A 144,179-nucleotide genomic window follows, 5' to 3' on the forward strand; every position below is an offset into this window, starting at 1 on the left:
TACTCAGCATCCTTGGGCACATCTGACCTCGAGCATTTTTTGGAGCTCTGCACCCTGGGCCCTTTGGAAGCTCTCCATCCTGGGAGTTTTCCCAGTGCTTCACGTTCTTCTTTTAGGAGAGAATTTCCCTTTGGGTGTTTTCTGGAACCCCACAGTGCCCGGCAACCTTGGAATGTTTCACCCTGTGGCCCTGGGCTTCACAACATCGCCCACAGCAGCGCTTCCCCTTGCTACCACGCACGGAGGAGCGCTTCACCAGGCAGTCCCTGCAGCAGCCATCCCCTTGCAGCCACAGAGCAGGGCTTCAGCTCAGCAACCTGCAGCAGTGCTTCACTGCACGGCCCCGAGGACTGCAGCAGCACTGGGGCTTTTGGGAACCACTCCCTGACCTTTTGGCAACTCTCCACCCAGGGGCTCTCCACCCTGGAGGCTTTTACGGAGCTTTTCCCCCCTTTGCATTTTTGCCACATTTCTGCATCTTCTGTTTTCCTACAAGCTTGGATTTTTTTTTTTTTTTTTTTTTTTTGGTGATGGCTTTTGGGTTTTTCTGTGGGTTTGATTTGCTTTTTTTCTAATCTGGAATTCTACAAATTTGGTTTGGTTTGTTTTTTTTTACTGGAATTTACCGTTCTTGGCATTTCCTGAAAGCTTCCCCACAAGGTCTTGAGGTGTTCCATCGGAACTCAGCCTCAAGGAGTTCTTCTCCTTTGGTTTCTTTGGGTGCTTTCCACCCTGGGCATTTCTGGGGAGCTTCAGCGTCTTCTTTATCCCTACCATTTTTTTTTTTTTTTTTTTCTGTCGTTTTCATTTGGTGGATTTTTTTTTTTTTTTTTTTTTTTTTTTTTGGTTTGGGTTTTTGTTGGTTTTTTTCTTGGAATTCACAAATGTTTTTTGGTTTGATTTGGGTTGTTTTTTTTCAACATTGTTCTTTTGGGAGCTACTCCCTATCTTTTGGCAGCTCTGGGCCTGGGGATTTTTGGGAGCTCTGCGTCCTGGAGATCTTTGTGTGTGCTCCCCACATGGAAGCATTTTGGAAACTTTCACCCTGGACTCTTTTATGGAGCTTTGCACCCTGGGCATTTTGGGGGCACTTCAGCTTCTTCTTTTATCCTATGAGCTGGCTGGTTTTTTGTTGTGGCTTTTTTTCGTGGGTGCGGGTTTTGTTTGGGTTCGTTTTATTGTTTGAAACTGGAATCCTACCAATTTGTTTGTTTGTTTTTCTCAGGAATTCTACAATTATTTTATTGTTTGGTTTGGTTTTGGGGTTATTTTCAACATTTTTAGAGAGCTTCTCACCATTTTTTGACGGCTCTGACCCTGGGGATTTTTGGGAGCTCTGCAGCCTGCGTGCTGTTCACGGTTGGCTCTTTTGTAGCTCTCCGTGTGGCAATATTTTGGGAGCTCACATCCTCGAGGCTTTTTAGGGATCTTTCCAGCCAGGGCATTTTGGAGCGCTTCAACTTCTTTTTTCCGATTCCCTTTGATTTTTTGAATTGATTTTTTCTTGTTTGCCTGTTTTTAGTTCTTTATCGGAATTCTACAATTCCTGGCGTTTCTGGAGTGCTTCAGCAAGTGGCCTTGAACACTGATTTCATCAGTGTTTGGTTTTTTGGGAGCTACTCAGTAATTTTTGGCAGCTCTCGACCCAGGGCATTTTTGGGTGCTCTCTGCCCTGGGCTTCTTGGCAGTTTTGCACGCTCCGCATTTTTTCAGAGCTCCAACATTTTGGGGTTTGGGAGTACTTTCACGGGTTTTGTTCTTGTTTCGTTTTTCCCCGTGGAACTCTACAACGCCAGGGAACTTTGGAATGCTTCACTGTGAGGCCCCAGAGGAGTCCATCAGCACACGGCTCTCAAAGACATCAGCAGCAATTGGTATTTTTGGAGCCGCCCACAGTTTTTTTGGCAACTTTCCACCCAGGACGTTTCTGGCAGCTCTCCATTCTGGAGGGTTTTTTTCAGTGCTTCAGCATTTGGTTTTTGGGAAGCCCTTTTGCTCTTGGAAAACCACAGTGCAATGCTACAATGGAAGAGGAGCACTTCACCTTGTAGCCATGGAGGAGCGAGTACTTTATGGAAGGTCCCTGAGGAGCACTTCACCATCCAGCCCCTGCAGCATCCATCACCTTGCAGACATGGAGGAGTAAATTCTTCACAGAAGGTCCCTGAGGACCACTTCACCATGCAGCCCCTGCAGCATCCATCACCTTGCAGCCATGGAGGTATAAATTCTTCACGGAAGGTCCCTGAGGAGTTCCTGCAGCACTTGCATCATGCATCCAGCATCCATCCCTGCCATGGAGAGGAGCAAGTTATTCACAGCCACCATGCAGTCCCTGCAGCATTCATCACCATGCAGCCATGGAGGAGCAAGTTCTTCACGGAAGGTCCCTGAGGAGCGCTTCACCATCCAGTCCCTGCAGCATCCATCACCATGCAGCAACGGAGGACCAAGTTCTTCATAGAAGCTCCTTGAAGAGCACTTCACCATCCACTCCCTACAGCATCCATCACCTTGAAGCCATGGTGGAGCAAGTACGTCACGGAAGGTCCCTAAGCAGACCTTCACCATCCAGTCCCTGCAGCATCCATCACCTTGCAGAGACAGAGGAGCAAGTAATTGATGGAAGGTCCCTGAGGAGCGCTTCACCATCCAGTCCCTGCAGCATCCATCACCTTGCAGCCATAGAGGAGGAAGTTATTCATGGAAGGTCCCTGAGGAGTGCTTCAACATGCAGTCCCTGCAGCATCCATCACCTTGAAGTTATTTAGGAGCATGCACTTCATGGAAGGTCCCCGAGTAGTTCTTCACCATCCAGCCCCAGCAGCATCCATCACCTTCCAGCCATAGATATGCAAGCACTTCATGGAAGGTCCTTGAGGAGCGCATCACCATCCAGTCCCTGCAGCATGCATCACCTTGCAGCCATGGAGGAGCAAGTTCTTCACGGAAGATCCCGGAAAAGTCCTTCACCGTCCAGTCCCTGAAGCATCCATCACCTTGCAGTCATGGAGGAGGAATTACTTCAGGGAAGGTCCCCGAGGAGCACTTGACAATCCAGTCCCTACATCATCCATCACCATGCAGAGATAGAGGAGCAAGTAATTCATGTAAGGTCCCTGAGGAGCACTTCACCATCCAGTCCCTGCAGCATCCATCACCATGATGTTATTGAGGAGCACATACTTCATGGAAGGTCGCTGAGGAGCGCATCACCATCCAGTCCCTGCAGCATCCATCACCATGCAGATATGGAGGAGCAAGTTCTTCATGGAAGGTTCTTGAGGAGCGCTTCACCATCCAGTCTCTGCAGCATCCATCACCTTGCAGCCATTGGGGAGCAAGTACTTCACGGAAGGTCCCTGAGGAGCACTTGACCATCCAGTCCCTGCATCATCCATCACCTTGCAGCCATAGAGGAGGAAGTAATTCATGGAAGGTCCCTGAGGAGTGCTTCACCATGCAGCCCCTGCAGCATCCATCACCTTGAAGTTATTGAGGAGCATCTACTTCATGGAAGGTCCCTGAGTAGTTCTTCACCATCCAGTCCCTGCAGCATCCATCACCGTGCAGCCATGGAGGAGCAAGTAATTCATGGAAGGTCCCTGAGGAGCACTTGACCATCCAGTCCCTGAAGCATCCATCGTCTTGCAGCCATTGAGGAGCAAGTACTTCACGGAAGGTCCTTGAGGAGCACTTGACCATCCAGTCCCTGCAGCAGCCATCACCTTGCAGCCACAGAGCAGGGCTTCAGCTCAGCAACCTGCAGCAGTGCTTCACTGCACGGCCCCGAGGACTGCAGCAGCACTGGGGCCTTTGGGGAACCACTCCCTCACCTTTTGGCAACTCTCCACCCAGGGGCTCTCTGCGTGCTCTCCAGCCTGAGCTATTTGGAAGCTCTGCAGCATGGGGATTTCTGGGAGCTCTCCACCTGGGACTAGTTGGGTTTGGGTTTTCTTTGGCTTGGAGTGTATTTTTTTGTGTTTTTTTTTCTGTTTCAACCTTTGGTTTTGGGGAGATTCTCCTCATTTTTTAGCAGCTCTGACCCTGGGGAATTTTGGGAGCTCTGCATCCTGGAGATCTTTGCAGGGCTGCCCTGGTATTGGTTTGCTTTTTCTGATTTTTACTTTCTTTTTCTCTTTTTTTTTTTTTTTTTAAATTTTCTTTACCTCTTGGGTTTTTTCTGGAATTCCACAAGGCCAGGCAATTTTGGAAATTTTGTTTTTTTCAGTGCTGTTCAGCCAATCTTTATCATTTGGGTTTATTGCTGGAATTCCACAAGTTCTGGCCCATTTTATGGGAGTTTCCACCCTGGGCATTTTTGGAGCGTTTCAGCATCTCCTTTTGTCCTATTAGCGCTTTGTTATTTTTTTTTCTTTTTATTTCTTTATATGTTTAATTTTTTTTTTTTCACTGGAATTCTACAATGCCTGCCATTCCCTGAGTGCTTCCCACAAGGCCTTGAGGTGGTGCATCACAACATGGCCTCAAGGAGTTGATCAGCGTTTGGTTTTTTGGGAGCTACTCACTGTTTTGTGACATCTCTGACCCAGAGGATTTTTTGCAGCTCTCCACCCTGGGGGTTTTGGGAGCTCTGCAGCCTGGAGATCTTTGCAGGGCTTTCTGCACTTTTGGATTTTTGAGTGCTATTCACCCTTGGCTTTTCTTGTAGCTCTCCATGCGGCAGCATTTGGGGAGCTCACATCCTGGAGGCCTTTTAGGGATCCTTCCACCCAGGGCATTTTTGGAGCGCTTCAATTTTGTTTTCCAGTTAGCTTTTTTTGATTTTTTTTTTTTCCCTCTGGAATTCTGCAATTCCTGCCATTTCTGGAGTGCTTCCCCACAAGGCCTGGACGTGGTGCATCAGCACGTGGCCTCGTGGAGTTCATCAGCATTTGTTTTTTGGGGAGCTGCTCACTAATGCTTGGCACCTCTCGACCCAGGGCAGTTTTGGGTGCTCCCTGCCCTGGGCTTCTTGGCACTATTGCACCCAGAGCTTTCTTTTGAGTGCTCCATCAGTTTGGGTTTTGGGAGTACTTTCAAGTTGTTGGATTTTCTTTCTTTTTTTCCCCTTGGAATTCCACAACGCCACGCAACTTTGGAATGCTTCACTGTGCAGCCTCAGCAGTACATCAGCACATGGCCCTCCAGGACATCATCAGCATTTGGTTTTTGGGGAGCTACCCACTGTTTCTTGGCAGCTCTCCACCCAAGGCATTTTGTGAGAGCTCTCAATTCTCTGGAGTTTTTGGAGGACTTCAAAAAGGAAAAGGACTCCCAAGAACCAAAATGCTGAATACGACTGTGCAATACTACAGTGGAACAGGAGCGCTTCACCTTGCAGCCACGGAGGAGTGAGCACTTCATGGAAGATCCTTCTGGAGCGCTTCACCATGCAGCCCCTGCAGCATCCATCACCTTGCAGTCCCTGCAGCGTGCATCACCTTGCAGCCACAGAGCAGTGCTTCCGCTCAGCAACCTGCAGCGCTGCTTCACTGCACGGCCCTCAGGACTGCTGCAGCAGCACTTGGAGTTTTCTGAAGGACTCATTCACCACTCAGATTATTCCAGCTCTCCACGCCAGGGATTTTTGGAGCTCTCCACCTAGTGCCTCTTTCAGAGCACTGCACCCATGTTTTTTTCAGGGATCTCTATCCCCTGGAGTTTTTGACCTCTCCGTCAAGGGAAAGGGCTTTTTTTTTTTTCTTTTGAGCACTTCACCTTTTCTCCATTGCACAGTGTTTTCTGACTGCTTCACCCTGTGTTTTTCTGTGAGGTGTTCGCCCATCAGCTTTTCACCGCTTACGTATTTTGGAGTGCTGCAGTCCCTGGCTTTTCTTGGAGTTCCTCACCGCAGAGCCCTCAAGGAGAGATGCACTTCAGATTTTGGGGGTCTTTTAAATCTCTTTCAGTGAAATGTCTCTCAGGTCTTCAAGAAGCTTGTACATTGAAGCTTGTACATCGAAGCTTGTATCTATGTCAAAGGTTAGATATAAATTATTCAAAACATTAAATGCCATTTTGTATTGAAATCAAACCTGAGCATCAGGGGGTTTATGGGAGTTCAGCTCTGTTTCTCCACTTTCCTTTCTGCCTTCCCTCTCATCTTCAGTAGCCTCTATTGCAGCCTATTTATTTCCTTACCCACACACACTAGCTTCACACCTAAAAATGCAAATGGGCAATGGGACAGGCTGAGACATTTTTGACAGCAGTGAAGGAAATCCTTCTGCTCTGAGACCCTGTGCAGTAGCCCCCATAGGCAGAAGGAGCAACTACAACTGTTGCTTCTGAAGCCCTGGACATGGCACTGCTGCTCCTGCTGGGGCTGGGCTGTAGAACACACCAGCTGGAGCAGGTATTCCCTGGAGGGCACCTGCAAAGAACATTTTGCCTCCTGACTGGAAACCCTGAGTGTACCCGTTTGCCCCTTTCCCCCAGGATTGGGCAGATGGTCACAGGCGAGCCAGAGCCACACCACAATTGCAGGACTGGGTCCCCAAAAAGTCCAAAAGTCACACGGCTCCGGTCATCTGCCCACAAAGTCACTAAAACGGTTTAACTCAAGGCAGACCAAATTTCCTCTGGCTTACCCACTGAAAAAAACAGCCCACCAAAATAATAGACAGCCAAGAAAGACATTGCTGAATCCCGTTGCTCCCATTACAAGCTGGTCGTGCCTGTGCCACCAAGGAAAAAAGCCCTTTCTGCTCTTAACAAATCTATGCGCCTCTTGCAAAAGCATTTTAACATCTGAGTTCCCCTTGTCTTCTCCACGTGGTTCCCAGTCAGAGTCTTCACCACCAAATGTGTGCTCTGTGTGCCTGCAAAGGAGGGGAAAAAGGGGAGAGGTTTTGACTACTTTCTATGTGAATTGTTGAACCAAATGCAGACGAGAGATTTCAAAAGAAGTTGCTGCTTCAGAGGATAACCGGTCCCAGGGCACAGACAGGCTTCCGGAACTGGATTAGCTCTACTTTATAGGAAAACACACACAAGAAGCTTCCCAACTCCCTTGCTTCCAGCCCTACAGTCCTTCCCTTCAGCTTCCCTCAAACCCACACAAGTGCCCCAGGAGCAGATTCAACTCTCTAAGTCAGCAGAAACCCACTTCCCTTCTCTTTTTGCTCAGCTCGCTCCCAGGTGAACCAACCACATCAGCCCAGACACCACACCGAGTCCCAGGGTAACACCAGGTAAGCAGCACTAGAGCCAGGAGCAGGGTAGGGAATCACCCCTCTCTGGCAACAGTCAGCTCTTACATCAGTTCAGCTCATCCTACAGAAACAAAGCTGTACTTAACAGGAATTGAACTACTAAGAATTATGCTAAAAATAATAAAGTTCCACATTCTGGTAGGAGGCACGATACCAAAACCCAACAGAGCTACAATTTTAGAAAGCAATGTTTTGATAAAGGTGATGTCAAACAAAAAGATCTCAAATGAAGGCAAACAAAACTCCCTACACAAGACATGGATTATCAGTTAACGAAACCACAGTCACAGAAACTACGCCCTGTAGTACTTCCTCAGTGCAGTAAAAATGGGATGGCAGAACAATCACCCGTCTCTGCCTGCCTGACAAGCTTCAAAAGACAATTAAAGCTCAACTTAGAGCCTTTGAAACATCAATATTTATCCCTAGAAAAGTCAAAAGAAGTTTCAACAGCTGCAAGGTCAATCAAGTAGAAAGGATGACTAAAATGCCTATGAAAAAGCACACAACTAAAAGGCACAGTTTCAGTAGTAGCAAAGCTGTAAAAGAATTGAGTCTTTCCGGATCACCCCAGCAAAGGGAGCAAGGACACAGACATGGAAAGAAGAGATGTGTGTTTAGGACGCTGCAAAATGGGAATTCATCAGACTTTAGGTTCATCTGTTCTGGACACATCCTTTTCCAGCAACACACAGAAGCACCATCAGAAACCAGACACCGGAACATGGCTGACAGCAGTAACAGTCACGACATGTTCCCCAGAGATGCCTACAGAATCTGAGGGCTTCAGCGTGAAGCACTTGAGCTGTAGGTACACGTCTTCCCTCACCAAAACCAACTCACAAGCCAAGGGGCTGGGGAGCAGATAATCGGGCTTTTTCTTTTTCAAATGAGATGTCAAGCAACGCGCACCCTACGGAGTCCTGCATCTTCATCTGGCAACTGTCTGAAGCCATAAATGACAAAGAACTGAAAGAAGGAGACATGGTGCAACAGATCTTTGCAGGAACTGATTATCTCACTCACTGTTTAGGCAGAAGTGACCTGTACTACAGCAGAACTAGTTTTCACCCTTCCTAGTGGGTGTCATTCTGGAGGAGAATATTTGACAGAAACAGAAGGTAAAATTCAAGAATTTTCCTGACATGTAACTGCAATCAGAAAAGCACTCCCACTTTTAGTCTCTAAACCAGACTTTAGGTGAAGCTAAATTACATGACAAGTAAATTTACTGAGATTGTCTGCTAAAATAATCTCACTCTTAGAAGAGTGTCTGTGCCTTGTTACAGATTCGTCGACCATCCAACAAAGCAGTAACTCCATCTCCCCATTCACTTCAGCAGTCTCCTGAGGAGACATCTCTGGACATGGGAACAGAAGTTCTCTGTTTTACTTAAACTTCCAATGAGAATTCTGTAATATTAACATTTGAGCTATTTATAGGGGCAACATAGCTTCACGGAACAAAATAATTAAAAACCCAAACGTCATCTCTCTTTCATACCCCCACTGAAAATAGTGTTACAGCTGCTGATTATGTCTCGGGACACACTAAGAGCTAAGCATCCCAGATAACATTTCATCTTCTACAGCAAACTTGCACTGGTGCTACTGAGAAGAGACACGATACTCTTGACTCTGCATACTCGATTTGAGAGCCAATGGCATGAACAAGTTACTCATTACCTTTCTTGTGACTAATTCCTTATCATCTTCTCCAAGGCCTCTTTGAAAGCTGAACTTGGGTGGGAGGCCAGATATTTATAAAAGTACTGCTTTAAGCCAAGAATCCATATTTGAGGTGCACTAGAGAGTTTCCAAGGAACAGCGAAACAGGAGGACTCGCAGCAGCAGGACTGTATATATTGACCCATATCCTCTTCCCTTTGAGTCTCTGTAGTTCATAGAATCATAGAACAGTTAGGGTTGGAAAGGACCTTCAGATCATCTAGTTCCAACCCCCATGCCATGGGCAGGGACACCTCACACTAAACCATGTCACCCAAGGCTCTGTCCAACCTGGCCTTGAACACAGCCAGGGATGGTGCATTCCCAACCTCCCTGGGCAACCCATTCCAGTGCCTCACCACCCTTACAGTAAAGAACTTCTTCCTTATATCTAATCTAAACTTCCCCTGTTTAAGTTTTAACCTGTTACCCCTTGTCCTGACACTACAGTCCCTAGTGAAGAGTCCCTCCCCAGAATCCTTATGGGCTCCCTTCAGATACTGGAAAGCTGCTATGAGGTCCCCACGCAGCCTGACAGTCCACACCACAGGACTTTTACTTCAAATTCTAAAATCTCCAGCGTAGAGGCTCTGCTGTGGAAAACACATGGAGACAGTAATGCTTCCAACAGGCTACACACAACAAACATAAAATAAGGAAAAGAGCCCAAACCAGCCCAAACTGCTAATTGTTATCGCCATACTAACCACTGCAGAGAAATACAATGCACAAGTCCATCCCAGCTTGCCAAGTTGCAAATGATTGTCCAAAATAGCAACTGAAAGCAATCTGTAATCATTCTCTACAAAAATACTTCTCTGTCAGCTCAGCAGACATGTAAAGCTTTGAATTAGACTATTTCCCCCCTACAGATACCTTTTGCATTATCTAAAAGGATTGCTAAGACCTTTCTCTTCAGAAGAATTTTTCCACATGCTTCTTTGCAGGCAGAAGTCACTTCTAATTGTTCATCCATTTGGCAAGTTTTTCCATCATCCACATTGTGCACTTGGAGTAACATTATCAAGTGAGGAAAAACACTATTTTTGATAGAAAGAAGCCGCTCCACTCTAAAAAGCTACAGCACACCCGTTAGACATGTGCAAATGCTGCAAAGAATTAAGACAAAATTAAGACAAAGAATTAATACAAAAAATAGTTTATTTTCCACTAAGAGATCTCAACAGAGACACTTCAAACTCATCAGAAAAGAGCTTTAAAATAACATACAAGACCACAAGGTAAAACATACATCCAGCCCTCAAAAAGAGCTGGAGACGTCTTCAGACAAGATGTGCTTCCTAAAAAAAATTTGAATACTGGTGAAAACCCATTTATATTTAATACCTGATTTTTTTTCCAGTTCTCCAAATGAAGGCCTTCTCTCCCAAAGAAAGTCCTCCCAATACCAAGACTCTTTGCCTAAACAATGAGGCCTCTCATCTCATTACAACATTTTACAGTAAAAATATTTGAAACACTAGTAGGCATCTTCCACCTCTCCTAAAAAAAGAGGGAAAAGCAGCACCATTGGACATTCAAAGGAAGTGAGGTGAGCTAACAAATGCAAGGGTTTGTTTGGATTAGCAGGGTTCCAGCACATCACTGCCATGCTGCTTTTCAAGTGTACGAGGGCTCAAGCTCACTTACGCACAGTGCAAGAAAGCTACTGATTCCCAGCAGTAGAAATCTTCTTATATTTGTATATGAAAGCATCTGTCTTTCCAAGACTAACCCCATAGACACCATCTAGAACCAGAGATCCAAAACATGTCTGTCTCCTACTGAGAAAGGATTCTTGAACACCATTCACCACGGAGGAAGAATTTCCATCAGCATGCAGGGCTTTTGCAGTGGTGGTTTCACTTGTGCCATCAGAAATGGCACGAGGAGAGTCATGTTCAGCACACTTGGTAATGTCATCCACGCGCTTGTGGAGATCATGGCTCAGCAGCAGTACAATAGTCCCTCCAACACAAAGTAGCCTCGAAATTGCAGGAAAAATAGAGGTTAGGTGTTATCCTGCCTCACCTTCATTCATCTGGGGAGAACTCAATACTGCTGACACCTCAGATGTCAGCTGCATTTGACAGAACACCTAAGCATATTAAGGGTCATGGCTCAACTCAGTAACCTACATCTCCAAATGGAATTTAAATCCCTAACTTCATAACTCCTCTCAGATTGGAGAACTGGACCCTGTCCAGAAAGCAGATTAATACTAACCAGTGATTGTAATCCATTTTTTCTCGGTACATGACCAAGCATTACATCTGGCTTAGAGAGAGAGAGGCTGGGGAAAGACTATCCTGGCTCTGTTCACTGCAAGTGGATTAAACAGTCTTGCTGATGGAGCTCTTGTGATAATGGTCCCATCCTCACCTCCCCTTCCCACAGAAATACTTTGGTTAGGATGGCCCAGCAGAGCAATGACACCAGAAGACAAGCATGGCCAAAGGGAGGGCTGGTCAACACAAGATTATGTAAGATTGCCCTGCCATTCTATGGAGCTACCTCACCTTCTTCACCACCTTCCCACCACATTTTGGTACTGGGTAAGTGAGATCAACACCCACTGAAGACCAGCCCGACAGAAAGGGTTTCTTTTCAGCCAAGACATAAAGAGCCAGATAGATGGAACTGCCTGTTAGAAGCAATCCACTATTCATTTGGTTCAACTCTGCCACAAAATGACAGGATGAGGGATGAACAGAGGCATCTAAAAGCAGACCAGGTGGCTAGCTGCATATTCCAGTACACGCTGACAGAAAGGAAAAAGCACATCACCATTTTCTGGTCTGAGATCCTTCTTGCCAATGCAGGCTGGCAAAAGCTTGGTTGTGAACCCAAAAGGAAAACCTATGATATTATACAAGCAGACCTCTGGGAAAGGATTATTGCTTTATTTTCCGGGCCACGGTGATCCTCTTCTCTTTCTCCTTTCTGACTTGTAAAGAACATTCGTGACATGCCACACTCACACCACACACTCATTCCTTGTCAGCTTGCGCTGCTATCAGCACTTCCACAGCTTGCAACACAAGCCACAACAGCCTCCAAGAGACAAGGAAAGGACTCAGACCTTCACAAACTGCCCAGGATGAACTACAGAGCTGGAGAGTGTTTGGAGTAGAGCAAACATGAATCTGAATGAGCATTTAAAATTGGAAACCATCAAGACACTTACACAAACTCCAAGCATATCAAAGGCCACACATACCTCTCCATTTCCTGGAGAATATCTGGTAGGACCTCTATGTCTTTTGTGATCTTGAACTTCTTCCCAAATGGAATATCTGAAATCACAGCGTCGAAGCTTTCTGAAGGCAATGGCAGTGCTGGAGAACAAAGGCAGGTCTTTACATCTGACTATATGAACAATGGGCAGCATCTATGCCCCCATGCACCTTACACAGCTGTCTGCCAGCTCTTACGTGGATCATGGACCCAGACTCACAGCTCCTTCTGTACTTATCCTCACAAACTACACTTACAAAGTAAATGCAGACTGGGAAGAAACAGATGCAAGATAGCGTGGTTTCACTTGCAGATTCCCTGCTCCTGGTGGTATGTGTGTTACTGGTGGTGTGAGAGTAAGACAGGGATGGCACGGTTCCAAACTAACTTCTGCCTCTCAACACACCTGTGCATCTTTGCAAACCAAATGCAAAAGAGTTAAGCTTGCAAACACTTCACTTAGTGCAGATGTTCAGATACATACGTATGAACGACAAGGAACGACACGTTAAATTTCCAAACATACCCTTTTTATTCCCCCAAGAATCCGGTTACGGCCAGAATCACTTGGATTCTATTGGATTTAGGGTCTATGAATTACCTCCCCAGAGTTTCTGCATTCTTGGAACAGTCAGCTCCCTTGACCACAAGGCAGCACTGCACCCTTGTGGTGATGAAGGCCAGCCACACGCAGGCTGCGCTGGCCAGAGCATAGTCTGCATATAAAAGGGTAAGACTATGGGCTCTCCATCCCTCAGGATGCTCAAACTCGACTGGACAAGGCCCTGAGCAATCTGACCCAGCTTTGGGTTCTTATTAATAAGAAATAATGTTTCTTGCACTTCTGGTAAGAAATAAATATTGCAAGGGAAAAAAAAATGTGCATATTACATCACCCCCACACAGGGAAAAACACCCAGCTCTTGTCTGTCATGGATTTCATACAGGCCTAATTTAGATTCAGGCTCTGAGGTCCAAATAAGGTCATAAACTTACTACCTTCTCCCCAGACTAGCTCAGGAGCTGAGAGCAAGCAGATTTCCAATTCCAGAAGAAAGGCATTGTCATCTAAAATACTCCTACTGCAAAACATTGACAATTCAACATTGAGTGCCCCCTACTATTCATCTGGTAAATTTAAGTTGCAAGCCACATTTACCTGGATTTGTCCTCACTGTGTTCCCATTAGACAAAGAAACCCTTCTCACATGTATGTCGTCTCTGTGGTATTCACAAATTTACCATTATGACACAAAACTACTGCCCGTGTCTGACAATTATTCTTTTCAATGTCTTCTCTTGAGTTTATTCTTACCAAAGTTCCCAGAGGCGAGAAGGGGGAAACAAATAATTAGCCATTCACTGGCACTATGGAGTCACTACTCACATTGTTGAGTGTTAGCTGTACTTCACATGACCTCAAGAGAACCTCCATTACCTGCATGATTTCAGAACCACAAAAACCACTCCAAATATGTCTCGCTTGGAAAGCCTTTCACATACAACACACATACCTTTCACAGAAGCTTTAAGTAATTCAATCTTATCCACCAGGCCTGCAGTCCTAATATTCACACCTGCGCCCTCTAACTGTGAATCACTTATATCAGCACCCCAGTAACAGGCTTCCTGTTCAGAGAAAAAGAGAAACGTCATTTTGTTGACAAACAGGTGCATTTATTTTATAACCCCTTCTCAGAATTGCCTTGCTGTTACAGCTCTTCCCAGACAAAGCCCTTGCTGAGAGATCTCCTACCACTACGGAGACACAGAACACAGAGGAGTAGGGGAAATATGTGCTATCTACACCCCTTCCATATTCTGGTCTGATCAAAATACTTGTAACTTACAGAAATAGTGAGGCTATGTCCTAACAGCAAGACCCCACCTAGCTACAAACAGCCATACTGCTGCCTCTGACAACTGGCTGTCTAATACCTCGCATTGACACCTTTGATCCTAGGATAAGCCCAGGCAGTTTTAAAGGCTCACACAAACCCTGAGGTATAAATCCAGGCCTCCCAACACCTGCCTGCACAAATATGCTGCACTTGGATTTCCATTCCTGTGGAGGAACATTTGTACTAGATCACTTTACAACTGTCTGAAAAGATCAGTTTGCTTTACAGTAATGACTTTGGTGTAACTGCGGTACAGATTTTATTCAATGCAACTACAAGTCACCTTGCAAAGGTCCTGCCTGTTGCCACTGGGATACTCACAGGCCACTCTTTGGCAGCTTCCAGCAGTATCGTTCCCAGCCCACACATGGGATCCAACACAAAGGCACCAGCCTACAGAAATAATGGGGTTATTGCATGCCAATCAAGACAGACTCCTCTCCCAGGACAAAGCTTAATCAGGGATGTACACATCACCTACATACTCCCACTGAACCCAGTGCAATAATTACTCATTTACCAGGCCAAACTTGCCTGTAGGGACTATAGTAAAAGCATTAATAGCTTCACTAAATACAAGGCATCAACACATCCTGCCTTGAGGCGACATTTATAAAGAATATCAGTGGACTGCAGATAGATATTGGTATCAAATTATTCTCTGGGAAGCATCACACTTGCTTCTGTTTTCCTCTGGGAGAACAACCCAACAGGGTTTGAAGCCTAGGCAGTGGAAAAAAACGTGCCATTTACACATCTGTTTGCACAAGGAATAACACCTCTGCTGAAAAGGACCTGGGATTACAGCAGATATCTGGTCAAACAGCAGGTGACAGCACGCTCTGATCACAGATACGGCAAACCCTATGCATCTGGGACTCTACATCTTTGCCATGAACATTAATTTACACTGATTTCAGCCAGAGATGCCATGGCCCATGCAATTGTTGACCGCAGTCCTGCTGTCTTGATGTACTCTCTGTTTGCCAAAGGAAGCCTGCAGATAGCAAAAAAAAAAAAAAAATCAACATTCAGATAGCAGTACAACCACCCAGAAAAGCCTATGTAGTATGAACAAATGAACTAGACAGATCTGCAGGCAGACAGATAGAAACCACAGTCTGGCCTACATGCTCACATAAGCTCCACGCAGACCACAAGACTAATGCGATAGTGCAGTGAATAGTAAACCAGAAGATAAATGCTCACAGTGGGCACCAAGGGTATTTAGAAATCATTCCTGTTCTGACACTGACAAGACAAATCCAGTGAGGAGAATGCCTACCTGAAAAGAGGAATCCCCACCACAGAATGAACATCATTAAGATGTAGGAAGATCTGAAAGAGGAAACAGGTTACATCAGAAACTCTCAACCTGACACAACAACAGCTTTAACTCATGTGAACTAGATGTTCCTACGAACTTCTAACTGTAGTTTTTGATAACAAAAATATATGCTTCAGAAAGTTACGATTAATTGGAAGAAATCTCACTAGATAATCTGAATGAGGATTTAGCATTTAGGCAAGCTGTGAAGAGAATTCTGTCAGCTAGGAATCCATCAGCAAGCACTTAAATCTTTAAGGGAACGAATTTTTGTAACACCGAATGGATGTTTTTACTCATAAAAGCATTTACTCTAAGCAGGGAGGTTGGAACTAGATGATCTTTTAAGGTCCCTTCCAAACCTAACCATTCTATGATTATTCGCTGCATACTAGTACTCAGGTGTTCAAGTACACCCCTCCTAATTTAAGGAAAAAAAACCAACCACCTCCCAAGAAAAACAAACTAAAACCAAAATAAACACAAACAAGAAAACAAAAAACACACCAAAACACACCCCATGAGTGCTACTAAGGGGAACTTTAGATGGAAAGCATGAATGCAATCCTTTGAGAAATGTAAGCAGCTCAAAGTAATTGTCCTCCTGCCCCATAGAGAGCATCCCAAAAGATGACTGAGCTCCCCAACAGGTCTTGCATGACTACAATCCCTCCATCCAGAAAGCCCAAAGAGTGATACTTTTGCAATACCCCAGACCTCAGCGTTTGAATGGTTTCAGAGCAAAAATCTGGACAAGAAAAAAATCCCCACTTGAAGATCAATAAAGCTGTTATTTAATGCACAGCCTGGGAAAAACAGAACCAGTGGAACCCAGAGCTCTTACAGAGGGCCTCACATCTCCCAGCATCAGTGCTGAGAGCAACTTCCATACACCAAGCACAGGGATGGAGAACCACCTTTGGCAAGAGCTTTTGACATCAATGAATCCTTTCCCAGGTCTCCACACAGCTTGCACTGTACAGAGTGCCTTAAGCAAGCTGCTTGTCAGAAACAGGGTCTAGGAGGAGGTTCTTCCATGAACAGCATTCTTAAGTCAAGTTCCTCAAGAACATGACTTTACTGCTTGCCTACAGAGGCTGCAAGGTGGCCCAATGGCTCAAAATCTCCATTTTCAACAGTCATAGTCCAGCTGTTGTTAAGCATGCTGGATCCTGAAACATTGCCTATACAGATTGTTTCCCTGACTCACAGGCCCATGATGGCCATTCTCATCGTTATTTAAGCGTTCTGTAAGGCACACACACAATGGCTACCAAGAAGCTTTGCTCAACACTACCAGATCAATTGTAGTTTAATTCAGCAGCAGGAAGACAAACAGGACAGGAAGAAGCCACGGCTGTGAGTGCAAAGGGAGCAGAGAACAAAACAAAAGAGATCAGGGGCAATGCTGGAAGCAACAACAGGCCCTCTGGAGGACAAGCACACTACCTCTACATCAGGGTCCCGCAGATCAGCCCGCCAGCCACACTGCTTCATGAGCGTCACACCAACGGCTCTTCCAATCTCCTGCAAGGGGGAAGAACAGTTACAGGCCATAAAGATAACACAGTTGAGAAGATTACAGACCACAGACTGCAGAATCCTTAGAAACACCTGGAAAAAGAAAGAGGCTTTCTCCATCCCTAGGAGAACATTTCATACAAAGACCACAAGACGTACAACAGGCCAAAGTGAGAGAGACGGGCAAAGAAAACACATCTCTGGACAAAATGACTATCCCTCAGCTGGAGGGCAGGAGGTTGAACATCAAGTACTGCCCAAACTACAACAAATGTCATCATTTTAGACTTTTCTTTCACACACAGAATTCCTAATGCTGCACTAAATTACCTAAGAGAAGACCTGTGAATGCACAACTGCAACTCACAATTTTCATGTTTTTATGGCATCTGTAGAAAGCTCTGGCTATCTTTTGAATATGAGACACACAGCACAAATTTAAGCAAATATTCATGTTGGCAGGCTCATGTGTCCCACTTTCCCAAAGTACTTCAGTAGGAAAGAAGAATAACCTAGTTTAACTACTGTTATCTTCAAGTAAGAGAAACCTATATAAACAGCAGCTACACATGGTTGTTTGGGGCTTTTTTTCTCTTTTAATGTTCTTCATGCTAGAAAGGAATTAGGGAGAGAACTAGATGGAAAAGGCCCCTGGAAGTCTCTATGCAACCAGTCTCTCCAAAGGACCAAGATCCACTCCCCAACACATGTCCCAGGGCTGCACCACCCTCCTGGGGATCAGGTTCTCCTCAGTACTGAACCAGAGCACACAGAAGCTGCAAGCTCTGGGTTTTGCCCTCGTTTTACACTGAGAGGAGTCTGACTCCACTGTCCTTGCAATGGCCCTTTAAGTAGCTGTAAACGACTATAAGATCACTCCTAGGACTCCAGGGCCCCAGCTACCTCAACCTCTATACAAATCATTGATTTAAAAAATATTCAGAGAAACAGTGCCCAGTAATTAACAACAGCCCTTGTATTTTCACTTGCGGCAGGTTAAATGCAGGTTAAAGGCTTTTCGAGAAAATACAAAAAAAAATGACATCAGTTTGTTATTGTAAAACATACAACTGAAATGACAAATAAACCACACATCTCCCTTCACTTTTGCTAAATTCTGTTAAAACTTACATACTTCAGCATACCTGTGACGTAAGTACTTTGGCAACTGCTCCACTACAACGGCAAGAAACTCTGAAACTGAAGTTAAGCTGCTCATTTGCAATAGCTTTCTCTCCACTGCTTTTGGAAGAGGCTTCCAAGGAAGTCTCGCTTGCAGTCTGGCAGTCATCTGGTACCACACGCCTCTCTCCAGCTTCTGTCTGATGTTCCTCAGACACAGTCTCTCTCACTTGTTCTGTTTTCTGCCTTTTAGGTGCAGTATCTGTCTCTTCTGATTTTCTCTTGAGAGGCGATGGGTTTTCTTGAAAGACATCATCCTTTTTACCCTCACACCCATGAAGGTTTCTCCAAATAGAGATAACGTCCCGCCAATACGTTGGCTCCTCAATGAAAAGGCTTTTAATGTCATGCAGCATTTTCCCTGGATGAAAAAGCCGGTTTAGCTTAAGCAATTCAGGCTCAACACTGGATTTTCCTATGGATTGAGAACAGCTATTAACAGAGACTGTGTTCAAATCTCATTAATATTTGAATGCAGGAACTACAGCAGCAGCACATCACAGGCAGATCTGAGCTATCAACACCCACATCAACACCCACATACCCCCCCCCAGCAGAGACTCAGGCACCCCTTTGACTACCAGCTCTGCAGACCCAAGATGAAATCATCCAACACACATCTAAACTTACACCCATGCGTAGTCCCTTTGAGCTAGGGATGACAAAAGAGGTACCGGGAATACAGAGGCAAATTCACTTTAAAACCTTGAAGCTGGTCAAAAGTAAAGGGGGGTGAGGAAGGATTTCTATTTCTCATTTTAAATTTTACAATCCATTTTACAAGCCCATCTGCGATCTCCCATATTAAATCCCACCAACACGCAGAGATCAATCCGTCTAACTTGAAGCGCTTATTCCAGCACTGACACTGAATGAAATTCACACTGAATCTGTGTACTGAACACACACAAGCTGTGGACTGAAGTGACACAAGATACATGTCAGGACCACTTCCCTTCAAAGAAAATGGCTTGTTACAATGCAAAGGGTCCAGAACGGGACTTCAGTTTCAGGGTGAAGCGGTTGTTACATGCCTTACACATAGACATATATGCACGGGAGAACACGAGGTGGTAACAGACCTAATACAAACCCCTAAATCTCCCCTCTGGCAGCTCAAAGCCATTCCCCCTCCTCCTGTCACTGCCTGCTCTTGTAAGAAGTCCCTCTCCAGGTTTTCTTGGGTTTCTGTTCTACTTTACACGCACGACTGGTACCGGGGTTCCCGTTTTTGCCCACCCCCCTGAGCACACTGGAGGGAGGGAGGGGGGGCAGTGCCGTACCTTTATTTCTAGCAACCGCAAGCGCTGGGTGCTTCTTGAGCAGCAAGAACAGCCGCTCTCCAGACTTGAGCTTCCTCAGCTCGGCCGGGCCCGCCCCTGTGCTGAAGAACACCTTTCCCGAGATGCAGTCCACCTCAGGGGAAGAACAGAAACTGTAAACCACGCTGGGGATGGGCTTTGGGCGAGCACTCGGTCAGCTCACCGGGAGCGGCGAGGGTACACGCCCCGACCGAGGGGCAGTCATCGCTGCCCGCAGCAGGGGCCGCACCAGTCTCTCGAGGCCCCTTCCCGCCCAGTGTAAGCCCGAGACCAGACCCGTGGGGCCCCGCCCGATTTCGGGTCGCCGCGCTCCCCGCCGAGCCGCAGCGGTGCCGCCCGGCCCAGGCAGCTCCTCACCTCCGTGGCGCCGAGCCTCGCCCGCACCTCCCGCTCCAGGAAGGGCTCCAGCCCGCGGCCCGCCGTGCAGAAGTACCGCCCGCCCCCCGCAGACGCCATCTTGTCCCGCCCCGCGGCCCTCAGCGGACAGACCGGCCCGCCGCGGGGCGGCCCTACCGCGGTAGAGGCCGGCCGGGGCCGCTTCACCGCTGAACGCGTTTATCACCGTGAGGGGAGGGGGGAGCCCCGAGGGACCGGCAGTGCAGGCGGTGAGGTGATGAGTGCGGGGCACTTCTCGCTCCTCTCGTTTCAGCAGGAGACCGCGCCAGCGCTGCTGACGGGCCCATGAAGAGCAGCATTGCTGTGGTGCAGGAGCCGCGTCCTCATCCGCACCGCTTGGGAGACAAAGCTGTAGGACTCGCTAGGAGTGATTCGAAGCCTACAGCCCAGGGGGAAGCCCCAGGAGCCAGCAGCTCCCCCCCGCAGACAACCTTCTCTGCTGCAGGATGCACCAGAGCTTTCGTTCTCCAGCTCCCGTGCTGTGTGGGGCAAAGTTCTCATGTCCCCTTCCCACTTACTTACAGAGGACCGAGTATGAAGTAACTCGGGTCTCATACACATAGGCCAGACTTCAGGTGGGTCCAAAAGGAAACACTACAAAAGCAGGAATAGAAAACAAATGCTCCACCAGGCAACATGCTTACCTTGGCAAACGGGAGAGCAGCTGCCAGGGCACTGCATCCTTCATCCCAGCTCAGCATGTGTAGAGTGGCCCTGTGCTTGTGTGAGGGATGGAACAGGCACCTCTTTGGCAACACCAGTCTCACTCAGAGCTCCCCCCACCAGTGCCCACAGTGCTGATCTTTGATTCCCTCGTGACTGTTTTGAGCTCAGCTCTCAGAAGTGACACAGCAGACGAGCGTGTTGAAGTCCAGTCAGGTTTGGAGGGAGTTGCTTAAACAACCTCTCCGTAAAGAAGGCGGTGGGCAAGAATGCATAAAAGTTGTAACGCTGCTCAAAATCATCACCACAGGGGGTGTATTTATTTCCACCCCCACCCCCAGCAAAGAGAACAGGCAGATGCTATTTTCTGAGCAACTGAAGGTTTGGAAATGAGTTTCTAAGTGTGCCTAAGCCCTTCTCAGCATCACATTGTGAGGAGTCTGAGAGAGTGCTTTGGACCACACAGCTTTTAAGCTGCTTTCACACAAAATAGCTGTCACGTCCAACATCTCAGTGTATGCCCTGCCCAGCATTCACGAGCAGTAACTCTGGTAGGGGCAGCACATATGCTGGCAAAGCCCTCGAGACCTGTCAAGAGAACCCCCCTAGGGGTATACATATGAGGGGAAAGAAATAATCACAATCACATCAGTGAGGAATCTGGACTTGCTGTAAAACAGCCACAGGTTCCTGATGCCAGGAATCTGGTTCAGTCCCACTCCCTCCCTCCCTCCCAAAAAACACAGCTCACACACTGCCAAGTTTTGTGTGTGGTGTTTATTTTTTTTTTGTAAATAAAAGACAGGTTCCAGGATCCTAATCATTACTGTGCTGTTTGTGCAGGACAAAAGAACTTCAAATACTAAAATGCACAAGGCAAGTTGAAACAAGCTGTTTCAAACTGCTCAGCAGTGCAGGCTCAAGCACTTATTTGCAATGGCTTTACTCTTTGTACAGTCTGTTCTATGTAGCAATGCCTGTATATAAAGAATATAGTACATACTATGGTTTTCATTGTCAATTTACAAGAGAAAAAAAAATAAATACTTTTCATTCTTATTATACATTAACACTTCAGTAGAAAGTTACAGCTGTTGTGTTGGCATGACCTGCAACTTCAGGAGGAAAAAGAACATGCATGCCTACCTATTAAGAACTCTAAACTATGACTTTGTAATAAATTACAGAGGATAGATACCAGCCAACAGAATACAGATTATCTGAATTCAGTACACTTGTGATTTTTGCTCTGAGAAAAAAACAAACAAACAAACAAAACCAAACCAAAAATAATCTCGCAAAATACAAAAGCCAATAGCTTGCATTATGTAAATATAACAAACCATGTGTGGTAAAGCCTTTTCTTCAAATGTTTGTAAATGACAGGCCTGTGGTTTTAGGCAGAGAAGTAGCTGAGTTGGTCCTTGCACCCTTCACACATAACTAGCACCGTAAAGATGCAAGGACCTCAGCAAACACCTAAATTTCATGCTTAATAACTAAAGCATGCAATTTGCAGCGTTTGTGCATGCTTTATGCTCTGTTTATTAAGGTTATTGTGCAAAATAAGATTCTCAACCACTGAAGATGGTTCTCTTACTCTGTTAAAATTATTAGCAACACTTCTGAAGGTTAGCAGGCCTGTGTGAGATTAATGAAAGGAAAATCGTACTTGTGGTTCACCCTTGACTGCTATATACAGACACTGTACCACTGAATTGGCAACGGAGAAAACAACAGCAGCAGCCTGAATGTCCTAAATGAAGTGGGAGAACAATGAGTTCATACACACTGCAGTTTACTTAAAAATATATCGATATTTTCCAGTGGCACAAAGCTTTGTACAGGTGGATCTGTCAGTGCAAATTCGTATACATGAGGTACCAATTTATTCAGGCCAGATCTAATTGTATGTATGTTACAATCACTGTCTTAATTTCCTGTTGTCAGATAGAGGCTGACAAGCTGTCACACTGAAATAAAATCAAAGTCAAAAGAATTTTTCAGCATATTCAATATCAGATCATTGTAAATTTTCCTACAATTTTGTTTCTGAACTTTCACTCCTCAGACTTTTTTATTTTTATTTAAAAAAAAACACACTTTGTGTTACTATTTCTTTTTCAAGATGTGAGACTTGATTATAGCAAAAGTTAAAACTATCTGTAAATTCAAACGATGACTATAACTGGCTGAATATTGTAACATTGGTTGAAATTTTAGTAAGTACTGTCAGGAAGGGCAAACGTAGTTATTGCTATTTGGGGACTTAAAAATAAACCAGACAAACCTGAAGGCATAGACAGCACTGTTCCAATGGTGAAAGTTAAATAGATACACACCAGCATTCTACCTAGAATCAGTCCTTTTGCATTTGAACACTCTTTAAGTTATCTACAGAGTTCTCTTCCAGGCAACTATGATGACATTTACATGGAGATACGGATTTAAAGTGGCTAACTGTGGGACACACACAGCTTTTCAGCTCTGGTAATTCTTTCTTGAGACGTTCCAGCTGCTCCACCTGGAATATGTTTGGTTGTTCAGGATTCGAGTCATATATCCTGAATAAATGAGAAAAGAAGAACCACTGATCAGTATAATCCAACAGCTCACAGAAATGCAGATGAAGCAACTGTTTTCATCTGCACAGAAATGCAGATGAAGCAACTGGTTTTTTTTTTCCCCTGATAGAGTAAAATTAGGTGTCAGCAAGTCTGTAAAAACGGTATGTCTGGGGTTAATGCCTTAAGTTTTGCTGCTCATGTTCCAATATAAAATGGCATTCCTTTTGCATAATGGTTAATATTTTATTGGATATACTCAAGAGCAACCCACTGGCATCTACCTCACTCTCCTGAAAAATGTGATTTTACAGGTGGCACAAAGCAGTGAAGTAATACGAGCAACGTTCCAGGCGTCAAAAGCATAAAAGAAATTTCAGAGCCCTGAAATTATTTGAACATGCTGTGATACACTGCTTGTACATAACACAGAAGGCAGTTTGTACTTGCTGTTTCAATAAGTATTTTCACACACAGAGTTTAGAACCATTTTTTAAAATTACCACTACAACATGAGATGAAGAGTGAAAAAGAAAACAAAAAATCTGGTCTTCATTCATACTTAATGCAAATTTAACTACTTTCAATACTACATCCTCTTTTCACTTTCTTGTTTTCACACATGCAAAAAAGGCTGTAGGATTTGAACTGTCATCCTACCAGACTGTGCAAACCCAAAACACACTCTTGAGTTTGACAGTGCAGGCACTGAGCATAACTCAAATACTATTTTGGTGCAATTCAATATAAAGCAAAAGCATTCATGCTACTGTAATCTAACCTGGATTCAACACTTACTGTGACATCCTGATCTCCTGACATTAATTTCTAACATCATCAGGTTATTTATATCCAAAATCTAAATCCTGGCATCCAGTTACCCTCATGTGTAGCTACTGTGCACAGGCTCAGGTATTGCAGAACTCCAGGTTTATCTCCTTCAAATGAAAGCTTCTGGAAAAAGAGTCTTTTAGAGCCTTAGTCTTTTAGGAATATTCGTACTTCCACTTACGATTCCTTCAAGAAAGCGGTTTGGGTTTACTGCATCATCCTTTTTCTTTCATACCATAATTTCAAGGTAAGTCCAAAAGGAACAAAATGTCACAACCAAAACAATGGAGAGCTATATGATATAGTGCCAAGGTGCCTCTTCTCCCCAGCAAGACAACTAGTGAACTGTTGGCAAGTCCACGACATCAAAAATAATGATGCAGCTCAAAGAGTGATATGGTAATGGATTTAAATGAGGAAACAGAGGGCATGGATCACATTCCATACAGTAAAATCAACGATAGTTTCTGTAAAGAAGCTCCTAGAAGTGAGGACAAATGCTGTCCAGTTTTATGGCACAGCATAAAATAACGTAGAAGGCACAGCAGTTAAAATTAGTTGCACAGCACCTATAACCCAGTACAAGCCTAAGATGTGACCCAAAATCACCTAATAGAAGTTACCTGCAAAGGAAAAGCCCAACCTTCCTTTCTTCCAGGATGCAGGTACAACCTGTGCTTTCTTCAGCTAAGTTAGCTTACCTATTACAAATTTCTTTGTGCATTTAAGACAAAGCACTGAAATTAGAAGATAGTTTTTATACAGTAACACAACTTGGGAACTGCAAATCTTACGTCTTTCCCATCAGTCAGACACTAGAAGAGCAAATGCATGTTTCTAAGCCCCTTGCTCCTAAAACATGGCTAACCAGGTTTGTAAGCAGCTGCTGGCAGGTATTTTATTAGTTCTTTACTAGGGTCATGCATTGAGCATGGAACTGATGTACTTAGGTCCCATCAGGTGTTTTTGTCCCCTCTGAAAACACACACTTCCAGCAAGTCCCAGTCACAGCTGGTTTTCTTCAGTATTGCTTGGTCCAAAAGCAGAGGCAGCACCACTGAAACAGTGTTTTCATGCTAAAAATTTTCTGAAGCTCGATTGAAAGTTTTCATTTTTCTTTACATTTCAAGGTAAACTTGAGTTTACCTTGCAGTTCACAAAATAGGAAAGATTTAGACTGCCACTGCATTGCATCTTAATACAATCATTGAGTAGCGTATAAATCAAGTACTACTAGTTGACATCCTACACAGATCCGTACCAATATTCAAAGTGACATTCAGTTTCAGGCAAATAAACCAGCATAGATTTAGACAGTTTCTAGTTTTGAGATGCCTTTTGAATGCTTTTGCCTTTATTTCCAGCTGTGTTAGTTTTGGAAAGTTACTATTACCTTCCATTTGGGAAGTTACTATTACATTTCCATTTGTGTTAGTTTTGGAAAGTTACTATTACCAATAGAGCACAGGGCTTTTGTCTGCAAATGCAACAGGCAGCCATACGGAACTGTAGTGTTCATAGAGGAGACAAACACAGTGCATATTCTCATGGAGAAGCCTTCAGCATAAATGTTTGTGGCTTACCAATTCAGTATTTTCATGCAGCTGTGTCTCTTATTCAACAAATAGAACTCAGATCATTTAAAGCAAACTTAAATGAAAAAAGATAATGCAAGTGGAAGTTAGCACCCACCCCCTCTCCACACTGGTATTTAAGAGATAGATAGCCAACTGCTGTAAAATCATAAGGCTGCTTTGTTCTTACTGACTTAAGTATACTCAGACATAGAGATACTTCCTGGATTGTTTACACAGCTTCTCCAGGAGAAAGATACCAGATAAAACACCCCACATATCCTGCTTTAAAATTAATATTTTTTTGCCAATCTGAGGAGTCTCACTACAATAAAGTTTCTTCTCTAAATAAAGTCTAAGCATTGAATTAATGAAGCATTTTAAGCATGAGATTTAATTTTGTCTGAACAGAAGATACCCAGTCATGCATTTAAAGTACTTTTCTGGATTAGGGCCCACATGAAAGCCTGGAGACAGAGGTGGCACCTTTTCTGTCAGTTGCCCTTTTTTCACAGGCAGCTTGGCTACTTTAGATGCTGAGATGACTGCTAGTTGAACATAAGAAAAAAGCAGAACGTTGTCCCAGCAACTGCAGCAGAGCATCCATTTGGTTTAATGACTTTGGGTATGTTTAATGATGTGCAGCCCAAGTGGAGAAAGGACTGGATAGGGAAACAAAAGCAAAACCAAAACAAACTCTTTCCCCTGCCCATGTGAGATCATTCTTTCAGTAGCGGTGGCATTTGTAAGCTTCGCGGATTCAGTCTTGCAGTATTTTCTCCATGCAAAACAAAGGCAGACCCCCTACCTGCATTTTCTTATTGCCCGACACTTGATATCAGCAACTTTTGGTATTCAGGACACAGTTTTTCTGCCATCTTCACAAGTGGCTACAATGTTTTGCCCAATTCTACATGGATGATTAAAGTTTGGAAAAAAAATAGCTTATAGAAAACATCTCTACCCAGACAGTTTGTAATCCTTGAGGCAATCCCCACATGCAATAGCAGTAACTCAGGGCCATATGCAAGCAACCTAAAATTCACCAACATTCCTGTATTCACTTCCTACCTTATTCAGACAAATGACTTAAAGCATCTTCAGTGTTAAGGTCTAGTAAAACAACAGCACAAAACACCAGCCACAGCAATTTTTAATACATGGACTTGCCCTTTGGTCCAGAGAACAAAAATCCTGCAGAAGCCATGGAAAGAAACGTCACTTGTTTCAGCCCTGGAAATATTCTGGAATGTGTAGGAGCAACCACAGCATAATGGTATGAGGTTCAGCAAGGCAAAGCGCTGGATCCTGCATTTGGGCCGCAACAACCCCATCCACTGCTACAGGCTTGGGGAAGAGTGGCTGCAAAGCTGTTCAGCAGTAAAGAACCTGGGGGCGCTCACCAGCAGCTGCTGAACATGAGCAGCTTGTGCCCAGGCAGCCAAGAAAGCCAACGGCATCCTGGCCTGTATCAGCAATAGTGTGGCCAGCAGGACCAGGGCAGTGATTGTTTCCCTGTACTGGGCACTGGTGAGGCTGCACCTCACATCCTGTGTTCAGCTCTGGGTCCCTCACTAAAGGAAAGGCCCTGAGGTGCTGGAGCAGATCCAGAGAAGGGTCTGGAGCACAAATGTGATGAGGAACAGTCAAGGGACCTGGGTGTGTTTAGTCTGGAGAAGGCTCAGGGGAGACCTTATTGCTCTCTACAAATACCTGAAAGGAAGTTGTAGTGAGGTGGGGGTCAGTCTCTTCCCCAAGGTAACAAGTGATAGGACAAGAGGAGACAGCCTCAAGCTGCACCAGGAGGTTTAGATTGGATATTAGGAATAATTTCTTCAGAGAGGGCGCTCAGGTATTGGAACAGGCTGCTCAGGGCAGTGGTGGAATCACCGTCCCTGGCAGTGTTCACAAACCATGTAGATGAGGCCCTCAGTGACATGGTTTAGCGCTGGACTTGGCAGTGCTGGGGTAACCACTGGACTTGATCTTGACTTTTCCAATCTAGTTGATTCTATGATTCCAAAAAATGGCTTTATATTAATAAACAGTTTACTGCAGTCCCTACTTATTTCTGGACCTAGAAACAAGTACATACACCTCCCTGAGTTCTGCTCCATTAGTTCCAAGTTTATCTACTAAACTTCAAACAGCATAGAATGTGGATGCTCACACCATACCTATTTAATACAATTTAGACTCCTAACTTCATACTCTCAAATGATTTGAAAGACTGCCTCTAAACCCAGCAGCTCCAACTGTGAATGGAAACACTTGCTGCCAGGTTTTACATTTAGACATGCCATACAGGACTTGACTTGCAGGTACCAACCACATTTCAAAATATCCAGCTTGAGATATTTTATACAATTTTCAAGGGGTCGTGTTCCTTCTAAGGAACCCGTATTAGAATTAAATTTATTCTATTCAGACAAATAGTAAGTTCTGGAAAATAACTGAGAATTATAAAGGAACACTCCAATATTTGGTTTGACCTACAGGAAAAAAGTCAATACCACTTAGAGTTAAGAATCTCCAACAATTGCACTGAGATAATTGCTTGCTACTCAACTGCAGTTTATAACTTGGAAAAGAAAGAAAAATTGCACCGCTGAAGTACTTTTCTTAAACAGCTTTGGAATTACTATTGATTTTGGGGTTCTTTTCAAAAAAGTAAAACATGTCAACAAGATGGAAGAGATACAGGGGGCAGGTGGCAAGAGGAGACACGAACATTATGAATAATCTAGATGGTCTAAATAGTGCAGTAAGTTTAATTTCCCCACACACACGCCAGTTAAATCCACAAGGGAATTCAGCCTATCAGCAATTTCAATGAATTGGATAGTCACCAAAACACAAAAGGTGGTCTGCTATCATAATGCAACTTAAAACACACTGAACAGCACAAAGGGAACATAAGGTGACATGTAGCAGACTTGCTGCCTTGACATAAATGCAACATTATTTAGGCAATTAAGTATCTAAAGTTATAAAAGCAAGATGAAGTCTGAAGTAAGGCTGTCATCCACTTTACTACTTTACCCTAGTAGTGCCTATCTATTACTCAGGAGTATTAAGAACTTGAGAAGGCTGGATTAGTAGACATCAGATGAGCATTTCATAGGAACAATTTATGCATTAGTATTTGAGTAAAACACTAATACACCCCACGTGTCTGTAGACTAATAATTTATCACTTCAAGTTATGCATGCTACAGGATCAGATTTCCTAACAACCCTATGACTGTACACTAAAGAGTCAGAATACATTTTGTTCATCTGCACACTAGTCCAGAGGTACTTTTCATCTATGGAAGTGCCTCAATCTTGAGTTCTAGGAGAGGCACAACATGTAGCACTGCCAATAGTCAAGAACAGACTGAAAGGAGTTAACTATTTTTTATGCTTAGAACTCTAAGAGCAAGCTGTTTCATTTCTTGCCTCTAGATACCTTGACTCTTAGTTTGCACTTTATAAAACAGAGCCCTTGACAATTACTTGATCTTCTTTCCCCCTCCCCCCCCCCCCCCCCCCATTTTTTTTCCCCCAAAGTAAAACAATATGCAACAATGTCCTTGCATAAAGCAAAAGGGTTTAAAGCCTTCTATAACTGGACACTTCAGTTACACTTAATGCTTCCCCAGACACATACTGTTTGTGAAATTTGAAATTCAGGAATTCTAATTTAGTACAGCTTTTTAACACCAAATTAACCACCATCTTGTAAGAATTAATTTCACATCATTCATGATAAAAAAGCTAAAACTTAGTCTGTGTTGTAAGGAACTAAGGTAAGACTTTCATTCTAAGTTTTACCATGGTATACTGATGTCCACCTGAATTTTGTGTGTAACTACTTTCTGAAGTGACTAAATTTGACAATTTGCCTGGGTGTAACTCCAAGCTAATTTTAATAGGAAAAAAACAGTGAATTCACAGCTTTGAAACACAACAGAATGTTGGCAAAAGTTCAAGTCATTCAAGTTGTGTTAACTATTTCCGTAACTGAATGTAGGAAGCTGAAGACTTCAGCCAAACAGTTAAATAACACTGTCCTCCCCATTTCATGTATAGATTTAAAAGTTACCATGTTAAAATGTTAACAGCATGTTGAAAGTCCATACCATGCATTAGTTCTTTAAAGAATCAAATTACATTTAAACTCACAAAAAGTTATTTTCCCTCATATATATACAGTTGAAAGAGTAGGAGTTAATGTTAGTCTTGTTCTTGACCTGGCCTCATGGGATTCTGGTACTTATAATATGAAAGGAAAATATTCTGCAACCAATCAACCAAAACACAATGTGAAATTTCACAAGAACCAGGATGCAATAATCTCTCAGCTGTATTAGTTATAATTAAGTACCTGTCATATATCAGCCCATGAACACCATATTCTCTCAACTTTTTCCTGTTGTCTGGGTCATTTGCGTCGTCACCCCATGAAAAAATAACTAGGCCTTTAGACTTGGCCCTTTTAATAAATGATGGATTCCTCAGCAGATCTTCGGAGTGCACATTAATTCCCTGAAAAACAAGACTGATTAAAATCCATGTTTCTGAAACACTCCCACATCAGGTTTTTAATCTTTTGACACCTGCACCTCCTTACAATTTCATTCGTAATAAAGAGCTTATTGATAACACTAGTTTTTAAACACTTTTAAACAGATACTTGAAATGAAAGACATGATTTTGGCAGTCACCACATGTTACTGTATTGCTTTTGTGAGGTTAGTTGCAATTTTAAGCATTAGCGTCAAACCCGATACCTTTACAAGCAGCAGTAAGTTTGTTTTACTGCAGAGCAGTACCAGAACTGGTCAGCTTACCAGCAAGTTTTCAAACTGTGCAAAGGTAATGGCAATAGAAGTTGTACGAGATCTAAGATCCATAAGTTCTGGATAGAGTTTAGATTCTCCTTGCGTGAGAAATAACACAGGATACTTGTTTTGCTTGTGCCGAACCCTGTTAGAAAAAACGTTTGTAAGTACCAAATGAGTTAAAAAGCAGGGAAGTTCAATCTTGAGGAGAATTATCCTCTTTGATTTGGTTTTGTCCTGCCCATTTACCCTACAGCGGTATTTCATCAGCGCAGTTTCTCATCAAATGTCATCTCCATAAAGCCTTTCATTAACAGTGCTAAATCACCTCTGGTTACAAAGTGCTACAGCAGACTGTTAGTTTCTATGTATCCCAACTGTTTGTACTCCTGTTTAACTCCTATGCTTTTTGTGTACCCCAATACCCTCAATATGACATTCCACAACACAAAAGCAAACTGCTTCAACCAACCAAGAAAAACTTAAACACATTTAATCCAAAGTCCTTTCATTTTCTGTCCTTTGTAAAAGGCAGATGGGGGGGGGGGGGAATGTACCAAAATGATTTTGTTTGTAAGCTAGGCTTGTGTACACCTCAAGTATGACTGAAAAAGACTGTAATACCAGAAGAAATCTTGACCTTTTTTGTTGTGTCAAGAAAGACTGAAGCATTCAGGAAGGCACCAGAAAAAAAAACTAACTATTTTGACTTTGTTCTCCTATCTTATTTTTGGCACAGCTCAGATGGCAAAGTGGTCTTGCTTCAATTCCCAACTGTTTTGGCACCCAAAGGACAGGTCCGTTAAGATTATGTGTTACTTGTTTCTTGTTGGGTAGTCTTATGTCCAAAGTAAATTCGACCATTAAAAAGAAGAAAGCAAAACACACAATTTATCTCTTCTTAACTTACATTGTACAAATATCTGCATGAAAAGAAGAAAACACAATTCTTCTTCTTCCAGCGTTCATCAAAACAGTTTTTAGGATAATATCTAGAAAAAGGTTCATATCGAAGTAAGTTGACAAGTTGCCATCCCACTGTCCATCCTAGAAAAAGGAGAAATTTCAGCCATTTAGATTAATGCTCACTAAAATTATTTTAATCCGCAATGGTATCTCATTCAGCCTGAGCAAAATGAGAATTCAGTTTGCCAGTTTGAATGCAGAAGCCACTTCTTCAGCCTACTGAGCGTTAGTTACAGCTCTATAGGACTCTCGGTCTGTGAGATGCAGCTGAACTCAAACAGCAGTAACTTCCACTGAAAAATTCACTGTCATCCCACCCAAGGAGAGAGTTTTGAGGAAGCCTTTTCTAATTTTGAACACACAAAGGAATTCCATGAAAGATCACTAAAAACTACTGCAGATATTTCGTATTGCTATTTCTAAATACGAAAATGCAACAGCAAATTTGCAGAAATAAACTAGGGACCTGCTATTATCAAAAACAAAGGGGACCAGTCTTTCTGCTATCTCTGAGAGAATTAGCATGCCTCCACGCATACAGCCTTCCACCTACTACTACTAGTCTCTCCACCACTCCAGACTTCCAGTCCTAGCCTTGACAACTCTTTCCTTCTAGTCCAAGCACTAAGCAGTCCAGCAGAGTCCACAGTAGTGCTAACTAGAAGGGAAGAGTTGCTTGTATTACTGCAGCATGTTGTAGCTGCTCCTGCACCAGCCCAGAAGAGTCTGAATGTCTTGTCACTTTTCCTATGTATAGGATGCCTGATCTGTTGTGATCCACTGACTTTAAAAAACGGTCTGCAGCTAAAAGCAGTCTGAGCTGCACTATGACCTCAATCCTATAAATCCTAGTGGTTTTAAGAGCAAGTTTGCTCATTTGCTAAAGTGATGCTACTATACTCCCAGTTTTAAAGACGGTGGGTTATAATAAAACAAGAGAGTCACATTAAAAAACCCCAAATTATGCCTTTGTAGCTCATTAATTGCCAGGTTAAATTACAAGCTTTAGCCATGAAAATGGCAAAGTATCAAAGTCAGTCGCATGTACATTTACTTACCCTTTGCTGGCAGATCCATTTTATTTCTATGTTGAACCCAACATCTTCAGAAACAGAATCCAGGACCTGAAAAAAAAATTCATTATAAAGAGACCTCACAGCAAAGGAGGAAACTACTCTATGAGAGCAACTACTGGGATAATACATTAGCTTTTGACACCAGTGGGGTCTATAAAGAATAAAAAGCATTTAACACAAGATGCACCTCTTTCTACTTCAGCTTTAAGTTAGGAAATACATAAAACAGGATGAAATCTTAAGGACAAAAATCTGACAATGTACAAAGACAAGTCAATTCACCTTAACATGTGTGAGAAATTCCCCATTTGCACTCCTTAAGAAGAAATGGGTTTTTACTTCACCAGGAAGGTTTTCTGAATGCAAAAAGTATCATAAGCAACACATAGTCCTAAGTATGAAAACCATGAGCTTGCCATTATGATGATCAGAAAAAGAGTATGTGAAATTCTTGTAAAGAACATTTGTAAAGTGACTTTAAATCAAAAGATGAAGCTAACAGCTAATGAAAATAAGGAAAAGTCTGTAGATGATTCTTTAACCCTATGAAGATAACAGGCAGAAAGGAAAATAGCATGCCATTTCTCACAGGAAGAAAATTAAATTTAGGGACTCAAAATAGGTAGAGGAATTGAACCTCAATAGTTTAGTCTGTTACACAAAGTTCTTGATTTTCTGTAGTTAATCTGATTAGGCAGTGAAAAATACAGTGAGGCATATGACCTGTACCTGACGCCTGTATGCTCTGGCACAAGTCTATAAATAATTGGATATTAATAATCTTCACAATCCAAATAAAAAGCACTATTATTGTACAAAACAAGTCCCTAAAAGGCATGTTAATGGGCAGTTTGGACATCAGGAAAACCTGTAACAGTGAAAAAAAATGTAGCTCTAGGGAAAAAAAAAAAAACAGAACAAACACGCACACACACGAAAAAAAAAAAAAAAAATCACTGTAAATGGTATGAAACTCTTGTTTGGTCAATAATTGCCAGATGTTTCTGTGAAAAATAAGCCAGCACAAAGCCCAGAGTTGGCGAGTAGTCACAAGCAGGAACATACTAGAAATTAATTAACATTTCTCTTGTGTTTGGCTCTGCTAGATGAGGCCAGGTTTGGTTTTTGCTGTTGCTGGGGGTTTTGGTGGTGGTGGTCTTATTTTGTTTGGTTTGGGGCTTGGGTGTTTGTTGTTTGTTTTGTTGGAGGTTTTTTGGAGGGTGGGTGGGAGGGGTTCCCCCAAATTAGAAATCAGTTCTTGATGCATTAAAACGCAATGCCCAGAAGTCAATGAGCTGTAAAACTGAGCGTATCTGGAGCAATGCAGCTTGAGTTTATGAATTAAGAAACTTGAAATATATACAGACTATTAATTTTAAGCACTGAAAAAGATACAATGGCCAACAATAAAGCCTGTGTTCTCAGTACCAGCATTGATATTGGAGGCCTAAAACCAAAAATGTGTATCCCTTGCTATGTTTGCAAAACTGAAAGAAAGATGCTGTTTTCCTATTCAAGAGTTGTCATCTCTATTGCTCTATATTCACTGCTTACTCTCTGCAGAGAAGGAAACGGCTGCATCTCAAAAGCAGAGTTTTCTTCTTCTTTAAAAGATGCTGGAAAGAAATACAAAATATTGCATCAGAACAAATAGCCGTACTGCTAATCCCAGCAAGACAAGACTAGCTGACAGTCATAAGGCCTTTAAGAGTAAAAAAATGGAATCAGGTCTTTGATTACCTGTTGATTACCTTTTGATTACCTAAGACTTCCTCCCTCTAACACCAATGTACTCCAACAACAGTGCAGGCAATTCCTGTTTTGCAAGTAGGAAAAATTTTTGACTCCCCTTTAAAAGCCTTGCCAGAGTATTGATCAGAAACAGCTTCTCCTACCCCTCCCTGTTTCAGTCACTGGATCAGATTCAGTGGAAGCAGCCTTGCCTGTTAAGGCTTATGTTTATTTTATCTTATCTTTCATGACTGCTACTGCTGAACCCAGGACACCCAGATGGGCAGGACGTGCAAGACACTTTGCCAGTTTGCTGTCACTATAAAAAGGGTGAAGTATGGCCAAAATTTCGCAGCACCGATAAGACACCCCACAGCAGTTACCAAAGTACTTGCTAGCACTTCTGAAGAGCTGTCAAAAAGGTACTGTTAGAGAAGCGTAAGACTGCACGTTAGCGGCAATTTTGTTACGAATATTCATGAGGATATATTTATCTATGCATTTGTCTTCTATCCTCCTGTCCCCTCTTACTCAAGGGAGTAAGTTCTGTCCAGGTATTTACTTTCCAGTGAAGAACTCTGCTGCATGAACAAAATTCAAGTGACTACAAAAGCATTTAGAAATGTTCAGGAAGAAGCCAAATGTGACTAGAACAAGTGACTGCAACCACAGTATATATAAATATCATTACATGATAGCAAAGAAACCTCAAGACTCTCGCAAACTAATGTACGTACCATTGTGGTCTTTTACTTTCAGGGCAGTCACATGAGCCAGCTACAGAACACAAGAAGGCTAAAATTAACAAATACTCTATCCACGGAGGTCTTACTACGTGTAAAATGTAACTAATTTTCTTTATAAACTGGTTTTAAGTTTAAAGATCCATTACAGGCACAATTTTAATAATTTGCAAAAGAATAAAGGAAATCCTGATACACGATGCATTTCTTTCAAACTTTAGACCATGAAAATTCCAAGGAAAGCTCAAAAACTAACTCTAAGGTTTCTTACTGAAAATGCAGAAAACATGCTCAGGAGTAGAAACACCCATAATATAACATGATGTGAAGAAGTCCGAATATTAAACCCTTCTCTGTTAGATGTCAGACTGTTTCCAAACAAGTGCAGACAGAGGGCTGACAGTGGTTTTAGAACGTAGTTGCATACTGCGATCAGGCCAGGCACAGAGAAAACTCCCTTCCTCCATTCAAATTCTCTCTCCTCAACAAGGAGGAGACCAAGTAATTTTAAGTAGAAAGAAAGACAGTTCTTGGACCAGCCATGTGTTTCTTTAACTGAAGGCAGATCTCCCAGCTGGGTCTTCAGTAGCCCAGTCTCATCTGACACCCCTTTTATGTAGGCAGGGCACTTCTGTTCAGAAGATACAGTGACACCCAAGTAAATAAAAGCAATCAATTAGATCTAGCCAGTCCAGTCAATCCATACCACTGAATCACAGAACCTTCTACACCTCCACATGTACCTCAAGAGAGCAATTCAGTATAATTTAGATCTTCCTTGTTAACAGAGAAACATTTGAAAATTACCACTTTGCAACAGGCACCTTTTTCTTCAACAAAGACTCCAAAGCACCGGCTTTCAATGAACCCTACCGCCACCTTCAGCCTTTCTTACTTTTTAGAAAATACCAATTTTAGCATAATGGTATGGATCTACACAAGTTGCAGACCATTCTTCTAGAAGATAGAAGTAATGAAATAACAGGTGCAATAGTAATATTCCTGGAATTAGCTGCTACTTCTACTTGTACAATTTTTAAGACTTGTACTCCGCCAAACTATCTAGTTACTACTAGTGTAGCTTCATACACAACTTGAAATTCTACACACAGCATATCATACTAGCCAAAGTAGCAATACCTTCAATAACTGCAGCTGATCAAATGTGAGTTCTTTGACTGCAATCTCAAACAGTTCCAAAGGCTCCGTATCCAGCTTCTTTGATGAGAAATAACATAATTGAGCATTGCTGAGAACTACAGAAAAGCCTACATGCTTTTAATATGACAGCATTAAAGGCAACTGATTTTTTCTCTTTTATTTATAGATACAAGTGATATTCTAATGAGTAACATGACCAGATTTCAGGAGACAAAAACATGTCAATTTTGAAAAAAAGGAAACCAAAAACAAACAAAAAAACCACCAAAATTTCTTTCATGTAAGTCAGATGCTTCATTGTTCTTTCTTCAGAAAAGGTTAGCACATATATTCTGTAAAAAATTGATCCCTTAATATATTCAGGAAAAAAGTCTCCAATTAAAGAAATGCATTAAAAAACACTTTAAGGCAGTTCAGTTTATTATTGTCTATCCAGTCTCAAAAACTAATAAGTCAAGTGTCCTGGTAAAACTGAGACACACACCCCACCACCAAAATAAAATATCTGATTTAAAAGACATTCTGTCAATTTTCATTTCCCCTCTTCATTATAAGGAAATTTCTACTCATCAAGACAACACTGATTCAATATATGCTTAACATGCAATTCCCTTAGTCAAAGTCCCATTTCCACAACTGGTCAAAACCAAACTTCTTACAAATTGCAATATTGCAATGTGGGCAAGTTGGCGACACAGACTTAGTGACAAGAAGAATGAGAGAATTTATCTTGCAGTCTGCTCTGCTGTATTATCTCCATTTTCACTGTCAGAATGCTTATCTGTATTGTGGTTTAAGCCCAGTCTCAAACCGTACACCTGACATGCTGTTGCTGCAACATCAAAATAAAAATCCAGCTTTCTTACTCCATGCACACAGTAATCCTACACGTTTATTCCCATTCTATCCCTTCATTCCCTAGAATTATTTCTATGAGAACTTGGCATTTTAGTTTCTGAAATGGTCACACTTAAAGATAAAATACAAATATCATCTTTACCTTCTTCATGGCCATACAACATGTGAGATCGTGGTAGACAATCGGCACATGATCTTTAGAAAGGTGTACATCAAACTCCACATATGCTGCTCCCTACAGAAAGTTGAAAAACACCAAGAAGAAAACAAAATCCCATTAACTATTTGTGCACAAGGACTACAGAACTGCAGAGCTGCCAAGTACTCAGAGGTCCTGGACATAAATCAGAAGTTTAATGAAACTGGCTGTTACCAGTTAAATCACATTCAACAGCGGATCAGAAATGACAAAAGATCATATGGCAGAGTATTTTCATTACCATAATGCAGCTCTGATAAACCCTTATAAACCCTCTAGTAACCCTGAAGTATTGTAAACAAAGTATTGATATCAAACAAAGGCTAAGATGATGTTTTTAAACACGGATACTGTCAGGGTGCCCTTCCTCCCTCCTCTCCACCAAGAGAAGAGCAATTGCTACAGACTGGCAAAGCTTTAGTGAAATACTCCATATAAGGATGACCTTCTGGACTTACCAGTGAGTAACACAGTAATAGCGTGTTATAACATGTGCAAGAGAAGAAATAGCTGTATCCAGTATTCTTCTGTCCTTTTCAACTATGTAATATTTTCTTTTAAAAAGGAATTAAGATCAAAGTACAGTCTTTTTGAAAAGAGGGACCGAAATAAAGACATGAAGAAACACACAGAAATTACTCTTTTAGTTATTTTTACTGTCTGTGCATTATTCCTTTGAAAGGACTCCATGAATACCCAACAAGTTAAGCAGCAGGTGATCTCATAGAAACATCTTCATGTGACTGTAACCACAGCTCTTCGCTGTGAAAACAGGAGTTAGACAAGGAACCTCTGCACGTGCTTCTGACTTCAGCTACTCTGCTGCAGTGTCTCACTGTCTAGATCAATCTTATCACAGATCACTTAAGTGACTGAGGTTACTGGAAGGAATAAAAGTGACCACCTCAATCAGAGAATTTAAGCACCTGAAAACAGTATCTCCCAAAAGTAAAGTTTTATCCTAGTATTCCAGATACTCATTGTAGCAAGCACTGAAACAAAGGACTGTTTTACTCTTCCAGGTCAGCTCCCAAATCTCATTTTTGGACACCAGTTTTAGGTATTCACCAGCCCCTGAGCAAGTCCTTTGCTGCCTGAAAGTATGCCAACAGATCCAGCAGAGCCAAAGTTTTACTAATTCGTTCAAAATTATTACAACCCTGTGTCTCTGCAGGATTGAGATTAAAGTTTTGCCTGTATGATAACGCCACCAGAAAATAATACAGAGAAGTTCAGATTTTTTTCAGGACCTTGGGAATGAGTCTAACCTAGCTATTACTTCCCTTCCTCTCTCTGTTAAGAAATTTCCATGGTGATTTCATGTAATTTTATGCAAGTATCATTATCATTCATCATATCGAATAATGGAAATCAAGCACACAAAATAAGCTAGTTTTAACTATCCAAATACTAGGTGTCTGCAAATGTGTGTACATACATGACTAGCAGCATTCCTCAAAGAGGCAATAGTGTTCTCTTGAACTTTAGCAAGCCTGAAATAACAGCAAAGGAAAAGATTTTTTATTAAAGGCAGCACATCACAGAAGCCCACTGAAACAACAGAAATACAAATAAGAAGTCTCTCTTTTACAGAACACCCATATCTGATACTGAAGTGACTTAAATGATTATGGGTTGCAGCATTTTGTTTTAAACTGACCACTTCCTCAACTGATGGCAGTGAAACTAAACAAAATCCATCCCCAGATTAAAATGCAAATGAACTTACTTAGCTGTAGTTGTAGAATTGCCTGCTCCCCTGTGTCCAACATCTAGAGTTGTTCTTGGTTTCCAATACTTTGCATAGGAAGCCTCCATATTGCAAGTGTATCCCTGGATTGGCTTAATAATTATGTAGTCCACTACAAGAAAAATAAAAATGCTTCACGTGTCAATGACTAACTTTACTTGGAGTCATCCATTATTTACATCTGTTTGCATCAACTGTACCTCTAACTTTTCCAATTGTCTTCCTTGGATTTCTGCTCATAATAGCAAGTGTAAGAATTCCAGCACTCTTTCCGAGTTCTGCAAGTGTGGATGACAGGAGGCAGGCAGAACCTACATGACCTGGAAGAACATCACCTTGTACTACTTTCTCACCTAAATCTTCCTAAAACAAAACAAAGGGGAAAAAAAAAAAAGAACAAACTATTGTTATAGGTAGGTGAGAAATTCTGAACAAACTCTTCTTCCTTTCTCCTCAGAAATACATATATATGTGTGTGTGTGTATATATATATATATATATATATAGGCACTGCTGTAACAGAAATTTCTTGTGTTACAGAAAAAGACTAATTTCAGGCTAAAAATTGTTTAAGACCATGTTCCAAACTGCTATCAGAAATATGAAATTGTTGATGGAAATCTACAAAAATCATATAAACTGTCTTTGAAAAGTCCTAGATTTGATAAGCTTTCCACATCAAAATTGCACGCATGGAATAGTCCATCTTCTTAAACACCCAAGTCATATTTAGACAAATATATAATATATATGAATAATAGGAATAATAATATGAATATAGGAATAATATATATGCTTATAACAACATTGTATTCATTTGTAGGGAAGGAAAAGGGCAACTAACCTGCAGAACATGCACCTGACCATAGTCAAGCTCAGGAACTATGAAGCCACTTTATAATTGTGAGCCTAAGTGAGCTTTAGGGTATTTTTAGACAAAAGAGAGAATGCTTAAAACTGTCTTTTATATAAACAGCATGAAGGGACAAGAGTTGTTTTCTTTTTAAAAGGATTTTGAATATTAAGATGTTTTAGGGGAAAAAAGAGTGCAACATAACCAAAGTAGTCGTGAGAATCTGCAGCTATCCAGTTTTAATTTGCACTAGTTCAGGGAAATCTCTTAAAAATAAGATAATTATAATGTAACTAGCTCATACACAAATTGTTCAGGTTCAAGAAGGATAAGCAAAACGTGGGTAAAGCACAAAAATCAAGCCAACCTAACCACATGCAGCACTAGTCACCATGATTTGAGTAATTTATACTGACTTCTAAATAAGCATAAACTGTAAGTCTTTCTGTGCCCTACCGAGCAGACTCAAAACCTTTCTGCAAAATGGGATAGTAGTCAAAAGACTTATAACCTGTGTAAACAAGTCTAAAAAAAAAAAAAAAAAAATCAAGATATCACACAACAGCCCTATCCCAAGAGTGAAATCTTCACAGTAACTGACTCTTGACTCCTAAAGGCAGACCCGAGTTGCTTCATGGTGGTAGAGACATACCTCAAAAAAATCAAAGATTAATTCCAAGTTATCAGGCTCCATGGTTTGTATTGTGTATTCTATCCATCGGTCTGGCTGCAAAGCATAGCCACAGTCTGGCTGAGAGTGTCGACATTTATATTCGTTGTTACTTATTAAGGAGAACTCCACAGTGTTTGCCATTTTCTGAGGGACAGTAGGGGATGTTTTCTCTTGGCCCTCTTCATCATCCTCATCTTCCTCTAGGCCTTCTAGAGTCAACTTTACTCTACTCAACCAGAAACACAAAACAAATGGTTAAGTCACACAAGCGTCTTTAGAAACACTAGAGAATTAGAAGCTTGAACAGAAGTTCATGCAACACCAGAATTCTCAATAACACTGTCTGCAGGACAGCACTGTATGCAGTGGGCCCTCACAAGAGTCAGTTTCCAGCTGTTGTCTAAATCCTATTTTAGTTGTAAGTGCTCAAGTCCCTTCTGAAACTGGAGCTTGGGTAAATGTGATAATTGTATTAATGGCCTGAGAAACAGCCCTCCACCAAATGCAATTTGGGCTCCCAAACAGACGGCCTTTCTTGGCAGACTGACACCCATAATGCCAAAAAGCTAATGAAAAGCACTGAAAACAGCAGCAATTGCCAAGATCAGTATCTGAATGCTGGTGGCTGCTGGTAAGTGCACACACCCAACTTTAAGTCTCTTTGAACACCCATTAAGGCAGATAGATGTATTCTATTAGGCATAAATAAGATAGGCTATAATAACCAGTAAGTCCCTAAGAAATCCTAAATGATCATTTAACAGTAAATTGACTGTAATTTCTGAAAAATCCTGGACTGATTGGAATAAGCCTCTCTGTAAGACTCAGAATTCACTATTATACAGAGCAAACCTTCCACACAGAATTAATTATGCCGGTGATGGAAGCATATATGAGTAATCCAAATCCCTTTCTGAATCATCTCAGTAGCAGATGGGATAAAGAGTTATTTAGTAAGATGCTAACTCACTAGTAGATTATCTAGTTAGATTTAGTCTAACTAATCTAGTTAAACTTAACTAGATTCCAGTTCACTGGTAAAACCGAACTTGTATCTCAAAGTAATAGTTACAGTCACAGAAATCCTGTATACGAAGTCCACATTCTTAATACCCTCTCACAAAAATAAAAAAGAAGAGGTCACAACACAGATGGTCCACAAAGTGACACTGCCATAGTAAGTGACAGTCACAGAAACCACCTGGGCACATCAAACTTTTTAGGCAGAACGCGGATAAGAGATTGTCCAGTAATGCATCCAGCTTATCAAGCTTGGATTTCAACCACCAAATTTAGACAAGGATCGGGCTTCAGAAATTGCTCTCTACCTGCTGTAACACACAGGGAAAAACTGCAAAGAAACTCCTGTTTCTAGAGAACAGGATGCAAGTATTAATTACCACAGAAGCTGTATTAAATAAATGTTCCCTTCATTAGGAGGGGGGCAGGAAGTCAAGTGTCAGACTGCCAAAAGAAGGAACACAGAACAGAAGTTTAACTCCCAGGTTAACTGAGCAATCTATAAATCACAAAGACAGCACAATTCAGATCCCAGAAATTTAACAGGGGAAAGAGACAACAGAATCACATACTGGTTAGGGTTGGAAAAAGTCCTTAAGATCATTATGGGCAGGGACTCCCCACCCTAGACCATGTCACCCAAGGCTCTGTCCAACCTGGCCTTGAACACGGCCAGGGATGGAGCATTTTAACACTTCCTTGGGCAATCTGTGCCAGTGCTTAACCACCCTCACAGTAAAGAAACTCCTCTTTTTATCTAACATGAACTTCCCCTGTTTAAGTTTGAACTCATTACCACTTGTCTTATCACTACAGTCCCTAATGAAGAGTCCCTCCCCAGCATCCTTGTAGGCCCCCTTCAGATACTGGAAGGCTGCTATGAGGTCTCCACGCAGCCTTCTCTTCTCCAAGCTGAACAGCCCCAACTTTCTCATCCTGTCTTCCTACAGGAGGTGCTCCAATCCCCTGATCATCCTCATGGCCCTCCTCTGGACTTGTTCCAACAGTTCCATGTCCTTTTTATGTTGAGGACACCAGAACTGCACACAATACTCCCAAGTGAGGTCTCGCAAGAGCAGAGGGGCAGGATCACCTCCTTCAACCTGCTGGTCACGCTTCTTTTGATGCAGCCCAGGATACAGTTGGCTTTCTGGGCTGGGAGTGCACACCGTTGACTCATGTTAAGTTTCTCATCAACCAACGCCCCCCAAGACCCTCTATGCAGGGCTACTCCGAATCACTTCTCCACCCAACCTGTAGCTGTGCCTGGGATGGCTCTGACACAGATGTAGGACCTTGCACTTGGCTTGGCTGAACGCCATGAGGCTGGCACTGGACACCTCACAAGTGTGTCAATGTCCTCTGGATGGCATTCCTTCCCTCCAGCATATCAACCCAACCACACAGCTTGGTGTCATCGGCAAACTTGCTGAAGGTGCCCCCAGTCCCACTGTCCAGCACTGATTTAATGTTATCACATCTATTTTAATTTTTTTTATAAAGTTCTTAAATACTTGGTAATTGGCCTGATAGTAGATCCCTACTGGCAACCAAAAATTAAGTTAAAGGCCACAATAATTAAGTAAAAAAGCAGCACTAGTACTGACAACTAACATGAGCTAAACTGCAAACTTAGATGAGCAGACTCTTACCTGAACCTTGATGTTTTAAATTTCTTCTTAGATATCACTACAGGTGGTTTCTCAGAATAATGCAGGCGTAATCTTATTTCTGTTTGACATGTCAGCCACCCAGTGTCCACAGTTTCAATACCATCTAGCAAAAATTAAACAAAAAGTAGAAGTCTTTAATAACTTATTCTAGGGATATCTATATATTTTAATATACAAAAATATAAATACAGTTCTGACACCATCTTCCAGATAATCCTCCTTATCACCTGCCTTTTTCAATAGTATTTCCAGAGCAGTTGTTGAGTGCATCTTTTCATCTATCTTTTCTGAACTACCCAGAACAGACAACAGATACTGCAGCTGTTTGCTGGCTTTAAAGGGAATTAAATAGGAAAAATGATCCTTGCCAGCTTCACGTGTAAACTGTCTGCAGGAGATCACTAAGTATTCCGGTGGTAATTTTATTTATATCAAGGTCTACATCTCCAAAGGTAGGCATAACATTCCCTTATCCTGAGATCTCTCAATACATGGAATAACACTGACAGGAACTCTGAAGATCCATATGCAACACAAGAATCCTCATTTCTGTCCAGATACAGGTGTCAAATTAGCTCATCATAACCAATGCCAGTAAAAGTATGTAGGATATGATATAGCAACAAATATGATGTGGAAACAAAGCATGGAAGAGAATCCTCAACCTCACCATCAGGAAAAGCAAGCCTACAAGCAGGATGTCCAGAAAGACCAGGCTGCCAGACCAGGTGCTGGAGCAGACCCCGCAGTTTTGACGAGTTCCTAGCAAAACTTATCATTCAATCAGGATATGAAGAAAAATGGCAAAGCTTCAAGGGAAGTATGAGACATGATAAAGATTTAATATATTTAAGTATGAGACAAGATAAAGAGAATTACCTCAGGCACTACAGGATTAAGTGTTAAGAGGGGGGTTAGAACTGCCGACATATGCATGCACAAGAACATGAGGTTTGAGCTTAGAGAGGTTTTGGCAGTTATGTGGCTAACAGAAGAGGCAGATTGTGTACATTTGGTGTAAGTGATAATACTTTTGTAGGCAAGAGTTTTTTTCTAAGCCTAGGTTTTAGAAAAAAGCTAAGTCTATTCTGTATTTCCAAATATACATGCTCATGATCTAGTGTGCAAATTTCAACCTTGAACACCAGCATATTCACAATACTTAAACTCTTCCTAGCAGCCTTTCATTAACTTTAGAAGGCTTTACAGCCCGAGTATGAAGTCACAAATTCTAGATACAAAGATAACTATATAAGCAGAGAAAACAATCACTTACAGGCAATTTCTGTCAAAACTTCGTATTTCAACTATTTTTGAACTACAAAACATAATCTTTTTAAAATTAAATACATGGTTAAAAGTAAAGGTCAATGTATCTCACTTACTACAGATTCCAAAGTGTCCATCGTCAATAGTAATTTCATTTTCTAGAATTAAAAGGAGGGAAAAAGAATGGAAGAAATTAATTAATATCCACATTATAAAGAATCATTTCCAAGTTATACTAATTCTACATGTCCATTTCACTTAAAAAGTACATCTAATAAAGTAGGAAAACCGAAACAGATGAATAAGCATGTTTACTGCAAACATCTGTAAAGCTTTTTCCTAATTTATGCTTTTTCTTAGTTTCTGCAAGAAAAAACAATCAACACACAAGATGCCAAGATACTTTACCTACAGTTATCTGAACTGAGAAAACCAAGAAAGCTGCGTAATTTCCTAGTCTGCTGCTATATTTTGCTGATATCTACATCCTATTAGAATCTAAGATGCTTTTTCTTGTTAGTGTCAAAGTTTCCTGCAAGCATACAAGAAAGCTGTGCCCTCCTGCACATTTATAGTTAAAGCTTCTAAATCAATTAAAATGCTTATTCTGTCCACGCAACAGAAACCAACCTAGGATGAAATACTCAAACCGCTCATTTCACCCTTACTTTTATCCTTGCCCTCTCCAAAATTTTAGTAACTAAGTAAATTCACCAGTATTAACAGAATTGCACTAAGCCTAAAACTATACATTTCTCAAAACGCAAGTCTTAATAAAATCTTCTCTATAGCTATTAATCCCATCTTTTTCTAAGAAGAATTATGGGCCTGACCTCAATTTTTAATAACCACAGGCAACAATTCAGGATCGTAATGACCAAGTACTTCCACCCTCCTTTTGCTGCACTTTCTTAAAGACTGGTTATTAAGCACTGAGTACTACTGGGGGGGGGGGGGGGGGGATTTCCTAACTGTTTGGAATGAATTTAACTCAATTATAAAGTCTAGACCCTAACAGAGGGTGGTCTGTCTCCCTAATTAGTTACTGACAGATACACAAACATAGTCTTGTTACAGGAATAGAAACACAACTAATTCAGTTGGAAAAAAAAAAAATAAGGGGGGGGGGGGGAGGAATTATCTTGGTACTATTCATATTTAACAAGCAGTTTCTTCAATACCAACTTCTCTCCAGACTTTTTTTTCAATGTATCAGAAAGTATTTAATAGATATGAACTCCTAAGTATGGAGGGAATAACCTTTCTCATACCCTAGAAAAGACAGCGCGTAAAACACACCATCCCATAGAAGCACAAGAGATGTAAATTACAAGCTACATTCAAAGGTTATTCCATTCACTCTTCAAAACCAAACTTTTCCCCTGTACAGAAAAGCATTAGGAACTTGTAGGCACATCTGCATGCCACCTTTTCTTTCAGCAAAATAAATTGTGGCTTTATTGCTGGGTATTTAAACCCATTCGTGTTTCTGTTTAAATTAACCTATTTCCTTAAGCCTAATTAAGAATTTTTGTCTTAAATTTTTACTAATGAAATGGTAATTAAATAGGAACAGCAGTGACTTCACACCCTCCCCCTCCCCACATGTTCTCTGAAAAAATATGGATCCTTAGTCTCAAAGAATTAAGCTTACAGAAAATTATTACAATTCCAAATTAGAAAAAAAAAAGAAAAATACAAACACACCCAACCCACATATCTTAAGGATGGCAGTAAAGAGCTTCATGTCCCCTCTGTTTTTAAGCCACTTATTTTTATACATGTATTTTGAGAGTAAGGCCCATGTTGCACAAAGAAAAAGTTTATACTTTGAAAACATTCATAAGTTTACGTATTTTAAAACTATAGTTATCAATCCTTCTAAACCAATGCGCAGCATATCAGCAATCTTATGCATATGCCTCAAACAGATGCAGTTGATGCCCATACCTAAAGGGGTAATTGATCGTGGTTGTAGATGAGTCTCCCACGTGTGAACTATGACTTCGCAGGGACCATCGATAGTCTGTAATTTAAAAGTTAAATGTCTGCAATAATTTCTTTTGTTAGATCTGATTTTCTACCCATGAAGCTGTTTGGGATGGTTGTGAACTAAACTTACAGATTTCAGAAAGAAAAAGTACAAGAAAGAGAAAGAAAGTGGGGGAACAAAGAGAGAGAATGAAGGAGAAAGAGAGTATAGATCAGGCTTGTTTTTTACCCCTGCAACTGCTGATGATGCTATCTGATGCGTCAGACATACATACAACAAAGCCTGTGACAAAGTCTGACAGGGTGAAGAATTAAAATTATTAAATCTTTACTGTTTCCAGCTACTCCACAGGACTACTTTAGTTTCCTTCAGATACAAAAAGCTCCAGACTGTCTCTGAAGTAATTCAGCATGCTTGCTTTTTTCTTAAGGTATTACAGCAACAATTTAGGAAAAAATATATCCCGCATCTCTAATTCCAAACATCACTCAGCACCTACTCACGCAGTTAACAGTTGCAGGGGTAGCTTCTCCCTCAAAATTGCCTTGACTAAGTCTATAAAACACCATTTCTTTATTTGTGGTACAAAAGAGCAAATTATTTACCATCTAATTAAAACATAAATACTTGATCCAATTGGGCAGCATTCCATCTGGAGTAGGATAAATTAGATTCTTCCACCAAAAAAAGAATTACTTTCCCTCAAAAGACTACATTTGTTGACAGACATAGCCAAGACTCAGACAGGTATTCAGAACAGTAACTTAATCTATTCTTTCAGAACAATTTAAGTTTGAAATAGCTTTCTAGGTTAAAGCTTTTAGGTAACCACTGGGTAACAGCAGAAAGAACATGTCCAATTCCCAGCTCAGTCATCTGAAGACGTTTCCCTTAACACTGTGTAGCTGTCACTGTCAGTCACAAGAAACACTGTCAAATAGCTCATTTTGGTGCTTTGGGCCTAAGTGACTCTATTTCCAAAAAGAGTTGCTACTAGTACCAGAGTCATATAAGCTTCAATGCCAACTTAACCCAGTACTTCAGGTTCCTGTTTAAATAGATTTCAGATCAACAAAGACATCCAGACACTTAAAAATCTGCAGTAATTACATAATTACACAGTACCATAATGCTTTATTTTACAAATCACTTAATTCTTTAGTAATAGATGGGATTTTTCGATGTATCTCAAACACATTTAATCTACTATGCTTTTGATGAGTTAATAGCAAACACCAAATATTCAAAAAGTACTCAATTAGATAGGTTTGCTCTGTCTTAGCTAAAAATTCATTTTTTCTGAAGAATTCAGAGACATCTATACTTAAGGATCACATCAGAATAAAATACATAAAGTCATGCTTTAAAGATTGAATACATGTAAATATGAACAAAATAAGATGATACTGTTGTTCTCGGTTTATTCCTGTTACAGCGCAGTTTTACTTCCCATCCTCTCACTTCTGCCAGAATGACCATTTTTATGGACTTCTAAAAAAGTAAGTAACAAGAAGCTTCTTTTCCCTTCTTCCACAGCAGATTTACATGTGAATGTCACAATTTCAGTTTCTGCAGGTGAAACCTGTGTTTGCCAGCAGGGAGGGTATAATTTCCTAACACTGTTGAGGCCCGCAAGCTCTCAAACAGCAACTCCCACGAACACATACAGTACTTGCAGCCTGTGAACCTGGGGAACGCAAATCTGTCCTAACATGGATTAAGTAGTTTTCTCAAAAAAGTAAGCAAGGGGTTTTCCTTGTAGAAACTCCCAACCTACTGCAGTAAAATAACAATACCAGGTTATTTCTTACTCTACTGTAAAAGTACATTTTAATTTTAGGTTCTAAAGCTATGAATGAGAATTCAAGTAACAATTATTCCAACAATAAGCACAGCATGCTGGACACAGGCAGCAAAATTTCATCCCCTGAAAGGAATACAGTGGTCTGACCACGCAGTCCCCAACACAACAGGGATGTTGATCTGCTTGAGTGAGTCCAGAGGAGGCCACAAAGACGATCAGAGGGCTGGAGCACCTCTGCTATAGAGACAGGCTGAGAGCTGGGCTTGTTCAGCCTGAAGAAGACAAGGCTCTGGGGAAACCTTATAACAGTCTTCCAATACCTAAAGGGAACCTACAGGAAACCTGGAGAGGCACTTTTTACAACAGCGTGTAGTAACAGGACAAGGGGGAATGGCTTTAAACTGAAAGAGAAGAGATTTAGATCAGACATTAGGAAGAAATTCTTTAGTATGAGGGTGGTGAGACACTGGCACAGGCTGCCTAAAGAAGCTGTGGCTGCCCCACCCCTGGCAGTGTTCGAGGCCTGGTTGGATGGGGCTTAGAGCAACCTGGTCTAGTGGAAGGTGTCACTGCCCATGGCAGAGGGCTTGAAACTAAATATGTTTAAGGCCCATTCCAACCCAAACCACTCTGTGATTCTATGACTTAATCCCAGAAACCCTCAAACACTTTCTATACTAAGAAAAGCCAAGGAAACTACCTGGAAAAAAAAGGGCAGTGGATTAGAGAACAGGCACAGACGTGACTGTGAAGCCTCTTGCGATCCCTGCTCAAGTCATCTTTCTGTTTATGGGTGTTTAAATAACGTTTTAATCACATGTAACACAAGTCAGTGCTACAATGAGGTTAGAATCTGACGTAATTTCAGTGCCATATCCTGACCACATCTGAACAACAGGCCAGTTTAGATCAGCCTGTAGCAGAAGTTAACAATGTGTCATCATCAGTGGTCATACTATGGTATGGTTATCTAAAGAGTTGGCCTCTGCTAGGGCAGTTTCAAAAGGCCAATCCAAATGAAGCATTCCAGTGGGCAGTACACCGAGATTATAGTAGAGGGCACTGCATGGCATGGATCCCTCTGTACTACAACAGAGGTATTTTTTTTTTTAAAGCAAATACACAAAAAAAAAAAAATCCGTTTGATATGTATTTAGCCGAACATCTCATCCAATTTTAAAGCTCTTAAAAGACATTCAAGAATTTCCCTGCATGAAGCGCTTGTGTGCTCAGTACAATTAAAATATGAAAGCACTTCAGTAGACATTTAAATTGTAATTCAGGAGGCCAGTTCCAAACTTCCTGATCCAAGGCAACATAACAGAGTAGGAATTAGGGAAAAGAAAATAGCATCTTCAGAACTACCCAACTACTTTTATCCAACTGCACTTCTTAAAACTATTGTGTCAAGAACATTAATCTACTTCAAGAACACGAAACAGCCAAGCAAATTACACTGAACTGCCAGAGCAGGATTTCTGACAAAAACCTTGATGGATTTCCTGTACCATGTAAGAGACAATAATAAAGCACAAATCCAAATATCAACCATCAAGCCTTTGTAAGGCAACAGCACATGTAAGTCACCTGCCAGAAAGTCTGGAGCTAAATAGATGTTTTTAGCTCTAGTATTTCCAAGAACAGTTTAACACACAGCCTGCTGTCTCAGCAAATCAAGGCACAGGTGTTCCTTTGTTATTGTCAGGTTAATGGGTTATTAAGCTTTAAAAGCTTTTCTAAGGTAGTCTGATGTTAAAGAAATTACTGAGTCTAGACCTAAGTTTCACCTTTATTACTATATTCCACACACTAAATGGATTTATTTACATTTTAGAAAAGTAAATTTAAGCCTCATTTGAAGCCTCTATAATTAAGCAATATTCTCACGACTGTGAAAATGTTCACAGTCTAGTTCTAAAAATCCTGCTACATGCATGGATAGCTTAGTTATTTCATACTTCCCTTGAAATAAGTAACCTAAACTTGCATGCTTATTTACTGTTGGGAAAAAAAAAATATAGAAAACAGCTTAACAGAGTAAGGCATGTATTTACCTTACTGAACTTTTCCAAGATGTATGATGCAAACAATGCATATAAAAACATTCTCCTAAAACATATGGTATACAGAAGACTTAAATTCCACACAAGAGGGGTTTTGGTGTCTCACACCTCCCTTAACCCCTAGAAAACAGAGGGTACGTGTAGAACAAAACACGGGATTTGGCGTCTCACACCTCCCTTAACCCCTAGAAAACAGAGGGTATGTGTAGAACAAAACATGGGAACCAGACTATGTCTAGGAAACAAACAAATCTCAAGCAAAACAGTTTAAATTACTGTCTTATTTCATCAAGTGAATGTATTTACTTTTCTTTTAAAATGCTTAAGATGACTTATGTTATAATTAACATGTTTACAATATAGTAAAAGCTCTTGATATGCAGGAGCGAAGACTTGCTATAATTTTATAGTAGAATGCTCTTTGTATATACATTCATTTATACAAAAATTAGATAAATTTCACTATATTAAGTAAAAATTTTACACAAATAAAATCATGTTAATATTGAAGGGCTTCAGTGCAAACAAACTAAAATGCCCATCACACAGTACTATCTTTCAAGCAAAATTATTTAACAGAGATGAAATGACTTTTCAAAGGAGATGAGGAAAATGCTTTCCTATTTGCTATGGTTGGGGGGGGGGTGTCCCCAAAAATATGATTATATTTATTTTCACATCTAGTTTGTACCAGTATTTTGAATAATATGAGTACTATTTCTCTGTGTAACTATATATCACCCCCAGCTTTGCCACCACATCCATCACAAGCACCCTCACAGAGGCAGTTGATCTGGAAAGAAGGAAACACTAGCTTCAACTGGATCCATCTTCAGCATGATTTACTCAACTGTGGTGTCAAATTCATATATTCTGACTTCAACATATTTAAGACTATTCAGAATAATTTAACTTAGAAGTACCTTTTTCTTATCAGAATTGTTAATGCTAAAGGTCTCCATACAGTGTCTCATTTGCACTATACTGTGCATTGTATTTCTGCTAGAACTAAGGGATCCTGCTTTTCCATTTTTCCCCAAAAAATTTACAAAAAGAGCAATAAAACATTGCAGCTGGAATTCTTTTCTTCCAAAGACTTTGTATTGTAAGAAATAAAGCCCTGTGCACTAAACAGGTACAGGCTAAATATCACTACGTGGGTAACCATTTACCCTGGCAATTCACATTTTGCTTTGCAGGGCAGTTTTCTTTTTTTGCTCCTTTTTATATATATAGTAGCTCTTTATGCTGTATTCCATAAAATTTATACTTACCTTGGCAGACTCTGCATCACACGGTACATAAAGCGTGCACGATACAGAGCACCTACTTAAAGAAACACACTCACCAATACATAAAGTTTTTCAAATGTTAAAACAGAAATTGTGTTGTCTATGAGCATGTTTTCTGCCCATCTGTTCTCACTAAGCATGCTTTTTCTAGTGTGCTGTTGCTTACATTTTAAACCTAGAGGCATCTGTGAAAAACGTAAGAGCTGGTAAGCTGTAAGAACTGATCTACTTTTGGCCTCAGAAAAAGAAATCTATTATTAGCATTCCCTTCTTTTGCCTCAGAATAACAATTTAAACATCAGTTTCAGATTAGATTGTTTTCACATGCTGTAATAAAAGACAGAATTGTGTTTCATTTAAAATTAGTATCCTTCAGAGATTATACCTCTGTCAAATATTTCTTTCAGCAAAAGAAAGGCTAGTCCAGCTGACACACACTCTTGACACTAATTTAAAATACATAGAAGGTATAAACCAGATGATTCTATAACTTCTTCACACATATAACTACAGCCTTCATAATCCCAGTTTCAATGAAGAACTAAAGCCCAGAGTGGATAGCTACAGGATATTAATAAAGTAAGAAATACAGCAAAGATAGCTTTAAATGGCTTATTTCTTACCATTATTACTTGTTACTAATAAAAACAGAGCAGTGCTTGTTTTCACAACTTAGTCCAACTTTTTTTCTGGACGCAGTCTCATCCCTAGTCTGAAGGGTAAGTAGTCTGAATCTTACTTACCCAGCACAATTGTTACACACCAGAATACTACCACATACATTCAACTCACATGCAGTTCTGACATCAGTACCTGTAAAAACACACCTGGGTCTATCTCCTGAGTTCCCCCTCACCTCAGCCATGCAAATACCTATATACAAACCTAGACAAAATACTGGGACGCCCCATTCCTTGTTTTATCTCTTCATTCAAAGAGATTAACACAGGTTAATCATGCAGCACAAAAGCTAGTTAGTACTTCTCACGCTTCACCACAAAAGTTCCACAGTAATTTTAAAATCTGTAACAGCTTTGGCAAATTCAAATCCACCTGCTCAAATTAACCAGTTTTCTCTTGCTATCACTTACTTCCATGTTAGAGATCCTTGCTCTGCTGAAGTCCATATTCAATTATAAACGTACAAGTTGTTATAGCCCTACTATATAACTAATGAGAACTTCACCATATCACTCAAGCTTTCTAACCATGTCAGGCATTTCACTATTGCTGCAATTTTTAGCACCCTAACACTGGTAAAAGACAGACAATTTAACAAAAATAATGACATATGGTCATGTATTTTCAGAAGTGAACTGCCTGTATTTCCCTAAGTGTTTTAATGTTTCATATGTTGCAATTTGAGATTTGTTTCTAAAAACTCAAGTTTAACTCAAAAAAATCCTTTTTACTTCAAATAAGGTATTTTTTATACTAGGGATGAGCTAACTTAAAATAGAAAAGGTTGTACATACCTTAGGTTCTAAGAAGTACCCTTTAAAATACCGATAACAAACAGGAACTCCTCTAGGAAGCTCTACGGTAGCTTTCCATAATTCACTGTGGGGGAAAAAGAAAACAAGAACAAAACAGTTTCCAAATACAGGCTAACAGCATCTCAGACATATGTCTGTCCTAAGTAATATTCTAAAATACAGTTTGGCATACTGCTGCAAGAAAGATTTTTACAAGGTAACTTAGCCAAACATGCACAAAGCATAATAAATATTAGCACTGAAATTGCACTTTCTAATCTCAAGATCTGAAGGGCTCTAATGGAGCAAGAATTCTCACCCTCATTTAACTGATGGGGAAAACATGATGAAACAATTCAGGAACTCATTCAAGATCACACAGCAAGTCACTAACGGAATTATAAATATATCCTGAAAGCCCTATTTTCCTGTATCATACAAACAGTGACAGGCTGGGTACCATTTTAAGATAACACTGAATTCCCCTGCTGCATTTAACTTTCGTCTCATACAGTCATGTTTATATACACACAACCATTGCTTCCCATCTCTTTATAGCTACAATATGTATTGTACAGGCTAACAAAAAATAAACAGTATATGATTCTATGATTATAAATGTCTCCTGTAATTTCCTGTATAGTTCTGGGACTGAGAATTACCCATAGCAGTTTCTTGCTCAAAATGTCTATAGCTAAACTACTGAAACATGCCATTTGCAACAGCTGAAGCATCATTTGTAACTAGAAAAGCATCCCCAAGTTAAATATTTTCTTAGACACATTCCTGAACATACAAAATGTTCAAAGGCAGTACAAGTATTTTACTAACAGTAAAGTTCTACTCATTAGCTTACAAACTCAAAGCCAGAATAAGTTTGTTGCTCCAGAACTCCAGCTACTTCAAAGAGAACAAATAAAAACCCCCAAAACCCAACTCACTGGTCATCAGTTTGGAGGACCACTGCAAGTTGTGGATTCCAATTTCCCAAAGTACTGCAGCTCCCGCATACTGCAAAAACCTCTCCTAAAAAAAACACAACCCAAGCAGAAGAAACCCACAATCACCATTACTTGAGCATATATGGAATTAAGAAGTACATTGTACATGGCCAAACTGTCAAATATTCTAAACATACACCCCAGAGTCATCCATCTAAACTCCCTCCTCTTTCTTGTTCAGAAAGGCGTTTTTCCCCCACTTAAAACAACAGCATCTTCTTCACCATCACAAGGATCTCACCGACAGAGGGATTAGGTTTTTTAGTTTTGAGGAAGTTCTCATGCCTCTCCAATTATGTCCATTTTTTCCAGTTATACAGCTTAATCTAGTAAAAGATACCACCAGAATTGCTTATGAAAGAAACCTCTGAACACCTAACAATTGGGAGGGGAGGGAAGGATCTACAAAAGCCAGGAATTAAGTAAGATAATTTATTCCTCAAAAGTTAACTGAAATCATTTCAGACAACATCTTGATCTACAGCACTTTTTTAATAAATGTTTTTGTTCCAATTTATTGAGGGGGATTAGATTAAGCTTTTTGGATGCTCACTGTAAGCAGACATATGCAGACAAAGACCATTTGTATGTTTACTACATAATTCTCTGCACACAATTGCCTAGGTCAGGTGCTTTACCTTTTCCACTCTGTACTGAGGCATATTATGTTTTATTTTCACAGGGAGGAGATAAAGGTGAGAGGGAAGACCACTTGAATACTACAGTTTGAATTTCTGACTGGAAATATTAAAGAGAAACTAAGATTCTTTTACTATCCCTTTAAAATAGCAGCATTTAGTAAACCTTAGTGAACATGCCAGCTCAACTCTGCAGTGCCATCTAAATTATATTCCTCTTAGTAGCAGGTGGTTAAAATAGTTTTCTAGCCTTCCTTTTTAAATGAAAATGTGTGAACACCTAGTGAATACTTATCACTTGAAGTATAACACACAAAAGGCAACATTTGAACAAGATGTAGTCGCCCCTAAACTCACTTGGACAGTTACACTGCAAGGCTGAACAAGGATTTGTAAAACGCTGCTTACACCATCTGAGGAAAGGCACAAGTGAAATGTATCATAAACTGCAACTGCCTTTTCAAAGGCAACTCTAAACTCAGCAGAGTTTCATTTTGTGTTTTAAGTTCAGGGGTCTTCAATTTCTCCCCTCCCTTTGCCAGGTAATCCAACGCTGCTACAGGCAGAGTTCCTTCAGCTACAGCAAAGAGGAAGCTACTCCAAGGCTCCTGCCCAGTCTCAAAGCTTGTAACAGCACCACTGACGTTGCAATCTGCTTGGGCCAGCTCTGTTGAGAAGTGTACAGATGGGAGCTAGAAGCTCCAGGTTTTCTTTCATAAGAAAGAAACTTTGACCATCTAGCAGCCTCTTGGTATGCAACTATGTCCTGATGAAAACCTGAAGGAGTCACAGCCAGTAAGCACTGACTCTCTTCCTTTTGCTAGGACAAGGTAAAAATGAAGCAGTGCATGTCACAAATATGCGACAGCCTTATGTTAGTTCATCACCAATGTTGACTTTCAAAGTGGTTTTGCAAGAGGGAGTGAGTCAAAGCATTATTCCTATGCTGGTGATGCTCTTTCATCCTGCCAGTTAGCCTGGCTTTGACATCAACAGGAAGGGACAGTGTCCTGTCTCACCAGCTAACTACTCACCATGGTGATCTGCCAACCAGTACATGACATTTCTACATAATGCAAAATTTTGCTTTTTGTAAAATTGCTGATAGCTCTGAAAGCCTCTCTTCTTTCACAGGACTACATCTCGCCACTGCCTGCATCTCAAAGCTCTTCTTCCCAAGTCAAAAGCAGCAGTATCAGTATTGTCATGAGCAGAAGCAGCCTTCAGTGTCACCTCTTTATGCTATACATATGGTGAGTATTTCCAGGCAATTCTCCATAACCTGCTAGTGAGGCAGGACCTATTTCTCCCTAATCCTACTTTTTTTTTTTTGTGGACATTATCAGTACAAGAGAAAGTTATACACACACAGTCAATTTTGTTAGTGCCAGTGCCATTGCAACTGTGGAAGCAACACAGACTAAAAACCTGAACAGGTCAATGCATGCTTGGCGAGCCTGGATCAGAACATAAATACTCATTTCCATGAAATAAAAAGTTACAGACAGAACACTGCTTTTAAAAATAACAATTTCAGCATCAAAATCCCTAGCATACCATGAGATTGTTGGTTGAAGAAAAAGGTAAAAATTAATTCCCAAATCTCATTTTCAAATTCCTATGTGAATTTTTTTAATTAATGTATTGTACAAGGATTCATTTTTGTGTTTGAACTGACATGTTCTTTTTCCTCTGAGGAAAACAGACAAGGCAGCCTTTCAGCATTAAGTTTTCTTCTACTTAAACCACATATAAAAAGGAGAAAGCATGATTTAAGTACCTGGCACTGATGGTCCTCTTACTGCAAAAGTGACTTGAGAAGAGGTCATAACTGCAGAACTTTCGCCTCAGGATGGTTAAAATCTCCTGTAGTGGAAGGAAAAAAAATATTGCATTTCAGGAACAGTGCACTACATCTGTTGCTGTCCTAAATAAGAGGACACAAATCCCACCACTTATAGGGAAATGAGCCACTAGTGATGCTACCGTGAGTGAACAGTGAAAATAGAGAAGGCTTTAAAACCAGCAGCAGCCACAGAAAACAACATCCTGCTGCAGAAGACACTGTTGCAACACTGGCTCAAGAAAAAGACTACTAAATCAAATACCATATGGAAGTATCAATATCATGCAACATTTACCAGTCTTAAGCTAAGATTTTCAAAAGCTGATTTTGACTGATTTTGCTCCCAAAGAGGCCACTGGAAATTATAACACATTTAAGATTATGACCTCTGGCAAGCAGTAACTTCTGACTGCCTCATCTACGCTATTACTTAGCATTCTCTTCAGAACACAAGCAAGGTTTCACAGACAAGCACTACCACCTTCATGGTGGTGTTCATCACCTTGGACTCTGCTCCCTACCTACCAATACTTCCAGTCTTTCACATGGAGCACCAGCAACTAGAAGCACTAAGCAGTCTTCAAAACACTGCAGCAGGAATGGACTGCCTACAGCCAGGGCAGCAGTAGGACGACTGACCCCACTTCAATTTTCTACACTCCTCCAATACACAGTAACTTGATGGGAAAAAAAAGCTGCCAGAATCCCACTTTCCCTATTACAGCAGAAACATTATTGATGTAACGCATCTTTTTTGTATTATTTATGAAATCATACCAAAGTCCAAGTCTGGTTGTTGCTAGATTAACTCTCATCACGCAAGTATATTCCTTTGCACACGGGCTACAAAATAATCATACTAATTATATGCAAAATTAACTTTGCAATGCTCTCAACTAATCCATTTCTTTATATCACTGAGGTGTGTGGGGGTGTATGTATATTTTTTGTTGTGGGCTTTTTTGGTTTCGGTTTGCTTTAAACCAAACAAGTAGAACATTTTTATTGCTATTTTTTAAACACAGAAAAAAAAGCACTTTATTAGAACATTTTTATTGCTATTTTTGAATTAGAAAAGGCACTTTTTAGTACAATGCTGGTTAGCATTCCTTCAGTAACAGCTTTAATAATAATGGCAAGAAAAACTAACAGCACTATAGAAAAAAAAACAAAACTACCTTTCACTAGCTCTGCTACAAGCCCTTGTCTTGAGAGGGCACAGGGCAGTTTAACAGATGCCTTGAAAACAAAAAAAGCTATAGAAAGTCAGATATACCAAGCAGGGGGGATATCTCATAATCAATCCCTGTTCTTCCTGGGCAATCAGTTAGTTAAAAGATGCTTAAACACCTACAATTTTTTTTCTGAATCTTCTCTTCCTCTCAATCTATCCCTTTACTAACTACTGCTGCCTTTATATTCCTTTTTCTCCTCCCTTATGTCATTCTTCCCACATCAAGGGAGATGACTTTTCAGTGCTAAAACTACAGCAAGAAAATAGCAGCAGTATAGATGCTTGTGGTCATGTATCCTAATTCTGCATGTAATCTTTTATGAGTAACATTTCTGTAAATGATAAAATCCCAAACTACTGAAGCTGGAAACGATCTCAATTAACCTGAATTCCATGAAGGGCACACCTTTTACAAACTTTGTCACATGTGTGTCATTAGGTGGTCTGTGCATTAACAGTGACACATTCTAGCATTTATTTTTAGCAGTTATATATAGACACAGAAGTGCAGCATGTTTCAGTGCTGAAACTATAATTGGAGTTATGAAACTGGTCCCACATGACATAAAAATGCTCAGTTTAAAACAGAGAATATAAACTACCAGTGCGCATTTATGATGACACTGAATAGTTACCTGGACACCCTTTAACTGCAAAGGCAGAGAAGCCAAAGGGGACACGAGGTAGGCAAAAATTCCTTGCCAAACACAGCAGGTAAGTGGCAGATAAAGCCTGAACCCACTTCCCCAAAGCAAGAATAGGATTTTGCCTTGTAAAAAACACTATTTCCAAAGCTCATGCAACACAGAATCAGAGAATAGTTAGGGTTGGAAAGGACCTTAAGATTACCTAGCTCCAACACCCCTGCCATGGGCAGGGATACCATGCACTAAACTATGTCACCCAAGACTTAAAATCAAACTTGACAAAAGCCAGCATGTATGCCTGCCTTCAAATTAATTGCCCATCCATTCTGAGAAAAAAAATAAATCTGAAACCCTGTTAAGTCTATAAAGCTTTTAACCTATCTTGTAAAAATTCTGTGCACTTACTTGCAAGACATCTGTAGGCTTTTTTAAACCACTTGGCAGAAGATTTAGTTTTCTATATAACAGTAGTTAACAGTATTGAGACTTTGATAAACTGATTTTCTACAGCTGTCTAAAATTCTGCCCAAAAGGCATCTTATCTCGAAGCCCCACTCAACCTGCCTAAAGGATGTATATCAGGAGAAGAAAAACTCTGGTTTACATCACCAAACACAGGGCCGATTTTTCTAGCAGAACTGCAGCTACAGGTACTGCACTTACATCCATGTTTAGGGTCTAAGTACTACCCCTCATTTTGAAGAAACATCTTTTCTTGCAGAAGCACACAGCAAAGAAAATAGATCGGCTTGATTCATTAACAAAACGCATACATTGTGTATTACCATACACCTATAAAGACACAATGCAACAAAAGGAGTAAAAAAGCCTAAGTTTAGCTGTCTAGCTACTGATGGCTCCTTAAGAAAGGAAGTAACTTAATTCCCAGAGGGCAATGGTAAGAAATCCTACACATTCAAAATCTCCGGCCGGTAGGTGTCAGGCAATCTTTTAAATCCTATGTTTCTTCCTTCAGATTTTCAGCATTGCCTCACCAAAAGAGCTGACAAAGAACAAGAAAATCCTCTCCACTCCCCACATCTGTAAAAATGGACTGTTTGGGAGAATGCAAAGACTCCTCAGCTTGACGGGGTCATAATTGTCTGCTTAGGGGAACCGAAGCAAGTTAAGAAGAGTTACGTTGAAAATATTAAAACATTTCCTAATCAGCAACTATTAACAAAGCCAACCAAGCAGATTTACAAACTAGAAGTCCTTGTGCAACAACCATTTTAAACCTAACTTTGGGTTCAAAAGTATGAAAGCTGTATTCACATCTGCTGCAACTACACACACCCAAATGCTACCTGAGGTGCAAACAATTGCTCCTCATCCTGTGTCCCTCTTTCTCCCTTTGGTCAGCTTTTACAGACTGCAACTACATGCAAGCAAGAAATGAACACTTGAATCGAGGTCATTTCCTCATGGGAAAGAGGTCTCACCCAGGTAGACATTCACACAATGGTATCAGCACTTCACAAAAACAAACAACAACAAAACCCCCAAAGTGTTTCTTTACCTTAATTCTTGCTGTTCCAACAAAAACACGTTCTTTCCTCTGCCATGTCACAGTTCAACGCTCTCTCACTCTCCTCAAACAAAGCAAACCCTTACCTTTCAATCTCTGGAGGCTTCCCAAGGAGATGGTGACTGCACAGCAGCAGCACTCTGAGTCCTGGTGCTGTACTAACCTGCCTTTAAAAGCTTGACTCAGGTAACCCTGCCCACCAACCAACCTCACCCACTGGCTGTCTGCAAGGCTTCCAGAGCAGGGGCAAGATCAGCTTGGTAGCTAAGATCATGTACAATCTTGGTTCCCCTGCTACAACACAAAGCTCTCCTTGTAGTCTTAGGAAGAAAAGCAACTGGGAATGCTGCAATTTTAGAAATCCACTTACTTGCCTTTATACACCCAAAAGAAAACCAATGAAGATTTTAAGCACAGTACCCAGCAGGTTGAACAGAAGAGAAAAAAAATGTGCTCTTTGTTCTAATATTGCCCATAAAGCTTTCCTTTCACAGTCTCCTCCTCATGGGTACCTGAAGGAGTACAAGAACAACAGGAGTTGATGTATCTCTCTAAATAACATTAAACACAAGCTCTCCAGTCCTGATTCTAGAAGGGCACTTCTAAAAGATGCAGGCAAACAGCTGTGGACCTCTAAAACCACTTGGAAGAAGTGAAAAGATGACATTTCAGACCCTCCTTCTGGCATAAGACAATCTACTACTAAACAGCACAAAAATGTCATAGCTCCCCTCTAAAATAAGGTAGCAAAGGTCAACATGGATGGGCAAGACAATTTTTCACTGTAGTCAAAATATACCAGAACACAGACTTCATTTAATAATTCCAAGATCAAAGTTCATTTGAACTTTGTGGCTTACAGGTTTGGTGGTATAAAAAAGCCCTTCAGCTTACACACATGCACACACGCCTTAATTTCCTTAACCTCTGCAATATATTTTAAGAGGTATCAATGTATTTTAAGAGGTGTGGGCTGCTTGCGGTCCCATATCTCATACTCAGTATTTCAGGCTTAGATAAACATACACCAAGTGATCTGTGACAATCCTGCAATATGAGCCTAGCTTGCAAACACTGAACAAATTTTAGACTCAAAAATTCAGAGCATTCATAAAGCCAGATGACACACTCTCCCTCAGCAACAAGGGAGATTCTTAAAAGCAACTCAAACAGGTTTCTGAGGATCTGACTTATAATGGTGTCAAAACAGTGTCTTGAGACAGGCTTGAAGTATGATGTGATCATTTTTTTCTACTGCAGAGACTTACACAGCTGAAGGCCTTGAACTTTCTTTTTGCTGTATTGACAGAAGGCTTTCAAAATTAAGCAACTATACTGAGCTAGATCTGAATGAAAAGCTGACTTTATCAATAGAATTGGCTGTAAGGGCTGCAGAATGGTTGGTTATACTTAGCAGTAGAAGGAAAAATATACATAAACATCTAATGGTGGAAGAGAAGGGAGACAAACCAAGCCTCGGTAAATTCCACGCTAGCTTTCTAAACTGGGGGTACCCACAGAGAACATTTCCATTAACTAATCAGAACTTGTAAAAAAAAAAGAGAAACAAAATGCTGCTCTTTTGGTACATAAGGGATCCAAAGTTTCGCAAGTTTTATCCTTTCTAGGATGCAGCTAATGGGAGTATAAACAACTTCATTTATGCTCCTTAATCTAGATGACCCAGATCATGAGACCATGACCTTTTGCATGGACTTAGCCCATTGAGGATAACCAGCATGTGGCAAAATGCTGACAAGAAAGCCAAAAAGCAGCAGACTTACACAGAAACATACTGTGGGACATTTCTTCCCCTCAAAAAGCCCCAAAACGCTATCCAATAAACAATTAATAGGAATTTCTGATGTAAGGTTATGAACCCAAAACTCTCTTGGGTAACATTAAGGATGACTGGATAATAATATAGATTTTTCAATGACAGTAAAATGCAACTTATAAAAGTCTCTTTCTAATGGGTGAATTTTTTAAAGATAGCCAAGCATATACATTTTTATAGGTACTTAATGGCATTTCTCAATTAAAATGAGAGATCTTGGTACCTAGGTGCCATGATATTCCTGGAATGCATTTTAGTATTTTCAAACATCTGGTTCTTACTGTAAGAATATTTTCAACCGCTGTATTACTAACTTTGCTTAGTTATCTGCAGAAAAATAAAGACCATCTGTGCACAAACAGGCTGTTCCATACCATTAGCACACATTTCATCACAGATCACAGTGCAGTCTACTGGCACTGCAAAAAGCAAACATAAGCTCAATTATTTCAAAATATCACTCCCATTTATTTTTTTGCACTCAAAGATCAAAATGTAAGGACAAGAAGGCTGCATTATTTTTGATTTATTTTTCTGATTTTAAGCAGGCATTCTCCACCTTAAAAGCAGACTTATGAGACATATCAACACCAAGGAGAGGTCTAGTGCCAGCCTGAAACAGGGAAAAGGTGCCACAGGATCAGCCAAGTCATTCGACATCTGAGAGTGCATGCTGGGAAGAGTGGAGCCAAGGAAGGGCACCACAGCTCCCTGCACCCTGCCTCAGGAAGCCTGCATATGAACACTACCTTGCACTGCACAACAAGGTACTGCACTTATATTCTGCCTTCTTGAAAGCTGTACTATATGCAGCAATAGAAAATCCACCACCATGCATCATTGGATCTAGGGCTGTGCTGAATAGAGATGAGGCTCACCACACAAAACTGCTGGTTTAAGACTCAGTTCTGTCACTTTTACTCACAGAATTACCCTAGAGCATAGCAATACTACTTCAGACTATACCTTTAATATTTAAATGACATCTAATCAAATCCAATTAAACTTGTAGTATGAGGAACAGATGCTGTTGCTTGTGGTTGGTCCTAATAAGGTATCAGAATATTACAGACCACATCTAAAGCAACAAATTAGGTACATAATAAAATTAAGTAACAATAGTTGACAACACCTGGATTTTAGAACAAGGTCAGAGGATATGCCTGTCAGGACATTCACTCCAACAAGTGAAGAATTTTTAGAAACAGCATTACAGCACCAACTCCTTCATTTTCACTCAAACAACCAGAAGGTTCTTCCTGCCCTCTCCTTCTCCTTTTCCCCTCCCTGCACCTTGACTGCATGAGAAAGGACGGTCACAAAGTCAGAAGCTCTCATACTGCATTGCAGTATTAACACTGGACAGAAAACAAACTTGCATGTAAGATCTGGACACATCCTATTCAAAGGCAGGAATTTTACCAATAGAGCTATGCTGACATTTAGAAAGAATCAAAGCCTAAGTACTATTTCTGAAACAGCATCAAATTAGCATACAAAAATACCTTTAAGATGATATTTTCAGTATCAATTTAACTACCCATTTGCAGAGCCAAGCCAGCCCTGGTAATTAAGCATAAGAACCCTACCTGACATACTATGTTTGCCCAGAATGCCTCTACTTTGTTTTAAGTAACAAGACCTTAATGGGTTTCAGCATGTTTTAAATACCTGTCCATGTAGCAGACTCTTCTGTCTTAGCTATGTCATAGCAGCTTTGCAAAGTTCTTAAAGTAAACCAGACCAGCATCAGTTTGATTTCTCTTCGCTGAGGTGTTGCTCATTATTAACACGTGCCTGACAAGATCTTTAACAAGATAGCAATTAAGCTCTTTATGATCACATTAATATTCTTCACTTAGGAATGACATAGACAAGCAAGATTCATAATGCCCCCCACAGCTCTCAGTATTCAACACAGCAACAAACAACTTTTTTTAAAGGGTTTTCAAAGGCTGTATTTGTGGCAGTTTATTAGCGTCTATTCAAGACACACGGTATTCCCCTCCCCCCCGATTATTTTTTTTTGTATTTTCTACAGTTATTTTACAGGCAACAGTGCTAGAACACATGAAAAACTATAAGGAAAAGTATCTCTTATGATAAAAAAAATATTTCACTTAAGTATTACACTCTGCCATTAACATTTTAAATACTCTGAAGGCTAAACTCCACCTAACACCACATGCTTTAATTAAAACACAAACACCCTGCAAGACCGATTGAAAAGGAAAAAGAAGAAACAATAAAGAAATGAATCTGTGCCTCCTGCAGCAGCCTGGTTAGGAAGCAAGTAATGAAGTTAATCTAACATTATATTAGTCTCCGTGGCATCAAGCGTACTACAACGCAAGCCGTAAGCATTGCTAGTGTTCCTTCCAGTCCAAAGCGGAGACAAAGAGCAGAGCGGATCGGCGCACACACCCCAAGCGGAGCCGACCGGTGCCGCAGGATGTCCGCCAGCAGCACCCCGCCGCCCTGACGGTGACTTACTGACTGCTCCCGGCCCGCCGATGGAGGCTGCCGTCCCGCACACCCCGCACAGCGGCCTGCTGCTGGCCGGGAGGCGGCGCGCCGCGTCCCCAGGCCCGCCCCCTCCCAGCCTCGCGGCCGCTTACATAATGCACCAGCCGCGGGACCGCCCCGGGCGAGAGCTTTCGGCGGGGACGTAAATAAGCAGAGCGGCCGGCGGCCCGCCAAGCCACGCTCACCGGGTGCCGGTTCCACCGCAGCGCCAGCAGCACGGTGCCCCCGCCGCACCTCGGGCACCCCCGGGCAGCGCGGCCTCTCGCTCCCCGCCTCGGTCACCCCCCTCAGAAAGCCACACGCCCTTCCCGCGGCTGCCCTCACGGCCGAGCGCCATCCCTGCCCTGCAGTCACCACACACCAATCGACACCCGAGGAGCGCGACACCGCTTCCCCCGCCGCCCTGCCCTGCCCACCCCGCGGCGCGAACCCACAGCCCCTTAACCCGTCCAGGCCTCCTCAGCAGCAAGCACCGACCAACCGCTCCCTGCCACCACACAGCCCCTCCGCGACACCCGTCCCGGCGGCACGGGCTGACCTGTCCACGCGCCGCTCCCGGCTCCCAACCCGTTCAGTGCGGGGTTGCGGGAGGTACCGCCCGGGCTCCCAGCGGGAAGGGGGTCTTGGCCTGTGGTTGCCTGCCCCCAGTCTTCTCCTTCTCCTCAGTGCTAGGCTACAGCCATTCCCCCATAGCAGTCTGCCTAGCACTGTCCCCGCGGTACCGCCTGCGAGGAGTTTGGGCCAGCTGCCTCAGTGCTCTGTCGGTACCGGGGGACAAACCGACCCTCTCGGGTCTCCTCAAGGGCAAGCATCAACCGTCCCCTGCTGCCGACGCACAACCCCACCGTACACGCATGGGCCGAGCTGGGTAGAGGCCTTGCTGAGGTGAGGTGAGCTTCCATTAGCACCTTTCTACCCTGGAGGTTGCCTTACCTCAAGCTGGGGCCCTAGTACCCAGCCTAGGAGCGGGAGGGCTGCGCTGGGGACAGGCAGCCGTTTTCTTGCGTTACCCTTGAGTCTCAGTGGCTTAGGCAGGCTGTGAGTTCATAGCGCCAGGGATGCAATGGATTTTTTTGGTGGTATGAAGGGGGAGGCCGGCATGCCTGTCTTGAAAGGCTTTAGTCTCTTTAGTGGATTTGACGGTGGCCGTCTCTCTCCACGTGCATTTTCCTAAGGCCCTGTGCCAGTGTTCCAGCCCTGCCAGTGGGCTGTGCCTAGGGTCCCCACGGACCTCGGCTGGGGCTCGCGGGAAGGTCCCCTGCTGTCATGCAGGCTCTGCCTCTTCCTCTACGCGAGTCCGGTTGCCCATGAGCCCAGCTCCATAGGCAAGAGAGCTGTCATTCATGGTATAGCTGAAAACATGTCTTCATAGCAATGGCACCAAGGCAACCCGATGTGGGGATGCCCACACTGGAGTTCTGAAGCCGCAGGCAAAATTTAAGCATGGTATTTGTCTCTGTTTCAGGGTACCTGAGACCATTGGGTAAAGACTCCAGGGAGATTTGCTGCACTAAAAGGTAGTGTTGTGTTTGGAACTCCTGGCCTTTATGAGACCTGATTTTATGACAAAAATAGTATCCCACTGGAATTCACCCAACAAAGCGTTAGCAAATAAAGGGAAATGATTTTCCTCTGCATTTTTGAGGGAGCTTGTTCTCCGTTTTGTAGCAGAGTTACAGAGTTGTGAGAATATGGCCTGTCCTTTAATAATAAACTTGCATTAATAGTTTGGTAAGTAACTTGCTTGTGCTTTATACAACTTGTGTGAGCTAACAAAGAAGCTGCAGTCTGAGTATGCAGAGAAACCACTTATCCTGTCTTGTACTGGGAGTTAGCACAGTTACAAGTAGAGCTTTACAGGTACAGCTTTATCTTTTCCTTCCATCCATCTTTAAATGGAGAGCTATTTTCCATTAATCCATCCCCTGCAAATCTAGACATAAGTAATTTGTGATACAGCCCTGGGTGTTGTAGGGAAAATGAATGTTAATATCAGATGGTTTATACTAGAAAAGTATGTAATATATCTGAATTGCTGAGGTCTTTATGTAATCATTGCAACATGAGAGTACCCTGCTTAAAGGAAAAATGGTAGGGGAAGGTATGCAGTAAAAGCAAAAGCTGAAAGCAGTTTATTTTGAAGCCAAAAGAATAAGAGGAATTCCTCTGGGTAAGGAGGAGGGAGTGCTGGTGAAAAGTGCTTGTTGGAAAATGAGGATCTTGTTAAACACGGATGGGAACTACTCTAGTTACAAACCCTTAGTAATTAAGTAAACATTAGAAGTCATCACTCCTACAGGTGTACCCAGCTGAAGGAAAGGGAAGAAGAAACTTTAGAGAAAATACTATTTAGGAAAGTAATTGCCTACTGGTTTTCTCTTGCCTTTTTTTTAAGATTTATTAGTTCAAGTAATTTGTTGTAAAGCTGGGATGGAACTGAACACTTTCAAACATGCTTTGGTGTGTTACATTTTTACAAAAATGTAATATGGTGCCAATCATTTTATAAAATTGTACTATTAATTTTTTGATAAAACCTACTAGTATAAGACTTGGTCTCTTTCAGCTCTACTGTTTATTTCAAAAATGCCTTTATCTGATCAAAACTATTAGTGCATTTCCTACCATAATTTACTATAGCTAAAAATTGCAATTCAGACCCTAAATGGATGTAAGAAATACTCATGTGTTCATTCTCTTTAAGATGTACATCTCCCTGCTTCTTCACTAAGATAACAGAAGCTACTGTAATGAGCTCAACTGAAATGCTTAGAGAATTCTCTCCCCTTGTAAATTCATGTGGTTGATTTCAGCTAAAAGCTGAAATTTGGTCAAATCATTTTTAAATTCTTCAGGTATCTTAAAATAGTATATATTCATTTGGAAAGAATGTTAATATGAATTTTTGTGCTGCGTTAAGAGAAACAGCTGATTCTGTGCAGCATTAATTGGTCATGGCAACTTTCAAGGACTAATTTTTTCTTTAAAGGTAACTTGAGTTTGTCAAAATCAGAGATGATGTTCTTCAATGTGTAATTGATAAGGCTTTTCAAAGGGAAGAAATTTTGGTTAGCTGCACGATTCCTTTCTCTAAACCATTAATGTTACCAGGATTGCATCACGAGGGCTGAGCCAAGTGTTCTGCTCTCTACTCTGTCTCAACCTGTGAGATCCCTGTCTTGCTTTGCTCTTAAGCTTTTCACTGAAATACAAATTTTAATAGCTTAATTCCTGTAAATAACTCCATTGCACTCCTTGGTCTTGCTGAATAAACCAAAACCTGCTAATTAAGAGTGATGACTAAGCTTGTGCTCAGTGCAGAGCAAGTAGGAAAAGGGTGGAATGGAAAATACTGTTATGTCTTCGCTTAAGCTGAAAAAAGTCTACATTTAATTAAGTTTGCCAGTGTCCTTTTTTACTTTCCTCCTCCTTAAGAAGTTGCTTCAATATGGTTGGATCAGGTAAGGTCTTACTTTGCCATGACGCACCAGGCAAGTCTCAGCTACTCCTTGAGATAATATTAAACTGTAGAGTAATTAGAGCACATAAATGAGTTTATAAAATTCAGAGGAGTTTTAAATATCTGCCCAAAAAGTTAAGATTGATGGTCTGCTTTCATTGTTTACAATGCAACAAAATAAAAGCAAAGGAAATGAGGTTTTATGTCATACAAGCTGAGCTGAATTGAGTTGCTCTTTGCAAAAGTCAAAAAGAAATCCAGAAACACAAAGCTGCAAGATCTGTTTCCAGTGTACAAACACAAACTGTTTAAACAATGTGTGCATGTGTTGGAAAGCATGTTTTCCCCTTTCCACTATAGTAATTTACTAAGAATTACTAGTACTTAGCCAGTACTGTCTGGCAGACTGCTTTGTCCTGGCAATGATACTGTTGTGGGTGAAGTTGCTGAGCAGAAGCAAAAGAGCTAAAAGATGCCCTGTGCATGCAGCCTCCCCAAAACTGTGGAAGCTGTTTTAAAACTGGACCTTGCTCCCAGCCACAATGTAGGGTATGAAGCAGAGAGGGTTGGAGGCGATTTGTGCCATAGATGGAATATCAAAGTAGCCTTAAGGCTATAGTAGTTGAGATGTGAAGCCTGGTGGGACTTCCTCAGTCTGTTGTTTTGTAAATGACAAGAATACCTGCCCAAGTGCTGGAAGCAAGTGGTTAAGGCTAATCTGTAGAATACACTAGCAAACCTACAATAAAAAGGCACTAGGAAATGCCTTTGAGGTTTTATGTCTATTTCTGTAGCCAATGTAATATTTCCTTCAGTTGCCAGAATTATACACTCAACCTGTAAATCAAGCTTCATTCATACTATAAGTAGTTAGAAAGTGAACATTGAATTATAGATGTGCTTCTTCCTCCTTCATAGTTTGCATTATCAGTTCCAGTGAAGTGGTTATATTGACACCAGCGCTCACAGCTGAGGAAAGCTGTGTGTATTCAGATGAATTGCACTCCTTGGTTTACTGCACTTGATTTTTCTGCAGTTGTTTCAGCTCTGATGGATTATTGTGAATAAAAATAGCTGGTAAAAATATGTAAATGAATGCACAGCATTAGGCAGGCAGTATCTCATTAGCTCTTTTTTAATCTTTCTACAAAATCACTGATTCTTGAAAATACACTTCTGACCATTTCCCTGGCACTGAGAGAATTGCTGTATCATTATCTAATGAGAAATCTGGAATTTACAGGCACCAAGGAAAAGAAATGCAAAGAGACTGGAAGGTATCAAGCAAGAATAAAAATTGCAAGACGGTAGAACTGCTGTTAGCTTGGCACAAGCCTCTCAGTCTCATAGAGAATGATGAGAAAGGATTATTAGTAAAAGGCCTGTTGTGCAATGACATTTTCTCTTTAATATACCACGTAATACAGTATCATATATTTTTCTCTGTGGACAAGTTAAATGTCAGGGAGCACAGAAACACATTACAGATTAAGCAAGAATATAAAGCTGTGTTCAAGACTTTTTAAACACTTACAGTAGGGAAGCCTTGAAGGTAAGCAAGAGGTGTAGAGGAAGGAGAGCAATGCTACTCTAGATCAGCAATAGCTCAGATTTCTCTTTGTTTGGGGGAGATTATTGCCTAATACAAGGACTAGATATGCTGGTAGCAAATGCAACCACAAACCAGAAGGGTGGATAAAAGCATCAAAAAAAAAACCCAAAACAAACAGATCCAGAAAAACCCCAAACCCAGGTGCTAATACAATATTGCAGAAATTAGATTTGGATTAGGAATGAGAGATATTATAATCTAGCTGTGAGGGTGCCTGAGGATGATTTGTTTTTTGATCTAAGTTGGTTTACAGTTTCTCAAATGAAACATGTATAAATGAAGTTTAATTGTGAAAGACCTAAATAAAGAACTGAAGTACCACACCATCAAAGCACCACTTTTCAACTAGCCAAAGTCATTAAACCTAGGTTTACCACAGCAGAAACCAGTATCTAATATGAATCTTCCTTGGGTTTTTTAAATAACCAAATCAAGTTATATAGTAAGTATTATGTGTATATGTAACTTAAGTTATATAGTAGGTTATATACATAACTTTTTTTGTTCAATTTTTGTGTATGTGGTGTTCTGGGAACTCCTGGCTCTGTCTGCAGGCCAATTACAAGCCATTCTCTTGTATTCTGGCACAAATGGTGGTGGTGTGGTGTCGTCTCTGAAATCTTGTTGTTTCTGAAATTGCACTGAAGACTTCCCATGCTCCTTTTGCCAGCAGCACCCATTTCACTCTGTCAGAGACGAGGGTGGTCAGCTAATGAGAAACACCGGTGATTGCCGAATATGACACAGATAATGTCGATTTTTTTTTTTTTTTTTTTTTTTTTTTTTTTTTTTGTCTTTTTGCCCATCTCGGCAGAAGGAACACCTGCCCTAAGATAAGGAGAGATGGGATTTCCTATGACAGCAGGATGTTTGTGGTTCAAAATCCCATCTCAAAGGTCATGTTTGTGCTTTAAATAAAATGTGAGGCTGAATTTTATGCTCTGCCAGATAACAATAGTAGTGATGCAAGTGCATCCTTTGGACTCCACAGGTCAGGGCCAGTGATAATGTGGGGCTTCAGTGTGGTGGTTCCCAGTCTTTCCCCAGGGGGAGGACAGTGGTGCTCCCAGTACCCATGTGAAACCAAAGGGCCCAACAGAGAAATATGACACTTCTTATTGTCCATTGGAGCTTTCTCCTTCCATGCTCAATGTTACTTGAAGTGTGCCTATACTTATATGGAGAAAGTAAGTGGGAGACCTCAAATTCAATACAGGAAAAACTTAGCTTTTCCTATCGTATGTTTCTCCTCCATCTGCTGCACATACTTACAGTGACAAAGAAACATGTTTTAAGTTTTAGTTATTGACATTATATTCTTTACAAGTACAGACTTCTCTGTGTGACTGATATTTCTTCCTTTTTATACTTATTAAATAGGTATCAATTCTCTTGTGGTAACCCAGGGTGTAAGGCACTGTTGTTTCTGGGAATGTTACCATACCCAGGGAGACAATTTCTTTCTTGTAACCAAAACTCAATTTGAGGAGAAGCTAAAGGTGTCCATGGCCTAAAGCCAATCAGACATCTGGCTGCAGCATTTTGGCTCTACCATGCCTCCTCTTGCACTCCCACCTGCCCTTTGTACTCTCTCAGGTCCTTGTTTAACCTTTCACTGAGCTATACTAGCTCTCTGTCAGAAAAGGGGTGTGTGTGTGTGTTTGTTTTGGGGGTTGATTTGTTTGGTTTGTGTGTTTGTTTTGTTGTTGATACTATTGTTTTTAATTAGGTGTTGCATCCGTGGTCTGAAACAATTCAAAGCCAGGTTGGGTGAATGTTAGAGCTGTCTTGGCACAAGTGGAGACAGCAGCAGCTAGAACTGAAATCCTCTTTAGCTGCCAGGGAACTGCTTGCTGCAACAATGGAATTGTAAAAAAGGCATCTCAGAGACAGATTTATCATTTCAGGTTTCAAACAGGGACAGCTATCAGAAAGCACCTCAAAGAGGACTCCTGTAGGAAACAGAAGAACGTATCAGTTACTTTACACCTAATCTGTATTCTTGGCTGTCTCAGTCATGCTCAGCCAATAGCTCTTGTAAGCAGAATGTGCCTATTCTGCACACAGGATTGAAAGTGTCCAAAATGAGACTTTTCCTTTTTTTTAAGGCTAAGAAGATACAAAACAAGAAAGCTCTGACTCTTAATTCCTCTTGCTGGAAGGAAGTACGAACTCCCATCTCCAAACTTCTGAAGATACATAAAGGCATATGTAACTTTAAAGATGACAACATCCCTTGTTTTACAAACCCAGATTTACTTGCAAGTATATTGTTGGTCCAGCTGAGTCTGACAGTTCTCCACAGTCTGTCTCCACATGAAGCTGTTCACAAGTTCACATTTTAGTCAAAGCTTTAAAAATTAGGAGCAACCACTATAAAAATGCAAGATCAGTGATAAAAGACATGCTGTACAGCTGAACAATGTGTAGCATTCGTTAACAGCAGCAAAAACTGGTTTATCAGGTTCACCCCAGACATGCAATGGATAGATAAACTTGTGAAACAGTACAAAATCTATTGGAGTATGGGCAGGTTTTCTCACCAAAAAAAAAGTACCAGGACTAATAGTAACAAAATAAAAGCTGCAAAATCTAGACTGTAAGCAGTGTGAGGTAGTGAGATATCAAAGCTAGCCTGTTGGTTGGTGTGAGTGCCTTTTCCTGTGAATCACAGAAAAGGGCTGAAAATTCCCCCAGCTGCTCTCAACTGTGAGGCCAAAAGAAGTCAAAGTGTGCCACAGCGTACTGGGCCAAGCCTGTGTGCAAGGGCTGCAGAGATAAGGCTACAGACAGGCCACAGACAGCAAAAGTCTGATTAATTAAAATGTGCAGGGCTCTTTTATCAGTGCTGGCAGCTCTGCTGGCAAGATTGCAGCCACAAAGCTCAGCCACTGTTCACGACCTAGGGAAGCTGCAAGTCACTGGAAAACAACTGCTAAAAGAATAACTCTCCGTTCTGACTTGCAGCTCTTCCTCCTGGGACCTTACCCTGTGGAGAAGTCAGGTGAAATAATGATTAAAGTAATTGATAGGGAAGGCTCCCAGTGAGAAATTGCTGTGCTGCAGTCCCAGGCTGAGTTTTGAGGTGCAACCATCAGTCACTTGGAAGACTTAAGTTGCATTTATTGCTCTAGAAGATCATTCAGGCAGAAAGCATCTTTGTGTTGCACCTTGCATTGCTCTGTGCTGCATAAACTCCTGCAGATTTGGATCTGCAGGGAGGCAGTCAGAGGCTGCTACCAATTTTGTTAACGATTGTCTTGAGCTAAGACTGTGTTGCAGAGGGGCATGCTTCTCCATAAATAGCACCCACCTACTTCCACAGTGGAAAGGTATTTGCCTTTAAAATCTGCTAGTGTTGAATTATGACCAGTTATACATTGTATTACAAAACTTCCATATTTTTAAAGTACAAATAAATGCCTTAGCATGAAGAGTAAAATGACAGTGCAGGAATCATAGATCATGGAATAGTTAGGGTTGGAAAATCATCTCTTTTAGTATTAATGGTAAGCCTGTGGGTTTTCCCAGCTCTCTTCCAGAACAAGATACAGCTATAATTATTTCTGCTGTTCCCTTTCAAAGTCTCAATCCACAAATACTTATCCCCTTAAAAACTGAACCATTTTTTAACATCATTAAAATAAACCAGAGTTTTAGTACCCTGGTGGCTCAGAACATGCACTGTATTCAGGGATCATATGACACTAGCAAGTCTTTTTGCAGATTAAACATTCACCCTTGTTCAGTGGTATTAGACTCACAGAATGGATTGGGTTGGCAGCGAGTTTTAAAGAAGGTTTGGGTTGGAAAGGACCTTTGAAGCTCATCTAGTCCTGGCATGGGCAAGGACACCTTCCACTAGACAAGGTTGCTCCAAGCCTCATCCAACCTGGCCTTGAGCACTGCCAGGGATGGGGCAGCCACAGCTTCACTAGGAAACCTGTGCTAGTGCTTCACCATCTTCATTTCTTATGTCAAATCTAAGTCTATCATCTTTTAGTTTAAAACCATTACCCTTGTCCGGTCATTACAGCCCATAGCAAAAAGTCTCTCCATGTCTCTCACAAACCCCTTTTAAGTATTGAAAGGCTGCAATAGGATCTCTTAGATTAATGAATGCTGAGAATCAAAACAACAGAAACAACTGTGATCTTTCAGTGCGTTTCTGTTTTTGGGACAGGTCTGGGGACTGTGTGCATGCAGTCAAAATCTGCAAAGGGTCTTAGGTGCTGAGTGAAATGAGGAGGCTTTTAGGCAATAGGTGTTAAAAAGGCCCATGTAAAATGCCATTATTTCTACACAGAGATGGAATCACTGGAAGGGTTTTGAGTGGAGTAGGCTGATTCTCATACAGGGGGACTGCCTTGCCTCAACATACTGTTAGGTAATCTTTCCAATTCCTTTATCCCATGGATTTCCTGCAAAGCATCCTCAGCCAAGCCAAAGATCAGGCTGAATTAAAATAATTGAAAAGGCAGTAAACAAACCAGGGTTTGACTTACTCTTGTGTATAGCGATCATCACTTCTGACTGTGGAGCAGAGATAAAAGTTTCTTTGTGTCAAACTCTCTAAAGGACAGAAGGGAACAATTCCATTAAAGCAGGGAAGGAAAAGCAGCAGTCACAAAAAAAAAAAAAAAAAAAAACAAAACCAAAACCAACAAACCACAAGATAAAAATTCCTGGAAAAAATACACAATGGGAAAGGACAAAGTTTAAATTCAAAGTAAGGAGAACTGACCTTAGTATGCTGTGGCTACTCAGTCACTTATTTCCTGTTTATTTCTGTTTACTTTGTTTTGCAGCATTTTCCAGATCTTTAATATTTTCCAATCTAAATAAAGAGTTATGGTTTGTTTTGTCTAATAACTTCACACACAGCAGATGCTTCTGCAAAAATACATATTCAGAAAATCCTTTTTGTTTCAATAATGAAAGCATTTTGCAAACTATTACAGAAACAAAGCAAAGATATCTTGGTTTTCCAACTCATACAGTTGCACAAAATGACTGCACTGCTCAGATGTTTTGATACTTATTAACCAAGTTAAAGCTATTAAGAAAAAAAAAAAAGGTTTAATATTAAATATTACAGACTGTGAAGCTGAAAAAGTCTGACTGTCAGCATCTCTTTCCCACTTGTGTGTTTTAAACACTAACTTCATGATACAGACTTTCCCTCTGCAGTGGCACATGAACTCTGCCTCTCTTGTCCTGACTGTGCACCTTGTGCCCTAGAACATTGAGATCCTGTTCTGTGCCACTGGTAAGGTAAGAGGGCAAGGTGGTGCAGGGCTTTTTCCAGACTTCAACATGAAAATCCCAACAAGTGGCATAATAAAATAGTATTAAAATATATAATACAATAGAATAAAAATAGGAATACAGATAGCAACTAAGTCTCACATCCCTGCAGGTACCAGGAATCTGGTTTGCAAAAAGCATAGGACAAGCTCCAGATGGATTTCCCCATGGCCCCCTGTGCAGATCACACCTCTGGGGAGGCTCTGCCTCCCTCTCATTCTGTGGTGCCTTTTAGTTTGCATAACAAATCAACCTGGGTATCTTTCCTTCATAGCCTAGACTGTTACCTCTGTCAGAACACCCAGCAGTGCACAGGCTGGCATTGAGGACTCCAGCAGATTGCCTTGCAGTGGCTACTCATGCTAATGTACGAGCTGCTCAAGCCCTGCATAAGACACCTGGTAGGGCAGATGTGGTCTGTTCATGGTCACTACCTCCCTGAATAAAATGTGAGGCTCCCAACACAAATCCCAAAGGTCCTTGCTTCTTTGGCAATATAGTCTAAAACCAAAAATCAGATTCAGAATGTACTGGAAAGAAGGAAAATACAAACACACAGCTTAGTCACATAAAACTTGATTTTCTTGGGGGAATTAGGCAAAATAAATTAAGCATGTTAAAAAAGAAAAAGCAAAATTGGTGCTAGCTGAGAAGATATCAAGGAGAGTGACTTGTACAGAGTAACACTTTGCTCCTGCCAAAACTTTATGCCCTGGGTCACATTGTCACCTTTATTTACCCAGTCACAGATAGGTTACAACCTCAGCCATAACTTTTTGGACAGTAGATGTATTTAAAAATAGAACCATGGCTTTGCACTGAGAACAGTTTTGCTCATAAGCCCAGGAAGCAGTGAAGCCTTGTGACTCATGGCCATCCTGCCTATTTATAAATACAGATTAATAGCTGTAATATCATACTTTGTTTACTCCGCATCTTGGGCTTCATCCTTCCAGCCCTTTACTGGATGGTAATCCTCATGTTTGATAGCATTGTTTGCACAATGGAGGATTATTCATGTGAACAAATTATTAACTGGGAAGTATGGGCTTTTCTGTTCTTTTTTCTGGTGTAGTCCCCTACAAGTACTCCATGCAGCTGTCCCCAACTCAAGAAGTGATTAGTTATGTGCTAAAGGTCTGATCCAACATTTGTATTTGCCAAGGAGTATGTGTTGACTTCAACATGCTTTAGTTTAGACTTTAATGCTGTGGGCTCCCATCCTGAGAGATCTAGTAGTGACTTCCACACTGAATTCCTCTTTCCTGGAGGACGAGGTTTGGGAACATCATGGAGACATTATCTGCAGTTGTCATGGGGTAAAGGACCCTGTCCTCACCTCAGGTCAGCAAAACCTGCAAGGCCAATGTAAGTGCTTATGCACTTCAAGTTTAGCATGTGTTTTGCTGAATCCAGGGCCTTCATTCCTAAGCAGCAACAATTCCCAGGAGGGTCACACCACTCCATGGCCCATGTTTGTTCACATAGGGGGGTGTTTATCTACAGGTACCCTCCCTCCTTAATACTCAAGCAGAGCTGACACTGTATTGGAAAGGGAAAGAACAGTGATGCACAGGACATCAAAATATGAAGCCATTTATCTGCTTTCCTAAGTTTTCTGAGGAAGAGTTGCTAGGGAGAGTGCCGCAGCCCTCTTCTCTGGGGGAGTCCTGCCATGGATGCGTAACTTACCCGTCAGAAAGCCTAAACCCATAAAGTATCTTCTGAAGCTATTTTTCAGGAACCAGTTTAGAGAGAGAAGTCACAGCTTTTCCATCAGCAGTTTCAAATAATTTGATCAATACCGTAGACAGCTGGTGTCAAATGCATAATACAATAAGGTGGTGTGTTGCACAAGTGTCAGGTAAATATATTCTTCTGATGCTGGGGTTTGACCTGCTCCAAAGGGTTCATCCTGAGCCCCATGTACCTCACATCGATAAGTTGCACACACTGGGAGCAAAGCCTTTGGCTCTGTTACTTGTCATGCTGCCTCTTCTTTTTTTCTCCTCTTCCCTGTAGGGTATCTGCTGTGGACGTACTGTGCCACACACCTCACTGGGAGCCAACCCCAGCCAAAAGGAGAGCAGCTTCACAAGTGAAGATCATAGAATCACAGAATAGTTAGGGTTGGAAAGGACCTTAAGATCATCTAAAGATGTGGAAAGGGAGAGGAAATTAAGGTGATTAAGCTGAAATGTGCAGGTTATTTGGCATCTGGGGCTCTCTCCAATGTTTATACAGCTTAAAGCAGCTCTTCTTCATCTGTGCTGGGCAATGGCTGGACACTGTCCTGGGCAACCAGTTCTAGGTGGCCCTGCCTGAGCAGGGGTTGGGCCCAGATGACTTCCAGAGGTCCCTTCTCACCTCAACCCCTCTGTGATTGTGTGATCCAAAGAGTTGGCTGCAGGTTTCCCTTTGCAGAAGAAAACTCCCAGCTGGTTCATTAAGTTAGAGGAGCAGTCTTTTTCCCCATTTGTGCCCACAATGCCAGCAGGGAATGTGTTTAGGAAGTGAGAACATGCAGGAGACATGGAGCCCTGCTCCACCAGCTCTCACCTTTTATGCAGTGACTTGGAGGGGTGTAGTGGTTCTGAAGAGGTAGAGGAAATAATTCAGAAGTAGTATCTTCTGGCAAAGATATAGGAATTTATTTCAGAACGTGGCTCAGACACCACAAGGATGGGCTACCTCTGGAAAAGCAGGTAGAGCTAAAGGATCATGTCTTTTCCAGGACACAAGAAGGATACAAGAAATGGCTGTGTCTAAATTTAACACTAGCATAAGCCATGCTATTGGTGATTAATTTAGAAAAGCAAAACAATGCATTTCTTTTTAGATCTTAAATCTATTTTCTGATGTTTGAGTGCTTCATATCTCAGCAGGCACACAGATAAACGTGAATTGCTTTAAGAACAGTAAAGTATTGCTTTTACTGCAATTGCCTGTATTCAAAAGGCAAGAGGAAGTAATTATCATTGTTCACATCAGCCACTGCCTTGCAACTATTGTGTTAAAACAACAAGTACTGGGATAATCAGTGTTTTGTAATTGTGTTTTTTCCTTCTGAAGTGTCTAATCTTTGTGTCTTTTATTTCTTGTGGTGTGATCAAGTCTTGCACAAAGGCAGATAAAGTTGGGAAACAGGTGAAGAGTTTGGGAGAGCTGAGAGTTTGGAAGGAGCTATATTTGTCTTTAATCATATTCATATTGCAATGAATAGACAAAACTTTATTATTTTCCCAGAGAAAATGCTACAGTGTATTTTGCAATTCTAAGTTATCTAACATAACAATAGTATCTCGGATAAGAACAGCAAAGGATGCATAGGGTATGAAAGCTGGCTGATAAGGGAAGACCAAAGAGTACAGATAGAGTATTCTTCAAGTGCACAGATTTTCCTAAGAGACTGCTCTTTTAGAATGTGGTTTATAAATATAATCTCCTCTCTGCTTAAGGAGATTCTATTTATACAACCTGTCATAAAAACTGCCAGCAATTTTCTTTAGAGAGAAGGAGGAATAAGGAAGATGAACGTTAGCATTAGGACTTCAGTTACCAGTGGGAAAGGCTTAGCAAAACCAAAACCATAGGATTTGATTGCAAATTTGTGGCAGTCAATCCCAGAGCTGCTGCATAAAGGCATATTCCTTTGGATACTGTCAGTAACAGGTATACATGTAAAACTGTGAAAATGGTGCTTGATTCTTTCACTCAAGTGTCTAGTTAGTAATGCACACCTTCAAATGCCAGGAATTTTCCGGTGCAACGTGGGCAAGTGTTCCTTTAGCTACAGGGAAACTGTGCTGATGGCCAGCTAGGGGAGAACCTCCAAAACATTTGTCCTTTTAATCCCAAATTCAATTTATCTGCTTGCCATGGTGTTCTGAGTTTACTACCTTGGCAGTTATCTTGTTTGATCTCTTCAGTTCTTCCCCATACATCCAAAGCATGAAATAGCTTTTTCACCTTTTAAATTCATCAGTCAGGAAATAAGTGCCATTTTATTGTCACACTTTTAAAGCATCAGCACTTCTTTGCCAGTTGAGTGGTATGGACCTGTCCCAAAACAGGAAGCAGATTCTTGCCTAAGTATTGCTGCATAGAAGTTGCTAAGTCAACACTGGTGAGGTCCAGTGGGTGTTAACTTGGCATGATATTTGTGAGTGATAAGCATCTGGACACACCTGAAGAGGAGCTGGCAGTGGGTGGCCAGCAATCCTCATGAGAAACCATGCCTTGGTTTCTGGAAGCTGATCAAGAAAAGGTCTGTAAAGTTATGTGCCAGATAACGAAAATGGGTTAGGGACAGGTTTTTAAAAACCACTATAGATTCCTCTTGTCCTGAGCTGGAAACTCAACTGTCCTGAGACTGCAAACTTGGGAAAAACCACTTTGAGGAATACTCAACATCTCATGGTGAATTAAACAATTCTGTTGGTTTTCATCAAAACCTCAGTCCTGTTATCATTGAGCTCACTGGCAAAACTCCCTCTTGCTTCTAACATGGACCAGAACCAGCATCAGAAATTTGTGCTGCCTTATTCAAGCCTTGCTATGGGGCTGTGTTGCTGGAAGTAATTGCTTTCTGATGCAGTTCCCAGAGTGGTCTGCACAATTTCCAAACTGAATGAAACCACAGCTACAGCAGAGATCTTTTCCCAGCAAACAATTCAGCTCATCTGTTTATTTGCATAGGTAGTTACCAGGGCTTGAAGTCAGATATACACAGTGCATGAGGAAATAAACTCTGAAGAGGATAAAGTTTACGGGGAGGAGGGACACAACACAGCAGCAAGACAAACCAGCAAACCCCAAAGCATTTGTTTGCTTTTATTGTCTGTCTACACGTCTTTGGAGTTCAGCTGCAGGCAGTTATCTAAAATTGTGATAAGATCTTGTATTTTCTTAAGTTTTTTCAAAGCTGTGGAAAGGGTTCAGATGCCAAATTTAAGTCCATGGACATAATCTCAGCAATAGCTTTTCTATTTTCCCACCACACAAAACAAAGGCAGCTATATTTATACATAGATTTTCTTGTTGTGATGGGTGACACTTCAAAAAGCAAGGTCTCTCTGTCCCTGGGAAACAGCTGCCAGCTCATTTTCTTCTCATCCTCGCTGATCAAGGAAGGAATGGCAGCCTGGCTGACCAACTTCAGGAGAAGAATTGGAGCTGCCAGACACAGGTCAGTGCAGTTCAAGCCACTAATTATAAATATTGTCTTTTTATGTATTCAGGGAAGACATGACTCTTTCCTAGACCAAGAATATCCCTTACAGTTTCCTGAAGCCACATAGGTATTTTACATATCACAGGCAAAAAGACCCTCAGACAGGCAGTGATCTTGCCACACTTCTCCCAGGGATAACAAGGGCACAAATATCATTTTACCCAGGAAGAAAGGGATTCTTTTGAGGGTAAGATTTGTTCCACTGCACAGAATATTCATCTACAGCCAAGTGTCAACTTTACCCTCCCCTCCTCATCAAGGGAGCAGACAGGCTTTCTAAAACAAGGTTATTCTGAATTGTTTAGGGGATTCCCATAGGATGTAATATGCAGCAAGTCAGACATGCTTGTTGCCTTCCACTGACTGAAAAATCTGCTCAGCTTACTTAGCCCCAGGATCCTACACTGTTGGCATGGTAAGTAAAGATAGATGAATCTCCCCTACTGCTCCATGAATGCAAAACCCAGTTCACTGCAAGCATGAACTCAAACTTTGCCACATTCAGCTGTATCAGTCGCCAGTAAAAAAGCTGGAAGACACTAACCTCTGTTTTAAGGAGATTACCTTCAACAAAAATTTGTCAAGCTGAAGTACAGCAAAGGGTGAAGCCAAGGCACATGTTCCTGTGACCCAGTTACCTTCAGGAAACCCAAGCAGGACAGAGAGGATTTTAGCTACAGGGCAGCAGCTGAGCATAAAGAAATAGTAGCCCATAATTACTTTATTACCCCAAAGTATAATTACCAGGAGATTTTTTGCTGCAAAGTAGCAGGCTAATATTGGTGCTGATTTTAATTAACTGACCAATGGGAGGCTGGATGGGTTGAGGAGAGATTTCATACAGAAGTTAATTAGTGTTCTGGCCTAGTTTAAAGTGTTGCTCAAATGGAAATATTGGGGAAGTTGACATCAGCCAGTTATGGATCTTTTAGCCTCTATATTACCGGTCACATAACGAGTCCTCCCATGTGATCCACAGCACTTAAATTAGCAACCTAGAAGAAATTAGTGAACGCACAAGAAATAAGGAAGCAATTTCCAAGTCGGACATAATTCCTTCTCCATGAACACACCAGAGTTAGAAGAGGAAAAGGTCCTTCTTGCTCAAAACAAGGACCTGGTTTACAGCTCAGCTCAGGAAATGTGATGGGTGGCAAAGGCTCTGCTGCATAGTGGGGAGGCAGAGCTGAGTAGCACCAATCCAGCTGAACGATGTAGTGGGATTGAGCCAGTGCCCAGCATGTGGGAACAGAGCTCAGTATCTTTGCTTAGTGTTACTTCCAAGAACTGTAGTCCTGGGGGCAGTATTTTGCACCTTGTGGAAAATGTGCTGGGTTTACAAAAGTATCCTGATGGTAACCCATTATTTATTTAACAAGACTGTAACTATCTTTGGATTTCTTCCTTTTGTTCCTCACAGATCTGTTTAATCATATATGTCTTAGATTAATACCTTTTGCTTTGATTTATCTTCCCATTACTGAAAATAAGACACTTCAGGATCATATTTAATCTTTTTGTTTGTTTAGGAAATAAAAGATGACATCTTTTCAAAAGATGACATCATTTTCAAGAATCACCTGCTACAAGCTCAGGAGTGTTGCATCCCAACTAGAAGGAAGTGCAGCAGGAGGGCCAGGAGACCTCCTTGGATGGATAAGGAGCTGCTGAGGAAAATTCAAATGAAAAAAGAGGCTTATAGAAGTGGAAGCAAGGACAGGCGGCCTGGGAAGAGTACAGGGATGTTGTCCGGGAAGCTAGGGACCAGGTTAGGAAAGCTAAGGCCCAGTTAGAATTAAACTTGGCTAGGGATATTAAGGATAACAGGAAGGGATTCTACAGTACGGGATATTAAGGATAACAGGAAGGGATTCTACAGTACATAGCAAATAAAAAACAGACTAGGGAGAACGTAGGTCCCCTCAGGAAGCTCTCAGGAGAACTAGCTACACAGGATTTGGAGAAGGCTGAGGTTCTGTACGATTTCTTTGTCTCGGTCTTCACTGGCAAAGGCTCTGACCACACCACCCAAGTCTTGGAAGGCAGACACAGACTGTGAGATTGAAGACCTTGGGCCCACTGTAGGAGAGGAACTGGTTCGAGACCATCTTAAAAATCTGAACGTGCACAAGTCCATGGGTCCTGATGAAATCCATCCACGGGTCCTGAAGGAGCTGGCAAATGAAGTTGCGAAGCCACTGGCCATCATATTTGATAAATCATGGCAGTCAGATGAAGTTCCCAACAACTGGAAAAAGGGAAATATAACCCCCATTTTCAAGAAGGGGAAAATGGATGACCCAGGGAACCACAGACCAGTCAGTCTCACCTCTGTGCCTGCCAAAATCTTGGAGCAGGTTCTCCTGGAAGGCATGCTAAGGCACATGAAAATCAACAAGGTGCTTGGTGACAGCCAGCATGGCTTCACGAAAGGGAAATCCTGACTGACCAATTTGGTGGCCTTCTATGATGGGGCTACAGAACTGATGGACAGGGGTAGAGCAGTTGATGTCATCTACCTGGACTTGTGCAAAGCATTCAACACTGTCCCACATGACATCCTTGTCTCTAAATGGGAGAGACATCAATTTGGTGGATGGACCACTCGGTGGATAAAGAACTGGCTGGATGGGCACACACAAAGAGTTGTGGTCAATGGCTCCATGTCCAGCTGGAGACCAGTAACGAGTGGTGTCCCTCAGGGATCGGTGTTGGGACCGGTCTTGTTCAACATCTTCGTCGCTGACATGGACAGTGGGATTGAGTGCGCCCTCAGCAAGTTTGCCGATGACACCAAGCTGTGCGGTTCGGTTGATATGCTGGAGGGAAGGAATGCCATCCAGAGGGACCTTGACACGCTTCTGAGGTGGGCTGATGCCAACCTCATGAAGTTTAACCATGCCAAATGCAAGGTCCTACACCTGGGTTGGAGCAGTCCCAGGCACAGCTACAGGTTGGGCAGAGAAGAGATTCAGAGCAGCCCTGTGGAGAAGGACCTGGGGGTGCTCGTCGATGAGAAAATGAATATGAGCAGTCAGCGTGTACTCCCAGCCCAGAAAGCCAACTGTATCCTGGGCTGCATCAAAAGGAGCGTGACCAGCAGGTTGAAGGAGGTGATCCTGCCCCTCTGCTCTGCTCTTGTGAGACCTCACCTGGAGTATTGTGTGCAGTTCTGGTGTCCTCAACAGAAAAAGGACATGTTGGAACAAGTCCAGAGGAGGGCCACGAGGATGATCAGGGGACTGGAGCACCTCCCGTATGAGGACAGGCTGAGAAAGTTGGGGCTGTTCAGCCTGGAGAAGAGAAGGCTGCGTGGAGACCTTATAGCAGCCTCCCAGTATCTGAAAGGGGGCCTATAAGGAAGCTGGGGAGGGACTCTTCATTAGGGACTGTAGTGCTGTAGTGATAGGACAAGGGGTAATGGGTTAAAACTTAAACAGGGGAAGTTTAGATTGGATATAAGGAGGAAATTCTTTCCTATTAGGGTGGTGAGGCACTGGAATAGGTTGCCCAGGGAAGTTGTGAATGCTCCATCCCTGCTGGTGTTCAAGACCAGGTTGGACGACGCCTTGGGTGATATGGTTTAGTGTGAGGTGTCCCTGCCCATGGCAGGGGGGTTGGAACTTGATGTTCTTAAGTCCTTTCCAACCCTAACTATTCTATGATTCTATCTCACTGATCATCTGTAAGTTCTTCATGGAAAAGCAGATTTATCCTCACCTGTTAAAACCAGGGACCTCTGATTCTTAGTGTGGGCCTACAGCTATTAATAACCACCAAATCACTTTTGCAAACTGATGCCAATGAATGCAGGACATTCATTGTTGGGCTGTGTTTTGCTTGGCACTATCCCTGTCTTGAAAAGTTGGCCATCTGAACACACAGAATAACCACACTGGGAGAGAAAGGAGGTTTTAGTTCACTCCCATTTCACAAGCAGGAATCTGAGGCACAAGGACATGAAATGACTTTACAGAGGTCACAGTAGTGCAGTCAAACCATCCAGTTCTTTGCCCATTCCTTATCATTACATCCTCTTCCTCTTAGCTGCCAGAGTGCAGTTGGGATTCTTGCAGCTGGAAGGGCACAGAAAGACATTTTAAAATGAGTGTATCAGGTTAGCTGCAGTCTTGTAAGAATAATCTCTTCCTTTTCAAAAACTGTTCAGGGTGGTTGGGAGTCAGATACTGTACCCAAATTTTGTGAAACATTTACTCTCCAGGCAAGCAGCTCTCTTTGAATCACTGCAGATCACTGAACCATTGAAACACCCATTATCTGGCAATTGAGCATTACATCCTTGTTTAGGCCATTCCATAGGTAAGTGGTGGTTTATACACTCTACTAGTGGAGCCTCACAGTCTTTTCTAGGTCACTTCACAGTAAGAATCGACATACAAAATTTCACCTTTGCAAATCACAGCCTAATGTTTTGTTGGAAGCCTGAGGCAACTCCTTTCTGGGAGGCAAGAATTAAACACCCTTGGGATCTGACTTCTCCCTAAAGTGCAGCCCAATTCTAGGTGGGAAATCTGTTTAGACTTTTCTGAATCCTATTAAAACCACTTTTTGTCGAGGATACACCAACTATCTCTTTTCTCCTTTTTCTGCTGAACATGTAAATAAGGCGTATTATCAGTTGGCATTCAAAGAATACCAAGGTTGGAAAGGGTTAATTAATTGTGGCCTTGTCTTTAGCACCTGATTTGGGTATAGGAGGCAGGTTTCTACAAGAGGAGGGAAGAGTTACATACAGCTTTCTTAAGGAGTCACTCAGTGTTTGTAAATAGCCTTGGGCTTGGGAGAGGCTTTGCTGGGAATTTCTCCTGAATAAGGGCCTAGTGGCTCTCAAATAAGAGGGTGAAGGACTTAGGTGCTGAGTCCTGGGTGGTAGGGAAGGTAAGCTGCCCATCTTTGGTTACCTGTTTTACTACTTGTCATGGTTTAAACCCTGTTGTCAAGTTAGCCACGCAGTCTCTCTCTCACTCCCCTCCCTTTTCTTCCACTCACACCCACCCCCACCCCCCCCCCCCCTCACTCCTGGAGGGATGGGAAGGAGAATCGAAAGAATGCAACTCCCAGAGGTTAAGATAAGAACAATTTAGTAACTAAGGTATAACACAAATCACTACTGCTACCACCAATAATAATGATAAAGGAAATAAGAGAATACAGTACCACCCGCTGACCAATAATACCCAGCCCCACCAACCACCAACCAATACCTAGTCCAACCCTGCAGTGCCCTAGCCCTTCTGGGTAACTGCCCCTAGTTCTGCATCCTGGGCATGATGTGCTGTGGTATGAGATACCTCTTTGGCTAGTTTGGGTCAGGTGTCCTGTCTCTGCTTCCTCCCAGCTTCCCCTCCTCCCTGGCAGAGCATGAGACTCAGAAAGTCCTTGGTCAGACTAAACATCTGAGCAGTAACTAAAAACATAGGTGTTATCAGCACTGTTCCCAGGCTGAAAGTCAAAAACGCAGCACTGCACCAGCTACTAAGGAGAAAAATGACTGCTACTGCTGAACCCAGGACACTACTGTTTTAAATATTGCTTCTATTCACTTTCCCCTTGCTGTATTGAATATTCTACCATTTTATCTAGTTTTTCTCCATTTCTTTCCTAAATTGAGATGCTCCTGCTGCCTGCTTCTGGTTCCCTTCACTCTTCTGCATTGGGGGAAGGCTGAAGACCAAAGCTGTGCTTTGTGCTTATTGTAGCCTTTGTGCAATGGCTTCCAGCCTGTGCTCTGCTGTGCTGCAAGACCCCTGTCTTGCATCACTTGGGGCATGTTTGATTTCCATCAGTTCCTTCTTCCTGGCCTCTGGAGACAAAGGAGAAGAGGAACTGGTCTTTTGCAGGGCACAGCTCATGCCTTCTACTTGAAGCTGTGCACACTAAGCAGGATTAAAAGTCACATGGGACATTATGCTCCAGCCATGTCTAAAAGGCAATACTACTTGTTCTCATTGCTGTTGGCTGCGCTCTGAGAAAGTAATGTGGCTGCATTAAGGAAACCAAGACATAGTCTTGATGGGTACATTCATTTTTTGAGGAAGATTTTCTATGGCAACCACCCTCAGAACAAGACACCTCTCACCTGCCAGGTAGGTAAGCATGCTGCTGAGACCTCTTCTCCATGGGTGATGTCTGACCTTGCCCATCCCATCTCTCCTCTCAGTTCCTGCCTGCGCACTTTGCACACTCCTCCTCCCCTCTCAAGAAGGGCACACCATGAGCTCTGTCACTAAAACTGGGGAGTACTGAGTGGTAGTGTCCATGCCCATAAAGGAAGCAATGCTCTGCCCCCATTCTTCCGTGAGTACTTCCCAAACACTGGACCTTTGCACCATGATGCTTGTTTGGCCTTAGCTCCACAACAGTCTCCTTCAGCATATTCTTGCACAAGATTGTTGTGAATGTGGCTGAGCTAATGGGGTCCTGGAAAAAGATATCATTCAGTGATGCCTCTTGCCTGTGTTACAGGGTTTGTGTTTTTTGTTTACATGGTGGTGCTTGGTTGAACTTCTTAGCTCAAAGAAATACTGTCTCCCACCCCTCCTCACCATGAGGGCTGCAGGGGAACTGAATAAGCAGCTGCTAAAGATTCCTGGCAGAGGATCTTGCCCTTGGCACCCTGACTCAAGGCACGTGATGGCTTGGCTCTGTCTACACACACCCACTTGCGTGGATCCCACATGGCTTGTTTGCAAATACTGGTGACTCCAGCTCAAAGGTGCCAAGTGCTTGCAAGCATCCAGCAGGATGTTGGTGACCTCCTTTGTAAAGAATGTCCCATCTTTGGTGCCAGCAACAAAGTCCTGGCATTATCATGAGGCAAAAGGACAATGTAATAGTATCATCCAACCCCTTGAAAAGCAGTTGCAAAATGACAGAGCCAAACTCTTCTTGGTGGTGGCAGATGGTGTAACACAAAGAAAAGGTCACAAATTGTGGCTTGGGAGGTTCAGGTTGAATCCTGGGGAAGAGTTTCCTCATGGGGAAGGTGTGTAGCCCTGGGACAGATTCCCAGAGGAGTTGAGAGAAACTCCATCCTTGGAAGGGGTTCAAGTATCTGCTGGACAAAGCTGCAGCTGACCTGATTTAGCACTGGTAGTTGTCCTCTTCTGAGAAGCAGGATGGAATAGAGACTTCAGAGGTCCCTTCCAGCCAAATACTCATAGGACGACAATCTTGCCGGTTGGCATGTGCTGTGGGAAGACCTAGGACAGAGCCTGTCAGTTTGTGACTGCCAACTCTGATAAGCCTGTGTAGTAGGAGGAAAGAACACAGATGGCAGCAGATTACCAGCTGGTTCCCAGGCAGCTTTCATGCTGTTCTACTAGCAAGCTACTTCTGGTCTTCTGCTAGACATGGGACAGCTGCAAGGACAGTTCTGTGCTCTGAAAACACCCCTTGGGGCATGGGACGCACTGGAGCTACGAGAGGACACACAAGATGTTTGCCCTCCTCTGAGGGGCCATGGAAGAGCTAAAGAGTATCATGACCTTAACTTCTGTGCTAGTGAAAAATCAATGTGAAAGTGTGGTTAAAGCAAATAGCATGACCCATACCCTGCCTGTCCATATCTTATCCAAGCCTGTCCAGCACCTGTGCACATGTTCCTCCTTAAAGTTTATGCTGACATGTAACATATTAACTTCTATGGCTAGTCAAGGCTAATGACTGCAATAATTCAGAAGTTGCATTACCTCCAGAAATGGAATGCCATCCCTGGAGGTATGGAGTATATTATTTAGAGCCTATTCTGGGCTTAATTTTGTACCCCAAAAAATGTGTTTTCAAATGCATTTTAAAATATAGCTATTATATCATTATGGATTGCTGGTCTCTGACATTCAGTATAATGCATCAGTCATCAGTTATTTCTTGGCAGGAAAGCAAAATGACTGTCTTGAATCATATTTGAAATAAGACAGCGTGTACAACCTAAAAGCCTAATGAGCAAGAGACCGTGTGAACAATTTGTCATTTTACTCTTTTTTAAGGGGGAAAAGAAGAGGGTGTAACATAATTTAAAGTGTGCTAAGCCTCAGAGGAAAGAATTGGAGCACTGCAGAAACATGACTGGAAGGCAGCTGTATGCTAGTCTTTGGTTCTGGGGAGATGGAACCTTATCTGTAATTTTAAAGGCTTTACACAACACAGTAATCTATTTTCAAGGGGAAAATTCAGGTGAATCCTGCATTTTGTAGTTCCCAAGGGATCTGGGTGGATGACTGTTACTAGTGCTAATGTAAAAATCCACTACACTTCAGTTTCTTCAGGGACACCTAAATGTACCATTAGCTGCTATAAAGTCTCGAATTAATGAATTAGTATTCATGCTTGTCCTTAATGAGGTAATATTTTTCTTGCTGAGAGTGCCAGATGACAAGAACAAAAGAAAAAGCAATCTCTACATACTGAATTTTTGTCCCTGCCGTTGTACCCCAGGTGGGAAGGGTGAATTTGGGCAGCCATAGGGATCAATGCCCAGCCTTCAGTGCAAGGGGTTTGCTGGCACCAACTTTTGCACTGTGGAAGTCCATCCTTTGCTCACTCATTGGCCCATAGTAGCTGTGTATCTTCTGAAGCAGGCATCACTGCTTGTCACTGGGGGCAGGTGGCCTGTTTTGGACCTCTGCTGCTTCAGCATGCAGTCCTTGGCCATTTTAGGGCAGAAGGGGAAGATTTGGCTGTACTCTTGTTTGTTGCTCTAGGGTTCACCCTACCTGTGACAATTTAGCAACCTATCTCAAAGACTTGGCTGTTGCAGTTGAACCCAAGGTGATTGGTTTAGTGGTTTTTGTTGCCTTCAGCAGTCTTTGTGATCCTTCTTCCTGCTGGAGGTGGTCAAGCGGTGCTCCAGTGCCAAGCATCTTTCCCTAAAGCTGGTTCTGCCACCACTAAGCTGTGTGCAACCTCTAGTGCTCTACAGTACAGAGATGGTTTACCTGGCACAAAACTTATGGGCTGTATGGGGAGAAAAGCCAGGCTGGTGGTCCTGCATGCTGAACTGGCTCAACCAAGGGGCTTGGGGAACACTGCAGTGGGTGCAAGGAACAGGGTGAGGCTGCTGGTTTTGGTGGCAGCCAGCCGTGAAATAGCACCCAACAGCCCAGGGATGATGATGGAGGGGGCTGAGATGCAGATGTGAATGCAGCAATCTTGTGGAATCCTGGGCTTGGACCTGGTGCTGGAGACAAATGTGGAGGTGTCTGCCAGCATCTCTTGTTACCATTACCCCTGTGATCCCACTGGGACCATCCCCATGGTCTCTTTAGACCTTTAATTCCTTAAGACTGAAACTTCCCTCCTGTGCTAAGCATGAACAACACAGAGACTAGCATCAGCCCTGCAGTACAAATGGAGGAAAGGTATATACACTTCACAGTAGCTTTCAGTGATGAGAGATCCCACCCACCAAGAAGCATTAGACCTGCTACTTGTTTAAAATAATTTAAAAGTTAAGTTTAGGTTTTTTTCTCCCCCTTGCCAGTTTTGATTGAAAATTACTGGGGCACTCAAGGAGACATCACCATTTTATTATCTTCCTGTGGAGGGAATATCTTCTTACTGTTGCTATTAGGGTTAAACTTTGCTTTGAGTGATGAGCTCCTACTAATACAGGTGGGGGTCTTTTACACAGAAGCCCTTTTAAGGGGCACTAAGAGTTGTAAATAGAGCTTTCATTTGTTTCTGAAGCCTTCTTTATACTGAAGCCCATGAATCATGCCAGCCGATGCCAGCTCAGGCTCCAATGGCCAATGGTTTTAGTGCTCCACTTAAAGCTCTGCAGGGGAAGTCTCACAGCTTTTTAAGTTTTATCATAAGTTTTCATAAGATTTTATATGGATTTGATATTTACATCGATACACAGCATCTCTTTGATCCACTCACAGTTTTGAACTTCAGATCTAGTCTGGCATTTTCAACTGTGCCTCATAGGCTTCTGGATGCTCTACTTAGGGCAGGATTTCTAAAGGGAGTATTTTTCCCACCATCTCTCAGTGCTAATAGGGAGTTCCCAGCAAGGATATTCCAAGGATATTTTGCATTTTTGTGCTGCTTCGTGTCTGGTTTAGTTGCCTTTCAGTCCTTAATAGTTCCTCGAGTTTGTGATTACAGTCTCATTTAACATCCTTTGCTATGGAAACTTGTATTATTGCCAGGAAACTGCTAAGCAAATGCCAATGCAGAGTTTCAGTGTGGGAGGGATGCATCATGAGACATGATGTTTATGAGGGAAGTGGAGAGTGGAATTACTTTCATGCAAACCCAAAAACCTGCAGCAGAACTTTCATTATATTGAACTTCTCTCCCTCCCCAGCCTTTCTCAGGTTCATACGGCTTTGCACTTTTGTTACCCTAAGGATCTAAATATTTTCTTGCTTCATCCAAGAAATGAAAGGGCTTTCTGAAAGAATAATGAGGGTATTGAAAAGGAAACAAAACCTGCTTTGCTAATGCTATCCTCTTCCTCAGAAATTGGTAGATGAGGACTGGAAGGGAGGGGGGGAAATGGAGGAAGAGACCATTGCCAGAGCAATGGTCTTGCAAGAATCTATAGATTCATAGAATAGTTAGGGTTCATGCAGCTCTTTTAATTTCTATAAAATGAAACACATTATGCTCTAAACTGAAGATTTCTTTCTGATCTATGGGAAGTTGCTGTTATGTAGTAACTGCAGGTTCCCCTGATGGCAAATTGCTACTAAGTAATGATGCGAGTCATGGAAATTACCGCTCTGTGGAGACCTGGTTCTGGTGCTTAACCCCCTGTGTCCCTGTGTGGTACCCACCAACTGAACAGTCCTGTCTACCTGAAGTGACTGAGTTATTGCAGTACTGCACTGTTGATGGTGGAGTGTCTTTTCCTTAGACTCAGTGACAGATCCCACCAAAATGTTAAATTTACCATTGCTCTAATTTCTGGTTTAAAAGGTCAAATGGAGGTAAAAATACTTACTTGGCACTTCTAAGCTACAGATGTGCATGGTTTGGCTGTGACAGTTTTGTCATAGTAAGCACAACCGCTTAATGCACTAGGTGAGGGGCTGCCTTGCTTTCTGAACAAGATTGTGACACCGGAAAGAAAATCATAGACTTTCATGGGGCCATAGTAGGAACTGGTGGACTTCTCACAGCTTTGAGTGGCTTGAACTGCTGTGTGTGTACCAAAACTCCAGCTAGAGAAGTACACAAGTACTTTCCACCATAAAGGAAGAAAGAAAGGTACATTAGCTGAAGTAAGAAGAAACCACAGTACAAAAGTAAAAATGGATACTGTATGGAAACCATTCCATCCCTTACTTTTTGCATTAAAAATATGAAAACCCTATGCCCAGTTTAAATACAAGCTTCAGCAGTGAACTGGAGGCAACTGAAGTACAAGTTACTTCAGTCTCTTAAGTTACTGGTTAGTTTCTTGCTGGTCTTCAGATTACATTACAAACTCTTGGCTTGCTTGCCTGACTGGTGCTGCTTTTCAGAATGAACTCATGGCTTGAATCTTCCAGAGCTGCAGCAGAAATTGTGATGAGCACTGTCTGCCCTCTGATGCTGAGCCCTGAGGAACCTGGGTCAGAAGAACAGGACCAGCTGGAGCTTCCATGGTATAACCAAACCTTTTTTGGTTTCCTCTTTGGCATGGTTGGACAATAATGTTTTTCTTACAAAGATTCATTATTAATGCTATGATCATGCATCAGAAACCTTGCTGTATACTATTGTTCCTTGAGATGATTAGCAAAGAGCTGCTAAGCTTACCTTTGTCAGCTTGAATATATACATACGAATCATATATATAATTTCATTGACTCTAACAGCCAATTGAAAAGCTGCAAACTTTCTTCCAAAATGTCTGCATTCCAAAAATTCATCATTTCTTGTCAGTTAAGTCATCATGAGATCTGAAAACATTGGGCTTTGATCTTCTGTCTTGGAGAATGATAGCCTTGCAGTGCCAAGCTGCAGTGAGTGGCAGTGTGGTTTGGTGCCTGTGTAACTTCAGGCAGAACTGTAATGCAGAAGAGGAGGAAGGCTGCTGTTTTCTCCACCTACAAAGGAGATTTGTGTGAATCTGAGTGCTTGGCATCCAGCACCGTTATCTCCATTAGGAGGAAAAATTGGTAGTACATAGCCTGATAGGATTTTGAGGGCTTGTAACAAGAAGACAGTATTTCATGAACACACGGAGATTTTCTTTGCTCAGGTAGCTGAGTAGCAGACACACATACCCTTCTTCCCAGTTTTTTCTGGTGCCTCTAAGCACAAAGACCCCAGGCACTGTTCATTACTGGAGAGGAGCTGTGGCTTTCCAGATCCTGGAGCTGCCCTCCCGTGGTTTTGAAGACCTGGTCAAAGCAGAGAGCCACAGCCAGCTCAGACTTCTCACATATCATCAGGCTGTGCTCATGGCTCTGGTATTTTTTCCTCCAAGATGACTGGGAAAGACAAGTCGTAACACATTAACACATGCTGGACCTGTTGTTGTCTTGGGGTCAAGGACTTGACTACAGGTAATGGAAATCGTCAGCAAAACAACATGCAAGCCTGTGTTACAGAGCACTTGAGATGCCCTCCTGGGGTGAAGGAAAGGTGACAAACTCCTTCATTCCCAATCAGGTGATACTTACTAAAAGCACAATGGTATCCATGTCTGGGCACGTTTCCCTTTTTTGTATAAAGAAGGAGTGCAGAAATTCCCCAGGCTGAGGAGCCAAGCACTGTGGTTAACCACGTTTCATCCAAGCTTTGCTGCATGAGCTTGGCCAGGGTGCAGGAGAGATGCCCATGCAGAGGCAAGGCTGTGTGGAGCCAAGGAGCCCCCTGCAAGGTCTTGTAGGGCTATTCTTCATCTGCATAGGGAGTGATGAGAAACTGGCAGTGGGGACAGGAGGGAAAGTCAGTGCAAGAGGCTTGTGTGATGCTGAAGAGGTGGGTGGTGCTGGAAGTTGGTGATGCTGGTCCAGTAGGTCACTCCAGTTGTGAAATTTCCATAAGCAAACGTCGGGGGGATGGTTTGTGAGGGAAAAAAGGGTTCTCCTTCCTCCCCTGCTTTTTATGGGGGAAAGTTGAAAGTTTGAAGTTCCAGTTGAAATCTGCCTGTCAGCGTAATGTAGCCCTGAGGTACGTGCCAAATTCTATCCACTGCACCCTAGTTTAAAAAGCGCTGAGAGGCCAGGATTTGCCGATTGCATCACCCTTGGAAAAAGAGGTTTCCACCAGGGAATAGGCTCTGTTCTCAGAGTAATGTAAGCTCGTGACTGAGTCACAGCACCTTTGATTTTCCTTTATTTTTAGTTAGAGGTCTCTGTTCCCATGCCTGTCTGGGCCAAACTCTGTCTATGATCCAGCCAGTACAGTGGTTCAACATAACTGCAAATAAAACAGCATTCAGTGCTGAGAAATGTGAGCATCAAAAAGCTCCAAGTAAGCATCAAGCAATCTCTTAAAAATAGCTCATCTAAAAATAACAGATTAGGGAGGGAGCTCTCCTGAAGAGCAGTTAAGGAGCTTACATCTGGAGACAAAGGACAAAGAACAGCACTCTATCTGCAATGTATCTTTCCTTTTAGGCAATAAATAAGTCTTAGGCCAGAGGGCAGGGTCTTTTCTGTATTTGTTCATAAGCAGAGCCTCGGGCAGTCTTAGTCTGATGCTTTACACAAGTAATTCAAGGCCATCTCCAGTGAGTCAGCAACACAGTGTATGAAGTCATGCTCCAGCAGGGCAGAGGTCTTGTGGGGTTTTCCTGCCTCAACCCAAGTTGAAAGCTTTTATCTTACTTCTCCCAAGCTGTGTCAGCACTGGGAGTGGAAAAGCAGGTGAGCAGCAGGGGTTATGTGCCAGCCGTGGAAGCTGCCCGGCTCTTCCTGCTCTAAAAGGTATTACAGGATAGGGTCTCTATACCAATTGGAGGCCATGAATAATACAACTAGAAGGACACCTGGCTTAAATCTTTCACTAGTAGCGAGGGCTTTGTGTCTTTCCTTGAGTCAGGTAATACTTTTGTTTTGTTAGGGAGTAGTGATGCAGAAAGGCTCTTTGTAGGAAGGAAATGAGGCCCCACAAAACCCTATGGCTGCATCCACTGTGCTAAAAGCCTAAGCAGAACAAGAATAATAGTGTTACCAGCCTAAAAGACATTCCTACACAGTGGATTCAAGCAGCAGCAGATGCAAAGTGAGTAGCCCAAAAAACAAGAGAGGTAATATCACTCAGAGGGGTAGGAGCCATGACTCTCTGCCCATTCCAGCACAAGCTCTCAAAGAATACAGAGAGGATTTAGTACAGGATTGTAAGGAAAAAAAAAAAAATTGGCTCCTGCTTGTACTGGAAAATTCCCAACATTCACATTTTCAAGGCCCTGCCACAGAAAACTACTTTTTGAAGAGAGAGTAAGTTTCCCCTGAAATCACTGAATTCCAAGACATGGTATTAATACATGAATTGGCTCCCATGATTTCATGTTGAGTTTAGAAGTGGCACCTTAAAAAGTCAGATACTGCTGGCACACTCATAGCAACAGATTCATGGGAGGGGAAAAACAAAAGTCAATTTACTGGCATGTGTTTGAAACCTCCTGTACTTTAGGGTGTTGACTGCAGCAAGCAAAAGGCTTAAACTCCTAGTTACTGAAGGAGGAAGCGAAAAGCATGACTTGGCTTACAGCCAGGGCAGATAAGCCCAAGAATTTTTCAGATGCATGGCTGACCATGTGCATTACTTTCTGTAATGCAGATGACTGCTTGTGTTTGTAACCTTAACCTGTCTTGAAGAGAAGTACAGTCACTGGAGTGCAGTTTATGGGGTTGGGGTATCTTGGTAGATGCTGACTTGACTATGCATGAGAAAGACAAGTAGGATAGTTTATACGTTGATCTTGGTGTTAACCATGAACCTGAATCAGCAGTAGGTGCTCTGTGATAGGTCAGTCCAAACTCTGCAAGACATTAGACCTGCAGTTATCACTGTCTGGACACAGTAATGACAAGGAAGGGTATTTCAGTGTAAGTGGAACTGACCCTTTTGAGAGAGGTTTGCTGGTTTGAATGATTGCTTTTCATGTGGCAAAAACATAAAACACAGTGTCTTTTTATGTGGTGCTGGAAACTTAACTGCATCAATTCTGGAGGGACTGGTAATACCCTTTATCTGACCAGCTAACATAGCTGGATAAATCAGTGAGTTTTAGGACAACCCAACCTTTTCTTTTTTCAGTGTTGCACAAGTATGGTTTGGGTTTTTTTTCCAGGTAAGCCAGTATATTTCCCTAAGTATGCTAACCCAGGTGCTGTGGTAGGAATCAGGATGGATAATATACGTAGACCAGGGAGCTTGAAGATGGTCCTTGTGTGTCTGCTGTCATAATGCAGCTTTTATGTCTTTTGTCCCTGAAGCTGAGCTGCACTTTCCACACTGTATGATGGTGTGCATGCAGAGGACACAGCTGTAGGTGAAGGGAGTATGATCATGCAAAGGTTACTTGAGAATGCTAATTTTTATGGGTGATGGGGTGATGGAAAAAGAGCTTTTCTTCCAGCCTTCCTGTGCCCTTTTCTATCTGCAGAACCACCAGCAAACCTCACTGGTCTGGAAGGAGTGGAGATGAGCTACCACTTGCAGTTCCTCATCTCAGGGGTTCAAAGAGCTGTTTCTCAACCTTCTTTGTGTATCCTTAGCATCCCTTCCGCTCTGGGCACTTCCTGCTGAATAGAAGCTATTCAGCTGTTTTTTCTGTTTTCATGTACTAAATTCACTTCTAGCTGTTGTGAAAGAAGGAAGTGAGTAGACAGAGTTAATAATCTCCTGTGGTGTGACAGTGGGAAAGGACTGGAAAGACATGAACTTGCTCATTCTGCTCTTTATGAAGACAGACTTTTTTTCTTCATGTCACGTATGAAATTTTTAAGAGGCTAAGTCAGCAGATACACATAAGCTTCAATGACATGAAATTGTACAGCTTAAGAACCTGGCTCTGAGACTGTCAACACTGAAAACTCACATTGCAACAGAGCTGCAATAGTCAGAAAATGTTATTTCCTTTTCCCCATGTGTCACCCTCAGTAGTTTGGTCTTTGGTAAATGTCAGGTGTGGGGGCTAATTCTGTGCTTCCTGACTCTCATGCTTTAACCAACTTGAGACATGGCTGCTGGTGTAGTTTTTTATCATGTGCTAACATTAACACACTGATAAACGGAAGGAGCATAGTGCACACTTACAGACTTGCCCTAAATACTGTAGGCAATTGTAATCTTTTGGCTGATAATGCAGTCCATAAGGAATAAAGGTAAAAAGTGTAGATTTACAATGGCAATGAGACCAGGGAGTGCTCTGCTCTATCAAGAAACTTCAGCACCTCTCTGTTCTGGTGAGGGAGGGAAATGAGGATTAAGGTCAAAGATTTGGTTGTCCACCTAATATGACAAATAGAAACAAGTACGCTTTGTTAATAAGCACTATGGCTTCCTTGACAGTTCTGCTTGCTGGAGTTCTTTGCTTTTCCAGGAGCCAGCAATACCTACTAGTGATGTTCCCCGCTGCCAGAGCTTTTCTAATGGCAGAGACTTGGGATGATCCAGTGGAGTGAGATCACTTAGATGGCTGGTTTCTGGATGCTGTAATATTGCATGTGCTCCCACAGCTAAATAAAGGAGATCTGCTGATGGTTTTCATTCCCTAGCTCAGCTCCAGGCAACACTCCCTGCAAAGAAATGAAGCACTTGGGTGCTGCCTTACAACTCATGAAAATGGTGCCATCCCACTCCCCAGCGGAACAGACAGTGAATGGCAAGAGGTAGCCCTGCACTAGAGCAGTGTCTGGGTTTAGCTACAGCCCAGGCAGTAGCATGGTTTGCATTCCTACTTACACAGTGACCCCAGAAGTCCAGGCCTGGCTTGAGGGAGGCTGTAAGTACAAGGCAGACTTGCAACTGCTGTGCCTGAAAAGCAGAATCAAAGGCTGCTTTTCCCTGTGGGAACCTTCCCCCGGCTTGAGACAGTTCACCTGGGATAAAAACCATTGGCAGCTACGGGACTTCAAATTTATTTCCTTCCTTTTAACAACTTCCCTCTAAACACACTGGTTTGCCACCAGTAACTTCACAGTCCAGAGCTCTCGGAAAACACTACCAAGTCCTTCCCAGTCTCACTGGCAGCATGCGTGCCAAGAAGCGCAGCCAGCTCTCCCCTGGCAGCACTCCTCCCTGGCAGGCTGGCCAGCAGCGTTCCTCCCCGACTGCTGACCAGACAATAAAAGGGGCTGCTCCCTGACCTCCACCAGCAGCAGTGTCCTGGGATGACTGGCTGTGTCATGCACACTCTGTCAGGCAGCACTGCAATACATTCTCTTTGCTGGGAAACCATCCAGAGTGTGTCCAGGAGCACTCACTGCCCCCACTAAGAGGGTCAGGATGTCTGTGTTGTGCCCCTGTAAGTCCTGCTGGTGCCCTTGTCACCACGCTGTCATGGCCACCGCAGCCATGTGCACGTCCCGACTTCAGCGTGGCTTGTATCCTGTTTCCCAGCACGGTTTGCAGTACTTCCACTGTGCTGCCTCTTTAACTGCTTGGTGCCATGAGGGAGAGGATGGATGGACACCCTTTTGGTGTGCAGCAGCTAATGACTAGCCTCACATTCCTTGACCTCCACACGAACTGCAGATATGCTCTGTAAGCTCCAGAAGAAAGACTCGCAGCCTACCCACCTGCTTATGCCCTGGTGAGAGGTGGTTTGGTTTTGCCTCAGTCCCCACTACGGTGTTTCCCATACACACCAGCGCAGCCCTGTGCTCGCCACTGCTCAGGGCTTTTCCAGGCTGTGCCTCGGGTTGGGGAATGTACCACAACGGTGTAAAACGAGTGGTCTGAAGCAAAACCCTGCACGCCGGGCACCAGGTGGGCTGCTGCCCCACCTCTCCAGGCGAGGGGCGGCGGTACCCAAACCTCTCCCTTTTGAATTCAGAGGATTACACCCGAGTTAAACGTGTTCTGAGGAAAACCTGACAGGAAACAGCTTTCAGATGAACCCTCCTTTCCCCCCACCCCATTGTCTGTGTATTTTCCTCCCTCTTGTCTTCTTCCCCACACGCCGCCGCGTCCCAGTCCAGCCGCGCCAGGGGCGGACTCATTGCCCGCGCAGACTCTGTCGCCGGCCCGGGGCCGCTGCCGGGAGGCGTCGCTGGGTCCGTATCAGCCTGGGCTTCGCCGTTCCCCACCCTTCTCGGCCCCGCAGTGCCGGTGCCGTGCTCGGGGCACCCCCCGGCCGGGCCCGCCCGGGCGCAGCCAAGATGGCCCTGCCCGCTTCACTTAGACATGGCGGCATCGGAGCCGGGGAGCCCTGCCTGGGCTCGTCTTCCGGCAGCCGGTGGAGGGCTGTGGGGACACGGGCCGGGCAGCGTTTGCGTGCTTTTGGCGTTCCCCTTACTCTTTTCCACAATGTTTTGATGTCCGTGGGGTGCTGCAGCCTACTTTCCTCCTCGGAAAGTGGGGGGGTGGCAGCCATGGTGAGACAGAGGGGAGCTCTGGCTTGTGGGGCTCACACCAGGCCTGGGAGGGGGTTGCTTTTGTTTCCCTTTGCAGTGAAGCAACTGGCTGTAGAAATAGTGCTTGTTGAAATAATGTGTGTCTCTGCCTGCAGGAAGGGGAAGGAAACGTGACTGGGAGGAACAGAAACCCGTGCACGCCCCAAAGCCAGCTGAGAGGGACAGCCGGTAAGGCCAGCGCCTTGTGCCCATCAGCATGCCCGTCACGCATCTCATGTTGTGCCTTGTGTTTGCACCAAGGACAGTCAATGTGCATTTGGGAATTCCCAGTAGTAGTACAGTGCGACCAGTCGATGGTGGCCCAGAGAAAAATCCAGTACTTTTTTCCTCCTGTGCTTTTCCTCCTGTGCCTTTCCAGTACTTTTCCGCATTCCAGGGAGCTGGGATTGACAAAATCCATACTCCTGAAAGTATGTTTTTCCTTGTTGCTCGATAAAAATAATGAGGTAATAGCAGAGGGTGGGAAACAGGATTTGGATTTCATGGGCCTGTGGTTTGCTCCACATGCTGGGTTAGGTGGCCTTCTTTAAAGCTCATTTCCTGGTTGGGGTTTGACGCAGCACAGGCTATCAGTGTCGGTGTCAAAGCACCGCTAGATAAACCTGTTGGGGAAATACCTGCTCCTCCGCAAGAGGGAGGGAAGGATGCCAGCTGTAATTCACTTCTCTCCTTCATGGGTTTTGAATAAACAGCCCATCTGGCACCTCCTTACAAATAAAGTCTTGGCTTTATTTCTGGAGTGTACCAGCCCCTTTCCAGGAGGTCTCGGTTGCTGTCAGAAGATTCAAGGGCTTTACTGGATGTGCTTTGCTGATTCCTAGAAAAAAATTTTCTCTGTACCAGACCCAACAAACAGTGGTATATGTGGTGACCGACTGTTGACATCGGCTGGCATATGTACTTTGAAAGGTCACAGCATCCATCAGCCCGATCAGCTGACGCAAAGCATGTAACTGACCTGTTTGTTTCATTCCAGTGAGCTGGGATTGACAAACCGTGAAGGAAGGAGTAACGCACTGTTTGCTTCCAGACCCTGTCCAAGGGGAGTGCTGCTGCATTTGTACTGTTCCTAGGTATGGCACAGAGGTAATGGTGTGTCTCTTTCTTATGCCTGAAGGCCAAGGGCTGAGCTGAGGTCTTGCTTATCCTCACCACTCAAATCTCACCATCAGTTTTGGGACTAGGTCTGCTGTATGCTTCATTTAGGAGGATTGGAGGGAGTTGAGCTAAGGGTTTTTTGTTTTTTTTTTTCCTCCCCAAAAAAGGGTGGTTTGTTTTATCAGAACCTGATTGTCCCATGGCTGCACATGTTAGCCCTATTGTGGCACTACAAAGAAGGAGGCCAGCATGGGCAGCTGGCATAGGACCACAGTGGCCCGTATCAGTGACAGCCTTAGGTTGCTGTGGTACCCCACCAGGAGCTCCTCTTGCTATAATCTTCTACTTGCTCTTGGATAGGATTGGCTGGGGGTTTGGTGTGGGTTTTATTCACAGGCCAAGAACTGAAGTAGGCAGTTTTGTTCTCTAAAATATCCTTGTACTTAAAAAGTACCACAAATCATGAAACTTTCCTCAAATACTGTTTTCTCCTTATGTTCCTTAATGCACAGATCATCTGTGGTTTAGGATATGAAGAGGAATGGAGGAGAAACTTTCCTTTGCAATGACTGTTGGGGGCAGAGGGTTGTGTCCTTTGTTTTATTTTTAACCTCCTTCATCTTTCTGTGAATGCATGGGTCTTGCTTGTCCCTCCAAGGCAAGGCAGCTGATGTCCTCCCTATCACAGCCAACATCTCCACGCTGTTCATTAGCAAGTGTCATTTCATCATTTGCAAAGGTCAGAGCTGTGTCTTGCCTACAAGTTTACTCAACACAAAAGCACCTAAAGAACGGTGGGTTAAATATTCTACAAGGGGGTATGTACTTCATTTTTCAGTACTAATCCCTTCTAGGGATTTCCTTGGTTCCTGTGCCTGTAACATTCTTCACTGACAATATCCCTGTCATAAGTGTGTTGCCTTCTTCGTTTTATAGAAGGGGAGATTAATGTGAGCCTGCAGTGTCCAGACCATTGCCTGACTGCTAGATCTGGTTCTGTCACTCTTTACAAAAATAGCAGAAAGATACAGCTGGTGGAGGGGGCAGCACAAATAGCCACAACTTGGTTTTTTTTCTTTTTAATGGCATATAAGCAGACAAAACAGACAAAGGAAAAAACTTGCACAAATCTCTTGGAGTCTCTGTAAGGGCTGGGAATTAAATTCACTTTTCACAAGAAACACTCTTGTTCTGTCCATGTTTTTTCCCCTCACATAGAAATGGAAGGTGTTTGGGGCTCTTTTGCATCTCTCCTTGAGAGCCCCTCTTACTGAGTCAGTACTAATCATGGTTCAGCTGGAGGATTCCTACTTCCTGTTTGTTAATTCTGTGAGCTCCTGCCCAATCAAGTTTTTTGCCTTTCGCTTCTCTCCTTCCCCAGACACTTGTGTGGCTGTGCTTGAAGCTGCTGGCCTGGAGCACTTCCATTTCATCCTCTCCAAGAGAGTTGCCTATCCACTGGCCCTGGGTAGCACCAGGCCTGTCCTACTGTCTGCTCAGCTGTGTATTCTTGCCTTCTGCAGTGGTGGACTGGTTGAGGGAGCTCAAGAAGAGGGTGTTGGGATGTGGGGAGGTTTCAACCACAGCTTTCCAAAGTGCTGTGCACAGGCCATGCAACACAGCTGCCCTGGTGTCTCCACACCAGGGAATCCTTGCCATCCATGTGAGACTGAGAGTACCAAGTCTTAAGATGCTCTTTCCTTATGCTAGTAAGTGTGATAAACTTCATGAACTGCCCCAGGATGGATGGGTTTAACTTGTGAGTTTTAGAAGTATCAGTGGAAAGGGACCTTGTAGAACATGTTTCCTTTTAAATTGCATACATGCTATACCCTGAAGGGAATAAAATCCATAGCTTTCTAGTTTTGGGGCCTGAATCTGTACTTCTGGGAAGTCTCTAGGAAAGCCAGATTTGTTGGGGACTCCTAGTTATCCTGGTTAGCCTGTTGTCTATGGCTTTTGGTGGTGTTCTTTCTTTACATCTTTAAACTTGTTCTGATTTTCTTAAATGAAGTACAAATATGCTGGAACAGCTTATCTTGGCTCGTAAGCAGTGCAGAAATTAGAGGTCATTTGTGTTGACTTCTGCTTAGATTTTCATGGTCTAAAAGCCCAGCTCAATCACATTTGTGTCTCTGCAGTGGGACCATGAAAAGAAATGAGGTGTCACCAAGTCCTCCCTCGGAGGAGAGCAGCGTATTGGACCTACCCTCTGTTTGTGACCTAGGAGAGTGCTTTCTGCCTCCATACAGTTCTGAAAACAGCGAGGAGCTTTTTCACTCCATGGATACTTTTTCCTCTCTGCCCACAGGTAACAGCTTCTGCCTCTCTGCGTGCTCTTTCTTAGCCAGTGCATAATCTGTTTAGGCAGTGCATCATTTGGATAACTGCAGTCTGATACTGATACATCTGCCTGTCTTAAAACACAGTTTGCCAGATCTGCTCTGTTACAGCGTGACAGATTGTGTGAACTGTGAGCTGATGAGACACAGGAGAGGAGTTTAGAGGATACTGTCAGCTGCTAATGGTTTGACAACATTGTTTCTTCATATTTAATATGTTCTCAGAGGAAGAGGGTTACTTGAACTAACCCACTGAGCAATCCTCCAGAAATCAGTAGGAAATACTGTCTCAAATTACCATAGTCAGTAAGAAATGTTTTTAAACTTTTCCTTATGTTTTTTATGTGTCATCTTGTATCCAGGAATGAGCTCAGGATGTGGCCTCTGTAGCCCATTACTTTAATATTAACAGTGTAAATTAATGTTAACAGTGAATATTTGCTTGTGCTAATGAAATGAGTGTGAAGAGAACCACTTCAGTTCAACTCTTGGGAGATGGAAGTTTCCTCACTTGAAGGAGAACTTATTCCTGCAGAAACAGCATGTTAGGTCAGGCACTACTTCAGATTCTTAGGAGTAATGATGCGTCTGAGAAGATCAAGAGATAGCTGGCATGTTCTGATTACCCCACTCAGCCTAGTCAGTGTGAAAATACTGGCAAGAAGTGTGAAATCAAAATGCACTGGCCTAGTGACACTTCTTACCTTATATTCAAACTGGCTGGGATGAAGGTTATAGTGATTATATTTAATATTGTAAAGGGAAAAAAATCTGATCAGCACATAACATGTGGAGGTGCTTTGTCAAGTCACCCAAGCAGGTGAAACATTATTGATGACATTTCTGGGGTTTTTTTGAGTCTTAAGTAGTGTAAAAGTAGAGGTTGGCTCCACTCCTTCCTCTAGCATTGAGGTGGTTTACTTTGGCCTAGTTCCAAGAAGTTAATTTGGAATTCAACAGGTGAGGTTTTTCAGTGGCAGTTCCATTACCTTGCATGCTAAACAGGTAAGCAGTGGCATCTACCAACTGATCTGGCCCTGTTGATGCTGACCAGTTGCCTGTACTTCACCTCTGGTTGTGGGGCATCCAGAACTGCAATGAAATCTGCAAACAGTAGCTACTAGTGCTTACTTAGCTTTTCCTTGCAGCCCAGGAAGTCACATGTGTGATGTTACTAATTATGCAAATCTTGTACTGTAACCTCTATTTTAAACCATGATACATGTCACATTCCATGATCCATACTGCATTAGTGGAATTGTGTATCTGGTTTGAGGTTTTGCTTTATTTGTTGTGCATAAGTGGTGAGCACCATGGTGCGGAATGTCCGGAGCAAGCCTTTTCTGCTGTTGTGTCAGAGAAGGATGTGGAGGTTCCTCTAACAGTGAGACAGGCTGGAAGGCATTTGTTTACACAGATTTCACAAGCCTTGTGTTGCAGGTATGAAGGAATTATGGGAGCTGTGCAGCAGCTCCTGCAGTGTGTGTAGAGTGGCTTAGTTGCTCAGACACCATTTAGCATGGTTCACGGCAAATGGATTCAACTGCTTTCATGAATGGGATGCTGCAGGGGAGCTGCATGGCCACTCAGCAGTCCTGAGACTGGTCTGAGGGCATAGCAGCAACGACATGTGCAAAATAAAGATAGGCAGCTCTAAACTCAAATGGCAGCATTGGGCAAGTTTATGGTGCATACATGGAATATGTATGCTGACAGGTCCTGCCTCCTTGATGACTCCAGCAGCCCCTGGTGTCCGTGGGGATTGCAGGTGCTGAGAAGGGCAGATAAGGCCTATGGATCCTCTCCTTCATCACTTGTTTTAGAAACCCCTTGCAACTGAAACCACTTGGCAATAACTGTGGGATGTGCTCTGTAAAATGGTTCCTTACACTGTGCTCCTGGGAGTACAATAACCAAGTATCACACTGGACCTGACTGATACTCTGGACATCTGGGTTCCTTTCTCCTTTTAACTGTGTTAAACCAATATACATACTCAAACTCTTTTCTGATGCAGCTTCAGCTTTCTAAGCCATTGCGTTGGGTCATTGTGACGGAAGAGGCAGGAGGATGATTTTAAAAACAAATGTGCCAGATGTTCTTGGATCAAGCAAGTTCTGTCAAATGTATCTTGGGAAAGGAAGTTCCTTTGCTTATTTGTTTTCTCATAAGACATTGTAAACTGCTGCTGTGGCACAAGACAGATAAGGAGAGTGGGAGTGGCTGTATCTTGCACCTCACGTTATGACCAGATTACATCCTGGGGTTTGGGCAGGATGGATGATGAGTCTTCTCATCAAACTTGAAAGTGAGAATCTTCCTTAGCGAGTCACAAGCATTTTCAAAAGGCCGTTAAGTCTTTGGGAATGTGACAACTTCCTTAGGAGAGAAGTAGACTGTCAGGACAGGCTCTGTTTTCTGACATCTGCCACAAGAACTGGACTGACACTGAGTAAAATATCATGCCCTCTGAGCCTCAGGAGTCAGAAATGAATATGGGAGGTATTCCTAGTGCCTGAGTCACTAGTAATAGGTCTTACTATTCTAGAGAGGCTCCACCGCTTGTAATAGCAGAAGATGGTACCCATTGGCCATGAAAACAGGGCCTTCTGAAAGCAGTCATCCCTAGGCAAGAAAACAGTAGTCCTGTGGAACTACTACTAGTAGTAGTGTGGGTTTTATGTAAGTTCTGTGTGAGTGGTTTTATGATTTGTGCAGGAGTGAGGGTATTGCTCTTGCAACAAACATTCATACTTCCAGCTTATTGTCATAGTGAATATGAGCGTTTAAATGGTGATAGACTGAGAAAATTGCACTGGATCAGTGAACCTTTCAGCATGCTTCCTGGTTTTTTGTTGTTGTTTTTTTTTGTTTATTTGACCCCAAACTGGAAAATAATAATAATTAAAAAATCATTTATAGTGTTTATAATCTGTGTCGGTTGCACAATGCTGCAGCAGCACCTCACTGCCGCCTCTGGATTAAGAAAAGTTGCCAGCAAAACTTGGCAGCGCTCAGGTATTTGTGGGGGAAGGCTGAAGTTATTTGGATTGATATTTGAAAGGTTGTTCCCAGTGAAATAAATCGCTGGCAATGTTCCTTTTGCTTTTAGGGCACTGAGCCAGAGCACACCAGGGACAGTGGAAACATGGTATTTGCCTGGAAAAATTGCAGCCTGAAAAGGGTTAGAGAACAGACTACAGATGTGCTCTACAGATTCGTGTAGGCAAGATCCTTGGCTCTGCCCATGCTCCATGGTCTGACAGAGCTGGGTTTTGCCAGCATAGCCTGGAGTGATTCTACCAAGTTTGGAGGCAGTGTTTGAGAGCTCAGCTATGGTACCAGTGCTTTGGAGACTGCCTGTCTGAAGCATGGTCAGAGCTCAGCCTCATCTGCCTCTGGCCTTTCCCTGGGGCTAGCAATGGCATGGGTATTCTTGTTTTTCCTGTAGCTTCTTCCTTAATTGCTTTTTCTTTGTAATGAAAAGTAGTTAAAAAGCTGTGTCCTTAGGAGAATGGATGTTCCTAGTGCCTGGTGGAAGAGGAAGGTACATGGGAAATAAGAGTGTCACAGGAATAGAGGAAATGAAGGATGGCAGTAGGAAAGGAAAAATGGTGCTGGAGAGATGTGGTGAAGGAAGAGTTCACTGTGTGATTGGATAGGCATATGTATAGCTAAAAGCTGGCTAGCTTTAAAAAAAAAACAAACAAAAAACTAAAAGCCAGTTTGGGAGTATTGGGGGTGTTCAACCTTTAGTTGCTTCTCCAAAAGCACTACTTACGTTCCTGCAGTTTACTTCAGGTTTGAGCCCAGGCATACCTTTGGTTATTTTTCATGGACTGCCCTGACCTCTCTAATGCAGTGAGAGTCTCAGGCTGCCCCTTCTTATTCCAGCTCCGTTCTTGGTGCTGGTACTCAGGTGGCCACATGAAGAGTCGGCTCAGGCAATTGGCCCAGCTTGCTGGGCAGCCACAGGAATGTGGCTGAGATGGGGACAGCTGCTCTTTGTGGCAGCAGCACAGGTATATGCCAAGATACAACAGCTTACAGTGTGTCCTGTCTTTCACAGGGGTCAACAATCTTTCCAGAATGGTGGTTTCTGGAAAAAGTAGTGTTAAGAGTATCGAGTGCTTTTCCTGTGTGGGGAACCAGGCTGTAGGTTCTTTTTGATCAGGTTTTTTTTTTTAAGCTTCTTTCAGAAACTGTCTGGGTCGAGTCATGAGAGCTTGGGGGAAATGGAGCAGAACCATTCACTGGAGACTTGCTGGCTCCAGGCAAGTCAGGGAGTTTGGATCAGCAGCACTGCTACTGAAACTGCCACTCAAATCAAGAGGACATCTGATCACAAATGACCCCAGTTTAAAAGTAAAAGCCGTCATGATTTTTTGATTGTTCCAGTCTCTTTCTGAGTTTTCAGTCAACCAAGCATATATGTTAAACAAAGCAGAGATTGCCAACACGTTCACACAGCTGTTGGCTCTGTAGGTAGTTGGGACTCCTGAGAAAAACAAATGCTACACATACCCCGTGAACCTACATGCCTTGTTTTGCAGTGGGTTGCTATGTCTTTTATTAGCAGCTGAGGAGTCATGTTAATGGTAGTGCATGTGTTCTGGCTTGTCCTTAAATGCTCTCTTCTGTTACCATGTCCACTTGCCTGTTGGGAGTTGCTTAATCTCTTTTGCAGAAGTGGGTTGTGTTTACTGAAGAAGTCTGGCATGGTTTGTGCTTTTTCTCCATGGGAGTTGTGCAGAAGTGCTGACGTAGAAGCCGAAAATGAAAGGAGCAGGCTGTACTTGTCATGTCAGCAGCAACCTTTCAGAGCTGGCTCTTGATGGGTTCTTGGGGATTCAGTTCAGCCCAGAACTCAGTGTATTCATTCATTACTTGGTATAGAAATTACAGGTTGGCTGTTTGAGCTACCACTGCTATCAAAAGTTGCAGAATTTACAATGTTGTTTTTTGTCTGGCCATGCTGAAGACAACCTGAAAGCTAAAGACCTTTACCTGGTCTCATTTAAGAGGTATGTGTAACTTTGTAAATCCAAAATGTGAGATTTTTTAAATAACTTTCAGACTGAGCCAAAGCTGAACTAGAAGGGACTTGTACTTGCACTCCAGGCTGCTGTGGTCAGGTACAGAAACTTCTGATAGTTTCCCTTCACCAAAAAGATACAGATCGCCCTGAGAACATTTTGCTTTTTGGCTCGATGTGGAGGGGAAGACGAGGGTGCTGTACAAAGTCATTTTCTGCTGTTATGAAGGGTCTCCTTTGACTGCAGGTGGTTAATATGCTCTCCCATTTGCAAACTCACTTCAGTTAGAACTGTGATCCCGAGCATCAGCAGAATTAATTACTTTTTTAAGGTGACCTGTGCATAACTGCCATGGCCTTGTTGAAGATCATAAGCCCTACTTTCGGAATTAGTGGATTCCATGATTACAGGTTTTGCTTTGTTTCCTGCTGCCCTCTAGTGAACAATGTGACCCGTTTCTGATGACTTCGGCCTTGCATGCTAGGAATTTAGAGGGCTGGTGATTTTAGATGTTTTTTTTTCAGCTGGTAGTGGGGATGTATGTCACTGTATCAAGCTCAGCCCTGTGTCAGTTTGCTGCTGTTGAGAAACGATGCTAAATAATCACCAGGGCTAATTTGGGAATATTTCTAAGGAGTGTTGGCTGCTCATTGCTTACTGCATGGATCTTGGCATAAGGTGGCTAAGGTTTTCTGTTGGTGAAGTGTTTGTTTTTGTCTGGAAATAGCTTTCTTGCTTCTGTTACAGCCATGCAGGAATCTGATTTTGTAATGGGAATGAGAGCCTTTAAAGCTTGGTTATATTATGCCTTTTTTGGGTGCAACTGTCTTTTTTTTCTTTTTTTTTTTTTTAAGCCTTTGTAAAAGTTCTGGTTTTAGCAACTCTTATCTTTTATCCCTGCTACTCTTACAAACATCCAGTTATTTGTCAAGGAGAGTGATTTGTTTAGCTTATCAAAAGCAAAGAAGCACCTGTTTTCAAGTGAATGTGTTGGGGATTTTTATTAGTTATTTTTAACTACTTGCACTCTCATGATCAGTCTGGAGAAGAAAAGGCTTCCAGCAAACCTTATATCTGCCTCCCAGTGCCTAACAGGGGTCCTACAATAAAGCTGGAGAGGGACTTTCTACAAGGGTGTGTAGTAACAGGACAAGGGGAAATGGCTTTAAACTGACAGAAGGGAGATTTAGATTAGATATGAAGAAGAAGCTCTTCCCTGTGAGGGTGGTGAAGCTCTGGCACAGGTTGCCCAGAGAAGCTGTGGCTGTCCCATCCCTGGCAGTGTTCAAGGCCAGGTTGGATGGGGCTTGGAGTGACCTGGTCTAGTGGAAGATGTCCCTGCCTGTGGTAGAGGGTTGGAAGTGGATGAACTTTAAGGTCCCTTCCAACCCAAACAATTCTGTAATCAATGATTTTGTGAAAATACTAAGTTTTTCTTAATACTCTAGTCTTCTCAAGAGGAAAACAGAAAGTGAGATTTTTCAAACCCGAATAATTTTGTATAGGAGTTGTGATCCAGTGGGGCTGGTGCTCAGTGGACTTGAATTTATTCAGCTCCACTGAAGCCCTTGTCAGGCCCCTGGTTTGGATAACTCCATGGCTTTGTTGAGTTTGGCAGCATTAGTTTTCCACGCATCTCAATGTGGCCCAGTTGTGTTGAATATTGAATGAAGCTACAAAGTGGAATTCATTCAACCTTACATAAAAGGAGCACAGGGAAACCTCATGACACAAAACATCAAGCACTCGGCACCACTGCATCACTGAAGGCCTGGCATCTTTTGTAAATTAATTTTTTGGAAATGTGTTATGTAAAGCATCCAACCAAAAATAGATCCTGGAAGAGGAAAAGACACTGCTTTATTCTTCACAGCCCAAGGAAGAAAACTAATCCTATTTTAAGGAGAATTAGTGCACTCTACTTACATCAGTAAGGGAGAAAACTGAGGCATGTGACTTGCCTTCTAGACTTTTATGCTTCAGAGTAGCTCTGTTTTCTGTGGAAGTGAACAGTTCATACTAAACCATTAATAAATAGAAATCAAGTCCAGATGAAATACCTGAGTAACAAAGACAAGGAGTTGCACTTACATTGAAGTTGTCTGATCAGATTCTGATATTCTTGTGTGTAAAGGAGAGCTTGGGAGTTTGCCTCGCAGAGGTGCTGTGGATCAGCTGTGCAGCCCAGCTCTGCGCTGTAGCCTGAGGTTTTGTGTTGGCTTGTTTGGAGTTATATTTTCTGTTCACAGTGAGTTTTCCTTACCCAACTCATTTTTGTTTTCTTTTACCCCCAAAAAGGGGAGGTTTGTTCTCGTGAAGCATATTTTTGTCTGTATCCACCAATCTAATTATCAAGCCTTGCAGCATGGAAAGGAGCATAGTACATCTTCTGCATGTTACCCCCAAATTCCTAAGAAGTGCTGGTATAATACAGGACTCGGAATTTATGTGTTTGAAGGTGACTTGAGGGACTATCACTGTCATTTCCTTTCCTTCATCATTTTTAATTGAGCGTATAGGCTAACAAAACCCTTGCCATCCTCTCTATGCAGACGCAGAAACAGAACGAGTTGATTTCCAGTTTGGGATGCTCCCCCCAAATTGTTAACAATAAAGTGGTTTCGAAATTGTTCTAAATGTTCTAAATTTATAAATGTTTCTAAGTGGTTCTGAATGCAGGACAGGGTAGTATGAGAATGCCCAACGTGGAGATTGCTTGAGTGGTAACTTGTCTACAGCAGCAGGTAACGGGGATATTTAAGAGGAGTACAAAGTGAACTGATCCTGTCTCTGCCGGCCTTTAGCTTCCAGGATTTTTGGTTTAGGAACCACAGGTGGCTTAGATATCAATGTTCCACTAGCTCCTGATGAATGATCCTTCCAGGAATTTAACTGCTTTTGGATCCCTGTCTCTCTCAATGTGTGAGTGGGACTGTGAGGAAACTTTTTTTTTCCCATGTTTTTTGTTTTTTTGTGAGTGGCTTTTTTTTTCCCATGTTTTTCTTCCTTTGATCCCCTGAATCTCCTGAGTTCCTGCAGGCTAAGAAACAGTGCATGATCACTGCTATTTCTTTATCCAAGCCATTTGTGGTCCTACAGTCATCTTACGCATTCTCCGTGTTGTATTTTTCCAGGCTGAAGAAACTGGTGTATTTTATTCTCACATCAAAGAAAAGTCATCCCAAGACTTTAGGCAGCTTTAGGCTGTCGTCCTAAGTGTCCCTTCTAGCTTGTCAATGTTCTTTTAGAGATGTGGGGCAAGAACCATGCACAGTGCAACACCAGTGTCATGGCTCAAAGCAGTTTGGTTTTGCTTTTATTTCTTTGCACATTGTTTTGCTAGATTTTTTTAAATTTTTCTGTTTTTCTCCCCAGTTTAGTTAGCCCCTGTATTGGAGGAAGGGAAGAAGGGAAGTGTTTCCTTGCTGGGCACTGAACTAGGCCCAAGCTAGTACAATGGTCTTCAAAACGTACTTGAAAGGTCTCTTACTACATACTAATATAAGTCTGTGATCCCTACAGGTATATCAGAGTTGTGTTTTACCTTTTTACTGGTCTTTTTGTTCATTGCAGTCTGTTCACATGCTTTGTTCTCTTCTTTATTTCCCTTGTAATATTGCTTACTTTTGCAGTTTCACTGCCTTGTCTCCTGTTATGTGCTAGATTGCAGTGGTGGTTTTTCTCCCACACATCACCATTGTCTTCATGCAGCCACCTGTCTGCTGTGAATTCTGGGTAATGTGGTCCTTTTTATCCCAAAAAGTGTAGACATCTTTCAGTACATGGTCCTTTAAACAGTATGGCAATTGTTACTCTGTCAACCTGTAATTAAAGACTTGAAAACCTAAATGCTGTCCTCCCACCCTGTGCTACGGGCTGAGTCTTCAACATGATCCCTAAATCAACCGTTACTGCTGGACTTTTATTCCAGGAAACTTCATGGTTTTTATTGGCTTTGCTTCCAAAACCCTGCTGGCACAGTTTTCAGTAAGTTGTTTGCTTTGCATCTGCCTTTGATGTTTGTTGTGCTTGTAGTCCTTGTGTTTTCTGAGGTGGTTTTCCGGTACTTCATGGTTATAAGGTTCAGAGCTTTGGCTTAGACTTGAAATGACAAAATTGAAATGTGAAGACAGTGTTTTAGTGATTTAAAAAGGTCAGTCAGGCTTATGAGTCAGGTTCAGGAAAATAAATGTGATCCTACTTCAGCAGCCAGTGTAGGGATTTACTGAATGTTGAGCGAGGAGGGAAATCTGTGTATCTATATAAATGTCACGATAACAAACCATTATTGGTGTTAATTTCAAAAAGGAGGCTGAGCAACAGCTGTAACTGCTTTTGAGATGCTGTACAGCCAATTTCATTATTAGAACAAATGCACTTGTAGCTTTTCTTAAAGCTCCATCTACTGGAGAGGACCGGCTATGAATGCTTTACTTCACACTGATGACAGCTGTCTTCCTGTTAGCTATAGAGTATCAAAAAGCTATAAAAGGTGCACATGTGCCATATAGAAACAATATATCATAGAATGGTTTGGTTTGGAAGGGACCTTGAAGATCATCTAGTTTCAACCCCCTGCCACGGCAGAGACACTTTCCACTAGACAAGGTTGCTCAACCCATCCAAGCTGGCCTTGGGCACTGCCAGGGATGAGGTTGCCACAGCTTCTCTGGGCAGCCTGTGCCAGGGCCTCACCACCCTCACAGGGAAGAGCTTCTTCTTCATAGCTAATCTAAATATCCTCTCTGTCAGTTTAAAGCCATTCCCCCTTCTCCTGTCGCTACATGCTTTGTAAAAATGTCCCTCTGCAGCTTTGTTGTAGGCCCCCTTTAGGAACTGGAAGGCTGCTCTAAGGTCTTCCCAGACCCTTCTCTTCTCCAGGCTGAACCAGCCCAGCTCTCTCAGCCTGTCTCCAGAGCAGAGCTGCTCCAGCCCTTGCAGCATCTCCGTGGCCTCCTCTGGACTCACTCCAACAGCTTCATGTCCCTCTTGTGTTGTTACCCCCAGAGCTGGATGCAGGACTGCAGGTGAGCTCTCACAAGAGTGGAGTAGAGGGGGAGAATCCCCTCCCTCAACCTGCTGGACGCATTGCTTTTGCTGCATCCTTTTGATGTGTATTTTAGATCTCATTAATCTTTTACCAGTTGTCTGGTGTGAGACAGGCCTAGTTCATTTGGCAATAACAGTCACGCTATCAGCACACATCAGTGCCAGACAGTGGAACTTGCAATAAATATGTAAGAGCTGTGTCTGCTCACCAGTGTAACTGGGGTCTTTTAATCTTGCCTTGCCCTGCAGCTGCAGAATAAGAGTCCCTGTGGGCCATTTCTTCCTTATCTGTATCTAAACTGACATTCCAACCTGGGCTTTTACTTCTTTCATCATAGCTATCAGTGTTTGTTATTGCTGTGACCTCATCTAATTCAGACTGTAGTAATGACATTATGGCTATTGTTCCTAAGGTTACTGCAAGACAATTTGGTACATACTTATGCCAATGCTGTTTTATTTTATTAGGCCAGTTAATGAGTGTTAGCTATTTAAATAAGAAGGAATTAAACCCTGTAAATAAATGACAGAGAGCAAGACTGTTAAGTTCTTTATTTTGCATCCTCTGAAGTTGTGGACTTCTTTGAAATGGGAAATTGTAGATTAGGAACAGAAACCATTCAAGTATGTGTTTTGCAGGGGTAGTGACAGACAAGTTTAGAGTCTATAAAGCCTGTGCCTTTCAGCCATAATTTGTAACCACCACAATACCATTAAATATTATGGGGACAAATAAGAACTTCTAAGGAAGTACAAGAAGACCTACCAAGAATTCTTACTGACCAAGATACAGACAGGTAGCAGGTCGGGATGAGGGTGTCTTTGCATAGCTAGATGCTGCTGGCTCCCTAAAGATGCAACATACAGTGCAAACATAGCTGAAACAAAGCTTATCCTTGCTTTGGGATCCTCCTTAATGAGTGCTTCCGTGGGCTTCCCTGTTTGATAAGTAGGTTTTTATCACATACATAGTGCAAATTTTTTTCTGTGCTTGAAGCTTTCATTTGTAGTCCTACTCAGCTTTTTCAAAAAGTTACCTCTGTTCCTCACCCCTTGGAGTCATCCATGAAGGTGGATCTGTCCTGGAGCAACTGGATGCCACATGTTGGCAGTCAACTGATGCTGCTGGAGGGTGCGGGGTATTTACTGAAGTTAATTGTCCTAGATCTTCAGGGAGAGGCTATGTAAACAGGTCTGTGTGGCACCTGGTATGTCTCTGGCAGCAGCATGGAAGCCATGGCCTAAGATGATATTTCGTTATTCCTTGTCTAGTCTTTCAGGAGCTGACTCCAAAATGCACTAATGCCTATGATACCAGTTTCATGTGTTCTTCCATGTTTCTGTGTATGGCTGCAAAGAATTTGCTGCATGCTCCAGAACAGTGGAGTCTGGCCTGACACAAGAATCTTTGATTCTATGACATAAGCCTCTGGCTTGTCACGGGGAGGGAGACAGGTGTTAGAAATTCTTATTTTCCTATGACAGTTATTTTAGTGCAAAGCTGTAGTAGAAATTCTTCAAGTTCCATTAGATTTTCATAAAAGAGATAAATGCCTCAGTTTGACTCATCGGTTCAATCTTGCCCAGGGACTGTTTTTACCACCTGCTTCTCACTCAGGTGCTGGCTTTGAGCAGGCAGCAGGAGCCATTTCTTTCACATGATTGGAATTGAATGCACAGGCTGCTCTTGCAGAGATCCTCATCTGCTTTCTTGCCTGACTACATTCCCTTCAGCAGTACTTTGATTCTGTGCAAGGATGCTGAAGTGCCAATAGAAACAATACAGGTTAAATGGAAGTGCAGGATTCAGGAAAGAAAAAGAGGAAATTAAACTATGAAGTTGAGGGAGAGGCTAGGAATCCTGTGCAAAATGGGTTGTGTTGTTTCATAATAAATTTCAGTTAGTTTTGTTGTTACTTCAAAGCTGAGGAGCTGGAGGAACAATCACTGATGTAATTGTGGGGCTGGAAGGGTTCAGGAAGACAGCAGGGACAGTGACAGAATATTTTACATGTGAGTGGGAGCTGGGCTGTGTTCCCTCCTTACCCATCACCATTTAAACTGCAGTACATTTCCTCTTCTTCAGACAAGTTACTTTTTTTTCTTTTTTAATGCTGAATTCCTAGATAACCTTCCATAGCTGTATTTGTCCTATTTTTCGTTGTGTTTTTAAGGAAGAGAAGCAATTTCAGTGAAATTCTAGTTTTCCCTAGCAGCTGGAGAGAAGATACAAAGCAGTCATGCTGCCCAGAAGCCAGGGTTTTACAACAAAATGCTACAAACATACAGTAATGTGAAACCTGTGAATACCTGTGAAACATGCTGGTGTGTACATGAATGTTTCCAGTCACTTTGGAGTGCAAGAACTGCTGTACAGTTGAAACATCTTCACAAAACCCTGAATTTTTTCTTGCAGAAAAATGAAAATGCATGCCATGACTCCTGAAGTAACTGAAATAACTGGGAAGGCTGTATTTGAGTGTGACTGTTGCTGTTACGTAGACACTTATTCATGGCATTTTTTCATCAATGTTAGATTCTATTCTGTGGGGCTCCCAAAATGTTGGCTCTGTTCTTGTATAATACAGCTGCTTTTTGCAGCTTTGTATTATGGTCTTGTAGTGCTGATACTGCAAAAAATGCTCCAAGACGTATATATATCTGTGTTGAGCAAGTGGCAAACATGGAATGCCTGTGATAACCTTATTATGTAAATAAGTAACATTACTGTTCCTTGCCGTTGCAGACTGCCTTGGTGTCTCAGCTTGTCAGCTGCGTCATTTATGATGTGTGGGTGTAAAGATCTCTAAAAATGGCTTAAAAACCTCAGTTTAAATCACGAAAGATGTCTGGCTAGGACAGAACCATGGAAAAGGGCAAATTGGTTTGGAAAGCTGTGCCGAGGTCCTCCTGTTTCAGCCTGCCAGAGTATTTCTTTGATAGCGTGATGCTGTGTGGGTCACCCAGGTTAGCGTGGACGTTTGGGAAAGCAGTATCGGCCTTGTAACAGTCTTCCAATACCTAAAGGGTGCCTTCAAGAAATTTAGAGAGGGACTTTTTACAAGGGTGTGTAGTGACAGGACAAGGGGGAATGGCTTTAAACTGAAAGAGGGGAGATTTAGGTTAGACATTAGGAAGAAATTATTCCCTGTGAGGGTGGTGAGACACTGACACAAATTGCCCAGAGAAGTTGTGGCTGCCCCATCCCTGGCAGTGTTCAAGACCAGGTTGGATGGGGCTTGGAGCTACCTGCTCTAGTGGAAGGTGTCCCTGCCCATAGCAGGGGGTTGGAACTGGATGAGCTTTAAGATTTCTTCCAACACAAACCATTTTATGACCCTCAGAGACATAAATTCTCTGTATGGAGTTCAGCTGCTTTGGGGCATTTTCTGCATCAGTGATCATTTATGCACAGCCTGACTTCTCCATTTCACCAGATGGCTTTCACTCACATTACTCAGACCTTTTCTCAGACATACAGTGTGACTATCTGCTAGAAAAATGTTTATTGGACCCAAAGGGCTCTGCACTGACAGTTGTCCTTGAAGTGCAGCAAGAGAAAACAAGATACATTTGCCTTGATTGCCATGGTCTCCCATTGCTTCTGAATTTATTCTGTGGCTTTGAAGCTTCTTTAGGTGCTGCTGTGAATTGGCAACAGAGAAACGCATCCTGGGGAATCCTCCGTGGCTGGTGGCAGGGGGTGTAAAAAGGGATGCCGGTGCTATTGAAGTTAGAAGCTGTATTCCTTCCTTTGCTCTCAAGGTTCTGATTTAACTTGTTCCTACCCAATTCTGCCAGGGCAAATTTGGAGTAAAAGAGGTGAGCAGGAGGGTGTGGGCAGGGATGTCTTAGTTTTCTGTGCATTAGTAGAGCTTAGTGGTGGGTCTAGTGCCTGGAGCGTTACAGGGGATGCTCCATAGCTGTGTGTTGAGGGAGGATGTAGTACTAGTGCCTGGAAAGCCATTACCAGCTTCTGATGGGAGGTTCCTACTCTGCGGTGATGTGGCCTAGATTAATCCCAGAATTGTGGAGATCATTGTGGGCTTTTTTCCTTGTTTTGACTGAAGTTATTTAGTCTCAGCTTTCGCATTCACATGCTGCTCTTAATGGCTCCCTACTTCCCCTCTGTTATATCTGGCTTGTACCACACTGCATGGATTGAGTCCAGATCAAGTATTCTTAAAACATTCCAGCTCAGGCACCTATCAAAAAAATAAATGATGTAAGTGGGAGATCTGGCACTTGATTTAAACCAGTTCTCTGTGTGTCTTAATTTGGACCTCAGGTTTTTTTGCCTCTTCCTCTGTTTTACTTTGCTGAGCTCATTGCTGTGCAGCTGATGAGGCTGCAGCATAAAAGCACAAAAAAATAGTGACTCATAAGCCTTTAGCAGCAGACTGTGAGTATAAAATATAGCACACTTTCATCATCCACAATATTTTTTTAAACAAAACAACTTAGGCCAGTGATTCAGCATCAGCGTGGGTTATAGTGCATGAGGTTTTATCTTGGAGCCCTCCTGCATCTGATTTCTTCCATCATTTCATGAGTTTAACAACTCCCTAGCCCACTCCATTCCTTCTTGGTATTATATGTTGTAGATTACATAGTAACTGAGCCCCTTGGCTGGCTTACACATGCACATTTATGTTCCTATAAAATCTCCACAGACAGAGGGAATGCTGTCAGGCTGAGCAGTTCTTCTGTGTTTACAGCGAGTCTCCACACTAAGGGTATATGAATGGGGGCTTTGGTAGTTCCATAGTGGTCCATTTTATATGTGTACTTGTATCTCAAAGAATTATGCAAAACTTTTATTTTTTTCAAGGTTAAATCCAGCAAATAATTGTAGGGGGGCATCTAAATGTTGGTTCTGCTGCATGTTTTGGAAAAGGAAAATGAGGAAAAGGAAAGGAATAGTAGGATCAACATCAGGCGCTTTTTACACAGCAAGTAATTAGATTATAAAACTCAGTGCTGCAAAATGTTATTGCAGCTAAAAGCTTAGCAGTATTAAGAAAAGGGGTTATACACTGATTTGTATAATAAGAACAAGCTAGTCAATAGTTCTTGCTGACACAAATGTTGCTGAGACACTGGATACACAGGGTGCTGTTTCAAGGCTTGTACTAATTGCTGCCTAATTTCAAGTGTCAGATCACATCTACGTATCCCCATTACCACATTCCCCTGTTGTCACCTATAACAGACCACAAGTGGAGGGGACATACTAGACTAGATATGCTTATGATCTGATCCTGCTTGACACCTCTTTCTTTTCCTATTTAGAAAAGAGTAAGAGAGATTCCCATTCTGCAGCTGGCAAAGCTGATGCCAACACTTTAATGCGTTGCCTTCAACTCTTGCCTTCAATGATCTGTACCTCTTAAGTACTGTTCTGGGAAAATAAATCCTTGGATAACCTTCCCAAAAGCAGAAGCAGGAGGGGGGGGGGGGTGTTGGAGTAGAGAAGCATGGTAACTTGTACAGGCCTAAGGAATACTCATCCTTAATATGCCAACCTGGTGCCCAGCTCGAAGTCCTTCTGTACTGTTCATATTACAAATTTATTCTGAATTTAATGATTTAAGCAGTTATGTTCTATAAAGATTGCAGAGAAATACATCATCTGTGCTCCTGGTCAGGGTGCAGCACAAGTGGGATCTGTTTCGTGGTACCTTATAATTCAGTGGCGATTTTTTAAAGGGCTGAACTTTCTGTTGAAGTGCTAAATTGAAGCAAAACCTGATTTATAGAGCTACAATCTGCAGTCCCAGATGAATTTAACATTGCTCTACATCGCTGCTTCTCTGGATGCCTAATGAGGTTATTCCTAGGTTAATTTTTCTCCTGATGCAGTTTTAATTAAAATAGAATAAAGGCAACAGAAGATGCAAAATAAAATAACTTAAGAAAGTCCATTTCATGCTGCATCAGTGCCTTGTGGTAAGATGTTTGTTATTGCTAATAATTACTATTTTATATGAGGCACTTGTCTAATAGCGTGTGTGTGTGTGTGTGTGTGTGTGAATCATCTGCAGAGCCTGTGGCAGCATTCCAGAAGTGAAGTTAGCTCCAGTGGCTGAGTTACTGAGTTTGCACCAGTGGGTTTCATTCCCATGATAGGTTGAATATGAGGAAATACTAGTGTTCTTCAGCCCAAGAATCTTGAATATAATGGGAAATATTTTTGCTTTGTTAAGGAATCACATATTGCTATTAGCTTTCAACAACCTGCTGATAGTTAATAAACACACTGACATATTCCTGATGAGGATCTTGCTGTGAATTTTCTTTTCTCTTAAGAGAAAGAAGAGGAATTATTCTTTAGCAGAGCATGAAAGCAAAAATGATGTTGAAAGTTGGATCTGATACCCAGAATGCAAGCATGTGCTGTTTCTAGATGCCAATGTCTAACTGCATGTGTGTTGAAATGTTGCAGTCTGTGTTTTCTGGGATCACAGCAGTAATTTCCCCACTCTCAATCCTCCTGTTAACAAAACAAACACCAAACCAGTCTAACCATTTCTGAAGACGAAAATGATTTCAACGGGAAATCCTTCTGAAAGGATCTGGCAGGAGTCTCCTGCCGCTTCACCTTTTCTCAGGTGTGCACTAAAACCAGAATTTGCCTTTCCAGACTGGTACTAAATGAATGTGTAGTGACCAAACTTTGCCAAATTTTCTTTGCAGCTAAGCCATGGAAAGGAATTCATTATTACAGAGCTGTACTGCTGCAGCTAGGGACTAATTTGGCTTCCTTGCCTCAGGATCCTGCTCATCTCAGTTCCTGTGGCATCTTGGTGTAGATGTTAGTAAGACCAGAGTGATCCCAAAACAGTGGGGTGGCCAAATTTGAGAGAAGGTGGGAAGCTTAGTTTGGTTCATTAGCCTCTGGAAAGGGGTTTGTTCTTAATCTTCCAAGTTTTTGAAGCCATGCCAGGCAATAGCTGGCCCCCACTTTCTCCTCACCTCTCAAGCAGACCTCCATAGCTTTTCTCAGCCAGCATGTTATTGGCTTGTTGCCGGAATCTGGTTCCTTCCCTTGATTATTGCGTAGGAAAGTAATCAGGCTTTAGTGCAGTTTTGGAAGCTGATCCATCTGATAGTGTGCCTGGGGTTTTCCATCTGCAAAACACCGTTTACTGCCAATTTGAAAACAGTTGTTTCTGCTCCTCTCTGATGAACCAATGTGTTCTATGGATTTTACTTCTCTTCTGGACACTATAGTATCCCTAATTGTTCTTGCTTTAGCGACCAGTGAATCGGCAACAGAGACGGCCTGTTGCTTGAAACTTAGGTGGAGAGTTTGGATGCGTATCTGAATGTCCCTGTACTTTGGCTTCGATACTGCAGTTCCACCTGTGATGAAAGCAATGAAGCAGAAGCAAAGCCCATCTTCTTAAGGGATGTAGGGACTAGGCAGACTCAAGCTTTGAGTGAGCACTTACAGGCACCCCACTGTTGTGCTTGCACAGCTTACTGCCACATGCAGTATCTGCCAGGCTTTTGTCTCTCTGCCTTTCCTGCCTGCTCAAGGAGAAGTAATACTGTGAGCATAAACACTGGGGACTATAAAGTGCATGTTATTGCATGTATTGACTGTAAACTCAATATTCTAGTTCTCATCTGCCTAGAGCACTGCACTTGGAGTACAGTTATTATGCACCTGGAAGGGTGTCTTGCCTTTACCTGTCACAGGTTGCTTTGATAGTAAGGCTGTGACAATGAGAGGAAACAAAATGGGAAGCAGATGGTGTACCAAGTAGCAGCCTTTGTCCTCTGCTTCCTCTTTTCATGGTTGGACTATTACTGTGGGCCTGGGTGCTTCTTGATCTTGCCAGATCAGTTGTTACCATTATTGTATCTTATCACAGAACATAACTAATTAGGCAAGAGCTAAACTACTTGGAGAACTTAAATGTTATCTAGAACTATGTCTGGTTGGAGATAATTCACTAAAATTTTAATGTAGCTGTCCCTGCCTTTTCTTGCTGCTGTTAATAACCTGGAGAAGAGATTAATCTTCTCCATTCTGCATCTGTTAGCACACCGTCTACGTGACTATGCTGATTTAACTCTTGCTTTGTCCTTTTCTGTAACACTTTGCCCCAAACCATCTTTGTTTTTCCTCTGAGAGTGTTTGTGAGAACATCTCTGATTTCATTAACGTTCATGTGAATATTCCCTAAAGCTCAATTCTGTCTTTGAAAAATATCACTGTCCCAAGTGTTCTTTGAGTCCTGCTTAAAGGCAGAAAATTAAGACAAAAGAGATTAAATAAACCATCTGTTTTACCTTAGCTATACATTGATCCAAAGAGCACTTTTAGGGCTGGCACGTACAGCATGTGACTCCCTGCAGAGTGTGTGCATCCGAAGACAAGCATGAGTACCGATCGCTTCATTTTGTACAGTGTCTCACTCTGTGGACACCTCCTGAAATCATACTAATCAGTGCGCATTAGACTAGACTTGACATGGATGATATAGCTCATTCAGTGAATTAATTTGAATAAATAAAACCTACTGCACTTTTCCTGTCTATGTGGAACTCCAAGCACTAAACACACAGCAGATGAGTGCTGGTGGATGAGTATAAGTATATGGTGGTTGTAAGTACTTGGAGAAGAGTTCAAGCCTTGCCTGGGAGATGACTGGGTATCTTGGAAGCAGCTGTCTGGAAAGGGTGGTCACACACAGCTAGTGCTTTAGTTCATCAAAACTGCTGAATCTGAGGTACCCTGTCCTGCCTTGAACCTTGGACTTAGCTTTAAAATAATGGTGAGAGCAAATGGGTTTTGGCCAAAATTATTTGTGGGAAAGCTGTCCAAAGGAGGATTCCTCTGCTTTTCTGGAGATTTCAGTTGTCATTCTGCTTACTGAGGCTTCTTTTCTTCATAGTCAACTCTTTACTGACCCTATGGCCAGTCCAAGCCTTGGTTTGCAGCTGGGGTGCTGCAGCTCCTGCACCACAGGAGCTTTGAGTTGCTTGTGGGTCTGCCCAATGTCAAAGCCAGCCAACATAACCCTCAGCTGGTCTAATAGTCCATTGTAAAACAGATACTGGTGAGTTGGGGTGTGGTGTTGGTCCATGTGAAGCGCAGCCCAGAGAACACTGAGAAGAAAATCTTAGCACAGTCCATGTCAGAGGCAGCAAATCGGGGGGGAGTAAAGGCTCTGCCACATGAGGCACGAGTGTGACAGCAAGCTGCTGTGTTAGGTTATAGCAGGCCGCTTTGGATACATAGCTTGCAAGGCTGGAGATCAGTGGAGGGAGCCTGGAGCAGTGTTTTGGAGGCTTGAGTTTGCAGCCCTGTCTGATGACTTAACCTGTGTCCTTACTTTATGCTGGCATCTGTGCTTTTCCATCTCTGTGACTGCCAGCTCTTCAGCACAGTCTGCTTTGTTCTTATCCGAAAAAGCCCAGACCAGGCCCACAGCAAAGGTGGCCTGTGTGGGAGCACTATGAAATCTTGTGACAGCTGAGAAAAGTCTCGAGACCCAGATTAGGATGGGCTGGAGTAGTGCCATGAATGTCTGCACTGATCCCCATTTACTGTGTGATGATGTTGCCCTTCTCACCCCCTCTGCTATCCCTGGGCATGCAGAGAGCATCAGTGCTACAGTCTGCAGTGAAATAGCTTTGGAAAGTTGATATGAAGATGCTGGCATCTCCTACTAAACACTTTTAGAAGTCTGTGGATTTAGAGTAAAACAGGATATTGTTACCTTTACGCTCTGCTCCTTAGGTAATATTGCAGAATGAAACAGCACATTAGACATAAGAGATTATTTCATTGAAATATATCTTAGCTTGTTTCCAAGCAGAAAAAACTTAAAATATTCTCCCTTTCATCTGTGCTCAGTAATCTGTTCATCTGCTTTCCATCATCCTTTTAATAATTTTACAAAACTGGGGAGTGTGGGTTGTGGTTTTTTTTTAACGGAAATTAAACTCTGTTTTCAGCTGGGAAGTTTTCATTAGACTCGGTCTGTAGCGTGTGTCTCTAGCATCAGGCAGTCCTGATACTGGGCTGTAATTGAGTTTTGCATTCTCTCTCAGCAGAGTTCATCTCAAAACCTAAAATCTAAGGGAAAAACAACTTGTGGAGATGGTCTTCATAAAACAAAGGCAGATTAAATCTGGAGCTGTCACAGAATTGCTCTTACAGATGCATCTGCTGCAAAATAATTACCTTTCTTGAGCCCATTAAGTTAATTAGTGCATTTTGTTTGTGTCTACAGTGAAAACGATTAAAAGCTCATCTCCCATTCTTTAGGTAAATTTACTGATTCTCTGGTTTTTAAGGGTAATTAGATTTATTTTGATGCGTATCACAGTCCAAAGTGTTCCTGTTGGACAACTAGCTGTCTGTAATATAATTTACCTGTAGCCAGGATGTAATTTCTTTTCAATCACCTTTTTTTCCTTGGGCTGTTTTTTTGCTAAAGAGTACTAAATCCTTTTGTCTCCTTTCACGTAAATTGCATTTTAAAAGCTTAGGGCTTTTTGTACAAGCATAAGAACTGCCATTATTTGCATCTATTTCAAATTTTCTTTTAGCTCATTTTCTGCAACATGAGGAAAGATTTTATAATGTAGTTGAGAAAATAAGCACTGACTATCTTGGTTGTAGTCTACGAGTATCTCTGTTGGTAGCCTGACATCTCAAATGTGGTGAGACACTTGTGCAGTCTGTAAGTTCATAGAGGAAGAAAAGACCCCACTGAGACAGTGGATGTTAGAAAGCAGCTACTGATGATAGCACCTAATTCCTAGAAGCACATCTGAAATTCCCAGCTGACTTCCACTGTGAGATTTCCTCAGTGTGATTTGCCAGGTCCATCAGTATGGCTCAGCATCACTCTGTGGTTTGCCAGGGGGCATAAATCCCACCCCTCCACACTGAAATGACTTGTGCAGAGTGGACAGTGGCAGATCTGGAGAGAGCACTGCTTCCTTCATGGTCCAGTGCAGCAGAGCCTTCTTCCTCCTTGGGATCACAGCTGCCTGGGAGCACACAGTGGTGCTGTTGTGAACCCATATTCTGCTCCAAAGGCTCCCTGGAGCCTGGACCAGGTGAGCATCACACCTCACATGCACGTGCTGTTTTAACCATGAGAATACTCACCCAGCAGTTGACTAGAGTGTGAACACTGCCACAAGAGGTGAGGCTTTGAAAGGAGGCAGCATGGGGCTAATCCTGTCATTTCTGCCAAAGTAGCAAAGGTGCCTCTCTGCAAGGTAGCAAACATCTTGTGTCTATCTTTCAGCTTTGCACAATCCCTGCTCCTCCAGGACAGACCACTTTTTTGCTGTCTTCAGATGGACTCTGAGCTCCTTGTAGTGTCAGTGGTTTGCAGATTTAAATAACCTTTCCTGTGCCTCCTTTTCTTCATGGTGTGGAAGGAGGGTGAATGAGCCTTCATTATTATGCTGGAGGTTAAAGGGAAAAAAAGAAAAAACGCCCCAAGATCTTTTAAAGTATGATTTTATGGCAGTGACAATGCACTTGTATTTCAAAAGAGCAAGATCACACCCTGTGATTAACCTTGTATGCCTTTGTTTGCCTATTGTGCTCTGCTTTAGCTTGTATGTTGGCACTGGAAAACAAGTGCTGCTGTAACTAAAACGCACCTTTTGTCGTCTCTTCCTCTGTTTGAATACATTCACCTCTGAATTCTTTCAAGTCTGTGCTGCAGCAGACTGACATCTGATTTTTTTATTATAAAGAATGAGTGACAGCTGCTGGGGAGGGCACAGCTGAGCCTCTGAAGGGCACCAGCCTTTTTTGTGCCCTTAATGCATTAAACATTTTTCCAGCTAAAGGAAGCATCACATGTATCTCCTCTTAAGAGTCATGATTAACCTTCAGCAGTAAGTGTGACCAAGAGGAAGTGGAAAAATATGAAAGTGGATTTGTTTGTAGAGTGGAGGAAATGAAGGACTCCAGTGCTATGATCTTAGAGGTTTTGAAGTTTCAGAGCTGAGTTTCCCCACCATGTCAAATTTTATTTTCTGACAACTGTTCCTGACTTAATTTAATTCATGGAAAATGCACCTAGCCACCTTATTGGTAAGGTAATAATGTTCAAGTCCAAGTTATTCTTGGATATGAGTATTTTCTGGTATGCTATTACATCTGTAGCTACACCTTCTTTAAGAGGCACAAGTGCTTACGCACTGTGCAGAAGTGTCCTCCCTTATGAGGGTACTGGGGCTTTCTGGATGGCTTATGAGCAAATGAAAGAGATTAAGGAAGCAGGTTGGCAAGGTAGTGGAGTGCAAATTAATTAATTACATCCTCATGGTGTCCACATTTGATCTAAACCAACCCTATTGAGTAGCCCTTGAAGACCAGTCCCAAATTTGAGCTGAAATTGTTCACTGAAGTCTTTGTTTCAGAATTCCCTGTTCTATTTATAAATAAAACAGATGGATTTACTACAATCACATGATCCAATCTGTTTGAATTATGTTTGCTTTAAGCCCTTTAGAAACAAATTCTTAAACTGATCATAAATTTTGGGGGTTAAAAAATAAAAAGAAAATTCCCATATGTATGATCAGATAAATTATCTGGACTGTCAAATCCCACCCCACCAACCAATCTCAAATAAGAACCAGGAGACTTTAGCTTGTACTAGAACTCAGCTGTCAGGAGTATCCCCAGCCTAGAGAGAGGAAATTGAATAGTGGCAATTCAAAATGTTTTGTTTGAAAAATGGAATCTACCATCACTGTTAAAGAACTGTTTTATATCATACAAATGTTATACATACCTGATTTTATGAATGGATAAAAATGTCCAATGTGAAGACATTCATTATATTAAATAGTTGCCTTTTCCTCTTAATAAGTTATTAATTATGTTTGAATTAATGTTTGCCAGGAGTGCTAATCAGTCGTGATCCAATACTAATTCATTGACATTTTTAAAAGAAGAGGAAATGTTGCTCCAAAATACGTGTGAACTTCCATTGTTTGAACACCTGTGTGAAAATGAGATTTGAAAGCTGAAGTTGGCACATGCTTCCATTGCTGGAATGAGTGAGCTTCACCTTGGGAATGAATTATGAACTCCATGGATTTGGAACTACTTTGTTAATTAAACTGAGTTTGGAGGCTTCTGTAACAATTTTGTCCCATGTTTCAGTGAGACATTCTGCTTTGTAATGGCATTTTTACCTTACCTAGTTCACTGGCTCTTAGAGTACTAAACCTAAACACCACCCCAATGGGGTTTAATTTATATACACCTCTGCCCTCCATTTCAGTAGAGCCTCATTCAAAAACATGTTACATTTTCAGATTATATTTTCACATGGGCTAGAAATTCTTTCTCAACAAGTAGAAGAATATTCACAAGTCCTTTAAAATGTACTTAGAAAAGCAAGGTGCTGAGGTATCATCTCTGGTTGACATCAGAGTGAAAAAAAAACAACTTGGAGCAAGGCTACAATATTGAAAGAATTTTCTGTTTCTTAAAGAATCCGGGGATAGCTCTAAACTCATTTGCTAGGGGATTCCTGGTGCTGAAAGCTTGTTGCATGCCCGGAGAGCTGGTTGATTTTAGTATATATGTTGGTTTTAGGAATATAATTTTCATGCATTTGGCACCTGTGCTGCATCCTCTGGTTGTCTGGACTCAAAAGCACTCTCTTTTATCTGTTGATTATCTATTAGTTCAGCTTTACTCATGTTTATTTTCATAATCTTATTTCTCATCCTTTTTTCTCCTCCAATACTGTTTTGGAGAGAGGAGCAGCTGGAGTCTCATGTTCTCATTCAGATGACAAAAGAGCAGTGGGATTGCATGTGGAGACCCATGTTCTCAATCAGATGACACAAGGGAATTGCTGAATGTCCCAACAGCATTGATTACTTCACACTTGACAAAAGAGCTAGGCAAATTTGAGAGTGTGATCAATAAGCTAAAAACTCTGAGCTGACTGATGTTTCCCAGTATCTGGGTGTCTGTTTCTAAAGTCTCTCCAGCCTGTATTCAGAAAAGAAGTTCTAAACAAATATGATCATAATTCACCTTCCTTCTCTGTGGAAAGTCATTAAAATGCTCTCACATCACCTTGAAAAGTAGTTGGGGTGTTTTTCTTTACTATCTGTAAATGGTGCAAATATTTACACATGCAAATATCGGATGGATTATGAAAAACGCATGTCACGCTGTTCACAGATCCCTGCAATAAACCCTCTCTCTCCTACATATTTAAAAGGAGTTTTATCTTTTTCCCTACCTTGCTACTTTTGTGATTGGTTTTGGATTAAGGAGGTATCTGAATTCTATTTTGAACATTTGAATTGCCCTAACTTGTTCTGACTTACCTGTCCTTTTGTTTTCCTTGTTTTGTGGGAATTAACTAATTTTTCTCATTATAAGTATTTGTGAACACCATAAGATGTTTTCAAGCTACGTGTGGTGATGCAAGACCTTGTTATCTCTTATGCGTGGCTTGAAAGTATCTGTGTCATAAAAGAGTGGTTGCAGTAACTGTCACTAACCACAGCTCATCAGTAGTTGAAGGTGTTACTGAAAAACTGTTCAAGCAAGTGTTTCACATACAGGACCAGGCTCTTGCCTGGTAAAGTCTGTGCAGCCTCTCAGCAGAGCTGTCCTAGTTCCCTGGTATAGAATTGCTGTGGGGTAATCATATGGGGTGGCATTACCTTTTTAAACAGGATTTAAGCTCTTGCTGACCTTCATAGTTTACCCAGAGTGGTGTCCACTAGTAATTCAGGTGAAATGCTTTGTTTGGGGCAGAACTGAAAGGTTTGAGTGCACCCAGATCTGCTCATGGCTAAAAAATTTTCTTCAAAAGCAGACCTAATAGGCTATGCACCCAGCTAAAGGACTGCAAACAAATCTGGAGCGACTGAAATCTTTTAGTGTTTGGCCTTTGAGGGCAAACCTGAATTATAGCACGGAAATGCATGTATTGCCAAGCTTCTCTTGTGACTGGCTGAGAGGACAAAGTGAGGAGATGAATGGAGATTACTCTAGTTGCTTGCTAGGTGATTTTTCTCCTTTTTAGCTTTAAAAGTCATACTCCTTAGTAAGGAATTTCTCCTTTCTTTTTTCTGTTCTGCCCTTCAGTTTTTTTTAGTTCCTTCAGATGCATATATAGTCCCACAGCCACGACACCACTTTAGGAAAGTTTGGTAGGTGAGTGTAGCCCATTAGGGGTCTGAGGATTCACTCCTAATGCAATTCAGATGTGATAACCATTTCCTATTTCAGTTTTCAGGTGCTTAGTTTATTAGCAACACAGCAATTCCTGCAGAAGTCTGACTGATTAAATGGCAAAACAATTCTATTCAATACCTAATTTTCTATCAAGCTGGTTCTGATGGAAGAGATTTCAGTGATTCCCAAACTAGCATGTAGATAATTAAGAAAAAGCCCTTGTGCTTCTCAAGCCTCCTGCATTTGTGAATGGCCTACAAATGTGCCTATTGCTCTAGTCTAATGATCTTTCTACTCATTATGTGATTTCAAGTAATACTGTAGCAAAACTGGATGACTCGGATGTTTATTCAGTGTGTTTTTAAAGTGGCAGGCCAAAATGCCACAGACTAGTGATGAACAAATACCTCCAAGTTATTAAACTTTTATGTCTTGCTTGCTTTTCATTGCATTCTGTTGAAATTGAATTTTCTATATCTTGAAAATTTCCTTGATATATCTGACTCTGATTTCTTCAATATGAGGATGTTTCATTTATTAGACTGTGGAAAGCTGATACATGGAGATTGGTATCTTGCTTCCATTCTTATTTTTGAGTCTGTTTTTTCATTTTTATCAATATTTGATGCACAAGCTTCCTTTGGCAGTGCAGAAAGCAGCAGCCCCAAGCTGTGTGATTCTGCATCTCGCACAGTGGGGCTGAGATGACAAAGAGATAGGTCTGCTCTTTCTATGCCAAGGCACCCTGGGCTGCCTGCGTCTCTGCACAGCCTGTTCAATGTGTGCAGCCACATCAGGTCTGCAGGGAGACTGTGAAAATGCCTCACTCTGCCTTCAGATCTTCCCCAGAGTATCAGCAGATTTCTTTACCTTTGTACCTGCTGTTTGGCTGTGCTTTTTCAGATTGTTTCTTTGGGTTTGTTTTTTTTTTTTTCCTACTCCTGCTTCAAGTGCCAGCCTTTCTGTGCTTGTCTGGCATGCAGCATATTTTCAGGAGCATGACACAGACAAGAAGCATGGTTTTAAAATCATCTTATTGTACATAAATTCAGGAAAACACCTCTGCCAGTGTGCCAAAAGGTACTTCTCTTGGTTTCTTTTTTTCTGTTGTACAACTTGTAGTGATTTGCTGCTGAAGAATTAAAGTTAAAGCTTAGATGGTATTGTCTTCAAAAGAGCTAAAATCTCTATGTCTTCTTTTAAACTTGGTGAGAGCATCTGTGTATTTAGCACTTCTGGAAATCAATCCACTGATATTCGGCATCTGAACATAAATAATAAGTTGGTAAAAAGTTGGACAAACACACTGTCATGATTTAAGCCCAGCCAGCAGCTAAGTACCACACAGCTGCATGCTCACTCCCCTCCACTCCTACAGTGGGATGGGGAAGAGAATAAGAAAAAGGTAAAAGCCCATGGGTTGAGATAAGAATGGTTTAATAACTGAAATAAAGTATTACAATAATAAAAAAGAGAAAGGCATAATACTTCCCCTTCCCTCAAAAAATACCCAAACAAGTGATGCACAACAAATCATGCTTTAAAAATACCTTGTTTTGCAGTGTTTTCTTGGTCTAGAAACTGCCTTTCTGCCTATGCTCCGTATATCACTTCTGTCCTCAGGTACGTTTGTGGGTGCTTACATTGTAATGAATTGGACTTTCAAGTGCTGTAATGGCAAGGGAAGGCAGCATACTTTGAACATCCCCTCCCCAACCTTTTCCAATTTCACACAGTCTTTAAGTAAAGCAAATACTTTGCTACATTTTATATAATATTTTGGTCTTCTCATTAAAGGAACACTGCCATGACAGGCTTTTTCTCTTCTGTTTTAGCTGTATGAATAGTATCATCTTGTTTTACCAGGCAGACTGTTATGCATGTCACTCTGCAAGGAGATGCAGAAGGTGGACTTATTGTAAACTGAGGTTGAAACTTGAGCTGTTGATTTCCAGTGGGAGCTGTCCGCTTATTCATGTTCTCGTCAAAGACATCAGCTGAGGGTTGTCAGTCCTGTTGAGTACCGAAAATGTGTGACTCTGAATGAAAGACAAAAGTATTTAATAAATCGCAAAAGGATATTGCTTTGGGGTTTGTTTTTTTAATACTTGCATATACAGTGATATTGTCTTACTCAGTAATACTTGTAATCTAGAGTTGCTTCCTGTCATTGGCAGTGGCCATTACTGAATATTTCAGACTAAGAGGCAGTTTCCCTCCCTTTATTTCATCCACATCCTCCAGAACGGGTGTCTGCAGTATGCAGTTAGCTGCCTGTTGGGCCGTATTCTTGCCTCTAGCAGATGATTTGTTAAAGCCCCAAAGAATGGGATTTATTAACTCTTCCAGATTTTTTTTTCTAGACTTGTCTATGATCACTAATTGTCATCCAGATAGATGTTTAAATCATCCTTTCATTTCAGCTCATAGCTTCCTTAGTTCTGCATAACATCTGCAGAATGTATAGTATCTTTCCTTTGTGTGTCTTGCCAGAAACTGGAAGGATTTTTCCCTGCTCGGTCTTTTACCTTGGAACTATGAAGAATGTTGTCTTTCATCAGTCCCTGTTTGTCTCTTCAAGAGGTCTCCTTGGATGACTCAGGTTCCCAAGGGACTTTCTCAGCTCTTAGCTGAAGAGGTGGGCATAGTAAATCCTTTTCTGAATTCCAGAGTTAACTCGCTAGTAACCTAACACAGCGCTGAATAAAAATTCCTTCCCTCTCAGCTTCTTATGTCAGAAAGCTAACAGTTTGTGAAGACATAATACAGAGTCTGCTGGAAAAAAAGAGAGTAGACAAGACTCAGAATCATATTTTTTAGGCAGGAAATAAATATGAAGGGAAACAATTACAGTCTGCTTTAGCCATGCAGTGCACTTTATATAAGTGAGAAAGCTCCTTCAGGCACCATAAAACACAAATCCCAGTTTTCCTTCAGAAAATCCTTTACAAATCTTAGGCAGTGAAAATCAGGCAGGCAGAATTGTTCCCCACCAGTTTTAAGCACTAGACTTTTGCTTTTATTATGAAACAGGATGGGCTTAAAGGTAAATATGATCTGTGGCTAAATTAGAGCCTTCTGTGTATGAAAAAGCAACAGTGCAAGTTATTGATTAAAAGAAGGAAAAATCTATCTTTTTAATAAAAGGCTTCTGCCTGCCCGCAGGAGGAAAGGGGTCAAACTTGATTCAAATGGTGTGAATTCTCCCTGCGGGCAGAGTGATGCTGTGGTCCTGGTGAATAGTGGACTTGACGGGAGACGATGGTCCTTAGTTTAACCACAGAGAAGGCAGAGGCTTTGTTCAGGCACGGTCATGTTGGATCCTGTCTCTCAAGGCTTAGAAGCCCATTGAGGTAAGTTTTGCTGTGGCTAAGGAGAGGCTGATCTAGCACAGCACTGTTGTCTTTGTGCACATGAACATGTGTGGTGCTGTTCTTGCGGTTGCTTCCCCGTGCTCTCCTAATGTCTAATTAGAAGCTGAGCAATTAGCTTAAGAAGCCTTGTCGGAGTTTCTTTTTGGAAATTGGTGTGATTAGTGTTATATAAACAAGGTGATTCCGGCTGTCAGTTCCCAAGACTGTTTGTATAATAGGAAAGCAGCAGATAGTTGCAGTTTAATAAAGCCCCATGATGCCTTCAAGGCATTATCTGCTGGATAATAACTTTAATTGACAGTTAATGTTTTTATTATTTATGTTCCAGAGAAATGTTACTCTTGCAGTAGAATCTTTAAGTTGGATCTTAAGCTTTTTTAAAATCACGATTTGAGGCAAATAGGATACTTTAGGGGTTTTTACTGGTTACGTAGTCATGGAAATGAAACCACTCTAAATATGCATATTTGAGGAGTTTTTTACCTTGGCTATTTTTATTTTTACAATGGCGATGAGCTCCAAGGGAGGAAGGGAGGAACTTGCTTGTAAAATAAAATCTCAAGCACCCCACTTACATCCAATGTCTAATGTTCTGGGGTCTGGCTGAGTATGTATCAACAGGAGGCTCTTGGGGCCTAGCTCTAAGTAATGGTGTTTATGAGGCTCGTGCTCCTTCTGCCCTTACCTGTTGCCCTGGACCATGGGGCTTGGTTGCTTAGGAACAGGTTTGTGAGATGGCAGTGGTGCCTATGTCTTGGCTTTCACCAAATAAGGAGTTTTAATTTGTAGGAGTTCATGGCTGACTTGCTCTGTGGTTTATTAAATCCAGAGTGTTTGACTAGAGCATTCTCTGAAAGATTTCATTTAGCTGAGTTTTCCAGCTGTCTTAAAAGTATGGTGCAGCAGTCATCAGATGTGAGCTCCCAGAGCAGGGCAGAGCTTAATACGAAGTGTGACATTTGGAAGAGTGTCCAGGGGGATGCACTACGCCTGCTTACTGCATTTCAAAAGCACTTTGCTGTTTGCCAGCTTTTTTATTTTTCTTGAATTTCAAATCTCTAAGAGAGTTAGAGAGAAAGGGAAAAGTTTATGCTTCCCTGGAATAACTGCTTACATCTTACCTGTGCAAATTAAAGCACTTCCCCCCCCCCCCAAGTTTTCACACCACGAATGTGCAGCAGGTAGAACAAAAAAGCAGGGAGCCTGAGTGAGAACTGGGCTATACCTAGTGCTATTCTTCCATCACTGCCTCCCTTTTCTACTCCAATCCTTGAATTCCTCCAGCCTCTTCTTTACTTTCTAGCTGCCTTTTGCCCACTCTCCCATGCTCATCTCCTCCGGGTCTCCTGACAGAGCAGCATTTGCATAGCTCCCAGCCAGCTCCTCATCAATCAGACACAGCGATGTGTGCCTCTCCTGTGAGCTGGTAGGTGAAGAGTATAGCTGGTTATGTCACATGTGAAAGAGAGTCTCACAGATACTGTCTTATGAGCTAAAGCCTACTGCATATTCTGGCAGGAGAAAGCTGTTTTGTGTGTCATCAGGGAGATGGCAAAGTAACAAAGCTTATTATATTCTTATTTTCACTTTCAATTCACAATTTAAATACCCACAAGGAGCAAATCTGCTCTGCTTGTATCTGTCTGTTTGAATGATAATGTCATTGAAAAATCCATTTTGCCTTTGCTTTAAATGCTGGAAGGTTTCCCAAACAACAGTGCAAGAAGAAAAGAGATGTTTTGTGCACGGCAGATATCTGTGCAGACAGATTGTAAACTGTACCACTATTCTTCAGTACTGTACAACAAACACTTTAGGATCTGTCATTTATTCAAAGTGATAGCTGTTTGTACAGCATCTAGCAGAATTATACTTGGTTTTTTTTTTATACTTCTTTTCATTTGGTGCTATTCCAATTGCAATGTTAGTAATGGAAATCATACAGTGCAAATCCATTCCAGTTCATGTAAAGGGATGTAATCAGCAGTTCACACATGGGTGTTTAACTGTTATAATAAATGGAAATTTCACTAATGAAAGTAAAAGCTGCGTCAAGTGCACAGCACATCTAATTATAAGGTGCCATGGGCATTTACAGGGTTCTGCTGCAACCTGGGACCTTGTTCTTGTCTTCTCTGTGTATAGAAGCATCTCCCACATCACATGATTTGGCACAGATTTGCTGTCAGTTGGGAGCTCTGCTCAAGCCCAAGTGGTATCGCCTCTGCTTGAGCTTTCGTATGCCATATGGATGTGTCTGATGGAGAGGCAAGAAGGGATTTCCTAGGAATGGTGAGAGGGCTGTAGCAACCCTCAGAGATGGCATCTGTGTTCACTTGTCTTACTGCTTAACAGCAACCACAAAATTAGGGACGCTTTCTTGTTTGTGGCTAGCTGCTTTCACCCCAGATACAGCCTGCCAGGTTGATGGGAAAAGAGAAACACTACAATCTGTGAGAACTTTTGAATGGTCCTTTTTTAATGGGTGCCATCAACCAAAACAACTTTGTCCTTTTTGTATGACTCATCACTGCCCATAGACATTTAGTATGTGTTGACTTTAACAAGGCACAGTGGGGAGAAGACTCATTGGGTACAAAGAGCACACTGAGGTACAGATGGCAGTGTCCAGGGCATGTGGGGTGTCCAGAGCAAGAAATGGCTGATTTTCGTGACCAGCAGAGGACAGTCTTCTGTCTTCCTCTCTGAGGAAAAGTTTGGGAGCACCAATTAACTGCAGTGTGTCAAGAGGAAGGATCTGTGGTCACTTGCAGGTCTTGAACTTGCCATAAAAGCTTGGTGGTGCCTTGGACAAGGCAGTATTTTAAGTTCTGACATGGGAGTCCATAGCTGTAGTTTGTCTCCCCAGCTTCTGTTCTTCATTAGAACATACTTCCTGCTTCTGTTCTTCAGCTGTTCTGAAAAAAAACTGTATTCAGTTATGCTCAGCCCCATCAATTCCCAGGGAAAGTAAGTAAAGTATTGGTGACTTTTGGGGTAGTCTTGCCCAAGGAAAGAGTTTCATTCTAGCTCTCTCCTTTCTTTGTTTTTTTCCTTTCTGCTGTTGTGTTGCTCAGTTCTCTGGTAATCTTTGTTCAGGGACATTTGTTAAGACAAGCTGATCCTAATGGTTTCTTTGGGCCTCCGCAGCCAGCAGAATGGCTGTAGCAGGAAGCAGACACATGTTTTCTGAGTACAGCGTCAGAGCTGAGTAGTTCAGTAGTCTTTGTCACTCTGAGACACTCTGGATAGCAGTCCTGTCACTGATTTTACAACATAGGGATGTGCTCTAGCATCACACAGTCTTTAAGGTTCTTTCCAACCCTGACCATTCTAGGAGTCTATGATCACCTAACCAACATCTGGTTGAACTTGGATAGCTACTGTTATTATACTGCAATTTGTATGTCTCCAAATGAATTTAGTTCTGTTAAAAAAAAAACAAACCAAACCTAATCTTGCTTTTCTTAGTCTTTTCCTCAGCCTGTGAATTGAGGGAGATTTCTTTCCCCAGAAAGCCAGCAGCATAACAACTCTACTGTTTGAAGGATGGCTTACTTTGCGCTCTGGATATGCTTGATTACAGTTACACAGAGACTCAAACCACTACATAAGCTGTTAATGTAGAAGCACAAATAATAATATTGCAGAGGTGTTACATCACTGAAAGTGGCCCAGGTCCAAAGCAGGATTTGGTTATGTGCTTCAGGCGGTTGGGTTATATGCCTGTACCAGATGGAGACTTAAAATTTTCATCAGCAGGTTTATAAACACAAAGAATATCCTTTTATCAGCCTCCAGGTCTTTTACTAATAAGCTGCAAATGCTGAACTTTAATTAGCAGGGAGTGGAGGTGCAGATGAAATAAGATACATTCTTACTGATGATTATCCATCATGTGAGAATAAAAACAAGACATGAGTAATGGCCTGTTTCAGTTTTTTGGGGCTTTTCTGTTGGTGTGTTTTGTTTTCCTTTTGATGCATACTTGGTAGTATAAATGAGTGAAAATAGCTAAAAAATAAATTGAGGCAGATTCTCTGGTGATGAAACTCCATTGCAGGCAAATGGAGTGTGAGTTTTCAGCCCTGCTCATCTTTGCATTGACTTCTGTAGGCCAGGTGAACACAAGGGTGTGTGACAGCTGTGGGGGTAAGTTTGCCATGGAATCATTCCCCCACCCTTTACTCAGTCTTGTCACATAAGTCATAGGGTCACAGAATGGTTTGGGTTGGAAGGGACCTTAAAGCTCATCTAGTTCTAACCCCCTGGGGATACCTTCCTCTAGAGCAGGTTGCTCCAAGTCCCGTCCAACCTGGCCTTGAACACTGCCAGGGATGGAGCAGCGACCATGGATGGGCAAGGATAAAGAATTTACAAAACTACATCTTTTCTGCTGCTGAGAGCTAGCCAGAGACGTCTGGCCTTTGAAGTATCACTGCTGTGTGGAACCCAGGAATCCCCACTTTCTTGAGGGGTGCAAGTGCATGGAGAGGGAAAAGGGATTGATTAGTTTAATGCTGCCTTTTTTTTTAGCAGTGTGTTTGCTGGCCTACATGGCGTGCTTGAGCGCTGTATGTGTGCCCCAGCTGAGAAGCTCTTTCTAGACCCTGCAGGCATCCAGCTACTGGGCTTGTGCTTTGTGGTTTATAAATCATTCAGGAGACTTGTGCGTTACAACAACAGTATCAGCTCTTTAGAGTGTGTCAGTGTCGTGGTTTAAACCCAGTCAGGTAATTCGTTCGCTCACTTCCCCCCCTTTCTTGCCCTCCCCCTGCTCTCGGAGGGACGGAGAGGAGAATCAAAAGAATGCAACTCCCACGGGTTGAGATAAGTACAGTTTAGTAACTAAGGTATAACACAAATCACTACTGCTACCACCAATGATAATAATGATAAAAGAAATAACAAGGGAACAGAATACAACACCTCACCACCCGCTGACCGATAACTCGCCCCCCAAGCCCGACCAAGCTCCGACCGATACCTCCTCCAACCCTGCAGTCTCCCAGCCCTTCCGGCTAACTCCCAGTTACATCCTGGGCATGACGTGCTGTGGTATGGAATAGCTCTTTGGTCAGTTTGGGTCAGGTGTCCTGTCTCTGCTTCCTCCTGGCTTCCCCTCCTCCCTGGCAGAGCATGAGGCTCACAAAGTCCTTGGCCAAACCAAAACATCCTTGTTATCAGCTATGTTCCCGAGCTGAAAGTCAAAACACTGCACTGCACCAGCTACCAAGAAGGAGAAAAAATGACTGCTACTGCTGAACCCAGGACAGTCAGGGAAGGACCTTGACTGGTATCTTTTAGAGAGGAAAAGGGTTGAGTGTATGTGCAAAGTTGGCACATAGTTTGAGAAGGTTTTGGGAAATGGTAAGGGAAGTTAAGGAAAGATGCAACTTTGTGTGATGTAGATTGGTCCTGGAAATTCTGCATCTAACTTTCCATGTCTTCCCTTAAGAAGGCTTTGCTAGAAAAGTAAGCCACTAAAAGACCTACTGTTGAAAAACAGAGATATATAAATTCTAATCAGTAGCTGAAAGAAAAATGTTCCACCAATAATATAATTGAGTACTTTCTGACTAATCAAGCCCCAACCCCCTGAAATACATACCTTCCTCAGTGGATTGTGATTCCACAAAGGATGGCTGCTTCATAGGTCATAGTAGAATAGAATAGTTTAAGTTGGAAAAGACCTTTAAGATCATCTCATCTGACTAGACATCTAACACTGCCAAGCCCACCACTCAACCATTTTAAATACCTCCAGGGATAGTGAGTCAACCAGTTTCCTGGGCAGCGTGTTCCAGTGCTCGATAACCTTTTCAGTGAAGAGATTTTTCCAAACATTCAATCTAGGATGGTGGGAGAAAGGCAGAGCAGCACTGATTGCAAAGATCTCCCCTGACAGGATGAAACCAACGGGATTTTGTTCTTACCACATCGTGTAGGGTTGAGATTTGTAGCTGGAGGCAGCTGCTGCTCTTTCACAAAATATGGCTTTGAGCTGTGCATAAGAAGTAGGAAGACAACAGCACAGCACAGGGGTTTGCAGTTGCTACAGGGGTCTGAGTACAAGTGCCCCTTGATTGAATTATCTGAGATGAATGAGCCTTCAGTTCTAACTTAACATTGGCACCAAGGCAAAATGGACCTGTTCTCTTTGATTTGCTCTGATTTGCTACTCTGATGACATATATTGATGTTAAAAGAAGGCCACTAAGCTTTTCTTTGTGCTGCATTGGAAATGACACATTGCAAGATGAGGAAGAGTTCTATTTTAAATTGCAGAATTTGAGATGAAGTGAAATTGAAAAGAAAGATCAAAGATAGAAAGTAGGGGGAGGAAGAAAGAGGCAACGTACAATGTGGCTGCCGAGACATCTTAATTTCATTTTAATGAGTCTCTGACCACTCAGGGAGGCGAGGGTCATTCTTTGTGTTGCTGGGGGGGGGGAAGAACAGCCTTCTGCCGCTGCACTGAGATTTGCTTTGAACGTGGTCTCTTACCAAAGCGAAGGGCTGCACTCTGCTTCCTGCTTCACAGGATTAGAAAAGACTGAGCTGTTTTCTAACTCCTGCGTCCTACTTACGTAACTTGCAGATGACGGCTGTGCAACCTCTGCCTGAGCCCTGGAAAATTCTCCTGTCGGTGACTCAGGTGCTTGGCACACAGGCTTGTGGCGCAGCAGGCTTAGAGATGAGATTGCAGTTAGATGCACACACTGGGTACCAGAGCCCAATTCAAGGTCTCTTTATGGAGGCTCTTCCGACTAGAAGCTGTGTGTGACTTCCTCATCATCCTGGTCATGTCATTACCAAGTGTCTCTCTGCTGACACTATATTAATTATGTGCAAGTACAAAGCATCCCCCTTTGTTTGCATTGGAACAGAAGAGAACCACAGGCCTGACTGTTGTCCAGAGATGTGGGTTAGCAAGGAAGGGGAAGAGCTAGGCAATAGTGAGTCCTCATCCTTTGTATAAGGCTGCAGGATGTGCAGAGAACATTTGGAATGTAATCATAGAAGGGACCTTAAAAATCATCTAGTTCCAACCCCTGGATCTTCATGGGGGAGCACGAGGTCCCCTTCTACAGTCCCCATTCCTAGATTCCATGCAGTCACCATAACACTCTTGGTTTGGAGGCTCTAGATCTGGCTGAAAGCTAGGGGACAGGACAGCACATTGTGCTGTAAAATTGAGACTATGAAAAGGGAAAGATTAGACCCCGGGGATGAAGGGAGAAAACTGAAACAGAGGGAGACATGCTTTAGCTGCAAACTAGACTTCCCTGTGCTTCAGATGTCATCTCCAGCAGCAGCAGATCCCAATTTCCAGCTCTTTGGAACTGAGAGGAAGGTGTGTACCAGTGAGTACACTCAGCCACTGCAGAGGGTCAAGGGTGGGACAACTGTGATATCCCCAGATGCAGCCCATCTTGTATGAATCTATGCAGCAAGCCCCTCTGGCAGTCCAGCCAGCTTTAAAGCAGTACTTAGCTTGTGCCTGCACAGGGTTTGTTGGCCAGACTGCAGTGAGGGGGGACAAAAAAAAACATCTTGCCACAGAGATGACCTGGTGACTAATCAGTTTCATTGATGTTGTGCTTGCAGGAGAGAGCAATCTATCCTCTGCAGTTCCTGCGGGCTTTGCTGCTGGAGGCTCTGAGGAAGCAAACGTGAGATGTTATCCAGAAGCAGAGTTATGTGAGCCCACCAAACCTATCGGTGCTGCGCTCTCCTCCATGTATGAACATGGTAATGCAGAAGATACCAATATCAGGAAATCTCTTGATGGCTTCTACAAAATGTATTGTAAAAAACGGCCAGACAGAACGGATCCCACCTACGAGGCTGCATCACGATGTCTGTCACAGAAAATTTCAGAGCTGGCAAACCGGGATGGAACAAAATACGCATCGCGTTGCCTGCAAATGGCCCAGGTGGTCTTGAACAGAGATGGGTGTAAGATCTTTCCAAACCACCCCACTACTGCTTGTTTTTCAAAGCCAGCTGAAGGAGAAGTTGTGTTGGAAGACATAAAGAGAACACCTGGACTCTCCGATGATGTCCTGCAATTCCTCTTGAAACAAACATGGACAGAACAGAGCCCTGACATGTCACATGAGAAATGAGCAAGACACAGTGGGAGGGGGGATGTTTCTGTCATTGGAGATTTACTTTCACTGTGAAAAAAGGTGATCTTAGAAAGTAACTCTTCTCTTAGCACCCTCTTGAACACACTTATTTCATGGAGGAATTCCATATTCCATCTGGAGCAGACCTTGCCATCTTGGTCTCTGCAGAACAGCGCTGCATAAGGAGCATCTGTGGTCCCCATGAAACTGCTTCAGATGTGTTGACTTAAGTGGGGTGGGTGATCGGTGATGCAGTGTCTGCTGCTGGGACATCAAACATGGTGATTTATACCTACCAGGCTTTTAAATTGACCTGCATTCCTACGCCAGCTGAACAGTGGCCCAGCCCAAATTCAAACTTTGCATAGGCAAGGATGTCCAAGTGCTGTTGACTATAACACACTGACTGAACAAGCTTGGAACAATATTCCTCAGAGCTAGGGAGGAAATTTAAGACTGTTCTGTACCTGACAGATACTATAACTCCTGTGCCTCCAAAGGGTGCCTGATAGCCTGTGTGTTTACTTAGAGATATACAATTCTACAGATCATAATTGCAACGCAGGTGAGCTTTTTCAACAAGAAAAGTGGTTTTGTCAGAGAGGAAATAAAGCTTCTGAGAAGGTTATTTTTTTAACAGGAAGGATAAAAAAAGAAATTAAAAAAGCTTTATCACCGTAGTGATGTTTCTAACACTTCAAGTGCTCCAGCTGAACAGATTGAGGATTTTTTTCGTGTCTGTATGAGGTGGTTTAAGAGCAACCTGAAATAGATTCGTGAGTAAGGGCTCTGCAGAGGTGTCTGTAGGGAAGCTGCAGAGTTGTTGCCAGCTGCCCTGGTAGCTGCCTGCTGTAAGGAAAAGCAGGAGAAGCAGAGCTGACATATCAGCATGCCCAAGACTGTGGGTCACTTGGTTGGTTCTGTAGGGCCAGTGTTGCTTTCTCGAGCTGTCTCCCTACACATTATCTCCTGCTGATTTTTGCTACCACAGGGTCTGAGCTCAGAGCTTTCACAGAGAGAAAATCAATGCTTGTTGGTTGAGTACACTCTTATCTTTGTTGGCACTGCACAAGACCTTGTGATCACTTCCCTGGTGTGTTGATGGATGAGGGAAAATGTTCTGTGAGATGTTTGAACCACCCCACCAGTAGGGATCATCTGGTGTTGGTTACAGTAAATGTTTGCTTTTTCTAAGCTCTGCTGCTGTTTATACCCGCAACTTTCTTACTCTGGTTTTAGTTGGCAAGATCAGCACTGGCTGCAGTGGGAACTGGCCTAATTCACTGGTTGCCCAGCTTAGGTTTTGGTGGCTGCCACTTGCCTATGGCATTAAGAGGTGACCTGAAGGACTAATTCCCAGCAGTTGGTTTTGGTAGGGAATTTAAAGTGCTTTAAGTCTGATGCATTGCTATGAATTTGGCAGGCTTAATTCTCCTTTGCTTTGTGCTTATGGGGTGAATCCCAAGGAAAATAGCTGCACAAGGGATGCAGGACTGGGCTCCCACTGTCAAAGCTGTGGTGGGAAGGGTGCTGCTCTTGCACGGGGCTGCAGTTCGGGTCCCTCTGTTCAGCATGTGGGAGCCCTTTGAAATGGTCAACCAGATCCAGTCCCTCTCTGGACAGGTTATCGGTTATTAAAGCTGTGCTTTACTGTCTGCAATTATGAATGTTCTGTTCTTGAATGAGGTGTCAGGCTCTAAAAGAGACACTTGGATTGGAGAAGATAGGTACATTGTAGTCCTTACCAGGGTTGCCAGGCCCACTGCTTTGATTTAGATTTTGCTTTGTTTCACAGCTTGCAAATCAGAGAATTCTTGTGGAAAAATACTGAGTTTTGGCTTCTCCAAACTTTTATTGTTAGATTTTAATTAAAATTTAGAATAAACCTGATTAGTTTATGGCAGATTTTCATATATTAGATGCTTACAGAAGCAGAGCAGAGCTCAGCTAGGTAAATTAGGCTCCAAAATCCCATTGGTTTTTAATGACAACAAAACAAGCTAAATGTTTAAGCAGTTTTCTCAGATATCTGGTGTAAGGAGCTGAAATATGATAGAGTTTAGAATACCTGATCATTACTTCTGTGAAACACCTCCATTCCTGCAGAAGCACTTAATATTAGGAAGTGTTTCATTGGAATCTTACAGTTCAATCACTTCTATTAAGTTAAACAAGACTACAGCACAGAGAATAATACTCATCACTCCTTTTCCCACTCACTGATAATTAATTTTTTACAAACCTGTGCTGGAACCTGCTCTGTGTATTTCCAAGTCTGCTGAAAGCCAAACCATTTTTATTACTCATTTCCTTGATAAACATCTCTCCTCAATTCCTTTGAGACACAGGGAGACGAATGCATCTCTCTCCTTTGCCAGGTGTTTCAAGCAAGACTCACCAATTGCTTTGAACAGGCTGTTCTTGAAAGAAGCACAGTCCTATTTGGCATTTTATGCTGCTACATAGAAGACATCATAATAATGCGTATTACTTCTGGTGAGCAATAGCACAGGGGGGCTAACTTAGTCTATTTGAACTTCTTAAACTGATTTGCAGTTATAACTATGATGTGTTGCTTTGAATTTGCAGTTATAACTATGATGTGTTGCTTTGAATTAACTAAGTTGGATTTTTTTTTTCCCCTCCTATTTTTGTGGGTTCTTTGCTTTTTTTTGTCTGTTGCTTTTGTAACTTTTCTTAGCCTAAGGGCAATCCATCCACGTTTTGGATCCTCTAAAATACTCTTTCACAGACTACTTCACCTCTTTCTTTCAGTGGAGTCTTCAGAAAGATGGAAGCAGCTTTGAAGGAGCAATCAGCTTAAAATGTGTGAGGCTGCCAAGATCCTGTGTCAAGCCAATCCCCAGCAGTGTCGAGTAGGACAGCCGTGTTAAAACGCCAGTGCACCTCCCACCACTGCAAACACAGCCACAAGTGCCTTGTCCTCTGCTGCCAGTTGTAGAGGCACGAACTTCGCCAGAGCATTGCCCCTTACAAACAAGTGTCCAGGCAGTGATGGGAGACAGGGGAGGACAGGACCCCAGGAACAAAGAGAGCAGGAGGAGGGATTTGGAGGGGAAAAACAGCCCCAGGGGCACAGGTGGGTGAGTAGGTGCCTCAGGTTGGGCTTTTGGGCAGCTGCTCTACTGGGTGTTGGCCCCACCCCAGCCAGTCACCCTGTGGACAGGAGAAGGAGGCAGCCCCAGTGGGGAAGAGTGCTCCTTCCTTGCTAGTTTAAACTCAGTTTAACAGCGCTTCTGTCCTGTTTCCCTCCCCACCATCATCCCTCCACCAACCTCCAGTTCCTTTATGTCTTTTGTGGTGGTGCTAATGAGATCCCTGGAGGAGTTTTCCATTTAAAATGAAACAGATGTCTCTGAGCCCAAAGAGCCTGATGTCAGTCAGCAACAGAGGAATGAACCCACACACAACCACTTAAGGATTCTCTCTTGGAGGCCTCTTATCTACTCGCTCAGTGGCTTTTTTGCTGCCTTACTCCCTCTGCTAGGAAGACGTGTGCCTTTCTGCATGTTTTCCACACTCTGTTTTGTGCACTGAAGGGGTGGTTTGCTGCAAGATGTTGCTTGCTTACTTGGGAGGCCATACATTCTCCAGTGTGGATGTGTTCAAGGAAACATGGAAAGCAAGAGGAGGGGATGTGCTTTAGTTGACAGTATACGGGCAAAGAAGAAAGCACAGTTGGGATCTCAAAGGTCAACTTCGAGGTTCCCAGCTAATGTTCTTACTCACACCGCTTGCACCAGTTTTAGCACTTGATCTTCAGCATTTCACTTTGGAGATAGCTCTTACCCTGCCAGCCCAACTGCTGAAATTCCTTGTCTCTTCCCTTTCCTCTTTGGCCAGATCCAGGCACGGGTGTTCATGTTTCATGCAGCCTGCTGCAGTTTCACATGGAGCTGCTATTCCTGCCTTTCTGCCCCCAGCAGGTTGGCACAGCTCCTCTGCTCTGCAGGTGTTTCTAGCAAAGGCAGTGGAAATTTGGCTTTAACCAAAGCAGGAAGAGGCCCTGCTGGCCCAGCTGGCTGCAAATTATGGCCAAGATCTATGGATTTGATGCAATCTCTCTTTGCAAATAGATTTACACTGGAACTGTCTTGTTGTCTTTGAGTCATCATGAAACTGATACATCTGGCTTCTTGGTGGTTCTGCTTAAGGTGTTGCTTGCTTGCTTTTATGGCAAGGGTGTTGTACACCTGCTGGAGGGCACACAGAATATTGGAGCAGCCCCCAGCTACTCAAGTTAATGGTGCCAGGGATAAAAAAGAGCTGAGATGAGGATCCAGCATAATTTCTGTAGTAATAAATCTGTCTGCAGGTGCTGGTCTGCAGGAATCCAGAGAAAAGCATCCTGCAGGCAAAAATTATGGAGAAGGGTAATATCAACTGCTTCAGCAATAGATACAGCTGGAAAAAATAAACATGCTCTGGAGTGTGCTATAAGTAATTACAGAAACGGTATTGGCCTTTCCCTGCCAGCTCACATTGCTTAACCAACACAGATCTGCCACAGCTACAAGGGCATTGATACTGATGGATGTAGGGAGCTATTGCTAAAGGATGTACGTGGAGGAAGGGAGGTCTTCAGTGTGAATCAGATGTTGTTGCTCATAATTTTTCACTAGTATTTATGCTCTTTTACACACTTAAATATGAGCTGCTGTGGAAAATCTTTTAACTGCCAATTTAAGAGAAATAACCTGGAGAAGTGAGCTGAAGAAGTCAGAGGACTGCATCTGGAGCCCTTCAGTTGCTGTATTGGGTTTGGCGATTAATTGTTTTTTGCTTTGGGTGTTACCACGTGGTCTGCTACTCAGATTTGTTGGAATTAAAAACCCAAACCCAAACCCATACAATTTCCACAAAGGAAGCTCAGAGCAAAATAGGAGGTTCCTGTTCTGTAGGAGAGTTCTGCTACTGATGATGATTGAGAGAGACCTGCTGGGTTTTACAGAAGAGGAAAGAAACCCTAATTGACTGTAGTCTCACCCTAGATCAGCCCTGGAGCCAGACGTGGCCTTCCCCACTCATAACAAATGTGAGGTATCTGTCTGGACCCCCTCTTTGAGACTGTGAGGAGAGAGGGCACACATGGAGTGCTCCTCCTGAGGCCTGGAAAAACCTGAGCTGCCATCTTTTTATCTGCTTTTTGAATGAGGTTTTGAAAACATCCAAGGGAATAGCTGTTCATTTGTTGTTATGGGTTTAAAATGATGATAGAATCGTAGAATTAACTAAGTTGGAAAAGACCTTTAGGATCATCAAATCCAACTGTTACCCCAGGACTGCCAAGACCACCACTAAACCATACCACTGTGAGCTTCATCTAAACAGTGTGTGAACGCCTCCAAGGATCGTGACTCCACCACTGCCCTGGGCAGCCTGTTCCAATACCTGAGCACTCTCTCTGTGAAGAAATCATTCCTAATACCCAATCTAAACTTCCCCTGGTGCAGCTTCAGGCTGTTACCTCTTGTCCTATCACTTGTTACTTGAGAGAAGAGGGAGACCACCACCTCACTATATCCTCTTTTCAGGTAGTTGTAGGGAGCGATAAGGTCCCGCCTGAGCATTCTCTTCTCTGGACTAAACATCCCCAGGTCCTTCAGCT

The 144,179-nt window shown here is 42.4% G+C and overlaps 3 protein-coding genes across 11 annotated transcripts; 1 reads left to right on the top strand and 2 right to left on the bottom strand.

Annotated features, from left to right (window-relative positions):
* Nucleotides 1–10,309: 10,309 nt before the first annotated feature.
* On the bottom strand, nt 10,310–19,902 carry THUMPD2 (THUMP domain containing 2). 2 transcript variants are annotated; one of them, XM_057396927.1, is made up of 10 exons: nt 19,793–19,901; nt 19,397–19,529; nt 18,077–18,474; nt 16,860–16,937; nt 15,369–15,421; nt 14,993–15,080; nt 14,405–14,476; nt 13,697–13,811; nt 12,166–12,241; nt 10,310–10,930 (listed from the first exon to the last, which is right to left on the bottom strand). In XM_057396927.1, the coding sequence occupies exons 1-10, from the start codon at nt 19,889–19,891 to the stop codon at nt 10,612–10,614; spliced, it is 1,431 nt and encodes a 476-aa protein (XP_057252910.1). In that variant the 5' UTR covers nt 19,892–19,901; the 3' UTR covers nt 10,310–10,611. The 2 variants fall into 2 exon arrangements, with proteins under 2 accessions (XP_057252910.1, XP_057252909.1); XM_057396926.1 differs by having other exon boundaries at nt 10,314–10,930; nt 12,166–12,283; nt 19,793–19,902.
* Nucleotides 19,903–21,256: 1,354 nt separating this feature from the next.
* GPCPD1 (glycerophosphocholine phosphodiesterase 1) lies at nt 21,257–64,059 on the bottom strand. 5 transcript variants are annotated; one of them, XM_057396930.1, is made up of 21 exons: nt 59,869–60,087; nt 56,308–56,390; nt 53,830–53,914; nt 52,889–52,973; nt 46,212–46,287; nt 44,378–44,419; nt 42,972–43,095; nt 40,279–40,525; nt 38,974–39,136; nt 38,753–38,885; nt 38,462–38,516; nt 36,967–37,059; nt 35,946–36,023; nt 34,800–34,839; nt 33,886–33,947; nt 32,314–32,379; nt 31,200–31,336; nt 30,299–30,434; nt 29,833–29,993; nt 22,837–23,058; nt 21,257–21,471 (listed from the first exon to the last, which is right to left on the bottom strand). In XM_057396930.1, the coding sequence occupies exons 2-20, from the start codon at nt 56,354–56,356 to the stop codon at nt 22,854–22,856; spliced, it is 2,037 nt and encodes a 678-aa protein (XP_057252913.1). In that variant the 5' UTR covers nt 56,357–56,390; nt 59,869–60,087; the 3' UTR covers nt 21,257–21,471; nt 22,837–22,853. The 5 variants fall into 5 exon arrangements, with proteins under 5 accessions (XP_057252913.1, XP_057252912.1, XP_057252911.1 ...); XM_057396932.1 differs by lacking the exon at nt 21,257–21,471 and adding an exon at nt 26,272–26,373 and having other exon boundaries at nt 22,950–23,058; nt 59,869–60,091; XM_057396933.1 differs by lacking the exon at nt 21,257–21,471 and adding an exon at nt 26,272–26,341 and having other exon boundaries at nt 22,950–23,058; nt 59,869–60,090.
* Nucleotides 64,060–98,460: 34,401 nt separating this feature from the next.
* Nucleotides 98,461–139,230, top strand: SHLD1 (shieldin complex subunit 1). 4 transcript variants are annotated; one of them, XM_057396938.1, is made up of 3 exons: nt 98,461–98,476; nt 101,548–101,717; nt 138,027–139,230. In XM_057396938.1, the coding sequence occupies exons 2-3, from the start codon at nt 101,555–101,557 to the stop codon at nt 138,545–138,547; spliced, it is 684 nt and encodes a 227-aa protein (XP_057252921.1). In that variant the 5' UTR covers nt 98,461–98,476; nt 101,548–101,554; the 3' UTR covers nt 138,548–139,230. The 4 variants fall into 4 exon arrangements, with proteins under 4 accessions (XP_057252921.1, XP_057252918.1, XP_057252919.1 ...); XM_057396935.1 differs by lacking the exon at nt 98,461–98,476 and adding an exon at nt 98,643–99,394; XM_057396936.1 differs by lacking the exon at nt 98,461–98,476 and adding an exon at nt 98,645–99,381.
* Nucleotides 139,231–144,179: the final 4,949 nt, after the last annotated feature.

This window comes from Pezoporus wallicus, unplaced genomic scaffold (assembly GCF_028554395.1).
Source record: "Pezoporus wallicus isolate ANWC-B61680 ecotype Strahan unplaced genomic scaffold, APGP_CSIRO_Pwel_v1 contig_7265, whole genome shotgun sequence".
Classification (NCBI taxonomy): domain Eukaryota; kingdom Metazoa; phylum Chordata; class Aves; order Psittaciformes; family Psittacidae; genus Pezoporus; species Pezoporus wallicus.

Bases quoted from the DNA above. Each gene is read 5' to 3' on its own strand.
- SHLD1 (XM_057396935.1), top strand. The intron at 101,718-138,026 runs GTAACAGCTTCT...TTGTGCTTGCAG, and splicing joins TTTTTCCTCTCTGCCCACAG to GAGAGAGCAATCTATCCTCT.
- GPCPD1 (XM_057396930.1), bottom strand. From the start codon at position 56,356: ATGACCTCTTCTCAAGTCACTTTTGCAGTAAGAGGACCATCAGTGCCA. The intron at 46,288-52,888 runs GTATGTACAACC...TTTAAATTACAG, and splicing joins GGTACTTCTTAGAACCTAAG to ACTATCGATGGTCCCTGCGA. The intron at 40,526-42,971 runs GTAAGAGTCTGC...CTGGTTGAGTAG, and splicing joins TTTAAAACATCAAGGTTCAG to AGTAAAGTTGACTCTAGAAG.
- THUMPD2 (XM_057396926.1), bottom strand. From the start codon at position 19,891: ATGGCGTCTGCGGGGGGCGGGCGGTACTTCTGCACGGCGGGCCGCGGG. The intron at 14,477-14,992 runs GTAAATTAATGT...TTATTTCTGTAG, and splicing joins CATCTCTGGCTGAAATCAGT to GCTGGTGCCTTTGTGTTGGA. The intron at 10,931-12,165 runs GTATGTGTGGCC...TGCAATTTCGAG, and splicing joins ATTCTCCAGGAAATGGAGAG to GCTACTTTGTGTTGGAGGGA.